The sequence below is a fragment of the Cupressus sempervirens genome, chromosome 11 (genome assembly GCF_028749045.1).
Source record: "Cupressus sempervirens isolate cs-2001-9-10 chromosome 11, ASM2874904v1, whole genome shotgun sequence".
NCBI lineage: Eukaryota > Viridiplantae > Streptophyta > Pinopsida > Cupressales > Cupressaceae > Cupressus > Cupressus sempervirens.
Window position 1 is genome coordinate 848,572,074 of NC_143128.1, and position 144,179 is coordinate 848,716,252.

General features: G+C 35.5%; 1 protein-coding gene across 4 annotated transcripts; it reads right to left on the bottom strand.

Moving 5' to 3' along the window:
* Positions 1-7,427: 7,427 nt before the first annotated feature.
* PBG1 (20S proteasome beta subunit G1) lies at positions 7,428-87,513 on the bottom strand. Of its 4 annotated transcripts, none has more exons than XM_089811578.1 (7): positions 87,285-87,513; positions 86,976-87,150; positions 62,537-62,613; positions 18,493-18,622; positions 17,966-18,125; positions 17,635-17,820; positions 7,428-7,885 (listed from the first exon to the last, which is right to left on the bottom strand). In XM_089811578.1, the coding sequence occupies exons 2-7, from the start codon at positions 87,095-87,097 to the stop codon at positions 7,772-7,774; spliced, it is 789 nt and encodes a 262-aa protein (XP_089667704.1). In that variant the 5' UTR covers positions 87,098-87,150; positions 87,285-87,513; the 3' UTR covers positions 7,428-7,771. The 4 variants fall into 4 exon arrangements, with proteins under 4 accessions (XP_089667704.1, XP_089667703.1, XP_089667702.1 ...); XM_089811577.1 differs by having other exon boundaries at positions 86,976-87,109; positions 87,285-87,420; XM_089811576.1 differs by having other exon boundaries at positions 86,976-87,183; positions 87,285-87,418.
* Between the last annotated feature and the right edge of the window lie 56,666 nt (positions 87,514-144,179).

Consider the following 144,179-nt stretch of genomic DNA (forward strand, 5'->3'; position numbering starts at 1 on the left):
GTTCAACATTTCCTTCTCTGTCGAATTCATCCTCACTTTCATCTCTTACTACAATATTCTTCCCCACGTGAATCTCTTATTGCAATGCTTACACTTGTCTCTAGAGGACTCTAAAACCCTTAGGTGTCACATTGTCAACTCTTCTGCCACATTTCCTTCCTGGAGGCATTTATGTGCTTACAAAGAAACCCACAACCATAATTCTGGTGCAAACTGCCTCATAGTCGATGATTTGTTTACACAATCAAGAACTCCCTCTCTAATACCACTTGATGAAGGGTGTTCCCCTCAATACCACAAACACATATAGAAATAGACAAACAACAATCTACAAGAACAGAAAATGGGTTTCTTATTGTCTTCAAAAGTATAAAATCATATATTTCAAAAATATAACATGCGAAGCCACATTGGTGTTTTCTTTACAATATTATGTAAGACAAAAGCCACCAATAACCACCCTAAACTATCCTAGACAACACTGCAGGCCTTCCTTATATAGGCAATTTTCCACCGCTTGAGAAGGTTCTAGACTTTAGCTCTAACCATTGAGGTCGACTAACTCAATTATTTTATTTTTCACATTTTGTTACATTAGAGTCAACTCAAAACAATTTCAAATTATAATTTTAGACCCCAACTTTCAAAGGCCATAGTTTTTTAACGGTGGCTCTGATTGGCTCTTATAACCACTTTTTGAAAATGTTAGCTTCTAATCTTCAAGGCCTTGATCAAATAAGCGTCATCAGTCAAGGTTTGACCTTGTTTCAGAGCCTCTAAGACCTTCAAAGTTAAGCTAAAAGATTTTGTACCAAAAATCCCCAAAAACTTCACCAATGCATATGGTATGGCAATGAGACTCAATTGGCAAATTGATAAATCTAAGATGAACCCCCGCCTATAAAATCAGAACATTATGAGCTTCTATGACCAACTTATTAAAAATAGTAAGCTTCCACAAATAGTAACTCTACCTTGAAACAACCATTGTTGAAAAAGATAGAAACATAAATATTTTTTAGGTGATGCAAGATTGTCCTTATACCCAAGATGCTCTTGCATCACATAGCATGGAGGATCCCACCACATATAAAGAGGAAATTAGCTCTCCACAGCTTGAATACAATATATCAAAATTTTAAATTAGCCTCCTATGAATAGACATGAATAGTCCAAACATAAAACACAAACTAAGTTAAATAAAATATAATTTATTGCAATAACGAACATAACATTCCAATACACCTTGTAATTATTAGAAATTATACATAAAAATAATTTTAAAAATATATAATAAACTCTTTATAAATTTCATTTACTATATATGTTAGAATCATAATATTATATTATAAAAATAAAATATCTTAAATATTTGTAGTATATAAATTTATTATCTTATAATAAAAAGTATAAAAAAATAAATCTATATTGTTTTATGATAAAAAGATCGAGAGAAAAAGAATAATAATCTTATTTATATTTTGATTATATATTATTTAAATATACAAATATTCTATACATTTAAATATATAGTTTTTTTATAATGTATTTAAAATATTTATATACAACACATTTACATTGTATTTTTTTTATTCAATTAAAATGGTTATTAAGAAAACATTTTATAATATAACCTTCGCTTATAGAAAATATTATTATACTTATTACTTTTATATTTCATTTTTTTATAATAAATATAAAATAAACAGTTAAAAAATGTAATAAGAAAATACAAATGTAAAGTATTTTAAATAGATAAGTTTAATACAATAAACATTGACAATTTAAAATATTTGTATCGGTAAACTATTTGGCAAATAGGAAAACAAACCAAAACCAAAATTAACATGTTAGAGCTTCCGAACATTAAATTTAAATTAACATAGACTTATTTTGGCAAGCAACGCTAATATCTATGTATCACTAGTTGTGCAATGATTTTGAGGTGTATAATCCTATTAAATTTTTTGAAAAATGTAAATTTTCGACCTTCTCCACCAATTAGGACAGAGGAAAATGACATTCAAAATTTATTTAAAATAAAAATTAAAGTCAAACTATAGAATATTTGTAAAAATTAATAATTCCTTACTCTAATTGGTTAAAGTGCAACAATAATTGATAATAAAAGAGAATAATAATAAAAACATGAAGAATTTAAATTAGAAATGGAAGACCGATCGAAAAAAACTAAATGGAAGGAAAATTGGAGAGTGATGGTGTTAAATGCAAGTATCAATATTGGGTGTGTTAGGGATTCTAACCCTTGGTTGTGCCTCCTCGTATATTGGTGCTAGTTATTAGTGGTTTTAGGGTCATTTCCAGTTATAAAGAGAGTTTGGGGGAATTTTTGGTGGTATATCGAAGTTGTGGCACGTTTTTGGTGTGAGTTGCTAGGGTTTATCAAGAGTCGAGTTCCATTTCTTATTATTAAGGGTCAATAAAGATATTTGAGTTTGGTTTAAAAGGGTCTTTGCTACTAGGATCAAGAGAGTATTTGCTTAAAAGTTTTGGATCCCTTCCACTTTTATTTGTGTTTTTTATGGGTGGACTTCAAAATCTCCTAGGTATGTCCTTATATGAGGATGTTGAGGATGTTGTGAGCAGAGTCATCATTGTCTTTAAATACAAAGGATATGGACCATTTGACTAAAGGCATGAATAATAATGTTTTTTCTAAGGGTCAAGAATTTTGAAATTAGATCTTTGGAATAAAGCAATGAGATGATTCACAATATGCTTCTGAATGTGATTGAGTGAGTATTTTTGCATCAATGCTGCACACTTTGTGATCCATCATTATACTGGTGATAATAACAGGGAGCATAAGGAGAAAATACTAGTTGTTTGGAGTAGAGCTAGGATTGATCATGCTTGGTGAAAAAACAAAATTATCTTTTGGACGATGTTTATTACTATATTAATCATGCACTAATTTGTAAGTTTATGAAGATTCTTGCTTCTCTCCAAAGATTAAAAAGCTTGGTCCATCGACTAGAACCCCGAGGGTGATATGGAAATAATCCTAGCAGCTAATACTTACTTTATGATAATGTTTACATAACGTTATCAAATTTCCACAATCCATTTGTTGAAGTACATTCTTTTTTGGATTATGAAACTCTCCTTTTGTGATGTCAAATATGTTAGGAGTATGATCATTTGCACAAGGAACACCCTTGAGTAAATAATGAGGTTGGCTAAACTAATTTGTCATCCCCTCCTCTAAGACCAATAAAGGGAAATCCCCTATGTTGGAAGTAATGGATAAGGAGGGTCTCATTCCATTAAGCCTCATAATAAGAATACATGACAAAAGAACTCTCTCAAGGATAGACATGGTGATGATTTTTTAATCACATTCTAGAGTTGGTTCCTTAGGACATCACTCAATTTTTGAAGAGCTTTCCAAACATTGTATAGTGCAAGTTAGATCGTAGAACACTCTATGTGACATGAATCGACCTCTTTCAATTTTTGGAGAGCTTTTCAAAGTTAACTAATTTAATGATAGTTCAACTCTTACCCGTCATAATCATCTTTTAGACGAGGAAGTTCTATACTTAGGAAAAGATAATCCAATACCACTTGGCATAGGGTTGCAACAAAATCCTCTTAAACATGGTGTTGTAGAGAAGCCCCTAAGGTTGGGCATAAGAAGAATTGGGAGAAAGTAAGGTTAACTAGCACGACATTGGTGGAATCATGGTCAATTAAAACCATGATTTTTATCTCCCTTAGCAAAAGATAATTGTTTTTTTTCATGGAATGTAAGGGGTATAAATAGTGTTTATAGACAAAAGGGCTATTTAGGACTTGATTCATACTTGTTTATTTTCTTTGTTTGAGGGACTAAACTAACTACTGAAGTTTGCAAAAAAAAATGCATCCAAATTTTGAGTAAGAGGTCAATGCCACTATAATGGAGTTAAAGGCAATGCAAGCGGTGTTGCTTGCTTATGGGACCCACACAAAATCATTTTACTCTAGAAGTCAACCTCTAGGTGATTATCTATCTCTATGGATGGTTTTATATTGATGCTACTAGTATAGAACCAAGTAAAGCTATTATTTTCATTGATGTATGCTTATCTTCTAGTGAAATCCCCATTTGGTGTGCTTGGCCCTTCCAATTTCCATCTTTGCATGCTAATCTTTGTGAAGCATTGAAAAATTCCTCTTTTAATTCTAACTTTTGGCGTGAAGAGAAGCCTCCTTATGGTACAACAATGTATTCCTTGTAAAGAGATCGCAATTAGTTCAATATAAGCTTAAGAAGTGGAATGGATAGTGCATTGACAACTTGTTTTCTTAATGATGTCATATTTCCACAATCCATAATTTGAAACAATGCTAAATTCTTGGATCAAATTCATGCAATAGAATCCAAGAATTTAGCGTTGTTTCAATTTATTTTCTACTAAAATGGTTGCCCAATCATATGGTGGTCATTGCTTGCCAAATCCGAGCTCAAGGATTGACAAAGGAAACTCCTTGAGCAAAATCTACAAGTATGAAGAACCTCGAATAATGGGACTTACAAAAAGAGGTTTTTTTGGAAGCAATACTTACATGTTGAATGGCATTAGGAAGGTAAGAAAAAACTACTCACAATTTTGTCAAGGACAAAAGGCAAGAAAAATTGACCGCTTACGTTTTTTCCTTTGAAGGGGAATCTAGCTTAAGTTCACTTTGAGGAATTTCAATGGAAATGCCCTGATTCGATTTCTCCCTAATTTTTGAGAATTCTTCATCTACAAGGTATGAGAAAACTCATTCTAGGATGTATTATTTTTCCAGTGTCAAGTGAAATGAACAAATCTCTTATTAGACTAGTATCTTTAGATGAATTGCGAGGCAATTTGTTAGCAAAAGAAGAAAGGAAGGCCACGAATCCCAATGGTTTTCTAATAGATTTTTATCAAGAGTCTAAAAAATTGTCAAATTGGATTCGTTGGAGGTTATGCAAGTCACAAAGGACCAAACAAATGTTAAGGGTCATTAATCCTACATCCCTTGCTTTTATTCTAAAAAATAGAGTAAGTTGTTGGATTTGCATGAACCCATAGCTCTTTGTAGCGTGGTACAAAACAACTGGTTAGTTAATTGCATAAAGACTTAAGCCATGACTGAACATGTTAGTTTTTGAAGAGCAAGGTAGCTTTTTTGTTGGTAGGCAAATTTTGGATGGGATTGTTGTTGCAACTGAAGTTGTCCATGACATACATTTTAAGTTGGACATGTCCAAGATTCATGCCCATATCAAATGGGCTTTCTTAGTATTAAGGGCATATAACTTTGGGTTTGATGGTTATTGGATTACTTGGGTCATGAGTTGTCTTACCTCAACTTCTTTCTATATTCTTATTCATGGTGAACCTCCAACCAATCTAAAGCATTGGGGTATCTTCGAGAAGGTGACATATACATATCGTTGAATGTTTACAAAAATTTATCATCTTATGTGAGGCAAGGTTTGCTCAAGGCATGGAGTTTGGAGAATAGTTTGTCCCTTCGTGCTCATTTACAATTTATAGATGACACAACTTTGATTGGTTTAGCCAAAGTCAAAAAGACATTTAACTTGGAAAAAACTTTGGATGTTATCAGATTTGGTAGATTTGACTATGGACGTAGTCACCCAAGATTTAGAGGCCTAATGGAAAGTACAATAACAAGAGAATCAACATAACAAGAATTAATAGAGTAGCTTTAATTAACTGAATTGATATTACAAACAAAACATCTTGGTAAGTGAGACATAAGAACGCATAAAATTATGACAAGTGAGTTAATCTTATGACATTATACAGAGTGATAACTTATAACCCACTAAAGGTGGAAAAGTGTGTGTGACACATCCACTAAAAGTAGATCACCTTCCAAAGGTAGAGAAGTGAAAGTGTCACATCTACTACTGTTGAAATAGTGGAAGTGACAAATGCATCATAAAAAAATTGGGCAAAACAAATTAGCATCAAGAATAAAATCACTCAGGTTAATCAGATGTCTGAGGGAACAATTTGGCTTTTTAAGCACCCTGACATTGGGTTGGTCCTTTGTCGGGTACTTATTGCCCCCTTGTTGGCTAACTTTGTTGTGTCTACTACTGTTGAAATAGTGGAAGTGACAAATGCATCATAAAAAAATTGGGCAAAACAAATTAGCATCAAGAATAAAATCACTCAGGTTAATCAGATGTCTGAGGGAACAATTTGGCTTTTTAAGCACCCTGACATTGGGTTGGTCCTTTGTCGGGTACTTATTGCTCCCTTGTTGGCTAACTTTGTTGTGTAGATGTTGTGTTGCTGGCTTCTTGCAGTCATCTTTTGTTGTTTTCATGAGCCTTATTACTTTATCTTCATCATGGTACAAGGGTCTGGGCCCTTCCAAAATCCCATTTCACCTTAATAAAAACCATTAATTCTGACCATGTGACCAAATCATGTATGCTGGACTTCATATAGTTCATCTTCACACAATTTTGACAGTTGCATATTTTGACATGTAAACAAGCCAATATAATACATCCTCTATCTAAGCTCGCACAAAGAGATTCACTTTTGATTATTTGATCCAAAAACAATAATTGACCAAAGTAAAAAAATGACAAGATTTCCCATTACCTTTGACTGAAATCTACCACCTAACCAAAACTGAAGGCAAGCTACAACAATTTTTGTTTTTCATTGATAGCTGCCTGGTCTCTACCTCCATGCCAAAATCTAGATTCTCGAGATGTTTTTTACAACAAATTTAAATTCACAAGTCTTCTGATATTGATTCTGAAATAACACGTTTGGAATATCACATACAGCTTCAAAATTTCTTGCAAATTCGAATAGATTTATATGCATATATTTTATAAGACATGCCATCGTAACAGCTAATAGCAAAAATAAAAATCTGTCCTTTCATATATGATAGTGCGGAAAAAATAATGTAAGCAGAATGCTTTTGGCAAAAAACCTTGTATAGATTAATCAAGTGGCATGATAAGTCACACTAATCATAAACATAAACATTCAAATATTATCAAAAACTGTGGAAATTAGAAAATATGAATATTTGAATGTGCAAATAATTTAACAGCAGAAAAATTGGCTTCAAAAGATTGTCTCGCGATAAAGAAATTACTGTAAAGTTATCGCTACCTAATCCAAATATCTTTCACAATGCCTCCCAATTTGTTTTTAAAATATCTTGCAAATTTGAATGGATGTATATGCATATATTTGATAAGACGTGACATCTTAACAGCTGATAACAAAGATTAAATCCTCCTTGCATATATGATAGTACTGTAAAGAAATCTAAGCAGTGTGCTTTTGGCAAAAACTGTGTATAAGAAGACATCCATGTCATTCATTTATACTTTATAATAACCCAAATAGAATAATCATCAAATGGTACGATAAGTCAAATGCTAATCATAAACATAAACATTCAAATATTATCAAAATTTGCAGATATTAGAAAATATGAATACTTGAATGTGCAAATAATTGAATAGCAGAAAAATAGGCTTCAAAAGATTCTGTCTCAAGATAAATAACTGTAAAGTTGACCCTACCTAATCCAAATATCTTTCATAATGCCTCCCAATTCTTTTTTTTATAGCTATTAATCAATATGCACTAATTCTTGAAAGACCTCATTAAGGTTCTGAAAAAGGACACAATTCAGGTTTCTAAATTGGCATATCATTCCAGACAAGCCACATGAACTTTTTGCCTTGCCAAGTGAAACAACTGCAAAGTCATGTCTCTAGTTACCACGAACCCTCAGCCCCTGCAGTTGGATTTTTAAATGCACTAAGCTCCCAGGATGTTTTCAATGCATAAGGTTCAGAAATGGTGGCTCCTTCTTCTGTAATCTTAGCTATCTGCAAAAGATAGGGTAAATGGACTGTAAGTTCCTGTCATCTTAAAACTTGGTTAGTTATTTTTATCCTTCTTAAAGCTTATTTAATTTCTTTAAGATTTAAATCTAAATCAGCACATATATAAAATCAAGCAACACAACAACAGAGTTTCCACGCAAGCCCTTGCAGGATAAAACCATGGCATAAATATTGCTTTTAATGGTTTACTTGTTACGAATTTTATAGGCACCAAGCCCTCATTCAGTTCATGGACACCAACTCATTAGAGGGACAAACATCTCATTCATTTTGTAAGCACCAACTCGCTAGAGGCACCAACCACTCATTTTCACAAGATATATTACTCTTCTTCAATCTGTTGAAATTCCCTTCTCAAATCTGCTGTAAACTGATCATAAATCTGTCAAAAATATGATCACAATCTCCTCTTATAAATCTGATATAAACTCATACTCTTCTCGTTGAATCTGCAAATTATCTTTTAATTAATGGTTCTTCACAAATCTGCTGTATACACTTGATTGTCTTTTCAATCACAACACACTTCATCATCTCCATATGATGCAGGTGCATCATAAAAGTTTGATAAATAAGGGAATATAAATTGTTAATGTAATATGGCTTAGTAAGCCATTTCACGTTTTATTGATGTAATGGAGTCCAAATAGTCTAAATGTCATAGAATAATAATAAAATATATTAACTATAGTAGTTAATATGTTTAAAGTTTATTAAAATCGGTCTCGATGGAGGGGGATAGCAAAATGTAATGAATAAGGAAATAATAGAATGAAGTATCGACTTTGATATTTTTTTCAAATAATATGACAGTGAATGAGACTCAGATTTTGGTTATCTTTTATAAATGATTCAATAGTATAAGGAATCGGGCTATGAAATGAACTTTTGTTTTGTACCGATCCTTAATTTTGGTTTGATTCTTGTGAAGGAATGTTATAGTGAATAGGAAGTCACACTGATACCTGTATTGGATTATATCAGTCTTAATTATGAATATTATTTGTTTGTACGGCATTCAAGAATTGGCTATGCGTAGAAATATGATTTAAAGGATTCCTGTTTTATTAAATGCAGTGACTTCATGCCAGTGATCGGGACGGTTAGATCAAACAGAGAACACTGTGGGTACAATAGGAATGGCTCAGAAGATAATGAAGTCCCTGACGTTCTAAAATTGATATTTGGGAAGGTGAAATGTCTAACCGTGGAAGCTGAGAGACCTATGACGACAGTTGCATTTGAGGGAGGTCGGATGGGATATACATATACAGGTACAACCATTTGGAGTGGTTAAGCTGAGTACCAATAATCTTCACTCTCAATACATGGAGATGGAAATAGGGAGAAGGTGCTGAATGTGGCAACTGCAAAGCAGTGAGGGTAACCACAGATCATAGAGTATCTACATGAAGAACATCATCGGCAATGATACGGTTGATGATTCAGTGATTAGTTATGAAGTATTGTTTATCGGTTATTAGAATAGTGAAGAGATTGTAAATCTCTAATAACAATAGTTGTGTAAGAAGCTGAATGGGATCATGAAATATATGCAGAATTGAACCGTAGAATGATTCCCTCTGCATCAGCACCAACCACTCATTTTCACAAGATATATTACTCTTCTTCAATCTGTTGAAATTCCCTTCTCAAATCTGCTGTAAACTGATCATAAATCTGTCAAAAATATGATCACAATCTCCTCTTATAAATCTGATATAAACTCATACTCTTCTCGTTGAATCTGCAAATTATCTTCTAATTAATGGTTCTTCACAAATCTGCTGTATACACTTGATTGTCTTTTCAATCACAACACACTTCATCATCTCCATTGTCAATCTCCATATATATCTTGCATTCTACTTTGAAAGACATACCTTTTCACAGGTGATATGCTTCTCCAACAAATATACACATCAAGTACGGGTCATATCTCTTCAAGTTGCTTTGTCTCATAAATTATAACACCTAGCAAACTAAGCACTTTGCAAATAGTAAAACTACAACGAATAATACCTTTTTGAAGAATAAATATACAACTCCAATGAAAATCACATCTCTTGGATTATGAATAGCAGCTCATTAGTAGTTACTTTTTTCAATCAAAACTGCTGCATTGCCTTAATGAATAGATAAGCATATTAAGTGATCACATCGCACTGTGATACAAATTGCTGTTACAAGATTCAAGAAGAGTTGGCAGATTAACGGATTTCCGGATGATTCATTAATTAACAGAGGAACAAATGTGTTCCTTATAAAGAATCACAAGGACGTTGTTTCTAAAAGAAACAACGTAGACTGAAGACGGAATTAGAAACAAAACTAGAGACAAGATAAGAAACATTCCTATCTAGACTGAAGAAAAAAGAGACGGGATAGGAAACATTCCTATCTAGATTGAAAGACGGACTACAGACAAGTAGTTGACTATTATAGAAAGTATAAGATATTATCTTAATACTCTCCCTTAATGGTCAACGTACGGATGTCGGAACATTCTGTGATAATTGAGACCCTCCCTGGATCTACAGAATGCTGAAACCAAGAAGCTTTGCCAGAAGAGTGCTATGACTCAAAATAAGTTGCATTTACAAAACTTCGTTTTTGTGGAAAAAACGGTAAAACCCAGAATCTCACGCAACCTTGCGTATTACAGACAACATGAAATGATTTTTGAGGAGAAAATCAACAAACCCAGAATCTCACGCAACCTTGCGTATTACAGACAACTTGAAATGATTTTTGAGGAGAAAATCAACAAACCCAGAATCTCACGCAACCTTGCGTATTACATACAACTTGAAATGATTTTTGAGGAGAAAATCAACAAACCCAGAATCTCACGCAACCTTGCGTATTACAGACAACTTGAAATGATTTTTGAGGAGAAAATCAACAAACCCAGAATCTCACGCAACCTTGCGTATTACAGACAACTTGAAATGATTTTTGAGGAGAAAATCAACAAACCCAGAATCTCACGCAACCTTGCGTATTACATACAACTTGAAATGATTTTTGAGGAGAAAATCAACAAACCCAGAATCTCACACAACCTTGCGTATTACAGACAACTTGAAATGATTTTTGAGGAGAAAATCATCAAACCCAGAATCTCACGCAACCTTGCGTATTACAGACAACTTGAAATGATTTTTGAGGAGAAAATCAACAAACCCAGAATCTCACGCAACCTTGCGTATTACAGACAACTTGAAATGATTTTTGAGGAGAAAATCAACAAACCCAGAATCTCACGCAACCTTGCGTATTACAGACAACTTGAAATGATTTTTGAGGAGAAAATCAACAAACCCAAAAAAAACAGAAACAAATTCAGAAGGCGAAAAATGCAGCTTCGCCTTGATCAGGACCCGGAGAAGTCGGACGCTGCCTAACACCCAGAACAAGTTGATCGGTGTTTCGATATTCGAAGATTGCGATGATGCGCTGCTTCCAAGGTCCATAATTGTGGTCATTGAATCGTAGACTGCCCTCCAACATCAGATTAGTCAAAGATGCCATTTGCATGAAGTTTGAGGCAATGTTGAGGCTGACCCAGAAAAAAAAATGACAAGTGCCCAGAAGAGTAGACAGAAAACCCAGAAGGAATCTGCAGTCGCAATGTAAATCCGCCGGCTCGAAAATCGAGGCACGAAAAATGAGGTAACCAGAAAATTCTGACGAAGACCCAGATGAGGTCTCGAAAAACCAACCAAGAATTTGCAAACAAAAAAATTTTACGACCCCAAAAATTAGGGTTTCGAAAAAAAAGGCCCTGGCTGAAAAATGCTTGAAAAATCTTCAGATTTCTTGATAAAAATGGTTGATTCTGCTTCCCAAGCACGATTATAGACTGAGTGTGCAAAAAAATGACTCCAAATATGAAGCAAACAGTGGCCAAAAAGACAGAGGACCTTCCAAAAACAGTCGCAAATTTAGGAAAGTCGCAGAGGCCGGATTGAGAGCCGTTTTGTTTTAAAAAATGTCAAAAAAAAAAAACAGGAGCTGAGAAGCATGGAAAAAACACCATTTCGCTGTTACAGGCGCATGAAAGCTAAAGCCCGGCTGCAAGAAAAACGGCAGTAAAAAACGGCCAAAAAACGCACGACTTCAGGCCTTGTAGACTGCGGCCGAAAGTTGGCACATTCGAACCACGAACCAGGCAGAACACAAGCCGACCAGAGAAAATGTAGAGCCGTGATTTGCAGAAAAAACACCCTTTACTGGTCTCACAAGCCCTAGCCAAAAACCAGGAGTTCTATGAATTTCTCACAGAAAACGGAAACCCTGCTTTTGATTTACAGTGAGATTTCTCCGAATGGAAAAACCCAATTTGAAGCAAAATATCACGGATACTTAATTTCGAAAATAGCTACTGATAATTTCTGAAAAGAAATTATTATTTTCAAAAAAAACTTCGCTCTGATACCATGTTACAAGATTCAAGAAGAGTTCGCAGATTAACGGATTTCCGGATGATTCATTAATTAACAGAGGAACAAATGCGTTCCTTATAAAGAATTACAAGGACGTTGTTTCTTTTTTCTAAAAGAAACAACGTAGACTGAAGACGGAATTAGAAACAAAACTAGAGACAAGATAGGAAACATTCCTATCTAGACTGAAGAAAAAAGAGACGGGATAGGAAACATTCCTATCTAGACTGAAAGACGGACTACAGACAAGTAGTTGACTATTATAGAAAGTATAAGATATTATCTTAATAATTGCATCACTTGAAAATGATAATTTACACAAACCATTTGTTTATCAATTACAGTTTATGAAGTTGCTTCAATCACTCATTTTCTGACTTGTCTTTGAATAGTCAAACTAACCAAAATCAAATCATACTCCCTGAACCAGCTGTCTCATACAATAGTCCATTACTAATCACATAAAGTCAACCATAAAATACACATAATTACTCATCACATAAAGTTGACCATAAACAGTTCATAACAAGGATGAATTCAGTTGTTCAAACCTCATTAATAGCTTCAGTAACAAATTTCCAACAATCTCCCCCTATGTAATTGATGGCAACCTCTCAAGGAAATGATCTTGAATATACAATGGCAATGCTCACCCTTTCTCTAATGCACCCCTTTACTCATCCTCTCCCCCTTTGACACTAATGAAAAAGGCATCTATAGAGTTGTATGATAGTGCAATGAAGAGCTCCCCCTTATGAGTAAAGGAAAGGCTATTTTGATTCTTCAAGCGAGTTGGACTATTTGCATTATTCTTGAACTAACTGCTTGTAGTTTCAGTTCTTCCCAGGTCTCTCGACTTTGTCTATTGCATTATACAGTTCTTCCTCAATACTATCTTAATCATTGTCTTCATACTTAGGCTCGCTCTTTTCCTCTTCATCTGAGAGATTCATTTCTTTATCATCATTTTCAATAATGCTTCTTTCTGCTTCAAATTCCATAAAAAACAATTAAATATAAAGTCTCCCTTTTTTCTGTTCTTAACTTCAGAACAAAAAGAGCTTCCTCGACCATTTTCTTCCTTGGAACTTTTACTTCCATACTTTCTCTGGCCTCGGATCTTTTTGTGGCTTTTAACGTTGATGTCCCTTTCGATGAATTGCCTCTTCCAGTCCATATTTCATAAGCTATATGGATTCCATATAACTCATCCATGGTTTAACTTATACAAGTCCCTCGTTGCCATGTACTGAAAGTCGCACTTCAACACACACAAGTAGACAAGGCCACCCATTGCCATTTCCCAACTCTTCAGGAGTTCAAACCACAATGAAATCCATGGTGGTAAATTAGAATCGGCATTCTCACAACACGATGATTGACAACGTGGATTTCCAGGTTGCTATCTTCTTTTAGCACCAGAAAGAAACATTACACCACAGCACAAAGAAGCATCCCTGCATTGACTATGTTGCTCGAACTTAACAGCATATGAAAATAGTGAATAGAGGACTGTGTAAGCATTTCTTGGCCAAATGTTGAATTGAAGTGTGAAAGGGACTTAATAAAATGTTGATTGATAGGTGCTAGTCAGGAATCTAACGTTGCTATATGGATGATTAACTTCATGATTGTCCTTAGCATGGGAAAGGTATATAATTGAGTGAGGATTCTGCAAAACATTCTTGCATGCTCTCTACACTCAAGTCCCTGCAAAAGATGAGACAAGTTCCAGCCAACCACTTCTGAACGACCCCTCACGGTCAACTACATTCCATTGGAGTACTTTGGGCATTTAGGCACTAGCACGGGAAGAGGTGCAACTGGCAAAGAAGAAAAGGAACCACAAGGAGGTGTTGAGAGAAAGTAAAGATAGCACAAAGGATAATTATGAGCTCATTGAGTTGTCCCCATCCACATCTGCCATCATACACAGGAACACCCCCATGGCCAACATTGTGTCAGCTGTCTATGCTCAATACTTGGTTCCATCGGATATTGATATAGTGGAGGCCATTTTTGTCTATGACACTACCACTTCCAACACTCTAGCCACATTTCTTATGGCAGCCACTTTGCCAACCGAGGCCACCTTGCCATAGTTGAAGGCACAAAGCTATTGCTCATGGAATAGATTGATTGCAAGTTGAAGATACTTGGGATTCCAGTTGAGGCTCCAGCAATCCCTTCACCTCAGGGTCATGGTCAAAGGGATTGAGCAGCAAGAGAGACCAATCGGTGATGGTGATTATAATTTTTTAGTAACTAACCTTGCCCTAGACAAGCAACTTCACATAGTGTTGAGCATATCCAAGGTGATGCCTCCCTGCACAGAAGCCACATTTGCTACACAGGAGTCGCACATGGCCATTCTAGAAAAAGAACCTATTAGGGAACAAAAGTTGAATTATTCAAAAGGTATTATCAACATTGAAATTGCTAAACCCAATGAAGAGGATTCACCTAGTACAACTCAGCAACGCATCCAAGATCTTGAAGTCTCTGGCAATCCTTATGCAGGAGAAAGAAGATGTCCCTTAACAGTTGGATAAAGCTCATTCCCCGTTGGTGGAGTGAGATGCCCAACACATTTGAGCATTCATGCAACAGGAGTGTGAGGTGGAATTGACCAGCCTTTTCACATCTAGAGGATGGCTTGGAGTGGAGACCCCTGAGATGGTGACAGCTTGGCACCCTGCCGGGCCTACTTTCGGAAGGAGAGATGGTAGGGTAATCATAGCTTTATTTGGCATGGCGACCACTTTTAGACAGTTGTTTAATAGGCTGACGCATCAAACAGTCCCTAGTAACCAGCTTCCAGATCAAAGAGATAAAGCTTTCCCTATGGAGCAAAAAGTGTGCGCTGATGGAAAAGAGTACTCAGAAGTTCAAGAGCCAACTTGCTGAGCATGCACAGCTACAAAATCTGTACAGACCAAGGCGACAGTTGAGGAGGCCAAGCTAGCAGAGAAGCGAAAAGACATAAAGCAACCCAGTTGTTAACTGAAACTACATATATGGTCAAAGTATCAAAGGAACAAGAATTTATAGCAGCTCTCCATATTAAGTTGTGCATAAAGGAGGTGGCACTGTTTGTGGCTACTCAGCTCCCCAACGTCCACTCCCTCATCTTTGGTACATCCAGCACCAGGTATGTCTTCTCACCCAGCTTCTCAATAGTTTTTTGCTATATGTTGTTCAGCTTCAAATGTTGGTAGTCTATCGTCAAACAAACAACTTCACTTTTGCAGAGAGCTGATATAGCTCATAAATAATAAAATAAATTGTTTTGTAATTAAAAAGTTAGTTACAAAAAAATAACAGTCGTAGTTATGAACGATCAGCATTCTGAATCACAGGCAGCTATGCTATAGATTTTGCATTATACACATCGTTGGAGACCAAATGTATGAACCATAGTACAAAATATTGTTATTGGCAACTTATTGCGAGGGCCAAAAAAAGATATCAGGAAATATATAAGATAAGTCAGGAACTTATCAAGAAAATATTGGGAACTTAAAATGGTGCTTAAATTTGATTTAAAAAGCATTTTTTTTGCAAAATTCAATAAGGAGATGCATCTAATGAATCAGTAAATGAGTAAACAAATCAAACAAGCTGATCTAGATATATATAAATGTAAATAGGTAACAAATTGCATCCTCGTGTGGAATGCTGATGGCCGGCAACCTGAACCCTGAAGCAAACTAATAATAGCTCCGTTATTGGATTCGTCCCCTGCTGCCCGGATTCAGGTCCTGGTCCGCCTGGGTCTGGGCAGGGTCATTATTTCAGAATGTGGGTTCACCCAGGTCCATGCTGGAGCTAACCCAGGCAAATCCACAACAAACATGGGAGAACGACTTTAAAGAGTTTTTTTTAATATTTCTTTAGTGTAACCCTAAAAGGAACCTAATAAAAATTATTTCACTCATCTAATCTCTCATGTTGAGGAAGAGGGGGATGATATAGCAGCATCTGAGGCTAGTGCAACCGGTTTGGGTTCCAATGATGAGGATCTACAAGTAGTTGCAGCCGGGGATGACGCCATTGATCACTCATCTTTTGATGACCCATTTGACCCTTGAAGGGCATTTGATACTATGATCAATGATAAACTACTAAACACTTGTCATTTATCATTATGTTTCAAACTTTATTATTTGATGAATTAACCATGTTTTGCAATTTCATTTCGCAAGTTAGTAATTCAATGTATGATTTTCTTTACAATCATGAAATTAGATTAATGAGCAAGTATTTAATGTTTATCGTTGACATTTCGCATTGATCAATGATCAAGCAACATATATTCATACTGTAAAATGACTCAGTTTTGCAATTATGCATGTTTCTCTTATTTTTAAATTTTTTTGGTATAGATAATGCATCCGAACCCATGAACCTGAACTCGAACCCGAATCCATTCCCAAACCCGAATTGGCATCTTAAAAAAATAGAATATTTCTTTGTAAATCTATAAGTAAATACAAGTACAATATCAAAATAGTCTATACCCTTTCTCTCCTCTCTAAACCTGTTTTTGCAATCAAAAAATTTATGTTTTGCCTTCTTTGGGCCGTCACTATGTATGTGTCTGCAGGCAATAAGTTTCTGACTTATCACGATAAAACATCAAGTTATTGCTGATATTTTGCCAGTTTCTCTGTGATATTGAAAACTCTCTTCGATATTTTCCTGCCAGAAAGTTATGTAACTTCTTGCACCACAGATCTCGTGATAAGTGAACTTATTGCAGAGATATATCCACGATAGTTTAATCTATGCTTTTATGAACTTCTTTGGCTATTGCATATCTGATGAATGAACAATTGCAACAACATATTGTTCTAGAACATTGGTCTGAATAATAGTTACATTATGGTATTCTGTTTACATCCTGTTATTCATTCAAGAAATGTTACTAAGTAACATCCTCTGAATTATATATGATCAATTTTCACATTGAAAATGAAGCCACTGAAACTCGTTTGTATAGTTCTGATGCTCTGTAACAAAATAACTTCATATATAACTTGGATTTGCCTTGACACTTTCTCAGATTATCATGTCCATATTATTATTTAATCACTTTCTACATAGACATTTTGATCGAAGGTTATCTCTCAAATTTTATGTTATTGAAGTAATGACATATACTGTATACACAAGTAATTTAACCTGGTTTAACCCCACAATGTCATCTAGAAAGAATATTTTTCCAAACTTCGTAATGGGTAGACTTACATTATAAAATCTAAAATAAATAACAATTCTTACCTGTAACTTGTTGACAGCTGAGCGATCACGATACAGAAGCACAAGCATGCATTTCTCTAGAAGCTTGACACCCTCTTCAAAGGTCATATTTTCTTTCCATTCATCACGAAAGATCGGTCTAGCAAGATGATTCCCAAATCCAGTGGCAATATGGTTCTCCTCATAGTGGACACCTATCATATTCACCTAGATAGGTTCACAGGGAAGAGTAACAATGGAATAAACAGAACAGAAATTTTTTGATAAATAAAACAGATGAATATTCATATTTTAGACAACACAAACAGCAGTGTAACAATAGTAGGAAAAATTGCAGTGGCTAAATATTTACCGTGCCCAAGTACTTCTGACCATTCTTGACTCCACCCAAAACAATTGTGTTCCATAGAGGGTTAAATTTATTTCTCCTATTATACATCAACCTATTCAGATAATTGTGTACTTCTTTGGGACCCAAAGAGTTTCCATCATCCCACATGTTATCATAGAGTCTGCATTCAATTGCGCACATGGAATCAACAGTGAATTATGAATAACAAAATACTAGTTTGTGTCCAATTTTAGTCTTGCTACTTTCAAAAATGGTTTAGATAGAAGATTACAGAAAGCGTCATTCTTTACGACAGACTAGAAATAAACAAATGCAGGCTTCTTTTCTATCAGGGATAAAATGTTTTAAAATTCAAAGGACTATTACAACTATAAGAAATAACAAACTATGATTTGCCTCCATAGAATCACATTTATAAAATGTCATCTTTGAAGGTAGTTTTTGCCTACGAACTACTCAAAGAAATATATCAAATAACAGCAAAGACTGCTTCCTTAATTACTAAAGAGTGAACCACTAACACATACATGAGTTCATCAAGAGAATGCACTATCTCCTGGAAATCACTGATTTCTCCTCCAGCACCTAAAAGAGAATGCTTTCCTATAGGCTTCAGCCTCTGAAGACTCTTGTAACGCAGTGTAGATCCATATGATCCTGCCAATAAACACAAGCAAAAGCTTACAGTAATCAATACTTCATTGACATTTAAATTCAACAGGTGATACGTTTGGAAATATAATGTGAATTTAGATAAATAAATCTGCGTAGAAGAAATAGTTGAAGTCCATTTATTTGGCATATATGTTATACTGTAATAACATGGGGGCATAGAGTGAAGAAATCTACTAGCTTGTGGATAGCACTGGAAAAGAATTAGATCCTTTTTTACTTAAGCAGGTTTTTTAATTTCCATTATATCCTACTAACTGAAACTGTTTTGATAGCATGATGGGAGATGTATAATTAAATTTAAATGTCCCATTCATTCTTATAAGATATGGGTTCATGCGAACTCATGAAATATGTGTCAATGAGTTTGAATCATAACTACAAAGTTGAATCCAGATAGCAACATCACAATTTTACTTGCTGGGGAAAATATCTCCTATTTATCGATTGATGAGCCCAAGGGACTTTCTAATGAATGGTTCATAAGGCACCACGGTTGCTGAAGGTTTTGCAAATGGGGATGCAAGCCAAGTGGGTTTAATGATGAAGGAAACTCTGTAGCTAAGCTCACTCGAGTTGGAGTAGTACTAGGATGGGTAAACTCCCAGGAAGTCCCAGTGCTTCACCTCTGTGAGCATCGGCTAGATGGGTTCATGTGACTCTTGTAATGAAGTGTAGATCCATATGATCCTGCCAATAAACACAAGCAAAAGCTTACGGTAATCAATACACAATTAACATTTAAATTCAACAGGTGATAGGTTTGGAAATATAATGTGAATTTAGATGAATAAATCTGCGTAGAAGAAATAGTTGAAGTCCATTTATTTGGCATTTATGTTATCATACTGTAATAACATGGGAGCATACAGTGAAGCAATCCACTAGCTAGTGGATAGCACTAGAAAAAATTTAGATCCTTTTTTACTTAAGCAGGTTTTTTAATTTCCATTATATCCTACTAATTGAAACTGTTTCGATAGCATGATGGGAGATGTATAATTAAATTTAAATGTCCCGTTCATTCTTATAAGATATGGGTTCATGCGAACCACTATTCATGAAATATGTGTCAATAAGTTTGAATCAAAATAAATACACAGTTGAATCCAGATAGCAATATCACAATTTTACTTGCTGGGGAAACTATCTCCTACTTATCGATTGATGAGCTCAAGGGGCTTTCTAATGAATGGTTCATAAGACACAACACTTGCTGAAGGTTTTGCAAATGGGGTTGCAAGCAAAGTGGATTTAATGATGGAGGAAACTCTGTAGCTAAGCTCACTCAAGTTGTAGTACTAGGATGGGTAACCTCCCGGGAAGTCCCAGTGCTTCACCTCTGTGAGCATCGGCTAGATGGGTTCATGTGACCCACTACTCATGAAATATGGGTCAATGAGTTTGACTCAAAAAAAAAGCTATACAGTTGAACCCTGATAGCAATATCACAATTTGACTTGTGGAAAATATCTTTTACTTATCCAGATTAGTACAAGTAAACCAAAATAACTTGTTTGCATTTCCAAGTCAATTGCATGCTGAGAACAGATCCAAAAAACATGCAACACATTAACTTAAGTACTTGATTGTGCTATATGTTGGTTAACAGATTAATCCTTCAAAGAAAGTGCAGAAAATAACTCAGAATGCCCAGGAAGGACTAATAAGCATCAACAGTTTGAGAGATCATCTTGGGATTGATGATCTTCCTCTAAATTTTAGAGGTACAGTTCTCTCATATGATCTAACTTGAATTTTCAAGGAATGTTTTAACCAGAAAGCAAAAAAGGAAAACTAACACCCGCTCATTACTATGATATGGATGCAGTTGTGATTTTATAATTAGATGGGAAAAGAACTAAATGACATAAGAATCATTCACTCCAAAACCCACAAACAACTCAAAGGTTCCAAAACCACATGATCAAAACCAATTATAATGGAGTGATCGTAGACAATTGCAAATTCTCACAGGAAACATACAACTGCAAAGAGAATGAACAAACACAAAAAATTAAATTTCCTCTTATTTTATTACCAAATGAGTTTCAGAGCCCCTCTATACAACAAACTATGCTCAGAAGGAAAAACTAACCCCGCTTATTTCCCCCTTTTACAGAACTGAAAACTGAATCCTCTCTCCAAACCAATTCTCACTCTTGCATCAAAGTGCAATGGGGGTTCAGAAAAAGTCCTTTACAATGTCTTCTGATTAGCTATTTAGATTTTCCCAAACTGACTTTTAAGTTTCCTAACAGCTAACAGCCTCTTGAAAATTTACAAAAATAAACCTTCCATTTTCACACAGAAGGTTTTTTGGTTGCTTGTAACTGCCTTATCTTTCTTCCAAATATCTGTATAGCCATCTAATTGCCATTCGATATCTTCATTGAATATTTCATCTCATTTGCTTACAAGATTTTTTCCGTCTCATTTCTGTTTTAGCAAATTGCTGCAAGGAAGACTGGGATAAAGGTCTTGTGAGAATGCCTTGTGCTCTTTCTATAATCCTCTAAAAAGCTTAAGAAGTCTTCATCTATTCATCAGCACCGATGTCTTCTTCATTCTATATAATAACAACACTCTTCAAAGCCTGTAATTGGTTTTCACACCCTGATGTCATACTTGACTAAAGAGTTTCAAGGCCTCCTCCACATTAGCCTTCTGAGTATATGCAGCAAAGAAACATTACTCCTATACACATTTAATGAAGAAGACATGCAGATGTTTGGCTTCGACATATTTTCACTATACTAAATTCATCGTCAGTGTTCTTTTATCACCTAGAGGTTTCCATTTGGGTGTACCAATAGCAACCAGCTTTTCTCACAGACCAAATAAGGAAAGAACATAAAACACCTCCATAGCCAGCATCTTTCTAGACCTCCCTGCAACAGTCATTAAACCTAGCTTATGACAAATACCCCATTTGAATATTTCTCAATAATGGCTTTCCGGAAAATCAATTCCACTTTCTCCTCCAAATCACCAACACCTTCATTAATGCTTAAAGCTGTTATGTATCATCTATGGCCATGGTTACAGACAATACAGTGGGTATTACAATTAGAATTTCTGGATCAATAACATTAACTTATAGGTTAGTTCCATCTCTGTGAGTTCTTGCAGAAAAGAGAAAATGTTACAAAACATGAGTCGGGCTTTAAAATCGGTTTTAGAACTAAGTTGAGTTTCCGATAATTCTTTGCATTTCTTTTCTTATATCGAGCCCCAACGCCTCGTCTAAATCATGCAGCTCATAAGAGTGAAGCAAGTGCATCAAAAATATGATCAAGTTCTGAACTTGCTTTTGTGGGCTGAAATAACTTCAAAACCTGTCCATGAATGATGCCATCCTTTACTTTGACTTTCAACTAAAAAAGTCACAGTTTAAGTTTTGGATGAAGCATCCGGCTACAAAGCATCTGCCAAGACACGTATGAAAACATCAAAGCTTGTCATGAGCGCAAAAGAAGGTGTTGAGAGAAAAGAGAGGTACGGGGACTTCTTATGGGTCCTGAACCAAGCATTGGAACTAACAACGAGCGCTCATCCATATGCAAGCTCCGGCATCACTTGGAATATCGAGTTTTAATCATGGTTGTAGGACCATTATCAGGCTCCGTCAATCATTTTGAAACTTGTCCGATGTATCGAGCTTTTTAATAATTTTGATAACTTTTTTGGATTATATTGAAGTTTTCAAAAATCATGTAAAGTCCTGACGTCTTCTTTCTTTCTCTATTAATCTCGGAAGGCTCGTTACAATTTTATGTTCAATCTCCCTTTGTTTTACATGCCCAAACACTATATAGGATCGGCTTCCTTCCTATCAATTTCTAATGTCTTTTCAACAAAACATTTTCTGTCATTGCCAAGATCGGTGCATGCAGCAAAACAATTTGAATGCATGTTTAGGATTTTTCATTACACTTTCAAGTTTGTCACCATGCCCAACTATCCTTATTTGGTGCTTCGCTATTGGCAAGTCGAAAAAAATCCCAAACTCCCAAATTCTGCTTATTACCAAGTTCAGCTATTTAGACCCCGGTCTTGGTTGTAGTATAGGTTCTTCCTAGGCGTTTGGGTTCTCTATGGATCCTCCTACAATGAACCCATAGTGAACCCAAGCACCCAAGAAGTGTTGTCAATTATAGCAGCAGGACTATCCTTAGTCGCTTTGCTATTGGCAAGTCGAGAAAAATCTCGAACTCCCAAATTTTACTTATTTCTGAGTTCGGCTATTTAGACCTACGTCTTGGTTCTAGTACGGGTTCTTCTTAGGTGTTTGGGTTCTCTATGGGTCTTCCTATGATGAACCTATAGTGAACCCGAGCACACAAGAAGTGTTGTCGTTTGTAGCAGCAGGAGTATCCTTAGCCAACTACAAATCAAATATGCATTTGCCTTGTGGCTAAGCAAATTTATATATACCGATTTATTTAAAGGGCCAACTTGGTGAAAATCTGCCACCCTTAGTGGAAGGCCACATTGCTCCAAAAGAAGATACAACTTCAAGGTTCATCTAGCTTCAAGGAGAGAAGCTATTTTGAAATAAATTTGCCATTTTATCAATTATATATTAGACATTTATTGTTGGGTTTTTCACCTTCAAGTCGGAAGGTTTTGTGTAAGCAGACTTACATCTGCATTGTCATAATATGATCATAAAAACTGCACAATGCCAGGTTTGATGGGTAATGGATGATAAAGAAAGAAAGATGTATCTTCAGGATGCTCTGAATAAAACTGATAGGGAGCCCACCCATCTCCAATTTGGTCCATGCAGAACTCTATGAATCAAAGATCTCCATAAGCAATCGGTATATGTGTCCATTGGTGTTACCGTTTGGCATAAAACTAATATCCAAACCTGATATTAACATATCATCCGTGCAATAACTAAAACTATGACCTTATCAAGCACAATGGGTGATTGAGAGACTTTGTGAAACAATCATGCTTTTCCACCTCATGGACTTTGTTATTGAATCCAAGCATTCTAGTTTTGCATAGAGGGTCACCAATCAGCAGAGGAAGTAGAGATGAATCGTATATGAAGGAACAATATCAGTAATTATCACTCATCACCATTAACATATATTGTAGGATGATGGGGCCAAGAGTGCAATTGTTAACACAACAAGCGCATCGTCGTTGCAAGTAACATAATTTACACTGAGTGTCAAGATCACAAAATCCAAGTATGGAGACGGTTGGAATCACAATAGCAACATAAAGTTGCCATAAGCTGGTTGCAAGCATGTCGGCCATAAAGAATTCTCTGTTGACTTTCTTGGTGCCGAGAAATCATGTGAATGTAAGGAGGAACAAGAAAATGTTTTGGTTCGAACATGTGGATATCATATTGGTGTTGGTCATGGATCACAAAGGCTTTCTCTATTGGATGTCATAGGACAGGAGCATCAAATTTTAGCTCTCCTCTAAGAGATTGGGTAGCATGGGAGAGATTAGTGGATATCACAATGACACAGGTCATATTGCATGTCTTGGGGTCACACGAGCCCCTTTATCACTTCAAATCTATGGACTCTAGTTGTATGCCATGTGGTTATCCTTGAACGCTTTCACACCATCATGTGCTTGGGTGCCACCTATTATCTCTGATTAACTCAGGTGCTATAACTTATACTAATAGATTGACTTAGTGTCTAATCGTGCTATCATGAGAGTTCAGAGGCTGATCCACTTCAAGTTCTAACAATGGGCAATTGTGAGAAGTGTCTTGCGTCCGCTAGCATGTTAAGATTATCAAGTGAAGGCTTCAATAATGCGGTCTACATGGCAGCCTAATGCAGTCTACATGGCAGCCTATTGTGCTATTGTAGGAAGCAAATATTAGGGCCCAACCATGGTTGTAATGTTGCGCAATGATCATGTGTCCACCCTTCTTTGAGGATTGCTTTTTGCATGGATCCCAAATTGATGATATCTAGATTTGACCAAATTGATGATATCTAGATTTGACTTCTTTGTGACATGTCCATTTTGGTCAATGTATTTTGGATCACTCAATGGGTCCAAATTGGAAAAAAAATTGGTACTGATAATTGTTCCATGGAAAGTGATTTATGGGGAGGAGCCCACCCATAGCGCTTGGATCACTCGGCACAAGCGATTTGCTTAGTACCTGCTACAAAATCTATTTGGACACAAAAATGCTTTGTGTTTGCTCTTTGTCCAGGTTGATTTAGATGGGAACACTACTCCCAACACTCGATTGGTTGCCTAATCCCTTTGTGAAAAGTGACATGGTAATTTTTACAGAAAATTGACTAAGTCAAGGTTTTGGCCTTGAGCCATTGTGAGAAATGTTCATTATCTATATCTTTGCTTTGCGAATATAGATCGATAAACAACTTTGGATGTTGAATATCCAACAATTGAAACTTGGAATGTGAATTGATAGGACTGTAACTTAATGAGCAAGATGTACAAAATGTAAGATTGAACGAATTGGATCTAATTATGTTCATAATTACCAAACAAGGATTTGAACGGTTGCAAAGTATATTGTAGTGCATACTCTGTGATTATATGATAAGATTATTGCGCAAAGTAATTGGTAAAACATCTGATGCATTAACAATTGATCGAAGAGATCATTATAAAGAATTTTACAAATATACAAAACAGAAAGTTTCTAAAAAGAAACTTAAGAAGATCATAAAGACAATCTTATCTAGAAATAATTACATATAATACATAATTGACCATTAAGGTGATAAAATAATAATATCCTAATACCCTACCTTAATGGTCAATCTGTCCAAAACACCAAGTTGTCCCCTAAATTGAACAAACTTATTCAGATCAAGAAGCTTGGTGAGAATGTTTGAAGTTTGATCTATTGTTAGAACATACTGCAGTTGAACATTATCGTCTTCTACCAACTGGCAAATGTAATGATAGTGAATGTCCACGTGTTTGGTTCGTTCATGAAGGACCGAGTTCTTAGCAAGTTTGAGCACTCCCTGATTATCAAAGGGTAAAGGAGTCGATCCTACTTATGATGAATGCATATCCACAAGCATCCAATGAAGCCAAGCTGCCTTAACAGCTCCTCGATACTCTGCTTCAATGGAGGAGAGTGAAACTGCGTGTTGTTGCTTACTGGTCCAAGTGACTACACCAAACACCAAACTAAACACATATCCAAAAGTTGATGTCTTATCATCAACCGAACCTACTCAATCTGAATCTATGAACTTACTGTATCTAGAATCATGACTCCTAGTAAATATTATTCAATCATGACTCCTAGTAAATATTATTCTTTTCATTTAAAAAACATTCATTTCACAAATAAAAATTTCAAGCATTCATACTTATTTTGATCAAGTTTAAAGATTTTTTTTTTTTTTTTTTTTTTTTTTTGATGGAGGGTTCAGACCTGGAAGGCAGCCCAGCGAGGCACAAAGCCTGCGAGCTACCAACCAGCGAAGGCCACCATTAACTTTTAGGTACCCAATACAGGCCCACACGTGCCTGAATACTGAACACCTCTTCGGCTAAGAGCCAAGGACTAAGGAGCATCCACGCTGCCAAATTCGCCCGGGGCACGATCCCGACCTCATCCCTTATGATGTCTATGGGCCTTGCACTCAGCAAGACTTGATCCCTGGTGGGCTCTTTGTGAGCCATTCAACTTCACCAATAGACCAAGGGCCCGTTGACAAGTTTAAAGATTTCGCCAACCTAAGAATTGAAAAAGTTTAAATTCGCTATAGAAAAAGCCTTGAATCAAAGTCATAAGAGTTGAAGGAAGGTTTGCTTGTACGGGTTTAGCAAAGCCTAAAGTGCAAGGCAATTGAAGTTATTCTTGTTTGTTGGACAAAACTAATTGAGTAATCCTATTGGGGAACTGGCAAAGCTTTTGGATTTCCAATTTGTGGTTTTGGGAACCAATAGCTTGTAAGTGGTTTCGTCATCAAGAGAATAAAAATTGGCTAATAGCTTCATTCCTTTCTGCATAGGTCTTGTAAGTGGTTTCGTCATCAAGAGAATAAAAATTGGCTAATAGCTTCATTCCTTTCTCCATAGGTGTGTAAGCAAGTTTACAATACTACAAACGAAACTTGTCAAGCAAATTCCTCGCATACTTAGATTGAGAAATAAAGATGCTACCATTAGTCTGCCAAACCTCAACAACTAAACAATAATGAAGAAGCCCCAAATTTGTCATATCAAAATCCTAGCACAGATCTTGTTTGATTTTTGGAATCGAATGTGTTAAACTGCCACTATTGATCAAGTCATCCACATAGACAACAAGAAAGAGATTATAATCACCAAAGCATTTGATATATAGATTATTGTCAGAAAGGCAACACTGAAAACCATGAGCAACCAAGTACTAATCAATTTTGATGTACTGTGGTCAAGGAGCCTATTTGAGTCCATAGAGTGCTTTCTTGAGTCTACAAATTTGGTGCTCTTTGCCGACAACCTTGAAATCAGCTGGTTGCATCATGTAGACCTCTTTCAGCACCTCACCATTTAGGAAGGCACTCTTAACATCCATTTGATGGACTTTGCATCCAATTAAGTTGCAATGGCGAGAAGAAGACGAATTGTACTCATCTTGGCAGTAGGAGCAAAAGTCTCCTCATAGACAATGCCCTCTCGCTATGTAAAACCTCGAGCAAGTAATTTGGCCTTATATTTATCTATGGTACCATTTGCATGATACTTTTATAGACCCATTTGCAGCTAATGGGTTTCTTCCCTAGAGGAAGATCAGAGAGAATCTAGGTGTAATTCTTCGAAAGACTCTTATTCCGCATCCATGGCTTGTTCCTGCTCCGGAATCCCTTCGAGCTCTTTAAATGTTTGAGGCTCATAACTACTATGAAGGTTGGCCATGAGGGAAAAGTTAATTGTATCTGGCTGCTTGCCCTTACGCCTAGAAGATCTTCCCTTAGTGAGCTCATCAGTACGAAGATCATTGAGAGGCTTAACCCAACATTTTGGTCGAAGAGTAGATGTGCCAACATTATGAGAAATAATAGGTGGAACAAGATTTGCAACAGGGGGAAGATTGGCATCATATGAAGGAAAGTCAAGTAGTACATCATCAATTTCAGATTTTGCATCATCCCTCCCATTTGGTGGACCTAACAAAAGACTAACACCTAAATCAAAGGCCTTTAAAGGCTAAACCTAGAATTCTGCTCAGACAAGGAAGAGAGAAATGGTCATCGTTCTTCGTCAAAGAAAAACATCCCGACTTTAGATAAGACTGTTAATGTTATAGCTTTTGTCAAATAAATCATATGAGACTATTGAAGATATATATCTTAAGTGAGATAAAATATATATCTAGATATTAATATAATATATATATAAGTATATTATATATATATATATATAGTTAACATGATCAATTATTATTATATTAATCTCTCAATAATATAGAGACATGTCCCATGAAGGGACATGCCATCTCCTTACTTCATCCATGTATATGTAAGATAGATTGATGCAATTGGAAAACACATAACACAATGGTATTGCCATTACATTTGCAGAGATCCTCAAACCTAAACATGGTATCAGAGCAGGCTGCAAATGTAAGAAAATGGTTAAAGGCATGATAGATATATACAAATTTCAGACATTAAAATAGAAAGTAGCAGTTTGCAATACACGTGTTTGATCGACAGGGTAGATGCAGACAATAACTACCGATGACCATCTACCGAATCAGTAATAGCGAAGCCTTTGGGAACTTCAATTAGATTGTGAATCAATTGTATCTCCGTGCATATCGATAGCATTGCACACTAATATCCATCAGATATGATAATACGAACTTAGCGTTTAGAGTGATAACATTAGCATTCTTATTTGCAGCAATCAACTTAGATCGGCGACATTGTACAGTGTCGAACATCTTTGTGTGAAGTGACATCAACATTGGTGCCAAACTAGCATCAACTTTTGCATTCATTGCAATCACACTCCCTACAATCCTTAATCGAAGATCACTTTGATTTAGATACGCTCACCATACCATACTCTGCAACCATTATTGAACATTTTAATTGTAGTAATTTCAGTCATCTTCACCATCCCGACAACTAGGAGCTAGCAGTCATCGACAACGATTTACTATGACATACAGAAAGTAAAATGTGCCTAGGATAATAATTGGACAGTAAAAGACTTCCTTGAAGTATGAGATCGTCGGCGTGGCCCAAACACCTTACATGGGAGATATAAATGTGGACCGCACTTATAATTTTAAAGGAAGTCCCAACAAGAATCTTTAAGCTTTTTCTTTTGACCAAACTATTTCTCAACTAGTTCGCCACCATATCGACATTTTGAGTTGGAGAACTATATCAATGATTTCCATTTAAGGCAAACAATAATTTTAGGAGATTTAAATTCATGATCTAGAAAACCCAAATTAATTCGCTTGTAGACTTTATAATATCAGAATGAAGGCACTAATATAAGAAGGTAAGACCTCGGGAACCAACACAGTAAGAAAGGTACAAAGTTATTTATTTCTATGTTCTATGTATAGTTCAAATGCACTATTAGTTAACTTAAAACTTGATGTGTTATATATATATATATATATATATATATATATATATATATATATATATATATATATATATATATATATATATATATATAGATAGATAGATAGATAGATAGATAGATAGATAGATAGATAGATAGATGTATTTATAAATGTATAATTGCATTTGAATTATTTACATTCATTCAAAAACATATTTAAGAATTTGATATAATATTTGTCAAACAAGAAAGAGATCTATCATTCTCTCAAGTAAAACTTTTCAAGTATTGTATTTATAATATAGTAAATCTCTCTTTTTTGTAATTCAATATGCACTATAAAGCTATTTGCCTTGATCTTTCCTCCGAGTATGTTATCGTAGGAAAATGGAGATTGATATTAGTTTAGATTCAGAGGGAGTCTAAAAATCCATACGAGTGACTGCATAATTTTGATGGGCCTACCCCTTGTGTACATCATGAGGGAGTGACGACTTCCAAATGATTATGACTTGTATTTGTAGTAGTTATTAAAAGGTGACGATCTCTAAATTACTTAATCTATTGTAACAGACATCTTACGATGGCTGAAACAGATCATAATAGATTACATCTTGCATGGTGGATTAAGTTCCTTAAACAGGCCAAGGCCATTTATTATGATGGTCATCTTATCATGTCTACGAAGATCATGATAGATGATATCTTGCATGGTGGATTAAGTTCCTTAAACAGACCATGGCCTTCTATTGTGATGGACATCTTGTGATGTCTAAGCACATCACAACATAAGATTACTTGCATGGTGGATTAAGTTCCTTAAACAAACCATGGCTATTCATATGGTAAGCATCATTGAGAATGCGTGTGTACATACCTTGTGAATATTTTAAGTATCTGGTAAATATCATTTGATATTTTGGAGGCCAATACTAATGATATTAAATGTGATATCAAAATGTTGGATATCTTCTAATGAAATATACTCTTATATTCTTATATTACATTGTGGTAATATATGGTCATGTGTTTATCCTACCTAACTAAGAGGGAGTGTTAATGTTTATAGCTTTTGTTGGATAAATCCTGTAAGACTATTGAATATATATAAATATATATATATATATATATATATATATATATATATATATATATATATATATATATATATATATATATATATATATATATATATATATATATATATATATATATATATATATATAATAATAGTATATTATAATATATATAATATATATAGTCAACATAATCAATTATTATTATACTAATTGCTCAATAATGAATAGACATGTCCCATTAAGGGGAATGTTTTTCTCCTTACCTCATTTTCCATATATATATATAAGATAGATTGATGTAATTGGAAAACACATCCCACAATGGCATTGTCATTACATTTGCAAAGATCCTCAAACCTGAACAAGACGACCAATGTCTACATTAATCAATTGGTAACCATATGGTTGTCACTATAACTTACAAACATGAACTTTTGACTCTTGGAATCCAACTTGGCGCACTGGGCATCTGGAATCAAAACATATGCTAAAGAGCCAAAAGAGCCAAAAACTTTCGGATGGTTGATCCTAGGTTTGCGACCAGTCAAGGCTTCCTCAAGGGTCTTCCCTTTAACAACATATTGGGAGACCTATTAAGGAGATAGACCGCAATAAACATTGCTTCTACCCAATATTTCTTGGGAGCATTTCTATGTTCCATCATAGACATGGTCATTTTTGTAATGGTACAATTAAGATGCTTTACAATGCCATTTTGTTGAAAGGTGTAAGGTGTGGTTACCTAACATTCTATGCCATGTGTATCACAAAAAGTGAAGAAAGCAGTAGAACAAACACCCCCCCTCCCCCCACCATTATCAGGCCTAAAAGATTTAATAGAATAAGTAGTCTCTTTCTCTATTAAGGCCTTACATTTCTGAAAAACAATAAACGCCTATGATTTCTATTTAAGAAAGTGCACCCACATTTTTCTAATGAAAGAAGTAAAAATTACCTCCACCCAGTAACAGAAGGAGTAATTATTGGACCACATACATCAACATAGACCAATTGTAGTACCTCAAAGGGTTGCCATGAGTCACCATCCTTGAACGACGTCTTGTGTTTCTTTCCAGCCTAACAAGCTCTACAAACTTGCTGATTTTGAGTTTGGATTTCATTTAGGCCAACTACTGAATCATTTCGAACAAGTTGAGCACAATAATGAATGTTCAGGTGACCATATCGTTGATGCCAAAGACTACTAATAGAAGTTGATTTTGTTGCAAGAGCATGCTCAAAAGTATCAACAGTATCCACAAGTCTGTATAGACCATGATCCTCAATACCAACAGCAACAGTAGTGCATGTCACACAATAAAAAATCGAGCACTTGTGTCAACTGAATATCACATCAAGCTAAAGAGAATGTTGCATGATCTAACTCACTAAGAGTAGATTAAGTTCCATGCGAGGAACGTAGTATACATTGAGGAAAATGAGATTCCTCCCACTAGACTGTATGTGTACACTGCCCTTGTCAACAACAGTATAGTCTAAACCTCCTCCAGATATAACTAAATCAGTAAAGGGAGAAAAAATTGTAAATCAATCACACATGTGAGTGAAATGTCGAGAAGCGGCAAAATCTATATACCAAGTAGAAGATTTCACATGGTCTGCAAGTCTTTTAGCCATGAAGGCATAAAAGGCAAACTCTTTCTGCTTTGTGCGCACAACAACATTGGCTTTAGGCGACGACCCTCCCTGCCTCCATTGTTCAAAAGCCAACTGATTGCCACAGTGCTTGAGAAAATGGCCATACTTGTAGCAATAATTATACTGCACCTTGTTCTTTAAAGCATCTTGTGACTGGTTTGAGCCCTTCTGTTGAGATTTGCCTTTATCCTTGTAAAAAGATTTGGCTGAAAAGGCATTCTTTGAGGAGGACAGGGTGGCACTGCTAGAAACTGTTGTTTCCACCGATCCTGTTATAGAAGTTTGGTGCATACCTTTGAAATTTTCAAATCAACTTTAGTAGAGATAATGTTGAGAGTCTCTATAAAGTGGTCATAAGATTTTGGTAGACTCTTCAAGGTGATGACTACCATATTATCTTCCTCCATTTTCTGACCAATAGCTTCATCAAACTTGTCTATATCTACCTATACAATGGTACAAGTTTTTATGGCCAAAAACAATCATCTCAAGTCAACAATATTTGAAGATTGTCAAAATATGTTGCTTCCAAGTGTTATAACTCTTGTCGTCAAAAAACTAATTACCCTCCAACATTAAGTAGGTCAGCGTCGCCATCTTTGCACATTTCCCAATGCAAAAAATGAGAAATAAAGAATAGGTGATAGTACAAATTCAAAAGCACAAATCCCAATGCAGATATAGAGGCAAATGCAAGTACAAACTTCAAAAAAATGATGAAGTTCAGCAAGCACATATTTGAAGAAAATAATTTGACAGACCCCAAAAAAAATCGAAGACAATCTAGAAATCCTTGGGAAACCCCCCAAATGAATTTTAAGTGGAAATTCAAATCCATTGGCACAAAAATTGAGGCACCCAAAAAAATAGAGACCGACCCAGTTAAGCTCTCAAAAAACCCATGGAAATTTCAATTATCAAATTTCAAAGTCGGCAAAACAACGAAGAGGTTCGAATAGAACCCTAGCTAAATGGAAAAAAGAAGCAAATTTCTAAGAAAAAATGACAGATTTGTTGACTGAGGTCAAATAGGAGATTAATGTCCTCATGCACAAAGAGCAAACCCCTAGTTGGTGTTGTGAGAAGAGAAGAAACAAAGAGACGCAGTTAAAAAGGCAGGATTTGCAAAGGAAAAACAAAAAGGGCTAGTCATTTTTGAAATGTAGCAGTTTGTAGACAAATCCAACCTAAGTCATGACCCAAATAGGCTGAGAGATTTCGCAAAATGCATGAAAAATTTGTTGTTGTGGGTTACAAAGAATAAAATACCCAAGAAAAAAATGCATTGCAAACAAAGATGGGAAAAAACCCCCAAAACGGCATTGCAGGAATGGTTTTTTTCCTGCAAAAGTGACCAAAAAAAACCTTTGAAAAGGAGCTGCGAACTGATCAGAACTGTGCACCGGATTTGCAAATTAAAATGGCCACAAAAAAACCCTAGTCAGGTTAGGAGAAGAGAACAAGATCCCAAGAAAAAATTCAAACAAAATTTAATGAGCAAAAAATTTCAGAATGAAACAATAAAAAGTTTCAAAAAAAGATTATGCTCCGATACCATATTACGCAGAGTAATTGGTAAAAATATTTGTTGTATTAACAAACAATCAAGGAGATCATTATAAAGAGTTTTACAAATATACGAAGTAGAAAGTTTCTAATAAGAAACTTAAGAAGATTGTAAAGATGATCTTATCAACAAATAATTCCATATAATACATAATTGACCATTAAAGTGATAAAATAATATTTTTCTAATATAGATGTGCCAAAGATGTTGGTGATGTTTGAATGTTCAGTCTGCAATTGTATTCTCAAGTGCCAATGTGAATCAGATCCCCAATGGAATGATAACAGAGTATCTCTGGTATATAGTAGCTCCGAAGGGATTGAAGAGCACACAATTATATTGGGGGGCGGGGGGTGAATCAGTATAATAACAAATTTTGTCAATTAATACTTTAATCACCACTATAGAATCAATTACTGCAATAAACAATTATGCACACAAACACAATATTTACATGTAAACCCAATGCTGGAGAAAACCAGGACATCATAATTGTTTATATATAAACTTATTCTTTTACAATGTTTCTTAGGCACCAACCCCTAAGTTTAGGAGTATTGACTCACTAGAAGCACCATCTCCCACACTTTGCAGGCACCAACCTATTGGAAGCACCAACTCTCAATGCTGTCTTTGTGAGCACCAACACACTGCACACAACTGTTGCTGACTTCAACTGATGACAGATGCTTCCCAATCTGATCACTTCTTTATTCTTTTCTTTATTCTTATGCTTTATGTCTGCATATACATTCCTACTTGGTACACATCTGCATATTCTTCTATAACTGTATACATCATAAATTCTCTTTTACATCTTTGCATACTCCTCTGCTCTATATATCTGTGTTAATCCTTTTATCATTTACTCTCACTGCTTTTCTACTCTTTCACATCTGCCTTGGATATAACTTTTAAATCAGAAACATTACTTCCCATATGAATGTAGAATGCTTGTACATATACACCTTTTCTAAAGTTAAATCTATCTTTTTATCACTCAATCGAATCTTCCTTTTTATATCTTCATACACTTAAGTTATCTTACTGCTGAACTCCTCTTATTCACCACTCTTCATACAAATTCCACACTTCCATCTTTTAACATAAATATCTCATATTTCAATCACAAAATGAAGAGTCATCTAATAAGTCATGCCTTTTAGCCAAAGCTTATTTTAGACTTAATTGGGAGAGAGCAATCACCATCATTGATTATTGAAAAGCCTCTAATATCATTATCATTCAAGGAATTTTTTTATTACCATTAATCTCCATCGTTGATTTCTTTATTAAACACTACCAAAATTAATATTCAATCACTTACTCATATTTTGTTTTTATCAGGCCTCCCCAATTTATGGAGCTTTGTCTTCATCAAGCTCCTTAATAAAGACATGGCTGACGTGGTCAGTATTATGATTTATTTGATCAAACTCTTGACAGCACTGTATACCCTCTTTGTTTCTGTATTTTCCGTTAGTCATCTGTAGACATAGAAACTATGGCATTGAGATGCTGGCTGGAGACTCGAATCTTCTTAAACTCGTATCTCCTTAGCATTGAATGCTTTCTCAAACTTTAGTTCACATGGTGACTATATGTTCCAATTATATAATAGCTGTTTTATAGGCATCATTATAATAATTTGAGGACTTCTATATAAACTACACCATACTCCCTTATATATATACTCCATCATTTATATTTTAATTCAAGTTAATGTACATATGTTTTGGTCAATCTTCTGTGATGCTTCTAATCTAAATGCTTGTTAGACTTCTTGTCATTACTGCTTGTGTGCATCTCCTTGTCATATCTGATGGTTTGTATAGTATTTCTCCAATATAGTTATTGATTACTTCAATGCAGATCACAGAACTTGGTAAGTAAACTTTTGACATCAATGATAACTTTTAGACTGTGCCTTTGACATCAATGGCAATACTTCCATCAGGGATATTGCAATGCATCTTCCCATGCTGGAGAGTGGTTTGAATTTGTGATTGAAGGAAGAAATGAATTGCTGATTGGAATAGACGCTAAATTTCAATTCTGTGACCTCTGAATGCCTATCAATACAACCTCTGTGTATACCAATCTGGAAGTGCAAAATGCAAAGGAGCAGGATAAATATGTGTTCTTCGATCTATTATGTGCATTACATGATGGGTCATGTATGATGATCTGATGATGATGTGTTTGCAAAGGATGTTCACCGTCAAGGAACAGATGTTGTGCTAGAAATGGTGAGAATGGATTCCCAGTTCCAATTGCTATCACAATACAATCACAATTCTCAATTGATTCTCCAGTTAATGCAAGATATCATCAGGGCTAAGTCGAGGGCACTGATGCAGAAAGCAGGTAATGCATATAATAAGTTTAGAGTTAAAAGAAACTGCTGGCCCAAGGTACATGGTGTGGCCATGAGCCCCGTCGAACATCCTTGTGGTGGAGGAAACCACCAACATATAGGTCATGATGCTCCACAATGGAAAAAGGTTGGCCTTATTGCTGCAAGGAGAACTAGTTGTTTGTGTGGACAGGTTGCAACAGCAGCTACAAAAAAAGATGAGGCTTAGCATGCAGGTCTGGGGTATTTAATTTATGCAGGCTGAAGATTAGCATTGTTGACTTGGTAAGCCACACATTCCCAGTGGTAATAACATTTTGTTTAACTTATTTGGGACTGAATTTTGACTGAATTCTCTTGCTTTCTTCACTAAATCAACACAGGTTTATTGTCAAATATTGTTTGGCATGTTCTGTTGATGAGACTGAGATTAGTCATCGTAATGGCTCCTTCATCTAGTGATCGGTCAGTATTGATCAGCAGAGATCACAGTATATTGTGCAGGGTGTTGGTAGTATCTAAGATTACAAAGCAAAGTTGAGACAAGAGGGCTCTCCCGGTGAGAGGGAGCGGCCTATGAGGGTATATTGTTCTAATCTCAGGATTGTCATAATCCTGTCTGGTCTAGTGCTCGAGCTTATGACAGTAGGTCCAAGGTGGTCTTGGATCTAGCACTTTCAGCTGTATGTGGATCATGCCAAATGATAAGTCTCTTAAACCAAGATATCTTCCATGATGGGGACACTGAGTAGGGTATGCTTCCATGACAAAGGGAGTACCTACAGGGTCTACTTCAATTGACTTTCGAGGATCTTGGTTATATTGGTTTAGAGGGAGTAGATCATGTCAAGATGGTTTCTCCAGTGATCACGAACCTGTAGCAGTCGGCTAATTATGATTAATGGGATCGAGTTCCATGTGTGACTATGCTGGAAGGCCATTCTACTAACACCTAGGTCATTATATTCCTAGATTGATGGAAACTTGGTGAGCTTGGGAATCACCAAGAGTAATGCAGACTCCAACCTTGCATTTCATGAGAAGTCAAAACATGTGGAGATCAAATATAACTATATTAGAGATATGGTGCAAAGGAATGCTATTCAGTTGAGGTAGCATTGATGGTCAAATGGCTGATATTCTCACCAAACCACATGCCAAAGTAAAGTTCATGCCTTTTATCAAGACAAGGTTGGAATTGTGGAGAATGAAGCTCTTGTTAGAAGGGAGTCTCAGCATCAATGTTTTCTACAGATGTACTATAATGCATTCTTCTCAATGAGGGAGAAGTTTGAGGGGCAAACCCTTGTTAATGCATTATTCTCTGTGAGGATGAATTTTAAGGTGCAAGCCCTTGTTAGTGCATTCTTCTTTGTGAGGGAGAAGTTTGGGGTGCAAGCCCTTGTTAATGCATTCTTCTCTATAAGGTAGAAGTTTGAAGTGCAAGCTCGTGTTAACGCATTCTTCTCTGTGAGAAAGAAGCTTGAGGTGAAAGCTCTTGTTCCACCAGGTGGTAGTAGCCATGGTGGATCCACCCTCTAGGAGTAGCCATGGTGTATGTCATGTAAGAAACTCCATGACATAGCACTTGTGTTTATTCACCCTTTAGGGGTAGCCACAATGACTGTCATGATGAGATGATGACATCACATTGTGTGATTTCGTGATGAGCACATGTGTTCATTTGCATTTCCATTCATGGGAGTAGCCATGGTTAATATCACTACATAAGTCAAATATCGAGAAGGATTCCTCCCTAGCAAATAGGGAGTGTTGTCAATTATAGTAGTGGGAGTATCCTTAGCCAACAACAAATCAAATATGCATTTAGCCTTACAACTATGCATACGTATATATGCCGATTTATTTAAAGGTTCAACTTGGTGAATGTCTGCCACCCTTGGATAAAGGTCACATTACTCCAAAATAAGAGATGCCTTATGGAGCCAACTCCTCAGGCATAGTCACATTTGCATGGGTATGAAGGAAGATCAATTGTCTTCCCTTTGGTTCATGATGATACATTGGGCAGATAGAGAAATCTCACAGAAGTTTGAACCATCTCTACAGATCATAGATCATCTACAGCAGTTCACGGATTGTCTAAGGGAGTTATTTTCTTATAGCAGATCAGTTGTATCATCTGTGGTGGATTGTTTCCAATCACCTAGCTTCAAGAAGTGAAGCAATTTTGTATACAACTTGCCATTTTATCAATTACATAAAACATTTATTGTTGGCTTTGTCACCTTCAAGTTGGAAGGCTTTCCAAGGTATATGTCGTGTTTGTGTATGTAGTCTTATATCTGCATTGTTATAATCTGATCATAAAAACATGAGCAGCCTGAACATCTTAACAACAACCATCTTCACTAGCTTAGCTCACAACATATGATAACAAGTCTCCCTCAAATCAGCTTTTAGGATTGTGCATGCCCAGAATTTTCTATAGGTACACATCCTGAAGAGAAATTTGATAAAGGGAAGTCTCAAAGGGCATTGGAAGCTCTTCAATTGGTTAACTGTGATCTAGCAAATGAATTTTCAATTTTGTCCTTCAATATGGCTCACTATGTACTCACTATGATTCATGACTACTCCAAATTCACTTCGGCCTACTTTCTTCTTTAGAGGAATGAAGTCCTTGACAAGTTTCAAGAAATCAAGGCTCGTGTTGAGAAGCAATTGGGAAAGTATGTCAAGGTTCACCACACAATACAATAGTACTGAATATGTGAACAAACATCTTATGCAATTTTGTACCCTTGAGGAGATTGATCATTGGCATTCAATTGCATACACAACGCAGCAAAATGGTGCTGTCGAAAGGAAAAATAGGACCTTGAAGGAAATGTCTAGTTAATTCATGCTTCTTCTCTTGATCCGACATTTTCAATTGAAAGGTATTGAAAGGTATGACTCCTTTTGAGGCTGAGAGTGGTAGGAAACCAGTTGTGAGGCATTTTCAAGTTTTTGGCTCTCCAATTTAGGCAAACATTCCTCCAGAGAAATGCAGGTTTTGGAACCTTAGTGTAGACCTTGTATATTTGTGGATATCCAAATGGTGTCAAGGAGTGGACTCTTGGATCCAAAGAAATGGGATCTTTTTATTGAGTGTTCGTTTGACAAAACCTATCCTAGCTTGGTATCAAATGTTAGTGTACTTTTTTATTTTTCCTATTTTGCTAGGTTTTTCCTACACTTTTTAATAATCTCGCTTAGGTTAATAAAGCATGTCTTGTTAGGTGAATGGTTGTGAGGTGTCACCTTCCTACATGTGAGCATCCATTAGCTATCTTGGGAAGATACTTTGCTATCTTTAGTCCGATAGATGGTTGCTCCTCATTGGTTGGTGTTGCCACCTCCTCCCTCTTCCTAGCCTATATAAGCATGCTACCTGTCTTGTATTTGCATCTCTTGTTTTTGCATCCTCTTAATGCTATTTTGCTTCCAGCATTTGCATTACTCTCTTGGAGACTAACTCTATGATGCTATTTTGATTTTGTATCATTTGCATTCATAGTTTAGATATTTACTCTTTGCACTAGTTTTCTGGGTTATTAATCTTTTCAGATTCTAACATGGTATCAGAGCTTTTCTATGTGCAAGAGTAGATTTTAGTTTCCTTATTTGAGAGATTCGGGGGGGGCAAATAAACTTTATTGTACTTTTTTTTGAAAAACGAAGTATGCTCTTCTCTTGCATCTTTGGATAATCTTGAGAATCAGAAAATTTTTGACAAAAACAGTTTTTCTCTGGGGTTTCAATCTCAAATCTGACAACCAACTTGCATATTTGGAGTTTTCAATCAGTTTTGCAGGTTCCAGCATGCCATTGATGGACTAAAGAAGTTGATCCAGCATTTGCATGTCATATTTTGGTTGCGGAGGTCGTTTTTTGATTTATGAAGCCGTTTTTTACTGTTAAAGGCGTCTGATTTACACTACAGCAACATCTTCTGTACATCAGCAAGAAAAACGCTTTCTGGGTTTTGTTCGCAACCCCGAAAAACCATCTGGGTATCTTTTAGATTTTGCATGCAAGCTGTATATTTTTCAGAATCGAGCATGCAAAGCTACAGCCATACCCCTCTCCGTTGGCAGTCGCAGATTTGAATGCAGTTTTCAAATGTCTCGTTCTTGCTCATATGGACTCCGATTTTGATGATTCTTGTTATGAATTTGGCTATCTTTTTGTGCTCTATCCACTAGTGGAGTTGTTTTTTGATTTTCATGCATGAATTCTTCAGAAATTGCAGATTCTCAGCCATGACTGTGCACAGTTCTCGTTTTGGAAACTTCGGAGGATCATAACTTTCTCATACGACCTCGTATCGAGGCGATTTTTTTTTGAAAGTGCATGATTTTTTGAGTAGATCGCAGTGGTGCTATTTGTTTCCTTGATTATTGTGCCCAAGTTTCACTTTTAGCATATGCTCTTCATGAGGGTTTGTAATACATTGAAATCAAGACCACTAAGTGTCTCTTTCTAGTGGTAGTTGTAAATGCACTAAAATAAAGTGTCAAATCATATTTCTTTGGGGGGGGGGGGGGGGTTCTTTGATTGAGTAAAAAGGGGGGGGGGCATTGTCGTGGCTAGGTTCTCTTCTTTTTAGCATTTCTTTGCATTCTTTCATCATGGATCAAACAAATATGCCCATCCTAACTCCATACAATTACTTTGAGTGGAAATCACGCATGATAATTCACTTAAGGAAACATGGATTAAATAGGATAACTATGGGACTTGAAACTGAACCTGCTAAAGATGAAGACAAGCCTAAGTGGTTTAACAAATGTGATGAGGCATATGGAACATTGCGTTTGTCTGTTTCTCCTGACTTGCTATTTCACTTTGAGTCTTTGGATACACCAAATGAAGTATGGACAAAGCTAGAAACATTATTTGGCACACAAGATTCAATGAGGGGTCATATATTGGAAAATGAATTAATTAGTTTGAGTCCAGGCAATTTCAACACAATCCAAGATTTCTTCACCAAATTGAAATCACTAAGGCTACAGTTAAAACAATGTGGAATTGAAAAGAAAGATGAATAACTGATTCTCAGTATTCTCTCTAAGTTAAGTTCAGAATATTCTGTGTTTGTCTCTACCTTCTATGCTACTAAGGGTGCACTTGGTACTCAATTCACCATGCCATCTCTAGATGATTTTGCTATCAATCTCACTCGAGAACAGAACAAGCTAATCCAGATGGGCACTCTTAAGTCCTCTAAGTCACATGCCTTAGCAACCAACCAAGGCACAAAAGAACAAAAAGGACAAAGTACTAACAACAATAGTAAGGATGAGAAACAAAATAATAGTGAGGAAAAGAAGGATCAGATACCAATTGCTTCAAAAGCAACTATTGATACCTCATCCTCTAAGGGCGATAAGCTTAAGAAAGAAAAGGTTAAATGTGCCTATTGTAAAAGACCTAGTCATGATGAACATAAATGTTTGAAGAAACAAATTGATCACTTGACATACATTCTTGAGAAGAATAATATTAGTGTTCCTGAGTCTATCAAACAAAGTTCTAATGAAGAGTCTAACAAGGCAAAAGAAAACAACAAAGGGAAAGGAAAGGGCAAAGCTCTTGTTGCAATTGCTTCCTCACCATCCACTTGGATTCTTGATTCGGGTGCTTCGCACCACATGGCTTCATCTAAGGAAGGACTTGCATCCTTGGAGCCATGTACTATGCCTTCTATTTTGATGGGTGATGACACTCCTATTGAGGTGTGTGGGAGAGGGTCTGTTGATGTGGGGGATGGCACATTCCATGATGTTCTTTGTGTACCCTCATTATCAACTAATCTCCTATCAATATACCAAATCACTCACACAGGTTTAGGCAAGCGGGTTGAGTTCACTCCTGATTCAGTGGAGATACGTGAGTTGCATAGTGATTCTGTAGTTGCAGTTGGGAGAGCAAATCATCAGTCACGACTCGATCTGTTTTCTCACTTTGTTCATGATCCTCCTTCATCTGTTTTGCTCGCTCACTCTAATGATGTGAGTAAATTATGGCATGAGCGGTTTGGCCATCTTAACTTCCGCTATTTGCATCAGCTCAACCAGCAGAGCATGGTCACAGGGTTGCCTTCGGTTCAATTCTCAGGAGGTGTTTGCCAAGGTTGCATTCTTGGTAGGCATCCTAAGGAAAAGTTTGACAAAAGTAAGGCATGGAGAGCTTCACAGATACTAGAGTTAGTTCACAGTGATTTGGCTGGTCCATTTCAACATCCTTCTTTCAGCAGGGCCCGATATGTCCTCACATTCATTGATGACCTTTCTCGATATACATGGGTGTACTTTCTCAAACAGAAGTCAGAGGTATTTGATCATTTTCAAGACTTCAAAAATTTTGTAGAAAAGCAATCTGGGAAAGCCATCAAGGTTTTGCGCACAGACAATGGTGGTGAGTATGTCAACCATCGGTTTGAAAGATTTTGCACTTCAGAGGGGATTGATTTATAGCATTCAGTTCCATACAATCCTCAGCAAAATGGTGTTGCAGAACGGAAGAATAGATCTTTGAAGGAAATGGCAAACTGTATAATTCACTTGAGATCTCTTGCACCACAGTATTGGGCAGAAGCCATTAACTGTGCTTGTTATATCCAGAACCGTGTTCCTCACCGAGCCTTGAAGGAAGTTACTCCTTTTGAAGCTTGAAGCGGTCAGAAACCATCAGTTAAGCAATTTCGAGTTTTTGGCTCCCCTGCATGGGCCCACATTCCTACAAAGAAACGTAAGACCTTGGATCCGCAAAGCAGACCTTGCATATTTGTAGGTTATCCTGATGGTGTGAAGGGTTATCGGTTGCTCCACCCTACTACACATGAGTTATTCATTAAGAGGAGTGTTCAGTTTGAGGAGGGATCTTCAAGCTCACTTTCTATCACTTCTCCAACTCCTTCTACCTTGACATTAGAGTCACTTGGAATACATGACACATCTTCTGATGAGTCAGATTCACCTGAAGAGTCTTCTACCTCTACTTCTGATGCAGAAAGTGATTCAGAGAACTCACCTCCTTCCTCTCCTAGTCATCATTCAGAGGTTAATGATTCCCCTCCAGATTCTCCATCTTCTTGCCCACTTTGGGCTAGACAGACCTTGCAGTTTGCAGGTGATTGGGTTGGGGATCCATCAGACACCAGGCGAACTCGTTCATAATTCCAGGATGCTCCACATGTCTTCATTGCTACTGCCTCAGATCCACAGTCCTTTCATGAGGCTTCTGGTATTTCTGAGTGGGATACAGCTATGCAGGAAGAGTATAGTTCCTTGATGAGGAACCACACTTGGGATCTTGTCCCTCTTCCTAAAGGAAGAAAACTTGTTCAATGTAAGTGGATCTATCGGACAAAATTTGCAGCAGATGGGTCAGTTGACAAACACAAGGCTCGCTTGGTCGCCAAAGGATTCTCCCAGGTTCCTGAGTTTGACTACTCTGAGACTTTTACACCAGTTGCCAGAATGAATTCCATTTGAATTGTTCTTGCCATTGCTGCAGCTAATCGTTGAGAAGTACATTAGATGGATGTGAAGAGTGTTTTTCTTCATGGTGACCTTCATGAGGAGATCTACATGGAGCAGCCACAGGGCTTCCTTCAGGATTCTTCACTTGTGTGTCGTCTTCGAAAGTCTCTCTATGGCCTCAAACAGGCTCCTCGGGCCTGGTATGCCAAGATGGACTCCTTCCTTCTATCAGTTGGGTTCACTCGGTGCCATTCTGATCATAATGTGTACATTTTGCAACAGGGTGATTCACTTCTATTTTTGGTTTTGTATGTTGATGACTTGTTGATCACAGGAAGTTCTTCAACCACCATTAAGGCTGTCAAAGTGGCCCTTCAGGACAGTTTTTTGATGACTGACTTGGGCTTGTTGCATTACTTTCTCGGGATTGAGATCCTTCAGTCTCCTTCTGGGATCACCATCACACAATCCAAGTATGCTCTAGATTTACTCTCGAGGTTTCATATGGCTGACTGTAAGCCTGCTCCGACTCCCTTCCTTTCTGGAGTCAAACTTGAGGCTCAATGTTCTTCTCCACTTGTTGATGGCACTTTGTATCGCCAACTTGTTGGGAGTCTCATTTATCTAACTCATACGAGACCTGACATCTCCTATGTTGTAGGCATGGTCTCTCGATTCATGCAGGAGCCCCATGAGTTACACTGGAAAGCAGTCAAGCGGATCCTTCACTACATTCAAGGTTCTCGTAGTTGTGGGATTCACTACGCAGCAGGTATTGAGCTTGATTTGGTGGGCTACACAGATTCAGATTGGGCAGGTGATTCTGAAGATCGCAAGTCTACTTCAGGGTATAGCTTCTCACTTGGGTCAGGTCCTGTTGGTTGGTCGAGCAAAAAGCAGTCTGCTATTGCTCTGTCTTCTACTGAGGTTGAGTATCGGGGGGCTGTAAATGCCGCCACTAAGGCCATTTGGATTCAACATCTTCTCACTAAGTTTGGTATCCAGATCAGACGGCCATCAGTCATATTTTGTGACAACCAGAGTGCCATTCAGATCTCATGGAATCCAGTTCATCATCAACAGGCCAAACACATAGAGGTCCACATGCACTACATCCGGGAGCTCATCCATGGTCATGTCATTGACCTTCGCTATTGTCCGACTTCCGAGCAAGTTGCTGATATCTTCACCAAACCCTTCACTGAGAGCAAGTTCCTTCATTTGTGAGCTTTGCTGGGGGTGCGGGATGCTTCATCTTTTGGGGGGGCCTCTTCCTCTCACTCGGAGTCCTGACTTTTTTGTGGGGGGGTCTCTTTTCTCTCTCTTTTGAGAAATCTTATGTACATGGGTACCTCATCAGGCTTGACTTGCCGAGACCCATTTCTAAATCCACCTAAGCTTCGCTTATGGGGGGGTGTTAGTGTAGTTTTTTATTTTTCCTATTTTGCTAGGTTTTTCCTACACTTTTTAATAATCTCGCTTAGGTTAATAAAGCATGTCTTATTAGGTGAATGGTTGTGAGGTGTCACCTTCCTACATGTGAGCATCCATTAGCTATCTTGGGAAGATACTTTGCTATCTTTAGTCCGATAGATGGTTGCTCCTCATTGGTTGGTGTTGCCACCTCCTCCCTCTTCCTAGCCTATATAAGCATGCTACATGGCTTGTATTTGCATCTCTTATTTTTGCATCCTCTTAATGCTATTTTGCTTCCAGCATTTGCATTACTCTCTTGGAGACTAACATTACTCTCTTAGAGACTAACATTACTCTCTTGGAGACTAACTCTATGATGCTATTTTGATTTTGTATCATTTGCATTCATAGTTTAGATATTTACTCTTTGCACTAGTTTTCTGGGTTATTAATCTTTTCAGATTCTAACATCAAATCCCTCTCATCCTTCTGCATGTTGGGCATGAATGATAGTGACTCAAATAATTCTACCTCATCTCTAACTCATAAGTTCACACCTCAGCAAGGTTCATGTCTTCAAGTTTAGGATACTCTTCCTTCATCCCCATCTTCTTCACAACCTCATTGGGCTCGACAATTGTTACATCCCAATTTTGGCTCCATTTGAAATGTTCATATAGCCATTTGAGGTTTCATGTGAAGTCAATTGACAAGTCAAATTAGTTACAATAATGTGAAATGGTAAGATGGTCAATCGTTATAATTTCATATGATGATATTTTGATGTATCTTCGAAAGTTGGTTATTTGTCATGAATTCATGGGAAGTGAAATGGCAGTTAGCCGTTATGATAGTTTATGATTAATACCTTGTTATGGTTATTGTTATTATATTGAGGAATATGATATAATTGTTGAAAAATTCCTTGCAGGAACACGTCAAGGGGTGGAAGCATTGACAGAAAAGAATTAGGCACAGGGGCACAACCATCACTGGGAAAATAGGTTCTAGTCTTGAACCACCATGGCTAAGGGTAAACAACTAGGCAAGCAAGAGTGTACGTTGGGCAATACCATGAGCTACTTGGTCTATTTTTTATATCAAGAGAAATATTAAACATTTAATATCATGATAAGAACTATTACCTCTCTCTTATTTTGAGACCAAGGAAGTGATCAACATTATGAATTTCACATATATATATATATATATGATGTCACCATGATACTCTGATGATATCTATGAATTATGCTTATTATATGTGTGTGTGTGTGTGTGTGTGTGTGTGTGTGTATAGAGAAGATATAATAAATTATATGTACTCTCTAAATCGCACAAGTATATAGATATATGTGTACATATAGGTACACCTATAGATATAGCACAATAGCATGATGCCTTCATATATATATATATATATATATATATATATATATATATATATATATATATATATTTATTTATTTATATATATATATATATATATATATTTTTTTTATTTTTTTTTTTTATTTTTTTTTCTTTTTGTTTTTAAACCATGGAAAGGTAATCTTTATATTTTCTCTAGTTGAGAGGCGGCCATCTCAAGTTGGCGCCCATCTTTCAAATTGATGACCTTTTAAAAACCGATGATCTTTTAAAAACTATTCATCTTGAAACTGACATCATGGTACCAAGTCGGGAGCTACAAGACTCCGCAATTGCAAATAAATAAAAATGGTATTCTATTGTGCGCATAACATTAGACCAGTTGACACTGCAAATTACCTTCTATTCTTTTGGATTTTCTCTCACATATTTCACCAACAATCGAGCCATGAGAACCTCACGATGGTGGTATCATACACAACTGATTTCAAATTGACCATTGACATATTTCACTTAGGTTATGAATTTCTCTCCATTCTAAGTTTTCCATTTTAGCATCATGGCTAATAGAATCTGTTTTTGGCTGCATTAGAAACACCTCCATCGAGCATGACATTAAGTATATCTCAGAGGCTCGAAATGCAAGGGATCTCATACATTTCTTCTTCTGTATCAAATTACTTTCTTTATGAGAGTTCTGTAACAAAATCTGATTTTAAAATCATGATATATTGATATACATAGTAGTACTCGTTGTATACCAGCTATGGAATTTATTCGAAAAAAACATGTGATAAATCTCAGTATGATGAGATAATCTCCGAGGACTCACCCAAAGCTAGTGAAGCCAATGATAATGGGTGGAGTGGAGAAGACTCCTGCAAAGGAAAAGAAAACAATATGATCATAACTTCCATACATGAACATTCATTTCTTTTTAAAAGAGGTTACTAAAAATCAAGTCAGCTCATGATTGTTCAAGTATACGCAATTGTCAAGTCGAGTGGTGGAATTAAGTACCAGGATGCTCAATGGCTGGACAAGGTGTTCCATGTCTATTTCTAGGTAGGGAGGGCCTTTCTCAAATGAGATTGTGTAGGGATAATTAAAGGTCCGCAGTTGGGAGGCTAAGCCCTTGACAATGTGTCGCTCTCCACCAATGCCAAGAGATGCACAAGACAGAGATAAGTTATGCAATCAACGTTTGTTGGTAACGGATATTTTACTTTTATGATATTTGAAATTACAAGTTAACGGTATGTTAGATTGATTTATATCATTGAATTAGTTATTTCCTCCAATGAAATCAGCTTTTCTCATCAATGTAAATGGTAACAGGTTTGATCAGTTGATCTTCCAATTTGACATGAATTATATTTGTATGCTTGAGATAGGCCTACTTGATGGATGTTATAACTGTCCTCCTTTTATGTGAAAAATGAAAATGAACGTATCTTTTAACTATATTTTATTGCTATATTTAGCAATAGGAAAGAAAAAGGATGATACAAGTGGTATTTGATGCCCTCGGTGGTATATGTCATTATGATACACTACTATTTGATGCCCTAAATGGTAATTGAAATTTCAATAGTGGTATAACTATTTGTGCCCTAGGTGGTATATATGGATTAACCTGGGTTTTGCAGATGTTGCCCTAGGTAGATTCCAATTTCGGAATGTAGGGTATGTAAAATTCAAATTCATTATTTAGATTTATGATGCTATCAATTGTTAGTTATGAAATTTTCCGTTTAACTGATTGTAACCATTAATCTCATTCATATGAACTTAACTATTATAACTATCTTCCCATGAATATGAAGTATTAACTATACTTCCTTGATATGCTAGTTGTTAGTTAAGACCCAAAAAAAGGGGATGTTACAACAATCCCTAGAATCAATAGACAATCTAGCTAGAATCCTTCAAGAGCTCGAAGTACTCTGTCACAACATCAACATCTTCAACATGTCTACATTGCTACTATAGATCCACATTATTTTAAGAAGGGATCAAGAGTTCCTAAATGGGATTCAACAATGGAGGATGAGTATAGTTCCTTGATAACATGCCACACATGGAACTTGATCCCTCTTTCTACCAGGAGAGATGATTCAATGCAAGTGGATCTATCTAACCAAACATGGAGCGGATGGAACTATTGATAAGTTCAAAGCACAGCTTGTGGCAAAAGATTTCTCACAAGTTCCTTGCATTGATAACACAAAAACCTTTGCCTTTGATGCTAAGATGAATTCCATTTCCTTGATTCTTGCAATTGTTGCAGCTCATGGATAGGTTATACATCAAATGTATGTGGAGTCAATTTTTACATGGAGATCTTCAAGAGAGATTCTTTTATGGTTCACAAGTTAAGGAAGTCTATCTATGGCCTCAAGCAAGTACCTGGGGTTTGGTATATCAGGATGGATTTGTTTCTTCTCTCGGTAGGATCCACTAGAAGCCACCCAAATCTGAATGTTAACAGTTTGCAGCACAATGACTCCCAATTCTTTTTGTTATTATGTTGATGACTTGATCATTATTGGGAGTCATCCCTAATGACAAGTTTGTTATGGCTAACTTGGGCTCTTTGTGCTATTTTCTCAGAATTGAGATCACACAATCTTCTTTTGGTATCACTCTTGCCCAACACTAATATGTTCTTTATCTTCTAGCTTTGTTCCACACAATTGATTGCAGGTCTAACTCCTCTTTTAGGAGTAAAGCTTGGTGTTAACTGCTCAATTCCACTTGTTGATGTCACCTTGTATCATCATCTTGTTGAATGCCTCATCTACTTTTGACTTAGAAAACCTAAAATTTCTTGTGGTTAGCATAATTTCACACTTTATGTAGGAACCAAATCAGCTTCGTTGGAAAGCTGCCAAATGCATCTTGCATTACATACAAGGTAATCATCACTATGGGATTCACTATGCAACAGCTAAGGAGTTGGCTTGCTATATTGATTTTGATTGGGTGGGCGATCTTGATGAACGTAAGTCCATTTACGGCTACACCTTCATCTTCATCTTGGTCTTTTACTTACAAAGCAAGCAGCAGCATGCAATTACTCTTTCTTCAAGCGAGGTTCAGTATTGAAGAGTTGTTAATGTCACTACTAGGGCTATTTGGCTTCAAGATATTTTAATTGAGTTTGGCTTCATCATTTCACAGCCCATTGTCCTTCATTGTGACAATCTAAGTGTCATCCAAATCTCGAAGAAGCTGGTTCATTGTCAATGGACCAAACTAATCCAGATCCATATGCACTAAATCAAGGAGCTTACATGAACAAGTCATTGATTTGCAATATTGTCCTATAGCACATGAGATTGCATATATCTTCACCAAACCCTTCACTAAAGTTATTATCATCATTTGCAAGCTCTCTTGGAGTGTGAGATATTTCTTCAAAGGGGATCATTTTTTACCTCAGATGGGGTTTTGTCCTTCTCATTCTTTCTTGCAAGTATTTGGTATTTTCATCTCTCTTTTGAGGAGTTTTTTTCTGCTAAAATTTCTACTTTTCACCATTTGTGAGGGATTTCTTTATATTTCTGCATGGGTACCTAACATGGTCTAGAAGCTCAAACCCGGCTCGCATTGTTTCCATTTATACATTCTCCCTAAGTTGCACTTATCACATGTTACTTACTTAGGGACCACATTCCCACTTTAAGTGGGATCCCCACCTTTAGTGGACTTACCACATTTTCATTTTCCACCTTATCTAGATAATATCACTTTATGCATCACATCATCAGATTTAGACACTTGGGATAATCAGATGCTATCATGTCTCACCTTGGCTTGCATAACTAAGGAGGTTGCCTTTGTAATCTCATTCCATTCTATTGCATTCTTGATAAGAATTTAATTTATTCTTGTCATAGTGAACTTGCTTTTTTGTGTTTTCCATTACGCCTCTAGATCTTGGATGCCTATCTCCATAACTAGATAAAGAGTTTTAACTTTTATATTAGTGGTAGCAAACAAGTTTCAACACTTGATAGTCCAATACACTAACATGCTCAAGTCAAGTAGTTTCTCACCTTCTTGGAGAGTGTTAGACCTTTTCCCCTTGCTTACTAAAAGAGTTATTCCATCCCTCACCATCTTTCCTTAATATATTGGAATATTAACAAAAGTTTATTTCGTCTTGCATATATTATGAAGTAATTGGAAAATATTTGTTTAATATTAACAAAGTCCGAGAGGTTAATATATACAAAAGAATAAAATGATGTTTCCTTAAGAAACGATCGTAAAGAACAAAAACATTCTATTCTAGCTAAAAGAAAGCTAACAGATAACTACAGACTAACTAATATCAGAAACATTCTAATATTTACAATAGATTACAAATAGATAACTATTAACTATTAATAGAGGCTTATCTATTATCGTAATACACTCCCTTAATGGTTAATATATCCATGACACCAAGCTGTTGAGTCTGAATCTCTAGCAAAATGAGGACAAGCTCTTCCACAGCAAGTTGCGAGAGATAATGTACATTTAAGTGCCCATACCGCTAATGGCAAAGTGTGTTAACAAAAGACCGTCAAACAGCCATAGCTAAGTCTCGAGAATCACCAAAATCAGAAGATGAAAAAGACCATGATCCTCAAAACCCACTGCAACAATAGACTAAGTCACCCTATTAATGATGGTACACTGACGTGAACTGAAGGTGACATCCAACTATGGAGAATGTCGCAATAATTGACTGACTAAGAGTAGATTTAGTTCCATCCCTGGAATGTAGTACACATCGAGGAAATGAGATTCCTCCTAGCAAACTAAATCTGAATGTTGCCTTTACCAACAACAGTGTAGTCTCCTCCACCACCAAAAATTAACAGAATCTGAATAAGGCTGGTAGTTAGTGAACAAGTCTCTATGATGGGTGAAATGATGAGAGGCACCTGAATCAATGTACCAAGCAGACGACTTCACATGCTCTGTAGGACTTTTAGCCATGAAGGTGTAAAAGGTAGGTTTCGTCTGCTCAATGTGCTCTGCATTGTTCACTTTGGGTTGTGGACTTGATTGCTTAGATTGGGCAGCTAAGTGTTTTCGACATTCAACCTTCATGTGACCAAACTTGTGGCAAAAGTTGCATTAAATGTTGTTCTTTCATAATCTTCTGAATATGGAGCAGGGGATCTCTGCTGAGACTTGCCTTTATCCTTCTGAAAGGATTTAGCAGCAAAGGCTTCCTCTGAGAAGGTGGAGCTGGAACTGCTACCGAACTGTTGTTTCCACTGATCTTGTTGAAGCAGGAGTGTGCATAGCTCTGTGAATTTTAGATCAATACCAGAAGAAGTGATATTGAGTCTCGATAAAATGCTCATAGGACTTGGGTAAACTCCTGAGAGTGATAACCACAATGTCCTCTTTCTCCATCTTGCGACCAATGGCAAGCAACTGATTACGGATTTCTTGAATCCTATTTGCTTAGATTGGGCAGCTAAGCATTTCCGACATTCAACCTTCATGTGGCAATAGTTGCATTTTATGTTCTTCTTCCGGAAGCCTTCTGAATATAGAGCGGAGGATTTTGGCTGAGAATTGTCTTTATCCTTCTAAAAGCATTTAGCAACAAAGGCTTGCTCTAAGGAGGTAGAGCTGGAATTGCTAACAAACTATTGTTTCCACTAATCTTGTTGATGCAGGAGTGTAGAGATTTGTGAATTGCAGATCAACACCAGAAGAAGTGATGTTGAGGGTCTCGATAAAATGCTCACAGGACTTCGGTAAACTCCTAAGAGTGATGACCACAATACCCTCTTCCTCCATCTTGCAACCAATGGCAAGCAACTAATCACAGATTTCATGAATATTATTCAGGTGAGCCTGGAGCAATGTTCTCTTATCCATGATAATAGAAAACAGAATATTTTGCAAAAAGAAAGCTCTACTTTCATCAAAAGTCTCATGAAGATTCTTCAGATGTGCCCATATCTCGGCAATTGTCTTGCCAGATGGAATCTGAGAGAGTTGATCGTCAACCATGGATAATTTGAAAAGTATCACCTCCTCCCAATTATCTAGATCTCATGCATCCTAATCAGTACCAAGGGCAGTCGGATGTTGTGCAACACCCAGGACAATCTGATCAATATTTCAATATTCAAGAATTGCAATTCTCTGTTGCTTCCAAGTGCCATAATTCTGACCATTAAATTTTGAATTGCTCTCAAGAAAAATATTAGCCAAAGAAGCCATAGCACGTTTTTCAATGAAAAATCATGAAAATCTATGGAGGCACATACTTTGAGGCAAAAAAATGGAAGACCCAAAAAAATTGAAGCGGTGCCCAAAAGAGCTCGAAAAACCCATAAAGAATATGTTGTGAGTTTATGGATGTGTTGGCTCAAAAATTGAGGCACTCGGAAAAAATAGATAACTTCTTTGAGATCTTGAACAACCAACCAAGAATCTGTAAAAAGAAAAATTTGATCTGGTGCAGAAAATTAGGGTTTTGAACAAAAACAACCCTGCTGCAAAAAAAACCACAAAAAATGGCGGAAATGTGCAGAAAAATCAGACAGCAGTTGCAGAAAAATGGCTGTAAAAAGCAAATATCACATAAAATAATTTCAAAAAATATTGCTCTAATAATTTTAAACAAGAAATCATAATATTTTTCAAAAAAATTCAAAGAATTGGCTCTAGTTCCATATTACGAACTAATTGGAAAATATTTGCTTAATATTAACAGAGATTGAGAGGTCAATATATACAAAAGAATAAAACAATGCTTCCTTAGGAAACAGTCATTAAGAATAGAAACATTCTATTCTAGCTAAAAGAAAACTACAAACTAACTAATATAAGAAACATTCTAATATTTACAATAGATTACGAATAGATAACCATTAACTAAAAATAGAAGCTTATCTATTATCGTAATAATATATGCTCACACTATAAAGATGTGTTACCGTTTAAGCGCATCAACCCTATTGGAAACACTAACCTAAGTCAACAATTCTTACAGTGAAAGTAGTATTTGCAGTATATCCAAAGGTACAAATTACTCAACAATGAAAGTTCTTTTTGCATCCAAGCCTCTAGTCAAACATTTGTTTTTCCTCATAGTTTCTTCAACCTACTCCAAACTCGAAATGAGATTTAGAATTCAAACTCACTTCCAAAAAAATATCCCTCGTGGTTTCTTTGAACCCATTCAAATTCCAACAAGAGATTAACAAGATTAATGTAATTTGGATCAAGTCTTGAGACTTGTTATTTATCAAGTTCCCTAAGTAAATATCTAACAATCTTGGTAATCAATAAGTGGCAAGATCACATCAAAAGTCCTAAAGTTGAATGAGATGTCACCACAAAGCCTTGGATTTTGCAAGGATTAAGGGAGTCCAACATTGTCTCTAACTTCCTTAAAACAAATTGATAGTAGTTTGCATCAAGATCCTCAAAGAGATGCTTTAGGCGAGAAAGTGGTAATTTTTTTCTAATGGCCTATTGGACCCAAAATATTATTAAAGCCTAATTTCAGTCCATTTATAACCAAGTAATGTTTGGCCTTGGAGTGTGATTGGTTTAGCCAACAAAAGATGAGCTAGTTCCCCATGTCCTACCATCCCATAGAACCTTAGTAATACATACATTAATAATTAGGAGCAAGTTTAACTCAAAAGTATCCTCTAGATTTAATATAAACCTCCACCAAAGCTCACAATTGGTTCAATGGATATTTTTAGTGGAAAGAAGAGTCAGAGCAAAGAACTTGGATTTCAATTTAAAAGTTACTTCAAGTCTGAAACCTTAGAGAATAGACTAGACGGTGATAATATCTGACCCTGAATAAGAGAATTTGGTAATGTTTTAGTTGAGTTATTTTTTATTAAAATAAAAACTTCACTTAAATTTTCAAAGAGTTGTTCAATGTTATTGAGGGCATTACGACTATAGAGTTGAATAATACTCTAGGAGATTGCTATCAAGAATGCAAGAACTTCACAAACAAAAGTCTGCCCACGAAGGCACGCAAAACAATTCTCTTCCGAAGAACTATCAATATTATTCTTATGATGAATCCTCTCTATGACTATACATTGCATGATTAATCAAAAATACAAGTATTCTAAAAATATTAATTTCTACCCAGTACCCTCCATGTTGTGTACGCAACAATGAAATGCAAGACTAAAAAAATAGCACTTGGAAGTTCACCCTAAATCCCCAGCAAATGGTTAAAAACATAACAAATATGTTGATGTTGTAGCTTCAGTTGGATTGAATTGATCTAGAGACGATCCCTTTCCGATTATTGGTTAAACATTATTGCATTTGACTGATCGTCAATTAGACATATCAACTTGTATGTGTGTGTATGTGTTTATATTGTTGTTGATATTGTCTAATGGAAATTGACTTACAATAACCAATATTGATTAACATAGAGACATGTGTATTCTACTCCTATAGATATACATTCAGACGTACACTTGGGAAACACATACCTTACACGCAATACTATTACATTTTTAGCAATCATAAATTAACATGGTATTAAAGTCACACTGCAAATGTTATAAACAGATAGGGTTGTATCAAAATTGTTGTTGGTAAGCATTAAAAAGGGCATTTCCTGAAAAGATTTTTCATTTCTAATTAATATTGTTTTTGGACCTAACGTTCTATAATTCCTTGTGGATCCCTTGCATGAGACAAGATTCTTTCTTCCATATGGCCGCTCAAGTATTTGGGTGTGGATAAATGAAATATGCCACCCACCACCATTTGGACTATTCATATTCTCCTTCGTTGAAGTCTACAATGCCATGGATACCTTTCAAAGTGAATCATGGCGTCATCTCTTGGACTAGTGTTGTAATACATCAAGTGAAATTGGAGCTTGTTGTAATGTGAGTATTGCCAATCATACAATGAAATTAGACTATGGATGATTTACTAATAAGCATTTATGCACAACATATAATGAAAGGAAAAAGGCAAACAAAAATAAATAAATAGAATTGGAAAGGACAAGCTACACGTCATGCCTCCACTCATTAACACATAATTTGGAAAGGTAATTTTTAATACCATCCCCAACAACGACAAAGCGAAAAAGAGATTAATCATATTAAACGATGAACGAGAAAGGAAAACAAAGCATTCAAAAGGGAACACATAGCTCTGCACGCAAATTACGTGGAATGGGAATGTGAGGAGTAAGAACCAAGAAACACATAACCACAGATGACAGGCAAAGATCAAACATGCATCTTGCATGGATTCCACAATGTGAACAACACATTCTTATATGGAGTATGACTGCAGGAGACATAAGGAGGGAAAACATAATTTAAAATAGATGTAAAAAGGGACAACGTATCCGATCTCACGCAGTGGTAAAAACTACCACTCAAACCCATACAGAGGGGGATATCGAAACATATGGGAATGGACCATACGAAATGATGAAAAGAACAATGCTTTTTCCACATCTACAAAGGCATCAGATTAATGTCGCATTGTCAGCAAATAGAAAGGAAACTTACATAAGAAGTCATAATTAAATAATAAGGAATAACTTGTTTGTAGTGACATGTTAGACTGAGTCATGGGTGACTAATGTCACATTCCATAACACATATATAGCCGATAACTCTAACACAACTGTTGAAGACAAGCATTAGAAAACAACAACACACAATCACATGTATTTGGGTTAGCCGAATGGACATGTTAAACAATGCAAAAGTGGGAGATAAGATGTTCTAGCTTGGGTCAACTTAGTGATAAGGAGCCACATATTATTGGTGACATGGCACAAAAAGAGTACTAACAAATAAATGTACCATTTCTCCATAAAGTCTTTATGAGAAGCCAAAGTATGAGTAATCCAAAGTGCTTCATGAAGAGTAGCCATTTCTAGAGAATATTAAGTGGAACTCAAGATAAGTAGAGAGATAAGTATTTTTCGATTATTAAATCTTGAGAGCTATCTTTATTTACTTTTTGTAGCTAGTCTTTTCTTTGTATCCATGAGTGTACTAAAAAAGCTATTTGCCTTGATCTTTCTCTCCGCAAATGCTCTTGTGAGAAAAAGAAGATTGATATCAAATTCAAAGGGGGGGGGGGGATGTCAAGACGAGTTTCAGGTGCGGGAAAAAAATAGCCTCAATTTGGAGACACCGGGGGTGAGGCAACAAGGGAGCGGAGGGGGGGTTCGAAGGGGGGGAGGAAAGGGAGTGGGGGGACGGGGTTGCATAGTATATATATAATATTATTAATATATATGATTGAAAAAGCTAATTATGAAATGATACTTCAATATATTATATAACAATGTAACATTAACATACCAAATATAGTTGACTACAATGAATAGAGAAAATTAAAATGTGATTCACAAACCATAAGTTCAAACTTGAAACTTGAAATTTCATAACCATTACTATTACTAATGACCATTTGACGAATTAACTTAGTTCAAGATGCAAGAGTCAAAATTCATTGTTCAAATATGATTTTATGAATATCATATATCATAAAGATGCTCATGATGACAATGAGCCGCATAGCATGAAACAGTAAAATAATAATAATGTATCATAGCCATATCAAAGTGAGTATAATCAACAAAATGACAAAATGCCAATAATGAGAATGGAATTATCTCAAGTGCTCTCTGATCATCCCCTATGCCGAAGTCTTCATCACTAGAACTACTAGACTCCTCATGGGTAAGATCCTGATCCTCTAAAGGAACACCAACTAGCCCTAAATTGGTTTCTACATCGGCATCCTCATCAATCTTAGCTAGATCCTCTGGCTCCACATCCCATCGTGCTGCAGAGCTCTCCTTCTACTTGCGTGTCTTGAGATCTTTGAGCCGCAAGTAACCATGTACAGCAACCAGCTTCTCCGCTCTCTTAGAGGTAAGTCTATTCCTCTTAATAGAGTGAATGAAGCTATAGGTGGACCAATTCCTCTCTGCAACTGAGGAGCTAGACACCTGAGATAACAAAGTTGAAAGTTACAACTTACAAGTTACAAACAAATGTTCATACAATTTGTAACAAATGATAAATGGTAAATCGATGATTAATAATTATTGAATCAATGAATCATAAATTAAAATCAGCAAGGTAAAACTCTTCAAGTTAAGCTTGTAAAGGGCTGGAATTAGTTATTAGTATTACACACCTGAGAAAGCAATCGAATGGCTAGTGAGGTGATCTTTAACTTTTGTGACCCATGACATTTTCACCACAAAATGGGATTCTTTTGTGTCATGGTTTTGAGATCCACCTTTGCAATATCCGAGTATCCTACAAGTTACAAGTTTTAAAGTTTACAACATAATATTAAAATTATAAATAACTTAAATAAAGTTATAACTTATAAGTAACAATTAATTATTAAAAGAACTTATAATTATAAAGAGTTTTGAGCACTGAATCAAGATTTAAGGATTACCTGAAAGACTAGCAAATTCGGACCACTCAGTGCGAATCTCACTAGCAATCTCAGTATCATACATTTTGGCAATGCATCGAAAGAACCCATTCTTCACCTCATCATCCCGAAGTCGTGTGACTCTACTAGGCCTAAGTATGTACCACTTTGAGTTCAATGCATAGGCAGCCATGTGCAAAGGAGTGTTCAACTTCTCCCACCTGCGGTGAATGATAGGCTCAATGTGCTCCGTATAGAATGCTAGAGTGGGGTCTCTCTCACGCACAACAGCCCTCATCTGCCCAAGCATGGAATCAATGCACTCATAAACCTCTCCAAGGCTAGGTGAATCTGCATCTCCATATCTAATCACCTGAAACACTAGAGTAATGATGGAGACTACGTATTTTGCATCACTCCAAAACTGATCACTCTTCACTGTCTCCTTTACCCTCTTCCCCTACTCAGTTCTGGACTCAAGCCATCGATTTCATTCTTGTGTCATAACCATGAGTTGCAATGGCTCTTGCAACTCAATCATTCTCTCCAAGAGAATATAATATGATGCATACCTGGTCTCAACTAGTTTCAAGAATTGCTTCTTTGCGAAGCTCCTAAAAAGTGCATGTGATGTATAGTGATTGTAGATAAACATCTACACCTCTCTACCATCATTAACCACCTTTCTAATCCACTCTATTTTCCCCATGTCTTTGAGTGCATTGTTCATGGGATGCACACAACATGGAGTCCACCAAATATGCCTATAAGCTGCCTCAACAAGCCTCCCTGCAGCTTTCCACACGTGTTGCATCTGTCACAACTTGGACCATATTTTGTGGTCCAACCTCCTCAATGGCTTCCCTAAGCACATGAAACTGAAAATCAGCATCTTTACGATGCCCTGAACAATCAACTGCCTTCAAAAAATATGGGCCCTCCATGCATGTAACCATAATGTTGATGAGTGGACGATGACTAATGTCCGTCCACCCATCCATGGTAATGCTGCAACCTGACTCCATCCAACATGCTTTCATTTGCTCCATCAAGATCCCAACCTTGTCATAGGCTCTATACAACATTGTAGTCCTCAGCTTGTGGTCACCTAGTGGCACATATGATGGCTCTCCCTCATTCACTGCCATGGTCATCATCCTCACAAAATAGGGAGATCAAGCCACATGTGTAGAGATGCCATTGGCAAAGAAGAAATCACCAACAGCATCATCTAACTGGTCGCATGTTAAATAAATGAGCAATGGGGTTACTATCACTATGACTTGTAGTTGCTTTCCATTTCCCCCTGCTGAACTGTGAGTAGGTGAGGAGAATGATGGTGTAGGTGACATAGTCCTTACTCGCTGATGCAAGATACGAGTAGATGTATCTCGCTGCCTCTATAACTGTTGTATATGCTGTACCTGTTGCCTAGCAAACAAAGATCTAGGCACTGAAACATCACTATCGTCAGGAATGCCCCATAGTTTATTCACTTCAATTCTATATTTGACATTCTCAGGATTTGACAAGAACATGCATGGGTTCACACCATAGCCACTCCAAAAAAGGTGTGAATTAACTCTTGTAATGCTGCCAAACCATTCTGCTCCACATATATTGCACTTTCATTTGCGTGTGCCACCCCCTGAAGGTGTAGGGCATGTAATTTTTGTAGCAAACTGTTTAAGAGGAGACTTTGGGTCATAAGGACCCCTAGCATACTTCCTCAAAATCTTTTAAGGGCAATTAGATTGAAGGCACCCCTGGTGCAACATAAGAAGGCTCTTCCTCAGGCTCAGATTGACCACCTACATCAGCCCCATGATCACTTCCTTCAGGCTCAAGTTCAGGCTCATAATCAGATGCACTTGGCTCATTAATTTCCATGTCTTCTACACTTTGGCTGGATCTAGAAGCCATTTATAAAATTGCATTTCACAAAATGAAAATAAAATTATAAAAATGATTATGATACATTTCAGCCCAAGTAAAAATAATTTAAAACTTAAAACTTTACTATTTAATTTTAGCATTTACTATTTAAAAATTTAAAGTATTAAAAAATGAAGCTAAATACTAAATAAAAATATGGCAATATGGCATATGCTGAAACGTTTTACTAAGTTACTTTCAAGTTTCAATGTTCATTCTTGAATCTTGTTGATAGTTGATAGTTCTTAATTCTATGATTTTTTATTTTATTATCTATATTAATTTTTAATTTTTTTCATTGTTCTTAAAATAAAAATATGTCAATATGGCGAATTCTATCAACTATCAACAAGATTCAAGAATGAACATTGAAACTTGAAAGTAACTTAGTAAAACTAAATAGTAAATACTAAATACTAAATTTAAAAATTATAAATTGATTTTTAAAACCAAAAAAACTAAGTAAAATTAAAAAAACGCTACCTTGAAGGCTTGAACTTGAGGAGACACTTACCAAATCAAACTTTCTTGCTCCTCTTGCTCCTCTTGATCTTGCAATCACTTGCAAAACCACCCACTAATCTCTCACAAGCTCCTCCAAACACTCTTTTTCAATTAGCTCCTTGCTGCTCCAAAATGGTGAAATGAAAATGCAATCTATTGGTCTTATTAAGCCTTCAAATAGACCACATGGGACCCACACCCAATTAGGGTTAGCATACTTAAAAAACAAAAACAAAAAAAATGCAAAAACTATTGTTTTTTTAACTTTTTTGGGCCTCTTCTCAGCGCACCCCGCGAGCACCCAAGAAGCACCCCGCAAGCACCCGAGAAGCACCCGCCCACTCGCGCACCCGAGCACCACGTCCCACCCGGATGCTTGACCGGTGCGACGAGGGTGCGACGGCGGAAAAGCTACTGGTGGGGGTACTTGGGTGCGTGATGCACCCGCACCAGGTGCGTCGGGGTTTTGACCCGGGTGCGCGCACCCGAGTTACACTGGTTACCTTACAAAAAGAGGGAGCAGATAGAGGATATGTTTCAATTGATTTTTGAAGATCTTGATCGTATATATTCAAAGGGAGTCTAACACTTCATTAGAGACAACACTACCTGAGGATCTCAGAAGATTGATATTCAAAGGATGTCTAAAAATCCATGTGTGTGACTACATGATTACAATGGGCCTACCCCCTGTGTACATCATGAGGAAGTGATGACTTCTAAAAGATTATTACTTGTGCTTGTAAAAGTCATTGGAAGGTGACAATCTTTCAATAACTTAATCTTCTATTATGATGGGCATCTTATGATATCTAAGCAGATCGTTATAGATTATAACTTACACGGTGGATTGAGTTGCTTAAACAGACCACGGCCTTCTATTGTGATGGACATCTTATGATGTCTAAGAAGATCGTGATAGATGATAACTTGCATGGTGGACCATGTTCCTTAAACTTAAACAAACCATAGCCTTCTATTGTGATGGACATCTTATGATGTCTAAGCAGATCATGATTGATGATAACTTGCATGGTGGGTTAAGTTCCTTAAACAGACCATGAATATTTCTATAATAAGTATTGTTGAGGATACATAATCTATGAACATTTTTTTTGAGTACTTGATGAATATCATGTGACTTGATATTTTGAGGCCATTATTCCTGATACCATGAAATGATATCTAAATTGAGTATCTTCTTATCAAAGATATTCTTAATCATGCCAACTTGATATTACATTGAGGTAATATATAACCATGTGTTTATCCTCCCTAGCTAAGACAGAGAGTTGATGTTGTAGCTTCAGTTGGATTGAATTGATCTAGAGACGATCCCTCTATGGTTATTGGTTAAACATTATTGCATTTGATTAATCATCAGTTATATATATATATATATGTATGTATGTATGTATGTATGTATGTGTATGTGTATGTGTATGTATATGTATAGTATATATGTATATGTATATGTATGTGTGTGAGTGTGTGTGTGTATATATATAGTTGATATTGTCTAATGGAAATTGACTTGCAATAACCAATATTGATTAACATAGAGACATGTCTCTTCTACTCCTATATATATACATTCAGATCTACACTTGGAAAACACATAGCTTACAAGCAGTAATATTACATTTGCAGCAATCATAAATTAACAAAATAAAATTCAGATTTCCCTGTCCAGGAGACTTAAATAATTACATTCCAATTCAAACTGGTTAGAGGTTGAAAATGCGAATTTTAAACAAGTTTGAACATGGATGATCAGATTAGGGTAATGGATTTACTTTCAGGGTTATTATCAACAAAAAGGAAGTGCTTTTGTAAAAACCAACAGCTAAAGTAGGAACTAGAACAGAGGGGGGAGGGGGAACAAATCCCTGTAGGTCCAGAGCATAGGGAAGCAGTAAACATGAAAAGGATATCTCTAAATAGTTCCCTGTGGCAGATGCCATCTTCCCTATACTTTCCTTGTCCCTGTGGGTTTAGATCACCTAGGAAACTGAGGAGAGGGGACCGAGGCTCAGATTTGAGTGACAGCATGGGAGTCATCAAGGTTTCACACATATTTTGCCACTCAATTAAATTCACCCACCAATTACATGATCCTGTTTTCAAGATGTCAATTTCATTGATATCACATACAAAAGCTATAATGAATTTTTATACAGCTGCCACAATTCCTGTGATGTTCAATGCATTACGTAGTGAGGGGCATAAGGTTTAAAAACCAATTCGGACTTCTGTTCTCATCCAGCTATAGATTTTGAATTGAAAATATACTTTATTATTATAAAATGGCTACCACTCAAAATGTCTGGCCATCCTCAGAATTTCTAATGATGGTAAGTTGCCCATGAAATCTTCACCTCTGCAGGTGAAGTGTCCTAATGTAACACAGTTGAAAAATTACTTGCAATCCTATTAATGACAGCATGCATACAAGACACCAAGCAAAAACCAACAGGGACATTTAGAACCTAGTTAGATAGGCCCGCATACCTCCCATGTCTGCTGCTAGCAAGACTCCATCTTTGTACTTAATACCCAAGACTGATGTGCCAGTTACATAAGGATACCTGTAAAACATAAATGATCAATGAAAATGTTTACTTAGATTTTTTAATAGAGATTATTTAAGAACCAATCAAACCAGTATACAAAGGAGTTCTGTGTGAATCAATTTTAATCCTTAGAGCTAGTTAGTTCCCCAACTTTAATTCATGTTAATATTCTTTCAGATAGGATATCTTTGAAAAAAATCTGTAGATGCAAACCACTTGTCTTTGCCTGACTACTGACCACACATTATTCATTTATACATTTACCCAAAAAACTCATATGAACTGCAAGGCTAAAGAAATAGTCAGGAAGATATTTGGTGCAAAAATCTTCTCAAGTCCTTCTAGAACTAATGTAAATCTCACATGGCATCCTATTTGACAAGTGATTATTGACATGTTCTTTCCATCTAATCTACTGATCCACATCAAAAATTATTATATATTAATGGAGAACTAATATTCTGCACAAATATTACTGATGTCAGATTCACATAAGAAAGACAACGGGGTGATTGACAATAAAATGTATGCTAGAAAACATTCTGTGAGAACACGAAAATACACAATATATTCAAGCTCTGCCATTTCAAGATCTAATTTCAAAAGTATTAAGAAGCAGAGCATGATACTGAGCAAGACATTTCTCAGTTATAAATTTAAATTAGTCTGTCTTATAATTTGATAAATTTGAGGTATAACTATAAACTTATGTATTATCTTAAACTAGAAACAATGACAAGCATCAGTAGTATACAGAGTAAAACACAGGTGCATGCATGATACACCATAGACCCACATTTAGAGGACTGCCAACGGCCACTGGTTAACTTTTAGATATTGATTTAAATCATAAGACACCATAAAAAAACATGCTAGAACATATGCAACCAGTGATCCATATGTATATCATCACTAGGACATATGTAACAAGTACTCTATAATGAACGTGTGCAGTTTTAGGTGCTGAAATAAGTGTAATTGAACTAGACAACTTGGCTCCAAAATCTGAAGCTTACAATTTATTGCATGGACCTGAAAGTTGCAGTTAGCCCAAAAGGAAAATTTGGGACAGGCATTGAATACATTGCTGGATATGTTCATGAATCATGGGAATAAAATAGTGGTTGTTAGGGAGGAGATTCTCTCAAATATAGGCATACTAAAATTCATGGCATACAATACCAAAATGGGATGCAGAACTGAAAAGGAGCACTGCAAATATTTTTTAAGCAAAAGGGGATGTCTAAATGTCTGACAGTTTGTAGTCTACCATATTTAGTGAGCTGCTTAATAGGCGATTAATCATATTGTTTATTTGTTTGTTTTTATGACTCAATGGAAGTTGAATATAATGGAAAGAAGAAGCAATCACACTGCCCATCAAATATAAATTTAAATAATAATTTACTTTTTTTTGGCCCTTATCATAAGCCATTGTCTATTTTTCTCACATGCAATAAAATTCAAGTTTATTTAAAATTCATTTTAGATAGAGTGATCCTCACTAGCAAGATATACCTTATAAATGTGCCATTTTCATACCATCATCTCACCTACAGTTATATTCTGGATTCAAGGTTCTGGGGGCTATCTTGGGTTCCATTAGCTCAGATAACATTAACCAGGGTGCATGATCCATTTCAAGCAACTGGTTCCAAACAGCCCTGTCCAGGCTGAGTTTGTTGGCTAGCCATTGTATCTTAAGCCTATATTATAGCTTTCTACATCCATAGACTCGAATGCACGAGACTTTCAATTTCTGGTCTACATCCATACTTTGTTCTTTGTTCCTTTATGTATGCAATAAATTTCAAGTTCATTTAAACTTCATTTTAGATAGTGTGATCCTCACTAGCAAGCTATAAATGTGCCATTTTCATACCATCATCTCGCCTACAGTTATATTCTGGATTCAAGGTTCTGGGGGCTAGCTTGGGTTCCATTAACTAGATAACATCAACCAGGGTGCATGATCCATTTCAAGCAACTGGTTCCAAACAGCCTTGTCCAGGCTGAGTTTGTTAGCCAGCCATTGTATCTTAGGCCTATATTATAGCTTTCTACATCCATAGACTAGAATGCACAGAAGTTTCAATTTCTGGTCTACATCCATACTTTGTTCTTTGTTCCTTTATGCATATTGCTTCATTGATCTCAATTAGGCAACATCCTTGTTTATACTCTCAGAGTAGCTTGCTTCTTCCTTCTATTGGCATCTTTGTTGATAGGTTCCCTCCTTTCACTTATTCCTTGACTACTCCTACAGAGCTCCTTCCATTGAAGCAGACCATCACCAAAGTTGCTAGGATGGACATCTAGAAACAATTCATCCAAATAACCTTGACCTCCCCTCCTATGCCACTTCACCCAAAGCTTCCTTTTATGTAAAACATTCCTGACAAGTGGATTGTAGCATTTTCTATCGTCACATGGCTTTACGCTTTCCCTTTGGGTAGGTGGATTCTCACCAATACTAGACCTATCATCTTTGTTCTATTGAAGAGTTGGAGATTGAGAAGCATTTCATTTTCAAATGCCACATTTATTATAGGACTTAGGAGAGATATCACAAACTCTACCAAAACTTAAGCAACAATCTCTCCATTTAATTTGGATACGAATACTAGCTATTTGGCCTTTTATCTATGAGAGCTCATCACCCTTGAACGTATATCCTTCCAAAGGGTCTCTAGGGATCCTAAAGCCTTAAGGTTGATCATATCCTTCATCCAACACATTCAATATATTGATAGCTCTAAAAGACCTTTAAATATTCATCTTCAAATGCCCCACATTTATTATAGGGATGTGAGGGAGCTTTCACTATTCTACCAAGGTTTAGGAAACAATTTGTCTATTTAATTTGGATATGCAGACTAGCAATATTTGGTCCTTTATCTATGGAAGGTTGTCACCCTTAGACATATATCCTTGCAACGGGTGTGTAGGGATCTAAAGCATTTTGATCATAGTCCTTTATCTATGGGAGGTTGTCACCCTTAGACATATATCCTTGCAACGGGTGTGTAGGGATCTAAAGCGTTTTGATCATATCCTTCTTCCAATGCATCCAAGCTATTTGTAGCTCTAGATGGCTTGTAAATACCACTAGCTCACACACTGATAAAAATAGACTTGTCAAACAATGTCTCTCGCACCTTGTACCTCAAAACGTTCACCCTCATCACAACAATACTATATCCTTCCAATGGCATGATCCAACTCCTAAACAATATAGACCTTCCTCCCTTTGGCCAACCCCAACTATAAAATACCATATTACAAGCTTCTTTAACAATGCAAAAGCTAGTTCAACCTTGGATGTTACATGTCATTCTAGGGAGGATGCCTTGCCCGAGTTTGACCCTCACAACATTAAGCATTCGCTAATGCCCATTACCAAATCATGTGTTGACCCCCTCACAATTATTGACAATGACACCCATGACTCCATTCCTACCACGGATTCAATGAGACAATCTTTCCTCTTTGCAATGCTCAACTTATTCTCTTTGGGGTTCTTGTTACCCTACTTGGTCATTTGTATTGGTTTTTACCCCACCTATGTTGGTGGTTCATTTGTTTTGTGTTTTTCTTTTGATTCTTTCCCCCCTTTTGAGGCTTCTCCAAAATTCTCCTCTTGGAATTCTCTCTATAAATGGGTGTCCCATTGACCTACTTTGGGTCATCCATGGACATCGGTATAATTTCTTGCCTACTTTTATCTACGCAAAGTCACATTTTTTTCTGAATTCCTTTGTAACTAATCAAGCCACAAAAAAACATTGTTCAAATTTTTGCCTTCGCTTCAAGTCCAAAAGACAATGTCATCTTGAAAGCCTTGGAATTAAGTCTAGATCTTGTCAAAGTTTAAGTCTCAAAAGCTCAAAATAATGTGTTATTTAAAGCAAAATTGTAGAATTTTCACACAATTATAGAATAGTTGCAAGTTGCATCTCAACCTCTGCCTTTTGCCACAATATAATATAAAGTTCCTTGTTGTTTTCTAATTTTTGCAAACTACCCAAGGAAACTTTGGTTTTCATTACTTCTGAACTTTGGAAGTTTGTAACTTTTGCAAATGAACAATATTGCAAAATTGCATAAGGATCCCATTTCTAAGCCCAGTATATTAAAAGAACTTTGGGGTTCTAGGGCAAATAAACAATGTTTGCTTGTTGAATTTTAACTCCCAACTTCTGCCAACTTAATCAACAAAGAGTTATTGATAACTTTCAATTTGCAAAATTACAAATACAATTCATATCCCCAGCCTCTTAAACAAAGCAAAGTTTTGAAACAAAAGAGTACACATATAACCCAGCACTATATCATTTCAATAACTTGCTTTTGCCATCCAACATCCTTGCTTCCCCCTACAACTTGCAGCTACAACATAAAGCTCCTGCAACCATTCAACTATTGTGTTCTTGCATTCTATCAGACAGCAAAATTTAGTACAGTTTAGAGTTGATTTCCTGAACATAACTACAATTTTCATGAACCCTTATCAATTGCACCTGCAATTTACTATCACAATCTTCAATCCAAGCATTTTTCGTCTAATTGTTGCAAAATCAATTGCTTGTTTATGATTGTGAATAAACATAACTCACATTTTCTTATTACTTAATCTTAGTGCACTTTGATTTTGTATCATTCGTAATTCCACAACCATAGCTTCCTTTGCAAACCTCCTAAATTTTCCCACACCACAATGTCATCACAAGTATGCATGTAGCCCATTGCAAAAAATGCATACCTTTCTACATTTCCATAAAAAACCAGTGGGGATGACACATTTAGAGCAGCAGCTGAAACACTTTGCTGGTGAGGCTGCCACCAAGGTTCAAACCCCATTGGGTCATGTGCTCATAGGCTTCGTGCCTACATTGGGTCAGCTCACGGATTTGAATTTCCAGTATGTTTGGAAGCTTAAAAGTCTGTTGTTTACTGATAAAAAGAAACATAATTTGTATCTCAAACTTAACCTCTTGCTCAACTTGTTTTATCAAAGATCTCAATGCTCAGTGCAATCTCATGTCATTGCAAATTGTACTTCGATCTTCAATATTTTTTATAACATGTCCTTTAAAAATTTCAAAACATTCTTGCAACAAAACAAGTTTTTTAATTGCTAGTCAAGCCTTGATTCTTGTTAGCATATAACTTCAAAACATCAAAGTTACCAGAAAATTTTTGCATATTCCACTAAGAGTTCTGAATTCTACTTCTCTCCAAACTAAGAATTTTAAAAGCCCAAAGCAATTTGACAGATTGCAATTACATGGCAATTTCTCATACACACCTCATATCACCCTTCGCCATACTTTATGTTGGTTTTTCTTGAGGATCACTGCAAATGTAATCACACTGCCATAATGTTTGGTATGTGTTTTTCAAATGGCAGCAACCTCTTATTTATAATGAGCAAAAGCGAAAAAGATACATATCCCTTCATGGGACATGTCTATTTGTTAATTTGACAATTAATATAATACTAAATATAATCATAGTTATATATATATATATATATATATATATATAAATTTCTCTCATATGATAAACTTATATCTCATATATAATAATATATATAGCCATTTATTCGACTAAAGCTACCAAACATCAACACTCCCTCTTAGTTTTGGAGGATAACCACAAGACAGTTATTACACCATTGGTAATATTAGGAATGGCAAATTTTAAAGATATCTTTGATCAGAAGATATCAACCATTTTGATATGACATTTGTTACGATGTATTGGTCTTCCAAAATATCAACACATATCAACCATTTTGATATCACATTTGTTACGATGTATTGGTCTTCCAAAATATCAACACATGATATTCACCAAATACTCAAATAAGGTTTGATATCACATCAGATATCATGAGTATTGGTCTCCTAGAATATCAACATTTGATATTCACCAAGTACTCAAACAGTTTTGATATCACATCTGATAACATGAGTATTAGTCTCCCAAAATATCGACATTTGATATTCACCAAGTACTCAAAAAGTTTTGATATCACATCTAATATCATGAGTATTGGCCTCCCAGAATATCAAACAATGATATTTGCCAAATACTCTTTGAGTAATGACCTTCTAGAATGTTGAGATGCAAAATATTCACCAAGTAGCATAAGTAATGGCCTTCTAGAACATCAAGTTGCATGATATTCACCAAGTACTCTGCATAATGGCCCTCAACAATATCAATTAGCATAACATTCACCATGTGCTCAAGAAAATGTTTATAAGGTATGTGCACACACATTCTCATAATGCTTACCATATAAACATCTACAATGCAAAGTATAATCTATCATTATCTGCATAGACATTGTAAGATATCCATCATAATAGAAAATTAAGTTATTGTAAGATCGTCAGCTTGCGATAACTTATGCAAATACAAGTGATGATCATTTCGAAGTCGTCACTTCCTCATGATGTACACAAGGAATAGGCCCATTAAAATCTCATAGTCACAAGGTATATTTATGAATCACAATCCTCTTGATTGCTGCAATTTATTGATAACTAGTGAATCCATCTCAACATGGTTTACTCCTCTATTTTTTTAGATTGAGATCTTCAAAGATCAACTGAAACATATCCTTTATCCGCGTCTTCATACAGATGTGTCTGACTCCTTTTGAACATCAATCTTCAATGCTCCTCATCCAAAGTTGCTTTTAAAGAAGTGACAGAATCCCTCTGAATCTGATATCAATCTCTCTTTTCCTGCAATAACATTCTCGGAGGAAAAGATCAAGGCAAATTCTCGTATTGAAATACAAGGGGGAGACTACAACGATTAGATAAATAAAAATACACAAGGATAATAAATACTCATTTGTACATCAATATCCTTTTATTTGATCTTTCATTCCATGAAACATTAATTTGAGAATGATCCCCATCATTTCAATATAATAAATATCTGATTTTAAGTATTACATTGAACATATGTGCATATATTCCATTTTCTATAGATACTTTAATCGATATTTTCAACATATTATTTCATTATATGTATAGAATCACATTCATAATATCTTGATTATAATAAACTAAGAATTATCTATAACTACAAATAATTGCTTATCACCTCAATTATTTATTTCCTAAACAAATGCTTCTATATTTAGGAATCAAATGTAATATGAACATACATGTGTTATCCTTAATCATATTCGGTGATTATATGTTTCAAAGAGCCTAACCATTATTGGCATCGGATGTTTCACAATACCCAAACTTAGTCAGTGATATGGCACAATGATAACAGTAACTAACCAAATCATATTCACAGCATGATCGCTGCTTTATAACAAAGATTTGAATCAGATCAAATCAGTTTGTACAGTCAATTAAGATACATATATGTGTATGTATAATTATGTGTGTGTGTGTATATATATATATATAAAAGCAATAATCAGATACAGGATATCCGAACAATGCTACAAAGTTACAAACTCAACAGTCTTATTATATAGTTATTCAAGACGAACAACTTCCAGGGTCATGTGAAATGAATAATACATTTCAAGTATACAATCAAGTCAATATTTTCCATAAATATAACAGCTTCAACAAGCTTCATTATCTACAATCATTCTGAACCCTCACCAAGATGAGAAAAAAAGTAGATAATGACAATTGGAAAGAGTATGGTCAACCTGGCCGTACCTCTGGGGAGTTCCTGTTCCCTGATAGATAAGCAGGACAGCACAGAGGCCTTCACTTTATAATATGCACCAGAAAGAAGACCATCGCCAAAAGAAGCACAGAACTCAAACAGTTAGGTAAGCTATCTCTAGAAAGTTGTTCTTCCTACCAAGGAAAACTTGTCATAGAAAGCACCAGGTTTTTCTTTCCACTAAAACTGTAGGTATTGTAATTAATGGGCAGGTTGACTTCAATGATGTTATTTGTATTAAGGTCAACCTCAATCTTTCCATTCAGTTTTCTAAGATTGGAAGTGCCGCTGTTCGCATCCACAAAATAAGATCCCCTGATTTGCTATCCAATGTTGTACCCCCTTCTGATTGTACCACCTTATCTTGTCAATGCATTTGCCGCCTGCTCTGATACCACGTTGGTTTTTCTCGAGGATCCCTGCAAATGAAATTGCACTGCCATAATTTTTGGTATGTGCTTTCCAAATGGCAAAGGTGAAGAAGAGACGGGACATGTCTACATGTCTATTCGTAAATTTGATAATTAATATAATCATAGTTATATATATATATATAACTATGTATGTGTGTGTGTGTGTGTGTGTGTATGTATGTGTGTATGTGTGTGTGTATGTATGTGTGTATGTGTGTGTGTGTATGTATGTATGTATGTATATATCTTTCATTATTATATAAATTTCTCTCATACAATAAATTTATATCTCATATATAATTATATTATATATATAGCCATAGGTTTATCCGACTGAAGCTACCAAACATCAACACTTCGAACCTTTCAAACAATTTGAAAATTGCTTCCAAGCACTAAATTGCTCCTTCTTGTTGCTTTTTGCTTGGCATGTCATTGTTTGATTCTTCTCTCAATTAGTTTGCAACCTTAATGACATCGCCCAAGAACCAACAATCCAAAGACATCGTCATTGTTTGGCTCTTCTCTCAATTAGTTTACAACCTTAATGACATCGCCCAAGAACCAACAGTCCAAAGACAAAGTACAGTTTCAGAGCCTATCATCCTCCTTCAAGGCTTCTTTCAATAGTTTCAAACTTTCAAAGATCAATAGGTCATGTGAAATCAACACTTTCTTTCAAATGGTTAATAAAGAAGATGACATGTCATGTTGAGCTACCTATATCTCACATAGTGGCATTGTCCAAGCTGTGTCATTTCCAATATCTTGAACATGTACTAGCATGTGCTCAATGCTATGACTACTAAAGCTGTTGAGGAGACTCTTAGACACTCGCAATATATCAAATAGGTCCGGTACATGTCAAATCTGCATATAATTATTATAACAAAAATACAACCAACTACAATGATGGACGCCAAAAACTAATTAAATAAGGCAACAAATGCCATTACAAGAATGTCCACGATCCTTCCCAACACTGAATTCAACGAAGACATTATCGATCTAATCACTTTGCTCTACAAAACAGTAGAAAACCCTATAGCCAGAAAAATTCTACACATGGGTGTGTTGTTTCATGCTTAGCATCATGGACAATAAAAACTAAATTGAATAGGTGACCATAATTAGTGATCATCGATATGATCAACCTTCTGATGTACATGAGAGTAGGAAGTTATATGACTTATTATCTTATATACTTCCTAGCAAGAAAAGCTAATGTCCAAAGTAGAGTAAAATTGGAAGTATGTGATCTTGTGGAAAAGTAATTTTATAAGCATTACCTTCAGATAAAGTTGAGAGAAAGCAACAAGACTTATTACAAGGTTAATAGCGCTTTCATATTATACTTGATCAAGATCTTACAGAATAATTTTAATTAATGAATTCATTAGAAACTACTGCTACAGTTGTCAAATAGGGGAATTGATTTATCCAGTTTTCAGCATTTATTATATTAGAATAAGGGATTCATCACTATCCCATACAAGTTGCCAAAGTATTCAAAAAACAAGACCTAATGGCTCTCCATCCTACTTTTAATAGTTTCAAGAGGTTGCAAATCTGTATACTGAATACTACTAAGAGGATGGGCCAACAAACTAAAAATTATCAAATTTCTCTTGCAATTTAGGCTTTGCAAGATCTAAGGGAGTAGCCATATTAATGAACAATGGATTCTATAAGGGAGGCAATAGATTTGTCAGTGTAAAGCAGATAAAATGTTCGTGCATGCAGGGAAAGGATTCTTAAAATATCAAACATTTATATACACCCCTTGTACCCTTGATTCTCAAACATAAACATGGTAAAACAAAACAAACAAAAAAGCAAATTGCAGATAAAATGAATTTCATCCTTATCAACAAGTCGGTTAGGAAGTTTCCTATAGATTGACCAATACCTATTCAGAGGAATACAAAGTCAATGAGTATTTCCACTACTCTACATTGACACCATTTTTGAAGATTCAAAATATGTTTCACTACCGTACAATGATTTTTATTGGCTTATAATAACCCAAATATAAAAATGTCATTTTAACACAAACTTTTACGTAATAAGTATGTACTATTCAAATACTGCAAACCCTACTTGTTTTCTAGAAAGATTCCCCACTCTCATTGAAAGCTTACTCACCAAAACAAGCCCTACAGCGAAAAAAATAGGTAAAGATTTTTCATCCTCCTTTAAGATTACTTCTCTTTAAGAACTAACAATATAGAAAAACTTTAAAAGAGAAACAGATCAGTGTGGTATAGAATATAGAGTAATTGTTTCCCTCTCTCCAAACTTCTACAATTGAGAAATCCATCACTTTAAATGCAAAATTATAAAGGTAGACCCCCATGGATGGGGACACATGCACTAGATCAATTATTAGAAGACGACCAACCTCCTGCACCAATTGCCAAGAAAAATCCTCTGAAATGGAGGTCATGAATACCATGCTCAAACTTCAATTTCAACTATTGTATTAATGACAATATGGGTCATTTTCCACCTACACTATTGCGTGTGAATTTGTACAATTATGATGAACAATACTCTTAGATAGGAGAAAATTTGATCAAGCAAATCCAAGTCTCCATGGATCATAAATGGTTAGGGGCCATTGAACAACCCTGGAATTTCCGATTGAATGTAGCATGGATCTATATTACCAAGAACACAACAGAACACCCCTCTTTTGCATTTAGAGGACCAAAATGGGTTTTCTGGTGCAGACGGCCATTTCTAAGTAGTAGTTTCCATTTCTAGTTGCTGCCAGTAATCGCATTCTTTGTGCACAGTGGTAATTGCCAGTCCAAACAAAAGTCAGATTTTTTCAAATTTTTCTCCAACTTGGACTGCACAAATACGAAGGCCACTAAAATCCCAACTAGAGTTGGCATTAACTTCAGAATTTTCTAAATATTTTACAGATAATTAACTGTAACATTAACTTATTGTTTTATATATATTGTTGATCTTATTGGATGAGTTAGATCACTGCCTATCACACATGGCAATATCAAAAATAGCAAATGTAATGTCATCTTTTTGAAAAGGATTTTATTATAAGAAGTAATACAATTGAAATATATTTTAAAAATAATATAACTTAAATTTAATTAAGTTTAGGCAAAGGTCAAAAAGCATGAAATGAATCATTTTCACTCTTGAATATTAGACATAAATGGGAGCAAAGTTCATTTGAAAGGGAATATAACAGGAGAAATTATGAAAAGTTGTAACTCTTTTAGAGGGTAGAAATTATGAAAAGCTGTAGTTTTCCAAAGGGTGGTAATTGTCAGAGGTTGTGACTCTTGCAAAAGGAAGACTTATTCAAGAGGCATGACTCTCCCTAACATTGGAAGATATCAAGGGAGAAGGTTTCATTTGAGGACATCCAAAGGAGATCCATTTGTGAAGTAATGTTATAATTTTCAAAAGGCAGCAGTAGAGGCTGGTGACTCAATTCTTATGAAAGGTAGTGAATCATAGAGTATCCCAAACATTCAAGGAACACTTATTAATCACCCATGAATCCATAAGAGCAATCATCAATTACCAAATCAAGCAAATAATCAATGAGCAAATCATTCTATCAAAACAGCATTCATCATGCACCAGTATATCAAACCAGCATTCACTATATCAGCACTCATCAATCATCTAATCAACATCACTTAATCATCACTCACTAGTACCTCATACAGTCAAAGAAATTCCTTCAATCAATCAGTCATTGATACACATACCAATCATTCAACAACAATCCATGAAGAATTAAGACCAAATAATCAAACGGATAAGTAATCAAAGTGCTCCTTTATTATAAACAAATAGTGGAAGATTCATATAATAGTTTAATCAAACGGATAAGTAATCAAAGTGCTCCTTTATTATAAACAAAGAAGATTCATATGATAGTTCACTCTGAATTTTGAGGCACAGGTTGCAAAATTGAAAGACCAATTGATGTTTCATGTTTACGAGAGGTCAAGAGCGACCTATCTTTCAACCATGCCACCCCAAGATGGAGCACTCGTGAGCCAGGAGTTGTACATATGCTCTAAGGTTTGGTGGAGGGGGTAGTCTCATAATCTTACCAAGCATGCCAGCCCAAAATGGAACACTTGCAAGCTAAGAGGTTGATTAGTGCTCCTGGGCTCGATCAAGGAGGATGAAGCGACTCTAAGGTGGATTATAATTCTACAATATGCCCGGGCCAAGCGACAAATGAGTGTCGTTGGGCTTGGGGAGCTCACCAAGTATGCCAACCCACAGCAATGGATATTTTGCTCTTAGGGCTTCTATTATTAGATTGTTCGTCTTGCGCACTTTCACTTCCATTATTGTAACTGGTAATAGCTATTACAATGTGAGTTAACATATCCAATAACTAGGCCATCTTATTTTGGGTATCCCTTTGCTCCACCAAGAATTGGTCCATCTTTCTATTAAGGTCTCCTCCCTCGCCCATTACCTGTTTGACTCTTAAGTTTTGCCCTGACCTCTTGCAAAAGTGATTTTTGAGTTCTTTCTCACTCGTCAACTTCACAAGTTGTCAAGATTATAAGGTTTGATACCACTTGTTAGAGCTGCTGCTCAATTGGACCAGCTAGGAATCTAACTTAAGACCTTCCATTTGCTGCTGTAGTGCTCTACCAACTAAGCTACTCGCCCCTCTTAGCCAGTCCATCTTCGGTCCAGATATGGCTTATTCCAACACCCCTCCTTAAACAACACTACTGGTGCTTGGGGTAGCCAGGCTCTAATACCAATTGTGATGTCCCCTTTTTGGCTAACTTCGAAAGTTGGGGCTATTACATAACTTCTCATTCTTATTCCATCAAATGATTGCAATTAAACTAAGTAAAGGATGTTACACAAGTTTAAAACTGCTATTTCTGATATATATTTATATATGGAAGACTGATATACAATTATTAGATATGCTATGAATGGATGCTATGTATTATGTACAATATGCTTATAGGATCAATATATATTGTTTTCATCAGGTTTACTATGTCTTATACATCATTTTGATTATGCAACTGTATAGATATTGATAATGGCAATATCTTGCAGTTTCAGATCGATTATTGAATGCTTGCAACTCGATAATGGATGTCGTTTCTGATATACAACTTCAATGTCTGCAATGCCTTGGTGTTGTCTCTGATCTGCACTAGTATTACTTGTCACAAAGCACTTGCTCTTACAAAGCAGATCCAAATCTGGATTATGAAAAAGAGGTAAATATCCGATTATGTTTGAATAAAATGACCAACTCCCTTCTTATACTTTGCTTATTTGAAGTGATGTCTTTTCAAGGATACATGCTTTCTTCTTCATCACACCCTTTCTCTTCAACCACACCTTTGCATAATACTAAAAAATCAATCTCTTTTCATTATGAGAGTAATCGCTTTCTCTAAGGGCAACTTAATGACAAATTCGATTTAAAATATTAATTACTAGTACATAGTAATGTCAATCATTCTTTTTGCCTTATTATCAAAAACAATCTCCTTACTTTGTCATTAAACTTAATTGCTGACTTCATATGATTAATCATAGCTTGACTAATACCAATCTTGATCAGTGAAAGTAACAAGTCACCAGATAATGCTGTTGACAAAACCAACTTTGATGATTATTATCAATCGGATGCTGACTCCACATATTATCAACATCTGATTATTGCAATCACCGATTACTGAACTTAATTATGATCAATTAGAATGCTTGACAACAACAATTGCTGTTAATTATGTCGATGGCTTTGTCACTGATAGACAGAATCACTGTTTAGTCATTATCATGCCTCTTCCTTAGATATCAATTAGTTTATAATTGGTAATCATTAACAACTTAGTCTTGCACATTATTTTTCAGTCTATTCATAAAGAAATGGTTGATCAATGCAGAGAGTATTATCATTTGATAAGCAAACCGATTACAATGTAGATCAATATTGCTGTTAAATATTAGGTCATGACTATCTTCCCCTTCTTCAGATCAGTAATGCCTAGCAACATACAGATCACTACCAGTGGTGATCAATCCTTTGTGATTATCATGCCTCTTCCTTAGATATCAATTAGTTTATAATTGGTAATCATTAACAACTTAGTCTTGCACATTATTTTTCAGTCTATTCATGAAGAAATGGTTGATCAATGCAGAGAGTATTATCATTTGATAAGCAAACCGATTACAATGTAGATCAATATTGCTGTTAAATATTAGGTCATGACTATCTTCCCCTTCTTCAGATCAGTAATGCCTAGCAACATACAGATCACTACCAGTGGTGATCAATCCTTTGTGTTTCTGGACTAGCATTAGTTGCTGTCTCTAATTTATAATGATCTTATCATCAATTGAGATTGCAACTGTAACATTATCAATGCTATCTTCCTTTCAATGCTCAGTGACTATGTTTATCTTTTGATTCGTCTTTCTGTGCATTGATTATCAATATAATTGAAGTTACTCCTTCCTTTATTCACCATTCATTGATCTTCTTAATCTATTGTACCTCATATGATGATGAACATATTCAAGTTGATCGTCGTATTCTTTCTTGGCTTGGTTGTAATAAAGTATATTAATAATCATTTAGGCATATCTAGTTTATTAGGTAATTTCTACAGAACATAAAAACTTTCTTGTTAGCCTCTAACAAAATTTCTATTTCTTTCTCAGTTATTCATTATATAAGGAGGCAACTCTCCATTTGTAATTACTCTTTTATCAATGATAGAATATCTTAACATGGGGGATTCACCTCATAGTGCAGTGGTAGCTGAAATCCGTGTTAAAATGGCGATCAAGTGTTTGACTCCCATGCCAGTTTAGCAAAAAACTGAACAAATACCAAGGTTGGTCGCTGGTCAGAGATTTGCACTTGTATACTTGTCACTGACAGGGTCAAGTTGATGGGTCTTCATCAGCAACAAATGTCTAACCGGTGCCTACGAGGCAACAAACAACACAGTCCACTAGCAGAAAGGGAGGCGTACGCACCAACTGCAGTGCATGGGTAATCAAAGAGCATTATAAGGAGACACATGTGCTGTCCAAAGGAGACAAAAGTATGCGATAGCGAGGATTAGTGCCAAATTAGAGTTGTCAACGACTGACGGCCATGATGGAAGGATTTACGGAGGTCATTGCTAACAGCCTGGGAGTCATAAGGCATTTCAGTGGCAATCTTAAAATGGGTGCCATAAGGAGAAAGCACCTGTGAGGACCTGGCCAGTGTGTTCAATGTTTGTGGTGGAAGAGACAGGAAGTACATTTGGAGAGACAAGGGTCAGCCATGTGTAGGGATAAGGAGGTAATAATACAAGAGACATAACGGGAGAGACATTGTCAAGTGTCTGGGAGATATAAAGTGTGAAGGGATAAGGACTGTAACCAGATTAAAAATTACAGCATGTAACAAACTCAGTAAAGGTGTTAAGGCCTCAATACTAGCAATATGATCACCACGGGGATGGGGTCCCCAAATGTGACCCCACCTCCATATCACTGATCAAAAGAAAAAAAAAGTCTAACATGGTATCAGAGCAGGTTGATGGGCTTCTATGAGATTTGGCAAATATTTTATAAGAACAAATTCATAGCCTTTTTGTCCTTGAATTTATTCTAAAAAAATTCTAATCATTTTTAATTGAAAAACAACTTTGCAAATTTGTTAGCGTATTCAAATGTTTTTGGCTGGAAATTGCAAGCCTAGTCGAGGGTTCTGGTTGCATGATTTCCCGGTTTGAGCAAAAAATCAGCCAATTCTGTGGGGTTTTCATCAACATTTTAAACATTTTCTGCATTGAAGGTTTTCTCATTCAACGCATTTTTCCTGTGAGCTTTCCTATTTTCTGCGAGGTTTCTTCTTACCCTGTCAAAGGTTTGTGTTCAAACTCACAGGTCCATTTTTCACGAGCAATTTTGCAAGTTTGTCATTCCTTTTTCTGCAAACCGTGTCATGCATCTGCAATTCACGACTTCTTTGGTCCACATATATTTCTTCCCAACAACCTTGCAATGGGTTTTGTTTTGTTTTGGTTTCTAAGCCTGCGCGACTAGAACTCTAAGCCTCGGATCTATTTTTTGACTGCAAAATGTTTACAGTTTTTTGTATCAAAAATATGGTCTTTTTTTCCTCTGAATCTACTTACAGTCATGACGAAAGCTCACAAAAACTGTTCCTGTTAGGCAGCAACCTCTCTTTGTTCGTGGAAACGTGGCTCACACAATCAGTAATCTAGATTTGACATCCTTGCGGGTAGGATTTGTTGGTTTTGGATTTTTTTTGTAGCTTTTGGGTCGTATAAAAGCAATACTATTCGGCTAAGATTTGCTCCTGTATGCCCTGGTTAGGGTTTCAGCAATATGGGAGGGCTCTCTAGTTTGTGGATTTATAATTCTCTCTAAAATAATTATTGGCAGGTTTTATAATTTTTTCAGGTGTTCTTGTTTTAGGTTATTACCATTTTTTTCGAAAAAAATATGCTTTCTAAACTTCAGTTTCAGGGTTAAGCAATTTTTCCCACCAAAAATTGTGGTTTCTTGCAAATTGTTTTGGATCACACCTAGAGTTGGAGTTGTTGGGGCAAACATCTAAAACATTTTTGTGGTTTTTGACGAAAATGAATATGGAAGGTTCATTAATTTTTACCAAAAAATTGTGTTTTCAGGTTTCAACACTCATCTCAAAGGGATAGCTTTGTTACCTAACATCAGGTTGGACAAAGTATTGGTCATTACCATTTTATAAAACCAGAGAGGATCTCAGCAGCAGTCAAATGTTTTAATGAGTGTCAAAAGTAGTGGTTGTTGTTGCACCAAAAGATGAACCTTTCAATGCCTAATACAACCACTAGCCTTATAGAAGACACAGGAGGCTGTTAAACCATGTCGCAAATCTCCACAAGGAACGCTAGTGCACTGCCAACAACCCCCCCCCCCCTTCCAACGTTACTCGCCACAACCTGCGTGGATTCGAACCAATGACACTTTGATACCACTTATTAAAAGTAGTGGTTGTCATTGCACCAAAAGACCAACCTTTCAATGCCCGATACAACCAGTAGACTTGTAGAAGACACATGAGACCATTAAACCATGTCATAAAACTCCGCAAGGAACGACGGTGCATTGCTAACAATCAAAAGGAGGCAGACTTCTTTGCATTTGTGACCAAAAGAAATTGTGTCTTATACATGGTAGTTAGTAAAATGACCATTAAGGGAGGATAATAAGGCATTTAATGTTATATTAATGGTCATTAGGCATATTTAGTTTATTAGGTAATTTCTTGATAGCATAGGAAATTTCCTATTAGCCTTCAAAAGAGTTTCTATTTCTTTCTCGTTATTCTCTATATAAGTAGACAACATCTCCATTCATAATTACTCATTTATCAATAATAAAATATTGTAACAGATTGATCCTTATCATGGTAGCAATGGCAATGCTGAATGTCCTCCCATAGGCTTCTTCTTTACCGATGTGTATTGGTATGATTGTCTTTGCAAATGTTGCCTGACTGATCTACACAATGGTGAGCTATAGAATTCATGATGATGCCTCAAAGGCAATCTCTACATATGGCATTCATTGTCTTGAGTATCTTCATAGTATTGATTGTCTTGTTGATGAAGATGCTCTCCATGTGATAATTATTGCTTGGATCAAACCTTTATTCTTCTTAGAATAACTATGAAACCATCTTATTTATAAGACTTCATGGTTTCCTCACCTCTTATTTCCCTACTAAGTATAGTTGCTTCTAACTTATTCTACTCACTCTTAACTGTTGTGGGTGTCCAAAGACTACTTGTCCACAAAAGTATCTAAATGTTTAACTAGAACAAATTCAAGAATGCAAACATTACATTTGCAAAGTGAAAGCCCTCAATATTGACAAATTGGCAAATCTTCAAACTTTTGTTGAAGCAATTCCTTGTAACTTTTCAACATGCCACAAATAGTGAATAGGAACTCACAAGTTTAATTAAGCATAATACTATGGAGGCATTCATCAAAAAGCTTGTCAAGATGTAGACCCTATTTGCTACCCCAAAGTGTAGCTACTATATCACAAACTTTCCAAGAAAAATTCAAATGCCATTACCTTCATGGATATTTGATTCAAATATTCACATGGACCAAATTTCGATTTGTTAAAGGAATCTTTGGAATATTCACAATAATATCAAATGGTGATCAAAATAAAAGCAACAACAAAAAAATGATCAAAAGTGACATCTATGAGAATGTCAATTTTAAGCTGAAATTTAATGATTCAATGTTCATTAAAAACTATAATATTTGTAAATTCAAAATTTACAATGATTACAATGTGTGAGCAAATTGGGAACTTTGTATTATTATCATAAAAAAATTCAAAATCCGGGCAAAATCCAAGAAGTCATAAACAGTTAAAGAGGAGTTAAAGATGGAGAGTCTATAAATTGTAATTAACTTCACGAAGATGGAGAAGGAGGTGGATCATTGGCTAATTTGGCAACATTGTATTAGTATAAAGTTTCTACTTATTTAATTTTGGGAATGATAACAAAGTGCAAATCTGATCTTTTTGTCATTTGTACTTGTAATTGCATTCTTTATAGCATAGTTTAAAAATACTACAATATATCACTAATATCACGAGATATTGCGAGCAAAATTGCTAGGAGATATAATCACCAAATAAATCACTGACAATATTTTGAAAAATTCGCACCGCATTTAGGATGAAAAAATCACGGTTTTTACGATTTTTGAGTCAAAAAACCCTGATTAAGTCAACTTGAAAAACAATAAACTTTTCTAAAAAACGTTTAGAGTTTTATCATTTTCCCGCAGGCTACGACAGCTAACAAAAGGGCTGCGATGGCTACTAAGGAAAGGTGGGATTACTGAGGACTATTAAGGCACACAAATTCAAACTACTAAGAAAATGTCGAAGCACAGATTCAGACACAAGAATTATTTCGCTGATATGCATCAAAGATGCCATCACATGGAGTGTTGATTGTAGGATACACACATAATGGTTTTGCTCTTCAACAGGTAATAAAAAACACTTTTTAAAATTTAATGTAAATTTATCAAAGTATGTCAAATTTCATCCCCAATGAATGACTTGGAAAGTCAACGCACATAGTAGTCAAATCTCCTCATATACACATCACTATTATGCTCTAACCAGGAGGGGGTGCGGATGCAGATGCGCACTAGTGCATAGATGCTTTCGAAGGCATGGTGGATGTTGTCAGGAAGCAGCGTTGTCTCCTATGGATGTGCACGGGGTGCTCCGGAGAGCATCTTGTGAGCATCCAATTGTTTCCAACATCCAATCACTTAAGTGACTTAAAAAACATATGCTCAAAATATTTTTTAGTGTTTTTTCCTTCTATTTGCCTCACAACCCTAAAACGGCCCTAGAAGAGGCAATTCATTGCCCATTCTTCCCATTTTGTTTTTAGTTGGGCTCTCTTCTCATTTGGTCTCCATTGTGGAATTCTAAAAGCAAGGTCATTAATTTTGAAGAGGATCATTCGTAGGGTGTCTAATGAGCTTCCACAAAAGACCAATAAGCATCTAAGGTAAGTATTCAATCCATTTCATGAGTTTTTTAAGTGATTTTTTTAGTTCTTCATAAATTTTTCAAGTTTTAGAAGAAATTTTTCAAGATTTTTTTTTTTTGTAAAGAAATGAAGGAGCAAGTTTTTTTAAACATGTCTAAGGTTTTTTTTTCTGTTTTCTTATTAGATTCATAGTTTCTATTGTGCAAAAATGGCCACTACTGATAGTCAAAGTTCAGCAACAAGGCAAGGACGAAGTGATAACTTCAATATTGATGTGGCATCTCCATTATGGAGACACACCAGAAGATCATCACAACTTTCCAGAGGTCGGTCATACATTTGGAGATGCAATATATATCATAGTAAACCATTCAACAGCTCATATTCTCAGGTCAAAGCTTATTTTATGGCCCTACTGGTAAAGGAATAGCATTGAGCAAGGGAAGTAAAGATAGAAAAAGGTTGAGCAATGCACAGTTATCCAGATTCATAAAAGAACAAGAGGTTGCTGATCGTTTAGCGAGCAAATCAAAAAAAAGTTTGTACAAACCTTCATCTACAAAGAACAAAGTGAATGTGCCCACTGATCATGTTGCATCCTCCAAACATCCATTCTTGGAAGTGGGAGAGGAGGATGATGAAGTAGAATTTATTAACCGCAAAAGAGGTCCGTTGGATCAAGCATTCAAAATGCAGGCAAGAGAGATTGTTGATGAAGCAATTGCACATTCCCTTTATGCCAATGGTCTTCCTTTCAATTTGATAAGATCGCCATATTGGAGGGAAATGGTTGCAGCCATATTTAGAGCACCAGTTCCACTTAGGACATCTTGGAGAACTTCTGGCATAACTATTGTATCTAATGGATGGAGAGACACAAGAAACCGACCATTGATAAATGTGATTGTAATGTCCCCAAAAGAGGCAATGTTTTTGAGGGCTATTGATTATGAAGGACAAGTTAAGGATTCACAATTCATTTATAGAATTCTCATTGAGGCAATAGAGATGGTGGGTAGTGAGAATGTGGTCCAGCTGGTCACAGATAATGCTACGAATTGTAGGGGTGCAGGTTGCTTTGGTTGAGTCTTGATATGACCATATTTTTTGGACACCATGCACCGTACACTCTATCAACTTGGTCATGCAACAAATTGGCACCCAAATAGATTGGGTGAAGCAAATATACCAAGAGGGAGGGGAGATACAAATGTTTGTGACAAACCACCACATGTCACAATCTTTATTCAGATCATTCTCCAAGTTGGAGTTGTTGAAGGTAGATTTAAAATTGTAACTATTTAGTTTCATTTATTTATTTATTTTGAATAAGTTTTATATTCATGTTCAATATCAAATTTCTTGTTTATAACTTTGTTTTATATTTGATGTCATATTGTCAACTTGCTTATAGGTAGCTGAGACTAGATTTGCATCTCACACTGTTGTTCTGAAACGACTCCTCAAGGTGAAATCAGCAAAGGGCTAAATGGTTATTTGTAACCAATGGGCTATATGGAAGGCTTAAAATTCAGAGAAAGCCTTGAAGGTCAGGGGTATGATCTTGGATGAGCATTGGTGGAAAGGTGTGCAATTTGTATTGGAATTCACCGAGCCTATCATGACTATGCTACGCTTTGTTGATAAAAAACGCACCTTGCTTGGGGGATGTGTACGATGGGATGGACATCATGGTAGAAAAGGTAAAGCTTTCCATACAAGCACATGAGACTAATCCCACAGAATGTGAAGCCTTGTGCAAAAAAGTGGAGGATATCATTCATCATTGTTGGGAGAGGATGACTACCCCATTCCACCTCCTTGCATATGCCTTATCTCCAAGGTACTATAGCCAAGAAATACTTGCTATGCCGGATAGAATTGCACCATATGCGAATGAAGAAGGTGCTACTGGGTGCTACGCTGCATTTGCAAGACTCTTCCTAGATGATGAAATACACAAAAAGGTGAGGCAAGAATTTGGCTTATTTGCTTCAGGACCAAAACTTACTCCATATGCAATAAAGGACCAAAATGACATGGGAGCTATCACATGGTGGTACATGTATAGTCAACCATTCAAGCATCTACAACCTCTTGCAATCAAGATCCTCTCACAAGTTTCCATTTATTTATTTATTTAGCAATTGTATTGTACACTTTAGTGTTTAACATTCTATAATTTGCTTTTCATTTGTATGTTTAATTTTAAATTTTTAAATTTTTATGAACACCATTCAAGTTGCAAGTTCTTCTTTTGCTGAACGGAATTGGAGTACATACTCCTCTATCCATTCAGTGAAGCGCAATCGGTTGGGCTCAAAGAAAGCTGAGGACTTGGCCTATATACATACCAACTTGCATCTTTTGTCATGTAAGGAGGATGGATACAAGGAAGGATCAACCAAGCTTTGGGATGTAGCCCCTGAATCTACAAACTCCAATGCAACACTTCAGGATCTTATTGTGATGACGGATGATGATGTTGATAACGTCATAGCACGTGCATCTAGCACAATTGGAACCATGCATGGTTCAAATGAATTTGCAAGTGTTGCAGCAGGAGGAGATGATGAGAATGTGGATTTTTTTGAGAATCCTTATGATTCTGAATGACTGAATGTGATTTGTGAATCTTGAGCCTTGACTCTTGATTGATCAACATTGAACCATGAACTATGTTTTGATTTTGTAATTCAAATTGCATTAGAATCTTGATGTTTTGATTATTGTTATTTCAATTTGATTATGATAATGATTCAATGAATGGTTTATTTTGTATATTTACTATTTCTTGTATTTCTTTGCATACATTGTCATAAATTATAGTTGACAACTTTACATAAATATATATGTATTAATAAATATATATAAATATATTTACTTATGTATGGACACACCCAAACACATCCAAAATCCCCCAAAAAAAAAAAAAAAAATCCACGCATCAGCACTCCGCACCTGCATCATAATCAGAATTAGAATCGATAACTTAGATACACATCAACATCACTATATATATTTTTATAGAGCTATAAGTTGTAAATTTATAGAACTATAAGTTATGAATTGATGATCGTGAGTTTATAGATAAGTTTATAATATACAAATTTTAATTTATTTGAGTTGGTTTTGTAAATTTATAATACTATATATAGATTTATAATACAATATATTAATACTAAAGTAGTAAAATATTGTATATTAATAAATTCATTATAGAGAGTTATAAACTAGTATTAATTAATAACTGTATATCTAATAAATTATAATTTTGTATATTTATTCTTAGTGCTAATATGCATATGCATTGTTTATTAACAACATTTATAAGTTTATAGTGTTTATAAATTATAAATTCATTAGAGAGAACAAATATATTTATTTATACTCTACATAATTTTATATATATATATATATATATATATATATATATATATATATATATATATATATATATATATATATATATATATATTTTTTTTTTTTTTTTTTTTTTTTAAAATCCAAATGTTCGATAAAAGTACCAATTTATTGCCTGATTTCTTTGCCGAGTTTTTTAAGATTTTGAGATTTTAAAAAAAAATTGAGCTCGCCAAGATATTGCTGAAACCGAGTTTTTCAACTATGCTTTGTAGCATGGAATGCTCTCTACTCAATTTTGTTTTAGCAATCTACAATCCAAGTCAATAGTTTCTTCATAAAATCTCCTAAGTTTCTCAATTGGATCTAATTAAGTGCTGTCATGCCTTATTAAATTTGTGCCTTCTTTGAAGCCAATATTATCATTCTGTCAAGATATTCTCCAAAAAATCATTACACTCCAAATACAGAACTGTATACTGAAAGGCCTTTGGCTGAAGTTCAGCCAGTTTTCATTTGGTTTTACCCAAAAAACCGTGGGCATGTCCTTTAACCTACCAAAGGAATTCAAAAGGATCTAAAGATGACAATGACAAAGTAAAACATTATGACCAAAAATGACAGGACTAACAAGGCCCATATGTTGGTGTACTGATATAATATTTAGCACCATCACATGACAATGCAGGACACTACTGACGGTTGTGCCCAGCACCAAACATGATAATAATACTTCAGTTCCGTTAACGGTTCAAGGCGTGAATAGAGTACATCTTATACTTCTGCTTGCTAATACAGTTCAGATTGAAAACCGGGACAACCATGGATAGAACATACGATGGAAATCGTTTGATATGAAAACAAATTCCAAAGAAAACATTCGAGACATTGAGTTTGCCAAATCAGTTGATAGATGCAATATGTATGCTCGTTCAACTGGAGAACGAATCAAAGCAATTCACTGCAATCAGTCATTGCCCCTATTGTATGTATAAAACCCCGAAAACGGTTCTGAATAATATAAGGAGCTTATTTGACAAACGTTAAATTGTTAAAACGAAAAAGACAGTAACCCAAAACACCGAAGCCATTGAGAAGGCAGCGATTTCGCACGTCTTGACATTGTTAGGGCAGAAACATATTACCCTGAGATTAAATTACACTTTCAAGAAAGAGAAAATATCCCATTCGAATCGAACCCCTAACAAACCCAGTAAACAAGCACACAAGAAGACTTAAATGTATGTTTCTGTAATCGAAATGAAGTGATACAAATACTTACTGGGTGTGAGAAATTGGTGTTTTGAGAAGAGTGAAAGCGTCCGCCCTGCCTGTAAGCGGATGACCCACGTGAGTTGCTAGGGCATTCTCCTTCGTATGCTCTTTTTCGCCCATTCTCAACATCCTTGCAAATTTCTATGCTTCCCAAAAAAATTATCAGTCCTCTCACAACTCGACTGCAATTGGTTTGATAAACAGAGAGTAAAAATCTGAATTTTAGCCTCGAAAGAAAACCGGATCGTTAGAATAATAACACAGAAGAAGGATTCAGGCAAGATAGTATTTATAGATTTAAAAAGTGGATACTCACTCCCTTTTCCGTTTAGTTGGGGTAGGCTGCAAGAAACCGAGGGTGTCAGAAAAATGAATTTATTTTCACCGCTTTCGTTATATTGAGGGGAATTCTGCGTTGGGGATACTGAATATTTTTCAACTCTACGGAGTTTTAACTTGTCAAGAACGAAGAAATGAAAATTATTACTATAAAATATTAAAATATTAGGTAAAGGTTAAACGGACCTTAGTCTATTGGTGAAATTGAAAGGTTCACAAAGAAGCCACCAGAGATCAAGTCTTGTTGAGTGTAAGGACCCCCATGAAAAGGGATGAGGTTGAAATTGTGTCCGAGACAAATTTGGCGGAATGGATACCCCTCAGTCCTTGGTTCTTAACTAAAGAGGCTAGACGAAAAATTAAGTTAATAATTATAAGTTGTATAATTAATTTGTAATTATTTGTCATGCTTAAACTTAAATTATTTATTATAATTAAATGTCAGCTTTTCATTTTAATTGATATATCAGATCAAATATAAAATTTAAAATCTAGATTAGAACTTATAGAGAGGGGAACTAAATTTTGATTAGTCATGTTGGGCCAACAATCCAAGGATGACACGTGTCCCTTGGAAATTTTGGTTAAAGTCGATAGTTATTTGATTAAAGATATGATAACTCATCTTTAAGACCTCTTAGAGCATCAATTGTACACTTAAGAAGGAAAAGAGATTGAGGTAGAGATTTTTAAGACCTCTTAGTGCACTCATTACACACATAAGAATGAAAATAGATCAAGGTAGAGATATCAGGTGGGGGGAGGGAGGCAAGGTGTTGGTGTAAATAGTGACTAAATAAACTAGTTAGCTTACACCATACATAAGATCATCATATTCGTGTTTCTTAAGTCTCCAGTTAGGGAATTTTGATATTTTGTATCACTGCATGTGGTTGTGATATGTGTACTCATTGTATGAGACATTTCTTCAAGCACGCACTACAATACATGTTGAGTGAGTTAACAAGTGCCTCATCATCGAAGGATTGGTTAGTTGTGTTTCCCAATTTGACTACCTCTACTAACTTTTTTATACGTGCAAGCCTACTTTATACACTCATATCAACTTTTGATAATATTTGTTTAGCTTCTCGTGTATTCATAAGCTTGTGGAAGTTTAAGTGTTTATTTGTTGATCTTGGAACTACCAAAATTTTATTTGAGTCATGCTAGTAAACCCTTCCTATTTTGAGCATGGCCTAATCAAGAGTCCCTTAAAGAGGCATTCAGGATTTGTTATTTGTTTAGTGTTTTTCTATGAGTTGTTTATGTTGATTTTGTCATTTCTAGTAATATTTTACAGGATTGGTAACTACTTAGTTTGTCTAATTTTTTTGACTTTGCCAAGGTTTAATTTATAGTCCATGAGAAAATAGTTGGCATATCTAGGTGTTGTATTGAAGCATAGACCTATTCTAGTTCAGCATCCCTCTCTAGATTGCATAATAAGAGGACACGACTTTGTATAATAGAATGACAAACTTGTTCGCAGGCATAGTTCTACAATTTATAAGTGCTTTCAAAACTATCCACAAAATTGTAAATAGAGTTAATAAAGCTATAGATTGGTGCTAAAGATCATATGGTTTGTCAAGGTATTCAAAATGTGATATAATTTATAAAAAACAGTCACCAAAACCTACTAGGTGGACCCACAATTTTCATGCAATGAAAAAAAAAATTAGTGTCAACTCCTTGAGGTTTCAAATGGTAACCATGGTTTTTTTAGCCCACTCTATCACAAAATCTACTATGTTTTGTAGGTGTTAGTTTGGTTTTGTAGGGTATTTGGTATAAAGATGCACAAGATAAATGCTTGGCTTTTGACATTTATAAAAAATGGTGATAATATTACAATTAATAATATGTATCTTTTGTCAGATCGACGACTATTACAATCCCAAACTTGCATGTGAACTTGACATATGCATGGCTAAAAAGAAATTAAATTATTTGAAATTCTTCAAATTTTTAGCCATCTTGGGACATATTGCCTACCATGTGACTAGCATCTCTTCCATCAGGAGAAGATGTAGTTGTGTTATATCTGGCTTGTGCTAAAAATGGTTCTCTCCACCATAAGTGGAACCTATTTGTGTAGGAAAGAAAATACATCTATGGTAGTTTTTATAGTCCAAACACTCATGCTAGAGTATGTTTTGAGGCATGAGTAGTGTCAAATGTGATCATAACACGCACACTATGACATGCATAGTATTCCTGATTGGTGTAGTTATGAGAACAACAAGTGAAGAACTTTCCATATGTTGGGATGTGGAGTTGGATTTTCTATGAGCTATTCCTATTTTCCTCTCAATAGTAGCACCAGAAATTCATAGTTGTGTTCTTTGTATCTGAATGGCAAGGTGTTGGTGTAAACAATGACTAAATAAACTAGTTAGCTTACACCATACATAAGATCATCATATTCGTGTTTCTTAAGTCTCCAGTTAGGGAATTTTGATATTTTGTCTCATTGCATGTGGTTGTGATATGTGTACTCATTGTATGAGACATTTCTTCAAGCACACACTACAACACATGTTGAGTGAGTTAACAAGTGCCTCGTCATCGAAGGATTGGTTAGTTGTGTTTCCCAAATTGACTACCTCTACTAACTTGTTTATACGTGCAAGCCTACTTTATACACTTGTATCAACTTTTGATAATATTTTTTTAGCTTCTCGTGTATTCATAAGCTTGTGGAAGCTTAATTGTTTGTTTGTTGATCTTGGAACTACCAAAATGTTATTTGAGTCATGCTAGTAAACCCTTCCTATTTTGAGCATGGCCTAATCAAGAATCCCTTAAAGAGGCATTCAGGATTTGTTATTTGTTTAGTGTTTTTCTATGAGTTGTTTATGTTGATTGTGTCATTTCTAGTAATATTTTATAGGATTGGTAACTACTTAGTTTGTCTAATTTTTTTCAACTTTGCCAGGGTTTAATTTATAGTCCATGAGAAAATAGTTGGCATATCTAGGTATTGTATTGAAGCATAGACCTATTCTAGTTCAGCATCCCTCTCTAGATTGCATAAAAAGAGGACACGACTTGCATAATACAATGGAAAACTTGTTCGTAGGCATAGTTCTACAATTTATAAGTGCTTTCAAAACTATCCACAAAATTGTAAATAAAGTTAATAAAGCTATAGATTGGTGTTAAAGATCATATGGTTTGTCAAGGTATTCAAATGTGATATAATTTATAAAAAAGAGTAATCAAAACCTATTAGGTGGACCCACAATTTTCATGCAATGAAAAAAAAACTTAGTGTCAACTCCTTCTTGAGGTTTCAAATGGTAACCATGGTTTTTTTAGCCCATTCTATCACAAAATCTACTATGTTTTGTAGGTGTTAGTTTGGTTTTGTAGGGTATTTGGTATAAAGATGCACAAGATAAATGCTTGGCTTTTGACATTTATAAAAAATGGAGATAATATTACAATTAATAATATGTATCTTTTGTCATATCGACCACTATTACAGTCCCAAACTTGCATGTGAACTTGACATATCCATGGCTAAAAAGAAATTAAATTATTTGAAATTCTTCAAATTTTTAGCCATCTTGGGACATATTGCCTACCATGTGACTAGCATCTCTTCCATCAAGAGAAGATGTAGTCATATTATATTTGGCTTGTGCTACAAATGGTTCTCTCCACCATAAGTGGAACCTATTTGTCTAGGAAAGAAAATAAATTTATGGTAGGTTTTATAGTCCAAACACTCACGTTGGAGTATGCTTTGAGGCATGAGTAGTGTCAAATGTGATCATAACATGCACACTATTACATGCATAATATTCCTGATTGGTGTAGTGATGAGAACAACAAGCGAAGAAATTTCCATATGTTGGGATGTGGAGTTGGATTTTCTACGAGCTATTCCTATTTTCCTCTCAATAGTAGCACCAAAAATGCATAGTTGTGTTCTTTGTATCAGGAAAAAATAGCAACAAAATTCTTTAGAATTTTATCGCCTTGGATACTCTAATGAGAAGTTTAAGGTCTCCCCACTCATCTCCACAAACTCAAAATCCTTGCACATTCCCTCCACTTCTTCAACAAATGGACTCATTTCAATATACAAAGTGTATTCTTTGTCATTTAACTGATTAATATGTATATGTCCAAGTTAAATGTGATGGCCTCCTATTTTCAACATTAAGTTTGTTAATTGTAACAAAACTAAAACTCTTTATAAGGTTAGCTATGGCTCACAGTAACATTTTTGTTGGAAATATAAGAGGAGTAACTGAGAGGGGAGTGATGAATCTGTTACTACAAAAATAAATCCCATATCCCTTAGATGTCATTATAAAATAAACTGGAAAAACTGAATTTTGTTGATGCTCGGCAAACAAATAGAAAAATGTTGTAACTCAGTAAACACTAAAAATGCTCGGCAAATACTTAACATAAAAATCTTAAGATGTTATCTGTGATTATTATTACTATTAACTTAGTTGCAAACACATAAGAAAAATAGCATGAACACATTTGACACCAAGATTTGACGTGGAAACCCAAATTGGGAAAAACCACCAATTGCAACTAGTTACCGATTTTCACTCTTCTAAAGTGAGCCCTATTAGGAGCCAACCCTATTAAAGGTTACAAAACACACTATTAGGTGTGACCTTGTTAGAGGATTTAATCACCCTATTAGGAGTGGCCTTTTTAGAGGTCTTTGGACAATTCAATAGAAATGTCACCTTGTTAGAGGATTTACAAATAGTTGTTAAGCCAACTCTGTTAAGAGATTTAGATCACTGCTACAATGGTTAGAGAGTAACAATGACATGACCTAATTTCAAATGCAATTGAATTGTTGATTACAGATCTCAATTCTAGCTTGTATACTTGATCCTTCTTGATCAAATGTATCTTTTTAGCTCCACAAGGATATTCTACTTATCCTTCTGATTCACTTCTTCTTAGCATCATCAAATCTTCAATTCTCTTCCATGCATTCACACTTTCTAAATCTCAACTTGACCTTATGTTTATATCTTTCGTATTATCAAGTCAGCTAGAATATAACTTAGAATAATTAATATTCATCTCTTCAGTCGACTACAACCAATAGATGAATCAATTGAACTTGATATGCCAAAACAAGAAAATCCTTCCTTACTCGACCCAACTCGGTAGACACTAACCCATAAACGATTTTCCTATGTTAACCAAGTGAATTCAATCAAAACTGCATATATGCAAAGTTCCTTTGGTAACCGAGTGAGCTCGGTTAACACTCAACTTCCGCAAACTTTTCTTTGGTGCCCGAGTGAACTCGGTAGACATTGCCTTATGAAGTAGGCAAACTCTGGAATGCTAGGTAGACACAAAAAATTGTCTTCAATTCCTGAGTGAGCTCGACATACATTGACTAGTAATGATATGACATTTTGTGTAACATCAAAGACAATACACAACTAATCAATTGTTTCAACACATTTTATGCTTAAATATTTTATCGTAGTTGTCAAATTTAACTAACATCTAAGGGTTTGAATAAACCATCAAATATTGTAAGAGGGAATTTTCTCTTTTTATCATAGATTTCACTCATAGAGTCAACTTTTGGCAAATTCATAGTCATCGTAAATAAATTTGCATGCCTATTCTAAGAAGTACTTGGAAGGAAAGGTTTGATTCCCTCTTGGGATTTTAAAAAAAAAAAAAAAACTTGTGCAAATATATTAAAAATAAGCCATCTTACAAGAAATTGTTTATTAGATGACTTTTCATTAGTAGCTCGCAATTGCATACCACCTTGCAAAAGTTCACATTTTCCCTTGTTTTTTTACATTTGTAAAAAATAACTAAATGCCAAAAAATTGGAAGACATTGTTGAGGAAAATAATCTTCTCGAGTTATCCCTGTGAGTAGTTACATGGGTTATGTCATGAAAACTTCCACATTTCTCATAATAGTATTACTCTTGAAAGGTTTCCTTGAGGTATGCCTTTGAGAACTTCCACACCTTCTAGAGCACTATGTGTAGAAGAATAATGTATTCTTGTGACATGTATTATGATCTCATCACTTGTTGCTACGTATGAATCCTTAAATGCTTTGCAAAATGTATTAATGGTTCCTTGCAAAAAGATATTCGTGCATGGTTTTTAATATTATAAATTTGGAAGACATTGTTGAGGAAAATAATCTTCTTTATAGTTCTTGCATTGAGTTAAGAGGTGATTCATAAAGAGGACTAAAATATTAAAAAATATATCACATCTTTTATTCATATTCTACAATACTTGTTGCATGAGAATTCACGAGTTATTTATAGAGGTTTTTTCCATCAAGGGGTCACACAGAGCATTTAAACATCTTATGTGGGGCTATATAGTTTATTATTTCTCTTTTAAGGGAAGAACATTCACTATACATTTACACATAAAACTAGTTTGTAGTGGTCATGATCACGATTCCTTCCTTCTATGGCACTTGTAGTGGTCATCACAAATCCACATAAGTAGTTACATGGGTTATGTCATGAAAACTTCCACATTTCTCATAATAGTATTACTCTTGAAAGGTTTCCTTGAGGTATGCCTTTGAGAACTTCCACACCTTCTAGAGCACTATGTGTAGAAGAACAATGTATTCCTATGACATGTATTATGATCTCATCACTTGTTGCTACATATGAATCCTTAAATGCTTTGCAAAATGTATTAATGGTTCCTTGCAAAAATATATTCATGCATGGTTTTTAATATTATAAATTTGGAAGACATTGTTGAGGAAAATAATCTTCTTGAGTTATCCCTGTGAGTAGTTACATGGGTTATGTCATGAAAACTTCCACATTTCTCATAATAGTATTACTCTTGAAAGGTTTCCTTGAGGTATACCTTTGAGAACTTCCACACCTTCTAGAGCACTATGTGTAGAAGAACAATGTATTCCTATGATATGCATTATGATCTCATCACTTGTTGCTACATATGAATCCTTAAATGTTTTTCAAAATGTATTAATGGTTCCTTGCAAAAAGATATTCCTGCATGGTTTTTAATATTATAAATTTGGAAGACATTGTCGAGGAAAATAATCTTCTTTATAGTTATTGCATTGAGTTAAGAGATGATTCATAAAGAGGACTAAAAGATTAAAAAATATATTACATCTTTTATTCATATTCTACAATACTTGTTGCATGAGAATTCACGAGTTATTTATAGAGGTTTTTTCCATCAAGGGGTCACACAGAGCATTTAAACATCTTATGTGGGGCTATATAGTTTATTATTTCTCTTTTAAAGGAAGAACATTCACTATACATTTACACATAAAACTAGTTTGTAGTGGTCATCACGAGTCCTTCCTTCTATGGCACTTGTAGTGATCATCACGAGTCCACATAAGTGGTTACATGGGTTATGTCATGAAAACTTCCACATTTCTCATAATAGTATTACTCTTGAAAGGTTTCCTTGAGGTATGCCTTTGAGAACTTCCACACCTTCTAGAGCACTATGTGTAGAAGAACAATGTATTCCTATGACATGTATTATGATCTCATCACTTGTTGCTACATATGAATCCTTAAATGCTTTGCAAAATATATTAATGGTTCCTTGCAAAAATATATTCATGCATGGTTTTTAATATTATAAATTTGGAAGACATTGTTGAGGAAAATAATCTTCTCGAGTTATCCCTGTGAGTAGTTACATGGGTTATGTCATGAAAACTTCCACATTTCTCATAATAGTATTACTCTTGAAAGGTTTCCTTGAGGTATGCCTTTGAGAACTTCCACACCTTCTAGAGCACTATGTGTAGAAGAATAATGTATTCCTATGACATGCATTATGATCTCATCACTTGTTGCTACATATGAATCCTTAAATGTTTTTCAAAATGTATTAATGGTTCCTTGCAAAAAGATATTTGTGCATGGTTTTTAATATTATAAATTTGGAAGACATTGTCAAGGAAAATAATCTTCTTTATAGTTCTTGCATTGAGTTAAGAGATGATTCATAAAGAGGAGTAAAAGATTAAAAAATATATCACATCTTTTATTCATATTCTACAATACTTGTTGCATGAGAATTCACGAGTTATTTATAGAGGTTTTTTCCATCAAGGGGTCACACCGAGCATTTAAACATCTTATGTGGGGCTATATAGTTTATTATTTCTCTTTTAAGGGAAGAACATTCACTGTACATTTACACATAAAACTAGTTTGTAGTGGTCATCACGAGTCCTACCTTCTATGGCATATCTTCTTCACTTTTACATTTCATTCCTACTATATTTTTTTTTTATAGTAGTTTTGTTTTCGTTGGGCTTTCTCCTTAGCTTAATGATAAATGTGTATAAAATAATTTGGCATGCCCTAGTAGTCGGACATCATCATCATGTATACTTTATGCCCTAAGTTCCACTTAAGAGGATGTTCGAGTAAAATAGTGACTTTGCCAATCTAGTTAGCTTCTAGCATACATAGAGATAATCCTATTCATGTTGCTTAACTCTCTACTTAGGAATTTGTAATATTTGATCTATCCCATGGGGTTTGATCATGTGTACTCACTACATGAGATTTATCTTCATACACACTTCCCACTCACTGGAGTACATGTTGAGGGATTGAATAATGCCTCATTATTGGATGCCTGGTTAGTTGTTGTCTCCAACTTTCCTATCATTACCAGCTTACATATATGTAATCCTACATTGTACAGTAAAATACTTCTTGATAATACTTATTAGTTTTTTATGTAATCCCAAGTTTGTAGAAATTTTTTTTCTTGTTGGTCTTGGAAACGAAACAAGTTGGGATAGAAAAAGATAATGGGGGGAGAGAGATACTATTGGTCTCAAATTGGTTTTGACAATTGAGTGTCAACACACTTAACCAATTTCAAGTTGATGTCGAGTATGATACAGATGCCGAGTATGATATAGATGTCGAGTCATAGTATGTACCGAGCCAAAGATTCAATAGGTGCCGAGTAAACTTCAGGTGCCAAGCAAAGTTCAAGTGACGAGCCACTATAGGTGTTGAACCACTATAGGTGCTGAGTCACTATAGGTGCTGAGTCACTATAGGTGCCGAGCAAAGTATTGATGCCGAGCGAGATAGAATTACTAAAGGAGCCAAGCAAGACAAAATTCCTATATGCGTCGAGCATCAGCAATCAACAAGTGTCGAGTAACACAGAATCAACATATGAGTTTGCGCCTCACAAACTTAGATGTAAACCATTTTTGAGTCGACTCAGGATGAATCTTGAAGGATCTTAAAGATAAGATTGAATCTTTTACATTCCTTATGTAATCAGCATGCAGCCAATCAGAAAAATGGAGAAAATATGCAACCAATAAGAAAAGTGAAAGAATTGAGTGGAAAAAGAAAGATGAATACTGATAGTAGATTCATACCTAACCTCAAGTCTTTGAAGCCTTTAAAAGGAGGATAAAACCCCATATTCTTGTATATGTGTGAGAGTTATATGGGAGAATGCTAGCGAAGTTCAAAGGGTATAAAAAGACTTAGAGAAGAAAGAGCAGCATTACAAAATTCAGTTGGTTAGAACAAAGCATCAACACTTCGATCAAAGACATATTAGATCAGGAAGGATCATATTGGATTGAGTAGAACAAGGATATGGAATCAACAATTAAAGATTGCAAGTCATCAAGTCAACACATTCTAATACTCTCTAGCCACTGTATTAGGAATGGAAATCCTATGATGATAGGTTGGTTTAACAGCCATGTTGTAAGCCTTTCAACAAGGTGCTAAATCCTTTAACAGGGTAACATTCCAAGTGAGTGTTTGTAAATCCTTTAACCAGGTTACTTTTAACAATGTGTAAAAGCCTTTCACAGGGCAAACCATTGGAAGTGGTCAAACTTTGTAACCTTAAATAGTTACATATTGTTGCAGTGATAATTTGTGGGTCTCATCCCCACCCCAGTTTTACCTTCTCATTTTGAAGGGTTTATGGGTGATCAAAATCTTGTGTTATCTATTCTCATGCATGTCTTCATTTTTATTTTAAATAGATATGGTAGATGCATGTGAATGATCTCAGTTAAAAAATTTTAAAGGTTAAAGTTAGTTACTTATGATTCACCCCCCCCCCCCCCCCCCCCCCCCAAAAAAAAAAAACCCTTCTCAGAAGTAAATCTTCCCACTTGTAAATTCCAACAAATACTTTGTCCCCTTTTCTCTTCCTATCTTTCTATCTTCATCCAACTCAACTTTATATTACTTTCTTTCTCTCTCCCCTCTTTATGTATGTATATATGCACATATTCCTCTCTACCTATTTCCACTACTTGACTAATCATATAACCACCTTGTTAATTAAAAACCAATTACTTATTTCTCTTATTACTTTACTCACTTAACTTAAAGTAATGGGTTCTTGTTTATATTAGATTAAACTAATAATAACTCTTGTTGTCTCATAGAATAGGAGGAGGACACTTACCACGATAAGTTAATCCTCATACAAGGTTTCATCTAGTATTTTATGTCTTTTCATTTATAATAAAATATTCATAATAATTGCAATCACCTAAGTTTATTCATAAATCAATATTAGTGTATGAGTCATCATTATGAGCATATCAATCATGTTTTCTTAGATCAAGGTTGTATAATATTCAATCATGACTTATGTATCTTTAGATGTAGTGGGCTTTTGTTTTCAAGTATTTTTTTGGGAGTTGTGGGATTCACTATCAAATCCAATACAATTATTAGAAAACTAGATCTATGGTTGCTTATCTATAATCTAAGAGATTTGATCTTGAAGGAAAATTTGTCGTATTTAGGAGCGAAAATGGCATCACTATTGGATCAAGAATGGTAAATAGTAAAAGGATTACATGTTCAAATGCTTGAATTAAAAAGAAAATGCAAAACAATAGGAGAAAAATAATGCTTTGATTAAGCACGAGAAGAAGGTTTTCCTATTTTATAAATAAATAAATAAATACACACACACACACACACACATATAACATATATACATATAACATATATATATACATATATATATATGTTATATATATATATGTGTGTGTGTATATATATATGTATGTATATATGTATGTATCTATGTATATATATACATTATACATATATATATGTATATATATCTATACATATATATGTATATATATAGATATATATACATGTATATATATGTATGTATATATATCTATATATATACATAGATATATACATGTATATATATGTATATATATGTATATGCATGTATATATATGTATATATATATACATGTATATATATGTATATATATATATATATATATATACATATATATACATGTATATACATATGTATATATATATGTACATATATATACATATATCTATATATACATGTATATATACATGTATATATATATACATATGTATATACATGTATGTATACATATATGTATATATATATGTACATATGTATATACATGTATATATATATATATACATGTATATACATATGTACATATATATATACATATATGTATACATACATGTATACATACATGTATATATATATATGTATATATATATGTATACATGTATATATATACATGTATACATATGTATATATATACATATGTATATACATGTATATATATATATATATACATGTATGTATACATGTATGTATACATATATATATATACATGTATATATACATATATATACATGTATACATACATGTATATATATACATATATATATACATATACATATATATATACATATACATATATATATACATATATATGTATATATATATGTATATGTATATATATATATGTATATGTATATATATATATACATATATACATATATATATATATATGTATATGTATATATATATATGTATATGTATATATATACATAGATATATATACATATATGTATATATTTTTAAAGATCATTGTTTTAATACATTTTTCCAAGTAAATTTTTTTAACTTCAAGATCATAAAAATATGTAAAAAAATTCAACAAGTGTGTAGTCCCCTGCATACCCACATGTCAAACCAATGTTGTAAAATCAAGTGTTTTCCCTATATACCCCTTCCTAGATAATGACAACGAACTTCACTGTCCAACTAGCTATCACTCCTAATGGAAGTCAACTTCTAATGAGAAAATTTTTTCTCAATAATAGAATTTCACACAATTTTTTTTAATAATTTTCAACAATTGGTGGACTAACATAAGGATTGTTGTTAAAGTGTGCACTTATGCTGCTTCATACATAGTTAATTTGTTGCATGAAGCACATTTAATATCATTACATAATGTTGGTGGAAAGATTTGTCTCCTTTAAAACAACTATAAAACTTGACTTTATTACCCTTCTTTAGAGACAAACAATCCACAACAATTGTGTAAGTGTTAGTATTCACTTCCCTCTAAATTGAACAAGGTACAACTCCCTTATAAGATTTTCAACAAATATTATTTAATCCATACACACATGGATACTGTTAACCTAAAAGTACATAAGGTTGCATTTACCTTATTCCTAAATAAGGGGGCTTGGTTCAATAGGAACATTAAATTGATCACAAGAACTGAAAAAGCAATTCTTTCATTCCTTATGAACCAATTTGAATTCATAATTATCAAGTAAACATTAAAAGATGAGATGACAACATACTCTAAACCAATGAAAATTGCATAAGGCATAAACTTACCATTCCTCAAGAAACACCAATTTCATGTATTTGAACACAATAGATCCAAATGACTTCCAAACGATAATTTACATTATCAAAGTCCAAAGATAGAGATACTTTTATTTCAGAGCATATAAGTTCATTCAATTTTATCAAAAAGAAAAAGAAGTCACTACTGTCTATTCATAATCCTAAAATCCTCAAAACATTTATAACCCCTGCATAAGTTTATGCTCCAACATATATAGTTTTTGAGACTGCCAGGAAGTCTCCCTAAAAACCCAACCTCTCCATGATTAACACAAATAATTAATGAAACTAAATAATGTATGGACCCATGTCCTCAGAGTTCAATTAACAACTAAAACTTAAGAAAACTAACTAAAGAGCCAAATTTGGTTTTGCTCTTCAGTTGGGTCCTCCTCCAACATGGCACTAAGTGAGCTTCCAACTTTTGTATGCATTCATGAATTCTTGCACTACAAATGCATTGGAATTCTTTAGATTTGCTAGTCAAGCTTTCTACATTCCCTTTTCTCACTCGAGCTTCTTAATCTTGACAACATACTTTGACAATTGATCAGTGCATAAGCACAACATGGCTTCCACCCATAGTACTTTAGTAAAATCTTTAGTTGTAGGATCTTTCTCTTCTTTAATGGTTAACATGGTCATCTCAAAGATTTTTGTCAATGTCTATGTATCTTGATTCATTTCTTCATACTAAAAGATGCCCATGGGATTAATAACCTTCACATCCATGACCACACTCTCGTGCATTTCCTTGAGTTCCTTTTGAATGGTTCAAACCCATACAATAGAAACTTCGATTAGGGAAACTCTTCATCCTTGATTCTTCTTCAAAATGTAAATCATGCATTCATCAACTACTTTTATGGAGTTCTCAACTAGGAATTTAGATGCTCCATAATTCTTAGCCTTAGAGATTTGTATAACCACCATGACCCACTTCCCATCCTCAACTTTCCAACTTGGGATTTGTGTTTGGATTTCACCCAACATTGCCTTGACATCATTAAAAACAACACTAGATTCCTAGATGAACTTGTTCCCATCCCTAGTGATTTCATTGATCCAATCATCCATTGATGCTGCTAGCACTTCTAACCACCCAAAAATGGTCATCTAGACTATTAGTCCCCTTTCTCATATTTATGCTTAATTTATTTATCGCTTATACTTGATCAAATCCTCAAAAATTCATTTATTAAATTATTAAATATGGTTTGACCACTTTATCCTAAGTCCTTATTTAATTAAAAGGATTTTTCTTCCCTTTTATTAAATTAAAGTCCCCACTTCTCACTTATCCTAAAGTTTGCATACATAAAGAATTTTCCCCATTTAAAAAATACAAAAGGCTTTTTGTCTCATATGAAGGACACAAAAGTTAACTCTTGATTGTGAATGGTTGAAACACTTGTGCACATGGATCATTCAACATTCATCCTCCACCCTTGATTAGATCTCTCTTGTCCTTTGATCTCTATCACTCATCTATCTTTAAAAGGGTGAGCTCTCTCCTCATCTCATAGTCTCATGTTTTTGTACTAACGTTATGCTGTAAGATTTTTAGGTACTTGTTAGTTCGATATTTTTTCAGAATTGCCATTTCTTTTATTTCTTTTTATGATTCACTCTTGATTTCATTATTTATTTTGAACCATTGGTTTTGCCTTTTGTCAGTTTACTAATTTGAGATGCAATAAACAATTTCCAGTGGCTCATTAGTGAACCTTTTCCTAACGGTACCTCTCTCTCTCTGTTGGTGTAAATAATTATTCGTTATTTACATTTACTTAAGTTTACTTAGGTTAATGTATATTTTTATTTTTTATTTATTAGCCACCTAGGAGTATGCGTACTCTTGTGAGTTGTCATGTTGACAACACAAGAGTCCACACCTCTTTTATGCACATGGTGTCTATAACACAGGAGTTAGCACAGTAATTAAGCACGTGGTGTCTACAACCTTCTCATTGTTATCCACTCATCTAGAATGTTGGATAAGGTGTGTGCTTAGTTGGCAATGCTTATCTTATCTCCTAGTTGTTTCTAAAGACATTCTAGGTGCTTCCTGAGAGGCCTTTATATACAGGCACTCCTAGTGTGTTTGTACATCATATTCTAAACAAAGCAATGTATTAGGACATACTCTAATTAATTGATCGTATCCATTTCTGGTCTACAGTTGTGCTTGTGTTTGAGTTCTTAGTTCTTGGGTGAATTTTGCCCTTAGGAAAATTCTTGCATGGTATTAGAGCTATACCATATTCTTACATGGTATCAGAGCTCTTGGAAATTTTCTCATCACATAGATGTTCAAGGCCATGCTTGCTTCATCACCGCAGCTTGACTCTGGAGTATCACAGAAATTGGGAGTGTCTAGCATCAGTTCTAACCTCACCATTACGTCCGGAATGCTAATTCGGTGAAAATTAGCTATAAAGTTGCCTACCCTAGGCCAAAGTTGATTGTGAGGAAAAAAAATTTGCAAACCGACACCCAAAGGACCGATTTGTAGCACTAGTAATATCATTTCAGAACTATACATTTAATTTTCAAATCTACATTTTTCTCATCTGCATCTCTGCTATTTTTTTTAGATCTGCATCATTTTTTTAAAATCTTTTGGCCATAGGGCCATAGGAGAGATTTTTTGCAGGTGAAAATTGAAGCTTGTTGGTGCAAATCAGATATTTACATCACATTCAGAAGGTCCAAAAACCCCCAGATCAGATTTTTTTCATCCAAATCAGACATCTGAGGAAAAATCTAGAGCCATTTGATTTTTGGAGGTGCGACGAGAATTCAAAAAAAAAATAGCAATAGTGATTTGCAAACAACGATATCTCCCTCATATGGACTCTTTTTTGTGAGCAATTTTTTTTGTTTTGGGGTAGAATTTCGTGGTCTACACATTGGTGCAGGTGGTTTGAGATCTATGTTCCTAAATTTTTCTGCAACTTGCAAATCCCAAATTTTGCCACTTAAAATGCTTAGTACGAGCTCATTTGGACTCCAAATCAGGTTTTTTTTTTAAGTGCATATTTTTTTATCTACTTTCCAAATCTATAATCATATTATAGGTTCTGTGGACAGAAATACTGCTTTCAGAAATAGGCCTTAAATTGGCAAGTGGCTATCAAGTGCCTAAATCATTCATTGGTGGGGTTCTTTGATTTCTTGGAGGTTCATTGATTGATCTCATGGAGTCTTGTTAGATTTGTCAGTCTGGTATTAGACCATAGTTGACAACCAGGAACTATCACAAATGGAGTACTTTGATAGTTGATCATCTAAGAGAACATTCAGAATCGCTTCCTTATCTCTATATATTGCCACCACATTTTAATTGGACATATGTTGTCAACCTTCGTCACTTTCTGTCTAAAAGTATGAGTAAGGAATCTTTTGCTCCTTTTAGATTGTCACATTTTCCTTATGATATTTGGATGTCTATTTGGGAAGCATATGGAGATCCATGTGTTCCTCCATCTCTAGAGGACATTCTCCATCCAGTCACTCCAGTTATGGTTTCTTCAACTCTAGATGAGATCACACCTCCAGCTCCTGTTGCTCCTACTAATCCTATTCTAGCCACAGATACTTCAAATTCAGTGTAGTAGGATACTTTATGTCTTCCTACACTACCTTCATGTCAAGACTTCCTTCCCACCCTTGCAGGCTTGTTCATGGAGTCTCACATTGAAGATGTGGGAGACATTCTTGATGATATTCATCTTCTTTTTGAGGTGGATACCTCATCCTTTGCCACAGTGATAGATTCATGTACTTTAACACTGTAGGGTACACATGGTCTTGTAGGTGATGATTTCTTGCCAGACATTTTAGCTCTATTCGTGGAGTCACACATAGCGGATATGGGAGACTTTTATGATGATCTATCACTTCTCTTTGCTGAGGATTCTTCTATAGTTGTTGCGAGGGCCCACTCTAACCCTCAAGTCCATTCTCTACATGATCAATCTTTCCAGGTTGGCGTGATTATGGATTCTTCTTTATAGGATCTATAGAAGGTCTCTTTCACATTTGAGAAGGCAGTTACCACACTCCTTGTTCAATCTGCACTTCTCTTCAACAATTTTGGAGGAAGCCATCATCAGCATTGACACAAGGACACTTGAACAGGTTTTAGAGACACCATTCATCTTAGAGACTCCTCCATATAGGGGACACATCTCCTTTGTACCCTTGCATTTGTTTCTTCCAAAGGGGAGGAACATCATTCAAAGGTCATGGATCAACTTCTACATTGGAGCATTCCTCACTAATCGACACACTACTTTTGTTGGGGGGGGGGGGGGGGGGGGGGGCGCGCTACCTCATCTCCTTCTTCTCCTGTTTGAGGGGGGCTTTTTTTCTCTTAGGGGGTTTTGTCCTCCATTTTCTTTCTTGTATATACTGGATGTATGTCGTAATGGGAGGGTTTTGATTACTCCATCCATCCATGCATCCCTTTTCATCTCTCTTTTTGGGGGAGGGTTTTTCCCATGAGGTTTTCCCTCTTTCTCTGCTTTATGAGAGATTTGCATATTCATTTTGTACATGGGTACCTAAAATGGCCTAGTAGCTGGGACCCATCATGCATTTCATCCTAGTTTTCGTAAGCTTAAGGGCATTCCACTAAGTTGCACTTAAGGGGGGGTGTTGGTGTAAATAATTATTCACTATTTACACTTACTTAAGTTTACTTAGGTTAATGCATATTTTTTATTATTTATTTATTAGCCACCTAGGAGTATGTGTACTCTTGTGAGTTGTCATGTTGACAACACAGGAGTTCACACCTCTTTTATGCACATGGTGTATACAACACAAGAGTTAGCACAGTAATTAACCACATGATGTCTACAACCTTCTCATTCTTATCCACTCATCTAGAATGTTGGATAAGGTGTGTGCTTAGTTGGCAATGCTTATCTTATCTCCTAGTTATTTCTAAAGACATTATAGGTGCTTCTTGAGAGGCCTTTATATACAGGCACTCCTAGTGTGTTTGTACATCATATTCTAAACAGAGCAATGTATTAGGACATACTTTGATTAATTGATCGTATCCATTTTTGGTCTACAGTTGTGCTTGTGTTTGAGTTTTTAGTTCCTAGGTGAATTTTGCCCTTAGGCAAATTCTTACACTCTCTTTGCTTATTATTGGCCAAGTTTGACCTGTAGAACCTCCATGACAAATGTATTGTTTTTATCATGTCAAAAGGTTCAAAGTTTCTTTAAGTAATCTTGAACCACTTTGTACCAGTTTTAAATGGTACGAAGTAGTTCTAAACCTCTTTGTACCCCTTAAATCAGGTTCAATAGTTCAATGGTTCCTTCGGTTCAACTCATCTTTGGTTCTCATACAACACTTTCTAGTGGGCCCTCACTAGATGCGCTACAAAGTTCAACTAAAAATTGTGCTACAGTTGGATGCCATTCTAGAACTGACACAGTCATGTATAACTTGATTATTTGTGGAAAGGTGATAGATAAATAATATTTTGAGATGGGGCCATCATTAATAATCACACGAAGATTTTGATTAAAGGAATAAAAGTAATGATTTGGTGCATGTGAGGGCAAAATATCACTTGAGCTTCTTGCCTTGTATTAATGCTAGACATCACAGTAGTCTCATCCTCCATTTTCTCATTACATGTAAGGATTCATTATGCTCATCTCATTATTGATGCCTTATTCCTATTTTGAACTCTATATGAGGTAAATCATCCTTTATAAAAAGAAGCATAAGTTTCCTCAAGTGATTTAAATGCTAGCTGTAGAAGTCTAGAGAGAGAATCAATTTCTATAGTTTCTCTAGTTGTTGTTCCTTAGGTAACTTTCGTATTTCCCAATTACTTTTTTTCATCTTTTAATAAAAAGGGTAGTGATGACTTCTTTTATTCCAAAAGAGAGATTCTGAGTCATCGGGTCTACCCTGCATATGTTTGGAAATACTTGTAGCTTGTATAGTAAGTCACCTGTCATATTAGATACGAACCTCCTAGGGGTTGATTTAGGGAAATAACAGAGAGGTTATGCGAGAGACTTTCAGAACCCTTTTCCACTAAAGTCTCAGATTGTAATTTTCTTATGGCTTCCACCTTCCCACTAGCATATCTTTGTCCAAAATTGATTCAAGAATGTATTCAAATGTATCACGTACCTAGCAAGAGTATCTTGAAAGAGGATGGGAGTGTATTGCTAAGCATCACTAGAGAATCTACGTCTAAATTGTTTTGTCTTGAAGAGCAAGAGTTTGCCAACTTGACTCCTACATCATCTTTGGTGAAGTTTTCATAAAATTCAAATATATATATAAGAATGTCATTGCAAAGAGTTGGATTGTAACATTTTACAAAGGTGGTTCTAGGTTGCCAAAACTCCTTAAGAAGGATCTTATGTCTCCACAGGTTCATGATATAATAGTTTTTCTACACATAATATGTGGTTCTCCAGATGTGATGTTATTTGAAGATTGGATGTATTTTTACATCTAGATAGTGTTAGAAGGGTCACAGGTTTTAGACTAGACTGAGTTAATTGCTAACTCTTTAAGAATCCAACTTAAGTGGGCTTTGAACCTAAAGGAAAAAAATTAAATGTCCTCATATTGGATGTATATGTTAGCCACTATCCAAGATTTACAATCTTTACCTCATGAACCCTAGACTAAAAACATCACTATGTATAATTATTGTCCTGTGTTGCGCAAGGATAAAGCTTTAGAAAATTTCAAAAAGGTCCATAATATTTTCTCTAGGAAGCTATATTTTGAAATGATAGGTTCCCCTCATCTAGATTCTCTTCCAAGACATAGAAACTTGTTCAATCTTATGGGAGCATATACATTCAGTATCCTAAATTTACTTATTTGAGGATAGGAGGTTTTGATGATGAACCTATGTGACTTCCCATATATGCCCTTGATTGTTTTATCCTAGTAGAAGTGTCTTGGCAACTAGTTGCTATCACAAAGAATTTTTTTGTTGAAGAAGCATTGGATATTATCTTCCCACTTAAATTAGGCAAATTAACTTATAGAAGCATGGAAGATGCCATATGTATAGGTTCATATTTAGTCAACTTCTATTTTGGCTTCTATGATGCTAGCTGAGATTTTGATAGCAAGGGGATATTTCATAACTTGTTTAGACCCAATGTAAAGTTTTTGCCTGTTCATAATGTTGAAGACTTTTGGGAGGATTGCATAGATGAGCTAGAAGTGTGAAAAGGAGAATCTTCTAGGTTTACCATTTCTCAAATTAATATCTATCGACTGACTATGGATGTGGACACCACAGATATTAAAGAAGATAAGTCAAATCTTATTGATGCTCAACTAGCTGAGTTTCTGACTTCCAAACAAGCTGTTATAAATTGGGATTCTGAAGAGAAAGATAACTTTAAAAAGAATCAATTCTTGGCTAAAGATGAAAAAGAGAAAACATGTTAAAAAATCAACTGATCCCAAATGTTCGTGTGTTGCATAAAAATGTAACTAAAGGAAATAACACTAAGAAACTAATGCATATTCCTACATGATTATGCAAAGCTCAAAACAATGCAAGATAAACATGTAAAAAGCATAACATGAAATCAAAATAGCACTATGCAAACCTCACAAATCACCAAGTGGTTGATGATTTTCTTGCTCATGGGATGTGGTTGCTCACAAATCCAGCAACATAACAATGAGGTAGATAGTGCTTGTGAAAATGAGGAGAGGGCTCTCCTTTTATAGGAAAAAGGATGCAATAGACGGTTGAGATTGAATGCAAGATGGAGGGCTAGGATCCCTTAGGATCAATGAGGTGGAGGCCAAGTAGACTCCACATGGATTAGGGTTTTGACCATTAAAAGGGGGCAATATGCTCACACATGCGTGAGCAACCTTTGATGGTGACATGATCAATGAGGTGTGAGAAGCATGGCTTCTCACACATGTGTGAGACAACTTGACTCTCATGCAAGAGGGCAAGTGTGCAAGAGGTGTGAGAAGGCATGGCTTCTCACACATGTGAGAGACACCTTGATTCTCATGCAAGAGGACAAGTGTGCAAGAGGTGTGAGAAGGCATGGCTTCTCACACATGTGTGAGACACCTTGGCTCTCATGCAAGAGGACAAGTGTGCAAGAGACATGCACGACATGAGGGATGAGGAAAGTGTGAACATCTCTCACACATGTGTGAGGATTCCTCACACATGTGTGAGCACACACTTAGGATTAAAAGGTGATTAGCTAGGTGATTATGCAAAGCAAGCATGATTAAGCAAGTGGGTAGGTTTAGCAAGATGGGTTATGTAGGCTAGTGAGGTTAGGTGAGGGTTAAATGTAGGAGCCATGTGCTCAAATAGGATTAAATGTAATATTTAATTCAAGGGGGTTTAGGCAAGGAATTAATTAAGTAAACAAAGTACTTAATTAAAAGGAATGGGTTAGGATTTAAATAAACCTTAGTTTATTTAAATCAAGGAAAGGCAAACATAATTAAATAAATGTAAAATTTATTTAATTAAGGTAGGGGAATTAAATAAATAATGAATATTTATTTAATTGGCTAGGAACGGGTTTTGGACAAATTTAGGTGTCTACATTTTACCCCTTTTTGATATAGCATTAGTAATGTTATATCAAAGAAGAATAAAATACAGTGGCTAGGAGGATAAGACTAGTAGCATGATGCCCCAGTCATGGAAGGATGAGGAAGGATGACGAGGGTGGAAGGGTATGCCCCCTCGAGAGGACATGCGGGTTAGGAGAACATGAATGTTCTCTTGAAATGGATGGGAGGATGCAAGGGAGGGGGAAAAGTTATGCTGCAATGGTGTGAACAACCTAAGTTTGATATTGTACTCAACACTATGCACCAAGGTATGAGGAACCAAGATGACAATGTGTCAAGTACGTAAAAATAGGGGTCTAATACAACCATATGCCTTATGAAACCATGATATGGAAGACCATGATTCTTGGGACAATAGGATGCAAAGACCATGATAAATGCAAAAAATGCTAATGCATACAAGCAATCAAGCAAACATGCACAAAAGACCAAAAGTAAACCACCATTTTGCCCCTAGTCAAGCTGAAAACCCATTAATGGATCGATTGATGATGATTGATTAAGGATGGCAAAGCTAATGCTAAGCGTAATGCACATCCAAGGATTAGGAAGGATTCATCCCATGATAATGATGTTTGAATATGGTTAATAGTTTATCAAATGATTGGGTCAAATTGATGAACTGATTAAGGATTGATGGTACAAGATTGCAAGATTAGATTGATTGAATTAGTATTGATTGCACAAGTGATTTTTTTTATTTTTTTATTTTATGGTGGAGTTGGAGGAATGAACGTGGATCAGATTGGAAGAATAGATATTGATGAGATGAAGAGTGATGAGAGTAGAATAGATATTGATGTGAAAGAATTAGAAGAATTGAAAATTGATTGAATTAGAGGATGAATGAATTTGATTGAAGTGGTTGGAAGAATTAGATTGAGTGAAGGTGGGATAGAATTGAATGGAACCAATAACAAGGGAGAGTCAAGGTAGGGTAAATGGAGGAGAAGCAACGCGAGGTGGTGGATGACAGGAATGGTGAAAGGATATGAGGGGCCAAATGATATGGTATCAAAAAATGCAAAACCAAGGACCATATTTCAAAGGAGTCCAAATGCCCCATTCCAAGGATAGGAAAATGGAAGGAAATGTGGTGGAAAGGGTGCATGAAAATGGAAAGATGGTATGAAGCCTAGTGTATGGAGGAAGAGAAGGCATGTATTCTTCCAAAGCATGTATTAGCATTTTGTTATTGTGCCTCTAATAGTGATCATGAGCATGGGCATGAAAGTGGAATGAATAAGGAAAATGTGAGGGAGGGTATGAAATAGGGATAATGATATGAAGGGTATGGATGAAATGTGCGATATGAAGTGGATGAAATGGAGGGGATAACCAAGATCAAGGACATATGAAAGAAGGATGGAAATACGTGTGAGTATGGATGGAAAAACGGATGAAATGAACATGACAAGAACTATGGAAGGGAAGATATGGATAGCATGTCAAGATCAAATATGTGAAAGTGGATGGAAATATGTAGGATAATGTATGGATAAGGAGAAAGGGACATGGAAAGCGCATAGATGGATGGAAGGAAAGTGAAAGTCAAGATCAAAGATGGAAAAGGATAAGGAATGGTAAATGGAAGTATGGAAGGTATGTATGTAAGTGTAGTATGGATGGAGCTTGCCCCCAGTGTAGAGTGCAAGTGGAAGAGGAAAAGTGAATGAATGGATAAGAGGAATAGGGAGGCAATGAATACATGATAGGGAAATGAAGGGAGGAATCAAGCATCTATATACGTGGATGGTATCCCTTGATATATTTTCCCTTTCTTTTTTATTATTTTCAAGGAATTTTTACTATTTTCTCATAGATGTTGGTAGGGTAGTGAACGGAGGAAAATGGCTTATGAAAAAGGTTGGATTAAGGGGGTGGAGTGGGTGGGAGGAAGACATGGTTGATGGATGCTAGGTTGGAAGACTTGTGAAGGAAGTGAAAAGATCATCATTGGCACACACCTTGAAGGGTGATGGAAAGGAGGAAATTATGGGGGATAGGTAGGAGAAAATTTGAATTTTGGGATATAGGGACCCAAAATAGATGAAGGAGACGATGGGTTTGGGATGGTGGATTTGGGTATATAAGGACCCAAAATGGATGTTGAAGCCTTTGGATTAGCAGAATTAGATGCCATTTTGAATCTTGCTTTGAGATTCATTGCTACATTAAGTAGCTTTGGTATCCACAAAATTTTTGCATTTTTGATTTTCAGCCTTTGTGGCCTTTTGAGTTTGCTTTGGATCAGATTTTTATTTTCTTGGACATGTCTTTTAGAGGTGACATGTTGATCCTTGGATTTTTGTGGATTTTTGGTTTCATTCACTTTTTCTTTAGCATCCAATTTGCTTCCATTGTCTATGGTATGGGTGCATGAAGGTAAGTGGGATGGAGAGCGTATGGATGGTAAACACTGGAAGGAAGTCAAAGATGTGTGCCTTTGTTGATCTTTAGGAGGAGCGTGAGGGGATGATGTGGAAAACATGGATAGGGTGGATGGATGTATTAAGGACCTAAAATGGAAGGAAGGGATGAAGAGTTTGGCGGGGGAACATAAGGACCTAGAATGGACGGAAGTGAGGAAGGAATGGGAATATGGATATAAGGTCCTAAAATGGACTTGGAAGATGAATGATGGAAGTGTTTAGGTTTGGAAGGAGGAATTGTGGAAGGTGTACCAACATCTTGAGATATTATTGCTTCAAGGGCATGCTTATCATTTTTAACACAAGATTTGAGTCCATGTATATGTGGTTCATGAGTGGATTAGATAGGTGTGAGAGGATCATGTGGAAGATTAGGATCATGAAGGGGATTATGAGGGATAGTAGGATTTTGAGATGGAGTGGGATCATGAAAGGGAAATGAAGGGGTGCTTTGATCTTGACTTAAAATGGGATCATGTAGTGGAACAAGTGGATCATGAGATGGAATAGGATCATTGAATGGAGTGGAGGGATTGGAACCATGGCATGGGGTGATTTGATCTTGACATGGAGGAATATTAATGGATGGATTGGAATCAGTAAGGTGTGTAGTACATGGAATGTCTTGATCTTGGTTAGGAAGGGAATCATGAGATGGACTAGGAGGGATAAATGGATCTTGAGAGATAGGGGAACAATGAGATGGAAAAATGCTCGGATCTAGAGGAGAAGAGGCATCTATAATGTCATGCTTTAGAGGAAGGTCATTAGATGGAATTGGGGGTACGACTTTGGGTGAGTGGCTCTCTTCATTTTGTGTTTTGCACTTAGCCAAGAACGATGAAAAATACCCCTTACGAGGTGGGGATGATGTTTGTAGAGGATTAGGATTGTGTGAAGGGGGAACGATGGGTAGGGGATTGCATGGAGGGTTGGGGTTGGATGGGACATGAGGACTAGGATCTTCAAAACATGGAGGAAGAGGACACATGGCATGGAAGATGGCCTCTTTCTGTTGACTTGCTAAAAGATAATTCTTTAGTTGTTCCATTTCTTTAGCAAGGTCATTTGTGTTTGCAAAATTGTGTGGGCTATGAATGGAATTGTATGGAGTTGAAAGATAATGAGGTGGATTTCCCTTGTCAAAGGTAGAAGAATAATGAACATGAGATGGATGAGAGTTGGATATGAAATGTTGAGGATGGATTTGATATGCAGGTTGAACGAGAGGTATAACTCCATATTGTCTTTGAAGATTGTCAACCATTTGATTAAGCAAATTCAAATCCATAGATGTTAGAAGAAGAGTGACGAAAGATGTGATATGAACTTAGGACTAGGAGCCTTGGACTTTGACTTGATTTGAATTAGATTTGACTTGATATTGATTTGATTGAATTTGATATTGATTGGATTAGGGTTTGATTTGATTTGATAAAAATCCTATGATATTGCAAACAAGTGAATGCGGGATTTGAATTAAAGTCCAATGTTGATGACAATTTTCCTATGTCCAAAGTGAAAAATTGAATTAGAAGAAGATTTGGATAGATGAAGAAAGATTGATTGATTTTGGATTGAAGATGTAAATGGATTGAATTAAAAATTGATTGGAAAAGACTGAATTTGACAAGGAATTGGATTAGAATCATGAGGATGAATCATTGAATGAGGGAATTGGATCTTGATGTGGATTATGAACCATGATTAGGATGAAGATTAGGGATTTGATTGAATGATTAAGAAAATGAGGAAATGGTTTGGATGAATAGAGATGATTAAGATGTGGAGGAATGGTTTGAATGATGAAGACAAGAGATGGATGAGGGTGATGACTTGGATGGACAGAAGATGTGATGTGGAAGTGATGTGGAAAACTTGACTAAGAGGTCTTAAACCAAGACTTGTTTTTGTTGTTTTTGAAATTGTTTTGATTTTCTATTTTTTTGGATTTTTGAACTTTTACGATTTTTTGGATTTTTATGTTTTATGATGTTTTTCGATTTTGAGGTTTAAGATGCAAAATCAAACAAGGAAATATGTACAAGGCAAGTGTGTTTCAAACACTCAAGAACGTCAAACACACCAACAAACCTATAAGGTTGCAACTAGGCTGTACAAGGATCAATTAGAGGGTGTCCTCGATATACGCAAGGTACGTGAGGCCCAAATCTGTAGATGAAAGAAAATACTGCCACACAACCAGGGGGAGACAGTAACCCAAATCTCCTCCTTCACTTACCAAAGGTATGTAGTTATTTGCGGCTTAGCCAAGAGTGACAATATTATGCTTCCAAGAGAGGTGTCTTTCGATTCACCTTCCAATTGTTATACTCCGCTAGAACACTGGAGTTGAGGTCGTCCCAAGGGGTGATGAAATCCCCAAGTAGGCCTCCTAAAAAAGAAAAACAAGACCACTTATTTCTTGTGCACCCAAGATCACCTGAAGGTGCGAGGGGAGAGAATACGTAAGTGACCCTGAGGTTCAAAAGACACACGTTCTTTTCCAATGAAGCTTTAAGTTTTGTAATCTACTTGAAGACACACGTGATTAAAACATACAATGTTCTTTCCAACTTGAAATCGTCGTCAACGTAAATGAAAAGTGCAGATTTGTGAACAAGAAAGTAAATCGAGCATGTGCATAAGCAAGATTGTTGAAAATGAAATCAATTTTCCTTAAGGCATTCAAGAGTGTGTGATTGTTCGTTTTAAGCACCAAATCCAAATGTGATCTAGCCTAGGCATACATGTCCATTTCTTTAAGGCATTCAAGAGTGTATGAATTCATTTTAAACACCAAGCACAAATGTTTGCTACCCTAAACATGCATGTCAATTCCCTTAGGGCATTCAAGATTGAATTTGATTGTTTTAGCATTTAACCATGCATTCAAAGATGAGTGTTTAAGCATACAAGTTCATTCCCAAAACAAAATTAAAGCAAAAATTTGCAAGCAATATGGTTAGTGAGAAAATATCCCTGCAAAACCACAAGTTAATGTAGCAAAAATGTAGGACAAACGTGAAACAACCCTTGAATGAAAAGGTTAGCACAAAGTTTGGACTTTGACAAAAAAAATAGAGATCTAAATAGCATCAAAATCTCATGAAACTAGAACTATGACGACAGGCTTGGAATCAGCTTTTGGGCGATATTTCATTTTGCAAAAACGGAGTCCGTATGCTCAAGTTATGAGCAAAAAACCAAAGGCTGCTCCTTATGGTCTAAAAGGGCATGTGGACTGCTGATGTAGTGCTGACATCAGCAACCTGCGAGCAAAAAAATTGACCATTAGAGACATGTCAAGCAATTTTTTTTATTTTTTATTTTGGATGTTTTTTGCTAAAAAGATGAAATCTAGATGTTTAATGAAAAAGATAAAGTTTATTTTGCAAAAAATAACATTGAACAACAAATCAATACTTTTAATTTAATCTAAAGATTAAAAAAAAATGTTTTGTGTTTTGAAGGAGGGCTGGTGGATGAGTAATGACGGAGGAGGGGTTTTCAAGCGAAGGAGGAGCGGACGCAGGGCTGCGGGAAAGGGAGGAGCGGTGGTGGGGGGTGCAGGTGCTACGCAGGAGGTGGTTTGAGCTATGGTCATGGGTGGCGGAGAACAGGTTGAGTGGGGTTTTGACAGTGGATGGGGCAGAGGGGCCGCAGGGTTGTAGAGCTGAGTGGTGGAGGAGGAAGGGGTGTGGGCAAGCAAAGGGGAGAAGGTAGCGGCGGCTGGCGAGAGGAGGTGGCGGTGGTGAGGGTTTTGGCAGTGGATCATGCGGGAGTTAGCGGTGACGGTGGTGAATGGCGAGGCTGCAGCAAGGGGAGCGGCGAGGCCAAGAAGAGGTGCCGCAGATATGGAGTTGCTGGGTGGCAGGGATGAAGGGTGGAGGATATAGGCCACGACGGATGGGAGTTTCAGGGAGGCGACGGAGTATGGGGTTAGCTGCAGGCGGAGGCGGGAGAAAGGGTGGAAGGGAGGTAGGGCCAAAGGGAGGCGGTTGGCGGCTATGGCGGTGGAGGGTTTTGAACGTCGCATAGCGAGTTACAGAAAGTGGCCGCTCATGGGAGGTCGCACGACATCGGCGCCCATGGGAGGCAAGTGTAGGGAGGTGGATGAGCGACAGGAGGAGATGTGGGTGGGGCACGAGGGAGATGAGTTGTAGGGGGTGTGGGGATGGAAGCCGTAGCTGCGATGGCGTGCGAGCGCCGCCGCTTGCACAAAACACTTTTTTTTTTTTAATTTATTTATTTTATATATATATTTTAAATTTTAAATTTTTTTAAAACAATTTGCATATACAAAATGAAACAAAGGAATTTTTATTTTTATTTTTTAAAAACATAAATGACATAAAGCGGAAAATAAAGAAAATGCCCCCCAACCCACTTTTAAAAAAAAAAATTTCCTATGAGCAAAGAAATATATTTAATGCATATACATCTTAAAAATTTTAAAATAAAGCAATAAGAAATGCAATATAGAGTGTTATATGTCAAAAGGCTTCCCTTATATGTTCCAAACTTGATGGTGGGCTTTATGGCTTGATTAGACACTCCTCATCAAATTTGATCTCTAAATGCAAGCCTTCAACCTACAAGCTTGAACACTCACAAAACACACAAAAACACATTAGAATGTTAGTTTGAACTCATGAAGTGGGTCCCACCGGGCGTGCCAAAATGTGTTGCATAAAAATGTAACTAAAAGAAATATCACTAAGCAACTAATGCATATTCCTACATGATTATGCAAACCTCTAAATAATGCAAGATAAACATGTAAAAAGCATAACATGAAATCAAAATAGCACTATGCAAACCTCACAAATCACCTAGTGGTTGATGATTTTCTTGCTCATGGGATGTGGTTGCTCACAAATCCAATAGCATAACAATGAGGTAGATAGTGCTTGTGAAAATGAGGAGACGACTCTCCTTTTATAGGAAAAAGGATGCAACGAATGGTTGAGATTGAATGCAAGATGGAAAGCTAGGATCCCTCAGGATCAATGAGGTGGATACCAAGTAGACTCCACATGGATTAGGGTTTTGACCATTCAAAGGGGGCAATATGCTCACACATGCGTGAGCAACCTTTGATGGTGACATGATCAATGAGGTGTGAGACAACTTGACTCTCATGCAAGAGGACAAGTGTGCAAGAGGTGTGAGAAGGCATGGCTTCTCACACATGTGAGAGACACCTTGATTCTCATGCAAGAGGACAAGTGTGCAAGAGGTGTGAGAAGGCATGGCTTCTCACACATGTGCGAGACAGCTTGACTCTCATGCAAGAGGACAAGTGTGCAAGAGACATGCAAGACATGAGGGATGAGGAAAGTGTGAACATCTCTCACACGTGTGCGAGGATTCCTCACACATGTGTGAGCACACACTTAGGATTAAAACGTGATTAGCTAGGTGATTATGCAAAGCAAGCATGATTAAGGAAGTGGGTAGGTTTAGCAAGATGGGTTAGGTAGGCTAGTGAGGTTAGGTGAGGGTTAAATGTAGGAGCCATGTGCTCAAATAGGATTAAATGTAATATTTAATTCAAGGGGGTTTAGGCAAGGAATTAATTAAGTAAACGAAGTACTTAATTAAAAGGAATGGGTTAGGATTTAAATAAACCTTAGTTTATTTAAATCAAGGAAAGGCAAACATAATTAAATAAATGTAAAATTTATTTAATTAAGGTAGGGGAATTAAATAAATAATGAATATTTATTTAATTGGCTAGGAACAGGTTTTGGACAAATTTAGGTGTCTACAGTTCTAATGCTACCCTTAAACTTGCAGGTGATAGGAGATCTTCAAGAATTAGCAGTGTGTAAGGTACCGATACTTCCTCAGTTCAGAAAATTCATTTCAAGAGTAAAGCCAAGATGTCAACACTAGTGGGATCTAATGAATTCATTTAGGTTGATAGTGAACTTGACAAATAACTCATTGGAAAACTTATTGACAATCATCAATGGGTCCAGATGACAGTGGGCACATCTCCTTAGAGAATATAAATCATGAATACTCGAACCAAGAGAAATGAACCTCAAAAAGTTGATTTTCCACTCCAAATTGGTTAGTTGCTTTAGTAAATAAGAAATGAAGCTTGATACCTATTTTCTTTCCTATAGATGATATTGTGAGCAAGTACACTACTACGACTCCAAAAATTAAGAGAACTAAGAGCACCACCAAGATAGTGTTTGACAATGTAACAGGTAAAAGCATTATAAAAGTGGCTACATATAATCACAAGGAGGGTACAAATGAACCCGATCTAAGGAACTTTGAAGTTACTCACATGGACCTAGGAGTAATCAACCATGAAACAAAAGAGCATTGCGTAGAATCATCAACCAAGAGAATTATTTTGCAATCTCAAAAAGATGGAATTGAGAAGAAAAAGTTGAAGGGATAAATAAATGCAATGGTTGAATATATAAGCTCACTAAAAGGATAGAGTTCAATGTCCAATGATCAAACACAACTCACATTTGATCCAAGTGCATCTAAGAATCAATAATTGATGGCTGATTTGAAAAAGGGGAAGGTTGTGATCGTTGTTGTCAATAATTGGATAGATCAAGTGGTAAGCTTGGTTGCCAAGTTCATATGAGATTTGTAAAAAATCTTCACTCTTGCTAAGTTCATTCTCAATAAAACGCATCTTCAAGTGACAATCTGGAAAACAAAAGCCGAAAGGTTGCCAGCCATGGTCACCCAATTGGTAGAGGTAGAAAAATATGGTTCAAGCAAATTCCTAGAGGATAATCTATAACAACATGTTGATGTAGGGTTGATTCATGTTTTGCAGAAAAAACATAGCTTGGATGGTGTCTAATTATGGTTCAGTCATCTCTCATATGCAATCTTTTGAGAAAGAGTTCAAAACTGCACTACAGAGTGTGAACAGGGACTTTCAGACAATTAGTTCAACCAATTATGCACCTTTTAAAAAAGGAGGTTCTGATGTTAAGACATTAATCAAGCAGTATGAAGAAGCCCTAAACCTAATTAAAAATAATGATGATCTCACCACATCTGATCTTACTAAAATAGCCAAGGTTGAGGTAATGATAGACATGTGCAATCAAAAACTTTTTGAGTACCTAGAGAGTGTGACCAAGATGAAACAAGATAAAGATGCATGGAAGAACTGACTTTAAAGTATAAAGAGTCTAAATATGATTGTGATGACCTAGTTCATGGGTGCATACAAAGGATGGGAATTAGCATGAGGATCAATCAACCTAGAAGATGACAAAGAAGAAGAGGAGCCACTTAAGTAGCAAGTAAATGACTCACTTTAAAAAATTTATTGCTTTATCTTCATTTGAGATAAACTCTTAGTAGTTAGTTTTTGGGTTTGTGTGCCTATAGATTGGTTATTTCAACTACTTTCTTAAATTTTCTGAGAATTGAGCTTTAATGGAGATTCTTGGACAATGCTCTATATATACATGAAACTCAGTAGTAGTAGGGGTTGTCAGTTTTTGATTGATATCAAACTAAAAACTTTAGTTTAGTACTTACTTTTGGTTTTTCTGCAAGTATTTATAATCATTAGTAACATACAAAAATGGAATATTTTTAAATGAATGAAAGGTCCCATAAACTATTCGAAGATTTTATGTTTTGGGTTATTCATTGTTGGTTTAGTCTTGAAATAATATTGAATTATGGAGTTACTTTCTACTATTGAATCCATAGATAATGCCAATTCTACATATTTAATTAATCTATTATTGTTTCTCTTGAATGCATTTGTTGATGGAAAAATCGTGTATTTCCATTATTATATGTGTCGATCATTTTACTTCATTTTTATTTATCTGATTTTTCCCTCTATCCAAGAATAGATGGGATGCCTTATTGCTTTTTGGTTAAAAGTAATTCAAATTTAATTTACTTATGTTAAACATCCGACAAGGGAGCTGAACCTTAGTAAAATTTAGAGAAGAATTAGAGAATAACAATTCTTCCACTGTTGGAAAGTTATTTTTATCTTGATAATTGGGCACAAAGAGTTTTAATCATTTATTTTATAGAAAAGACAAATCCATTTACCAACAATACTCTTTGGAATTTTGGAGAGCTTGTGGCATCATTGCATTCACACTTGCATTTCATAGTAGCATTAGGGCATATTTGCATTAACTTAGTTTCTTTTCATGCTTTAAAATAGTTCATCTAGCTTAAATAGGAGGACTCGTAACATTCTCATGCTTCTTAGTTTAGAGTGTATTTGATATGCATTTAGCTTAGTTTCCATTTTGCATTGCATTACATGTTGGTTCTTGGCCACTAGCATTATTGATTTTATCTTTTAGTCTCTCATTCTATGGTGCACCTTGCAAGGGTTGCATAACCATGCTCATTTGAGAGCCACAACACTTCCATTCACACCTCTTGCACGTCATAGATAAGGAGTTTTAAGTCATCATTCAAGGTTCCTAATCCATGGATCCCTTGGAAAGAATTTCTTGGAGAAGTGTACCCTTTGTTAGTATACATTTTTGGCACCCATCATAGGGATGGATAACCTTGTCTAGCTCTTATTCTTGCATTTTTGTCATTTTGTTGCTTGTTGTTTCAACTATTTATTTTTTTCAGACATAATTATCATGCGATACTTTTCTAGTATTGTACAATACTTTATCCTATATTGATGTGATAGTTTTCTAATATCGTAGGATACTTTATCCTATAGCAGTGCGATACTTTGCTAGTTATTATATTGCATGGCTTCGTAGTTTCTGTCACATGTTTGTTCTATGAAGTATAGAAGTGACACAAAGTATCACATAAGGCGATTCTATCGCCTGGTTATACTAGGAAGTGTTGAATGATACTTATGCAGTTAGAAGTATCACTCAACCCATTTTAGCAAGCTATTTCAGTTCATATTTGGCATTTTTGTTTCTTAAAGTTTTCCATTTTTGGGTTTCTAGTTTTCTAACAATCTAACTAGTGGTTTTGTAGGGTATATTTTAGATTTTCTAACTACTTGATGCCCTAACCTTGTTGTTTTGTAGGAGTTGCTCACTTGCTCGCTAAAAATGATTATCAAAGATAAAATTTGCAAAAGGGCTACTAACATTTGTTGTAGGGCTGCCCAAGCAAAGCAAACAAACAAACCAATTTTTTTTTAAAAAGTATCTTCTTTAATTTTCAAGTGTGGTGTGATACTAGTTGTTTATTATCATTAGGTACATAACACCTGTGAGGAGGGGCTCATTGTTGATATGAGAGTATGTTCTTCACCTTTTAGGTGAATCAATTATCTTGATCCTTCATTGAGTCACATAAGTGAGTGGGGTACTCCACTTTTTAGTGGTTTTAATTAACTCTTTTTGGGGTGTTTGGGGGAAGAATCAAGGAATAGGAGAGTATGCTCTTTGCCTTCTAAGGTGAATAAAAAATATTGACCTCTTTGGTGTAGATCCATTTCAGTCTAATCTCCTGGTGAGATTCGTACCTTTAGAGGGCCTACTATTGGTGGAAAAATATAAATAAGAACGACCCAAAGTGGAAATGAGCAAAACCCAGCTAACCCGACCCACTATAATCACAAACCCCTTGAAAAAGGCCAAAGCCTTAAGGGGGCATAACACTTGTCTTCATCTAGGGAGAGTACTTGTAGGATTGGGACCATGAGGAAATTATTAGGTGGGAATGCTTAAGGTACTCTTGTGGTTGCGGGGTCCATTACTTATCGTAAGATAAGGTGTCTTGGTATTAGGTGCAAGAGCAGTGTTGTGAATGAGACCCTTACTAGACACTCTAGGATTTAGAGGCCACCTTTATTAGTTGCTCAATATCTTGGTGCAAAGATCGATCCTAGTGGACTATCCAAATCACTCCAAGATCTTACACTCATTATATGTGTCCTTTTGGTTGTGTTAATAACACTTCCACGACAAAGCCAATATCTATTATGGGAAACCATGTTGTGTGAGACGGGGAGGCACCAAGCATGGGCCAAGGTATTGAGTAATGAACTATGACCTTTAGGTAGATATCGTTTGGCATATTCTCATTTTGTGCTAGATCCATGGAAATCTATTGAACACACATGCATGACAGTAGCATTTATAGGATTTTTATTTTGAAAACCTCCCAAGTGTTTGCATTGGCAAGGTCATTTTGTCCCTTGTTCAATTGCTCAAAGACATGTGTTTGTGCCACTATTTTCTTTCAAAACATCAAACTTGCTGCTATGAACTAGAAAAATAGTCTATTGTAAATATCATTTTGCTTGAACACACAAAAATTTGGGTCAAAACATAAGAATTTTAGGCACGAAGTCAATAATTTCTGTCTATGTTGAACTCATATAGAACTATTGCTGTCAAAAATATCATATGATACTTTTGGACTACCAAAGGTATTACATTGTGTTACAAACTCCATCACTTGGGTATTCTACATTCTCTTGCACAACCTCCTAGAATTTATCGTATCACTAGAACTATTGCCTAGCTATTATGGAAACTATCACATAATACTATTTGTTGAACTTATATCACCTAACCTTTTGTAAACTATCGCTTGAACCTGTTGCTTGTGAAACCTAGTCTTTAATTACATTCTAGCTAATTAGGGGTGTTCCTACTTGGTTTTATTGTGTCCCTAGTCCATACGCTGCATGTTTGGTTGTGTCCTAGGCTAAAGAGATAAGATTGGCTTCTTGGGTACAAACTAAATGTCATGAATTGTTCACTTGTCAAAACCCATTCATTTTCCTTTCTTGGTTATTTGTTATTGGGCTACTTGCCCCACTCGCAACTTGACTCACTATTGTCATAAGTTGCTTGGCCATTTTTGACAAGCTTTCATCTTTTCCACAATTTTTACAAGTAAACATCTTCACTTCCAAGTTTTGAATTCCAAAAAAAATATGACACCTTACTAAGCTAAGGCTCATTATTACATGCCGATGACAGCTAGGTTGCAATTGGATCAAGGAAACCACCCTTCATTTTTCTTTGAACAATTGGCTTCTCCTAGACATCCACATAAGAAACACCTTGACAACGATACTCTCTTGTACCAAGAGGAAGAATATAAAACCACCTCTTAATATGATCTTGTTAGCCACTTTCATAGTTCCTTTGATACTCCCTTTGACAATCCTAGAGCTAAAGGTAGTATGTCTCTCAGCAGGAATCAAGAGGAGAAACTTTTCCACTTAGATGTGTTCTTTCATATTAGGAGAAAAGACATTGAAAGATATTAACAGGTCATTGAAGATGAATAAGCTAGATTAGAGGAAAAAAGACTTGAACAAGCTAGGCGTGTAGTTGATAGGGTGACTTCTCAGCTATATGCAGAAAAATATACCAAAAATAGGAAATGCTTACACATATGGCCATGAAAATAAAAATGCCAACACTTCTTTTAACAGTCCTTTTGTGAATCAAATACACTTTGGCAACAACGAAAACAAAACCCTTCCAAGAACTCCAACATCACATATTAAGAGATTTACATCACCATCTAGATGCTCACAACCTTCACATTATGAAAGTGAGGTAGACAATGAAGTTATTGGTGAAAATCTCATGAAATTCTAACAAGACAAGTATCTTCAAAAGCTCATGCTCAAGACAATAGAATAAAATGGTGATCCATACTTTACATACATCGCGAGTAGAGGTTGGAAGATACCCCATGACTTTGATGTTCAACGAATCATTCAAAAGAGAGAACCAACTAGAGAAAAGATCTTAGAGAAGCAAGTCCAAGATATAATGAATCTAGTTATGCAAATGCAAATGGAAAAAGAAAGGCCTAAGACTTCCTTTGTTGAAACTATATGCGCTCTTCCCTTTGACAAACTTCTCTACATGATAACATTTCCTAGGGATATATAGGTTCCCAAATATGATAAATGGTGACCCAAATGATCATGTTAGACAATTTTATACACTTTGTATAGATTTTGTGCAAGAAGACACATACCTTATGAGGCCATTTCCAAGGAGCTTCAATAGACAAGCTATGGAATGCTTCACCAAGATCTCCCCACCTCTCAAGTCTTTCAATGATCTTACACAACATTTTATTCAACATTATTCTTATAACATACAACACCTCATCACCATGCTATATCTTTGCAATATTAAGCAAAATCAAGGGGAAATCTTTTATTTCCTGCCTACAGGGATGGAGAAGACTACATGCTAGATACCCACAACAAATTCTCGAGAATGAAAAGATTGACATCCTTGTTAAAAATCATGTCCCTGAACTCTATTATGATATTAGAAAATAAGTATTCACTCCTTCAATAATATGGTTGAAATTTCTCATTGCTTTGGGGACGTTGTTATTAAGAAGGGTGACATAGTGTTGAATAAGGATAAAAATGGCAATAGGGGTGGAAAGGATGACAATAAATCTTGGAACAAGAATAAGTATGTTGTCAAAGATGGTGTTGTGGATGTTCTTAATATGAAAGAGCTCACTTTTTACTTAACTAATGCTATATATGCTACTAAACAAAAAGAAGCAACAAGGTCTAATGAATCCAACAAATCACAACCTCGTGACAAATCTAAAAAGTCTTCTAGAACTAGGTACACCAATACTTTGATGATTGAATCATATGACATGGTAATAAAAGACTTTACTTGCCAAAAATCTTGTTAAATTTCCTCAAAATTCATGACTTTATGACCCACCTGTTAAACCTACTTGGTGGAGGGATGATCATTTCTACAATTATCATAGAAATAAGGGTCACAACACTGATAATTATTTTAAGCTCAAGGTTGTAATACAAGACCTAATTGATGAAGGGAAGGTTTTCATTGATGGATTGGTTAAGAATTCACATCACAAGGCTTTTAAACAACCTTTGCCTAAGTATGAACAAGGAAAGACATCCAATGCTAACAAGAAAGGCAATGATGCAAAGATTAATTACACTTATTCTAACATCGACAATGTCATCAACATGCTTGAGCCTATTGAGGGGAATGTCTACATGATGGGTCCCAAATTTGATGAGGGGAATAATTATGACATGGATGATGAAAGGCCTAAAGTAGTCTTGAGAACATGTAACCCCTTTCCATACTTTGATAATACTAGACCTAGGGTTTCACTTAGGGTGACAAATTTTTCTTCTTGTCATGGTGAGACACTAAACATTGTTACTAGGGGGTAGTGTAAGGTTGTCCTTAAGGTGGCTAATGACCCTAAAAAAGATTCCTCTTATAAGAAACCTACTACTTTCGTTATGTCTATTTATGATCTTGTGAGTAAGTTGCAATGAACCCTTGCTCAGATATCTATCTTTGAGTTGCTTGAGTTATCTGCTTTGCATAAGGAGATCCTAGAAATTCCTTGTGCGAGGGTAGTGTTCTCATGAATATTGATGCAAATAAGTTCCAAGCTATGGTGAACCATATTTCCTCACTACATAACCTAATGTTCTTTGAAGAAGATGATAAAGCATCAAGTTATCCTCATAATCTTGTCCTACAGATTGAGGTCCAAATTTATCGTGCTTGATTCATATGAGTATTGATAGATAATGATGCGAGGTTAAACATTGTTTCTTTTAGTGTGATTCAATAGTTAGGGTTATCAGTAAGTGTTATCAACCCTAGGCACACAATTACGAAGGTTTATGATGAGGTTGAACGCTCTTCTAAAGGTCTTATTATGCTACTCATTTGAGTTGCTTCTGTGGGGAAAGATGCAGTGTTTCAAGTCCTCGATATTCCACTTGCATATAAAATTTTGTTAGGAAGACCATGGATTTATGACATGCAATATGTACCATCAACTTATCATCAATGCATAAAATTCCCCTTTAATGCTGTCAAGATCATGATTATGGGGGATAACTCTATGTTTATTAACACACTCATTGTTGTTAAGTCATTAGTGCCACATAATAAACTTGCTAGTGATATTATATTCTCGCTTATTGAATGCAAGAATAAGTTTAAGATGATAAGTATTGGTGTTAGGGAGTACACCTTGGACTGTATTGTTAATCTGTCCCTGCTCTTATGGGAAACCTTCCACTGACATGAAACCCACCCCTTCAAAGATTACTATCTATGGAACATTTTTTTAGTCTTCAATTCCCTTAGAAGATGAAAAAGAAGACCAATGTGTGAGAGATTGGATATATAGGGAAGAAGATTCAGTTGATGAAGTCATACTCTACACGTATTTCCCCTAAGAGATGGAAAAGGTTATCATTTTTTTATGAAACTGGGTCACCTTGGACATAGACCTTTGAGTGATAATAAGAATTCCCTTATTGAACCTATGAGTCATACCAAAGGTTGCAAAAGCAAGGAACAATGAGTCTAGGCTATGGTGTTGAAAGCAACCTTCCTATCTATGATGAATAACTTCTCACAACTAGTGATTTAGATAATGAGATTCAACCCATGACTACTACTATCCAAAGGGAGGATTTTTTTTCCATCAAATTCCATTCTTTGGAGATAAGAATTGTTGTCTACTGATAACAATGTTGAAGCTTCCACTTCTAGACAAACTAAATTTTATGAGTTAGATATCGAATATCCTAATAGGGAAAGAGTTAGAAGACGCTCATCTTGTGGCTCATAATCAAAGTACTGATTTGAATGAATATGAATGAGATTCTCTTTATAAAGAATCTTGTGAAGTGGGAGTTCATGTGATAAATTCTTACACTAACCAAACCAACATAGTTAATGAGTAGTTTGTAGGGTCTAATGATTTAGGCTCCCAACTTGCTTTAGTGGATCATGTTGTTACCCCTAGGCCTAATCCTGATTTGGATTCCTTTGGATATTTCCTTATAAACTCAGACTCTCTTGTCACTAGAGATAATTCCTTCCATGTCAATAACCTTGAAACTTTCTCATTTCTATCTCTCGTACATCCCAATCTCATTGACTAGTCCATACACAACTAGAGACTCGAGCTTCCATCATTGCAAAATGACTACAAGATCACTTGCTATCTAAGAACCAATGGTCTCTTCCACCAAAAAACTAGTAGTTAATATGACTAAGTTTGAAATCAACAACCTTAGTCATAAATTAATGAGAAAATTGAAAAAAGGAAGCTTAGATAGCAAAAACCACTTTGTGGCAGTGTGTGAGCTAAAAAATAATAAAAAGAAAGATGTATCTAAGGGTAAAAACCTCTTTGAGGTTCCCAAATATGAGGTACTTGGTAGTTTGCTAAGTTATTTCCAGGATACATCATCATTTTTGATTGAACCTATGCAACCCATCAATTTTGGAACCAAAGGATCTCCTAAAATCATACATTTGGCTCAGTCATTATCAGTTGAAGAGAAGACATGGTTCACTTAGTTCTTCAAAGAAAAGAAAATCAATTTTACTTGGACATATGTTGATATACCTGGCCTTGATATAGATCTTATTATGCATCATCTCTTGTTATCTCTTGTTGTTAAACCCACAAAACATAAACTAACGAAGATGCATCCACATGTGGCCCTACTCATAAAAGAAAAGTTAGAAAAACTCTCGAATGCAAAATTCATTAGAGCTATTGACTATATCGAATGGATATCCAATATTGTCCCTATTTATAAACATGATAAATTCATTTGAGTTTATACTAATTTTCAAGATCTTAACAAATCTTTCCCAAAGGATGACTTTCCACTCCCAAATATTGACATGATAGTGGATATGACCACGAGTTATGAAATGTAGTCTCATGGATGGTTTCTCGGGTTATAACCAGATAAAAATAACTCCAAAGGATCAAGAGAAAACAACTTTTACATGTGCTTGAGGTACCTTTTATTGGAATGTCATGCCTTTTGCTCTTAAGAATGTGAGTGCTACTTATCAGAGGGCTGTGAATGCAATTTTCAATGACACAATGCATAAGAATATGAAATACTATGTTGATGACACCCTTGCTAAATCCAAACAAGGAGCACTAACCTAGTTGACTTGAGTTTGATATTGGACCACATGGAACAATTTCAACTTAGGCTTAATCCCAAGAAGTGTGCTTTTAGATTCACTTCAAGCAAACTCTTAGGAATAGCAGCCAATTAGGAAGTCTACAAGGACATTTTCACTCTATTAGGAGTTTCATCTCTCAGCTGGCTAATAGGTCCCAGTCATTTAACAAGAATCTGCATAAGGGATCCCAAATAGGTACAAGCAATAATAAACATGCCACCTCCTAGGAATATCAGTCAATTAAGAAATCTACAAGGATGTTTGTAGTCTATTAGGAGTTTCATCTCTCAACTGGCTAATAGGTCCTAACCATTTAACAAGAATCTACATAAGGGATCTACATGTGTCTGGAATAAGGAATGTGAGAAGAGCCTTACTCAAATCAAAGATTACTTGGAAAAACTACCTATCCTCATGCCTCCTATTCATTGGAAGCCCTTGATACTATACATCTTAGCTACAAATGTTTCTCTAGGGGCTTTGCTAGCACAACATGATGATAATGGAAAAGAGTGAGCTATCTACTATATTAGACAAACATTAGTTGCTTATGAGATCAACTAAAATATCATTAAGAAGGCTTGTCTTGATGTAGTATTTTCATCCCAAAAGCTTTGTCACTACATGCTTGCACATACTACACAACTAGTTGCTAAGATTGATCCTCTAAAGTAAATTTTAAGTAAAGTTGCACTTACTGGAAGATTGGCTTTATGGATGATGATTCTATTTGAATTTGACATTCAGTATGTCGAATGTAAAGCTATCAACTAGTTGATTTTCCACTCCAAGATAATACTCCCATGCAGATAGAATTCCCAAATTCATCCATCATGTGCATCACAAAGAGAACCTGGAAAATGTTCTTCGATGATTCTCACACTCAAAATGGGGCTGGTGATGGTATCTTGTTCATTACACCTCATGGATATACAATTCTTAAGTCGCACAAGTTGTTGTTTCCTTGCACCAACAATATAGCTGAATATGAGGCTCTTACTAATGGTATGAAGCTAGCTATTGAATGGAGGATTACTAAGTTGCACATTTATGGAGATTTTCAACTTGTTATAAATCAAATTAATAATGATTATCAAACCAAAGATGACAAGTTGGTACCATACAAGAAGTTGATTGATGCCCTAAGAAACTATTTCACTTTTGTCACATTCCAAAAAAATTACTAGGGTTGAGAATAAGGTTGTAGATGTTATGGCTACCTTAACATCTATTCTATAGTTACAAGAACATGAGTCTCGCTTTGGAATTCTTGGAATAAGAGTTATGCTATCCTGCTTATGATTCCCCCAACAACTGAGTCATCTACACTGTTGTTGGTCATGATTCATATCGTTATGCCACCATTTATTCTTACCTTTGTGATCAAATTGTTCTTGAAAATCTTACTTGTAATGAAAAATGCAAACTCATCCACAATGCCTCCCACTAAACCCTCATCTTTGGTGACTTGTATAGGCAAGGCCTAGACAAAATGCTTCTTAGGTGTCTAGAAACAAATGAGTCCAAAAGAGCATTAGTCAAAGTTCATAATGATATTTGTGGGTCTCACTTTAATGGCCTTGCACTTGCTTAAAATCTACTTAGGGCTAGTTATTATTAGCTTACTATGCAGGCATATCTTGTACGCTATGCCAAATCTTGTAAGAAATGTTAGCTACATGGAAACTCAATTCATGCTTTCGGATGAGAGTTGATTTCATCCATCATTTATTGGTCTTTTCAGTATTGGGACTTTGATCTAGCTGGCAATATCCACCCCAATCCATGGACACAAGTTTATCATTACAACTATATAATATTTTACAAAGTGGGTTGAAGTTGTGCCTCTTTCTGCTGCTACTGGGAAGCATGTTGCTTTGTTTGTTCTGAATCACCTTATTTTTGATATGGTATTCCCTCCTCCATAGTTACTGACAATGGGGGAAAATTCAAAAACAAGGTCCTTAGACAACTCTGTAAGAAGTTCAAGATCAAACAACATTGGTCCTCTATTTACTATCCCCAAGGTAATGAGCAAGTTGAAGCATCAAATAAGACATTGTTGAAAATATTGCATAGGACTATACCTAAGTCAGGCATAGATTGACATTTGCAAATTAGTCCCACATTGTGGGCTTATCGAACTAGCATAACACTCCCATTGGAGCTACCTTCTTTGCTCTAGTCTATGGTTCTGAAGCTCTTTTACCACTTGAGATTGAGATTCCTTCTTTACGAGTCTCTTTGATAGGGCTCATTACTAATGAAGATTATAAGGCCATGAGAATACACGAACTTGAGGTCTTGGATGAACTTTGTAAGGCTTCTTTCAATCACATGAGAGCCCAATTATACTAAGATAGTTCATCGTAGAGAGTTTCAAGTTAGAGATCTTGTCCTTAGAGAGAATCCAAAAAATCAGCAAAATATAGAGCAAAAGGGAAAGTTCAAACCTAACTAGCTAGGTCCCTACATTATCATTGTTGCATTTAGATCAAGTGCATATTAATTCTCTACAACTGAGGGGGAACAACTCCCTGAACCCATCAACATATTGCACCTAAAAAAAACTATGCATAGTGCTTGTTGCTAAGCTTTGCACATATTTTATGATCTTGAAAAAACCCTAAAAAGTGGAATATGACCTGAAAAAATGACCATATTAGTGAAAATTCAATGATAGGTGTTTCGATGTATCACAAAAAAATCAAATATCTTAAAAATACAAAATAATTATAAAAATTCCTTTTAAAAAAAGTTGCCAAGTGATGAAAACTTGGAAATAGGTGCTACTTGAGACCCTTGCACCTATGTTTACCAATCTTGCTTTGCGCTCATGAACCTATTCATCTCATTTCCTTTTTGGAACTGACTCCCATCTAGGTCTAAGGGGCACAAACCACATAGCTTATCAGGGTCTCCCTGTGTGTTGGTGTTTCTTTGGCAACTCACAAAACAATTTTTTTTCAACACTTCCCCTTGACAAGAAGTGTTTCTCAACACTTATCAGATACTTTAGCTATAGTCTAGGATGTTGCGATATTTCTCGTTGGCAGACTTAAGTCCTAAAGAGATAATCATGTGACTTCCACACACACACTTAAACACTAAACTAACTAAGACTTGTTGGCTTTGTGTGTAGTCCATGATGATTTCTCTACTGAGTGTTCCCTCCCTAATACTTTCTCAAGGATGTCATGGACTAGAGGACCGGGGGCATGGGGCATGTTTTCTCTTTCTTTCTTCCTTTTGGTATACCTTGTTAACCTTAAGTGTCGTGACCATTCATGATTTTCCTACTTGACATTCAAGATCTACAATGTATCATCCTTGTCTTTTTTCACAAGAGTGCACTTGGGGGTTATTATAACACTTGTGCCTTGGTACAGGTGTAATCTTGCTATATTAAACTTAGGGAATCTAACTGCACTAGTCATCTTGACCTATATGTCTTTGATGCATAGGTTGGGTTCCCACATTCCAATCCAATATATATCAAATTCATATCCTCATATTTATACTAGTGATGATTGTATGATCTTCTGATGTCCCTAATAAAGCTCAATGATTAAAACTAGGGCCTACTTATGCAACTCTTGCAATTACATTTTTTCATACTAGATTGAATTTTAGCATTCATTCCAGTTTAACTTTTGCATTTTGCATGATGAGAGAGATCTCTCTTTATCTTTCATGGACGCATCAAATACCTACCTTCACCTCCTTTGCTTAGTTTCAATCAGGTCTTCTGCTCTTTGTCAGTCTTATCAACTTAACGCTTCTTTAATTCCTATCATCAGAAGGGGTTAATCTCATTATCATAACTAATCTATCTAAGTGTTAAATTTTCAAATCCCAGGTCTATATCATAACATGGGAGCTAAAAATATGAGAGAGATATATCCATACATCCATGAGCATATAAACATAAACATAAGAATATGTATCAACACCACATGGAAACATAAATACAAGTACTAAAACATGTACAAACATCCATCCAATGAGCAAGAAAGAGACAAGTACACAATTCTATAATTGAATCCAGTATCTCATATATATCATGATAAATTAGTACGAGTACAACGTGAGATCAAAATTTGGACATATGTCTCTTAAAATAGTACAACAAAACTATCACAAGGACATTTAGCCTATGCCACACCTAGAACCTAGGACTAATTCCCTCCCTCCTATGTGGGATGTGGCTATGGAGGTGGTTCCTAAGTCTGATCCAGTGGTTGTACTCCTCCTTCTAACCTCACTTCTCTCTCAAAGTAGTCTAGAAATCCCTATCTTGGAGGCACAACAACTCTACAAGCCTCACAGTAATAGGCTTCTCTAGCCCCATGATACTCTACCTCTTCTCTAGGTGTGTCCCTCTCTTTCCTTAGCTGCTCTCCAAAAGCACACTCATCTATAAGCTATTGGTCCCACATGACAATGATTGTGTGTGCCTATTGCAACTGCACCTTTAGTGCTCTAATCCCTAGGATCCTCTCCCCCAACTAACATAGGTGGCTCCTACCTTTTCTCCTATCTCTTCTCTACCTGAGGCCGTTTGAAGAGCCTCTCCTCCTCTACTGGTTTTTCCTTCTCCTTATCGTCTACTCATTATGCCGAAAACTGGATAGGCCCTAGAGCCACTAGCTCTCTCTCTCTCTCCCTCTACCACCCCTTCCATCTCCCCCATCTCCTTTATCTCCCTTGTCAGCCTATTTTTAGTAGCCAAGTTTGAAACTTTTAAACTCATCCCCATGGAAATAATCCCTAAATTTTTTTGGTATTTTGGATGGTTTTTATTGCTAATGATGATTTTGTATATTATGATGAACTTGAACTTTGGACCTCAAAGTTGAGAGGATCAAGTTCAAAGTTCAAAATTGAACTCACAAATTCAAAGAGTAAAGGTTCAAGTACCACGATTTGAAGTTAAAAATCAAGTTCATGTTCAAATTGCATGGTTTGGGTTTGTACATCTATAGTTCAAGTTCAACTTCAAGGATCAGTTTCAAGCTATCAATTAAGATGGGCAAGTCTAAAGATACAGGTCCATCACCGCTACCACGGGAGGAATACCTCTTTATCAAATTACGATTGGAGCCTTGGGAATTAAAGATAACATCAAAATAACACCAAATTGAAAGCTTTGATTATAAAAGTTTAGTGAAAGATTATTATTACTTATGTACAATCACAATTCATGGTTTGTACTTACTGAAGACAAATAATAATTAGATACCCATGAACATGTGCCAAAGTTGCAGATGTAAAGCAAAGTATCTTGATTACTCTAGGTTGGTCATTATGAACTCATGTGATGTCAACATGGTCAAAGGGATTGAAAGCTCACATTAAGAAAACATGGCCTTTTCAGGTTGTGTGTAAGAGGCTCCCTGTTGTCCAACCAAGGTTGTCCTTGCAAAGAATTTAATGTGCTAAAGACTTTGACAATCACTGCTTGAAGCTAGATAAAAAAAAAATCATCATGACACCTTGAAGACATTTGTAAGGAGACATTGGACGAATGATTTTCCATATTAGTTTACATACAATACCTCCATTGATTGAGGTCTTTGCTTCAACCAATGAAATACTATTACTAATTGCTTTCAATTTTAATATTTGAAAAAATTATAAAGTCCCAAGAATATAGCCATTGAGAAGAGGTGAAAAGTTAAAAAGGAAAGCAAATAAGGATCTTGCCAAGAATTGGTTACCAACATAACTGAAATGTTATGGGATTAGTCAGGTGCTAAATAGGAAGAATGGAGGAGTAGATAGGGTTTTCTTTTTCTATGAAGGTCCTATGGCTAAAGGAAAAAAAGGGAGAATATAGTTGTATGGTTTTGTAGCAGGGAAGAGGAGAATATTCAATATGCCACATTTTCTAATTAGTTTGATAGCTTGATAGAGTTGCAGGGACAAATAACCTTATCATTATTTCTGTTATGTATCTGAATTAAAGAGAAGGTTATGCATTCCAAATCATGTGGTCTGATTGCTTATCTTTCAGATTGAAAACAATATTATGGTTATTTCTTTCTTATTCAAACACAATCTTTTAATTATGTCAAGTCAAGGAACTTATTAGTTTGTGTATTCATGTTTTGTGAATCAAGATATTTAATCCTTCAAATTCTCTACAATAGGGATGATAAAGTGAGTGATCTTTTGGTAATTTCTTAGTTCTTCCTTTGATTATTTAAGTCTAAAAATAAATTCATTTCATAGTGATGAGTGAATGTTAAAAGCCTTCATGTCTTCAGGTTAAAGACATTATCCATATTTATTTCATGAAATATCTTTTAGAAGCAAGCTGAGCATTCGAATCAAAACTCAAAGAGCGTTTGCATATAACATTATGAACATCTCAATTGTTAGTTTTTTTCTCTTCTCACTTGGGCATTTAAGGGTCTTTTGTAAAGGCATTTTTGAGAGGATAAATCTGTTTACTAATATATTTTTGGCAATTCTACTAGGGAATAAATTGAAAGTGCTTTATTTCCTCGGATATCTGAAGGTACCTACTTGACGATAGAGGTTTGTGACTCTTATTTGATTTGGTTAGAGAAGTCCAGTGTGTTATGGCTTTGGTTGTAGCCTAGCCATGGGGGGCTCAGATTGGACTATTTTCTCTACTCCAGTATTTAGCTCTACCTAAAGGATTGAGAGACTATTTCCCAAAGTTTGTCGATAATACAACTCAAGAATTGGATGAGAACATTAGAGCAGTTATAATCAACTATGGGATTCTTGGGTTGCAAGAAGAAAACATCTTTTTTAGACTATTCTTTAGGAGCCTCATTGGAAGTGTGACATATTGGTTCCAAAATTTGCTAGATAGTTGCATCACTTGTTGGAACAACCTTGAGGTAAAATTTCTTCAAGGTTTAAGCCTGCAATTGATATCGCCAAAGTTATTATCAAGTTTCTTTCAAATTTATATTAAAGAAAGTGAATAAATGAGGGATTTCATAGATATATTCAATATATGTGTTTGTAAGATCCCTCAAATTAGTCAACCAACTAAAAACAATCAACTATGTGTTTTTATTGCTACCTTACAAAATGAAGTTAGATTCTTGCTTCAACATCTAAAAGTGCAAATATTGCAAGATGCACAAAGGGAGGCTATTGGGTTGGATGATGATATGATTATTAGTGAAGTAAAATGTGCTAACTCTTTGCAAGAAGAAATTTGTCTCTATGAAAAATAGTGTTGTCGGAAGGTAAAGCCTAAACAAAAAAGGTTTGTCCTCAAAACAATAAGACCAACACCCCTTATGTATGTTCATCAAAATATGACAATTTTTAATGAAGAATATTTTGTAATGCCTCCTGTGATTGAAAGTAGTCCTTATAATGCTAATGGAGCCTATTATTTATATGTTATGATGATGGTGAACATGCCTCACAATCAATTGATTCAACAGTTGACCTTGATATACCTCCTTTTGTAAAAGGACTTGATGGTGGAAAATCAAATAAAGATTTGTCAGGAAACGCTTTAATTTCTGAATTTGACTCATTTATATCTGGGACCACTAATGTAATATCACCAAATGATGTTGTTCAGGAAAATTTTGTGGATCAACATGCAAGAGAAAATATCGATAAGGAAGAAACAAAAGGGATTTTTCAATTTGATGAACAATCAGAATGCAAAACTTTCTTATTTGATTGCACTCAATATCATGAAGAGTGGATGCAATCTAGAAGATTGGAAAAGCACAAATATTCTTCTAAAGACAAGGCTAATTCCACAACACAATCTAAATTAAGATGCTTGGAAAACTCTTCCTATGGGCATGACTTAGATAATGAAAAGCCAAATAAAAGTCTGATATCGAAGATTTCTTTATCTGAATCAAAATCTTTTAGATTTGACATCTCTTGTACATTTTTAGCTCTTGGCTTTAGTCAAGGAGGTATAATGGATCAGCAAGACTGAGAAATAAGTAGTGATGACAATGATACAAATAAAAAAATAAATCTTGCATGCTGATTATGGGTGTTTTCAGTTTGATCACATGGAAACTGATGAAGAACTACTACATCCAAAAACACCAAAGGGTCTTGAGGAAGATGGTATGCAAATTATGGGGAATCCTTTCTCTCCTATGACAACTCCATATACAGAGCCTGCATTAGAGTCTTTTTAGGATGGTCATAAAGGCAAGCTACTCCATAATTTCCCCATGATTGAGACATTTTAATTTTGAAGATGAATTTGATAATGCACTGATTGTGAACACATTACTCGTAAGTCTATCTCCCCATTTTGGCAAAGATATTATTGTGATACATCCTTCCAACCTTTCTCTTATCAAAGGTTTAACTTGTCTTTCCAAGGTTGAAGAGGTCAATGTTTGTGATACAAGCCGATTTACTAAAGTTGATGGCAGAATATTGCAACAAAAAAGTTTATGATACTGAGTAGTTTTTTAGATTTAACAAGTTATCCCTGAGGCTTTTTCAGCATGTTATTGTTGAACCTTTTCATACAGTTGCCACAAGATGTTTGGTTGGAGTAGTGCATACCACATTTCAACCACTTTTTCACACTAGCATAAATTTTTCTCAACCGGTTAATGGCTTTCCATGAGTAGCCAAGTGCATTCTTCAAGGCATGGGCCACTTTCCCTATCCTTTCTACATAAAGTTTTTGTTGTGCCTAGGGGTCGAAGGTTTTGTCAGTCTCAGTTTTAGTTTGCTTACTTTTGTCATGTTGGTAATTTAGTTGTTTTGGTGTCAGTGTGTGTGTTTCCCTCTCCTCCTCTCTACAAGCATTTCCAATTTCCTTTTTTGTTATGAATCCCCTCCCAATTGCAAGAGGCTATTCCTAACCATAAATTGGTGGATTCTTCTTGTCACTCACAACCCGTATCCCAAATTAGAGTCAACTGTAAGTCTATTTTTAGTAACCAAGTTTGAAACTTTTAAAATCAACTCCATGGAAAGAATCCCTAAATCATCCTAGTGTTTTGGATGGTTTTTATTGCTAATGATGATTTTGTAGATTATGACTTGTAAAGAAGATGATGTTCTAAGGTTATGTTGAACTTTAACTTTGAACCTCAAAGTTAAGAGGTTCAACTCCAAAGTTTGAAATTGAACTCCCAAATTCAAACAGTCAATGTTCAAGTACTACAATTTGAAGTTAAAATCAAGTTCATTTTCAAATTGCATGGTTCAAGTTTTTAAGTCTTATTGAGTAGTTGTTTTACACAATGCTAACGACAGAAATTCTCTCGAATGTCTCTCTTGAAAAATTGACCAATGACCAACTCCAAGGTTCTAGATGATTTTTTTTCAACTTGTTGGGTAACTCAATCAAAGACAAATATGAATGTTCACAAGGAGGCCTTTGTTGGTATCTACCAATTCTACACAACTTTGCTAAAACATGAACACAAAACCAATATATTCTTATAAAATGGGAATTCAATAGCCCTAGGTGGAATCCAAGTAGGAAAATTATACTTTAATATTCTTTTGGTCTCATGTGAAAATGTGCAGACAGTAAGGAGAGACTTGATGCCCTAGGCATGCAAGATCCATGTGCATGTTAGAAGTTTGTAACAACATCTCCAACAACTCACTATAGAAAAGGATCAAAGGCTTGATATCTCATTTATAATTTTTTTATGTGAGCCCTCTCATGTTTCAATTTTTGGATTGGGTTTTTGTTCAGAGGTTAGGGTACTTCCTTTGTAAATGGGGGCCTAATTGGTTAATCCTTCTAGGCGAGATTGTAAGTTTTACTTGTTGCATTCTCATCTTGGGATCCTAGTGCTTCAGTATGTTATGAAAACCCTAAAAGGCTATTTGAATTAGTGATTCATTCCTTGGGTTTTGTGGATTTTTTAAAATCTAAATCAAGTTTTCAGAATTCAAGGGCTACAAGCCTTTTCTTGGGTTTCTGAAGCAACATAGGGATAGATGTTGCATAGTTTTATCCTAATGTTTGTTTCATGTTATTTAGGACCTAAATAGACTAATAATATGTCTTAAAGTAACCCCTTGTCCTTATGTGAGTTTGGGGAGTGAATGTGTCAAAAGTGCTTTTAATGCCCTATGAGAGCAACTAGTGATTAGTTGTCTTTGTAATAGGTTTTCCTTGTGATTGGAATTTCCTAGTAGTCGTTTTAGGTTGGTATAACCTTAACCATCTTGTTGAACTCTTGTGATAGGTTATTTGGGGTGGATTAGATTTGTAAGGACGCTTATTGTATTCATACCTTTAGTGAAGAGGATTCTAGGAACCTTGTTTTAACCCACTACTGGTTCCATTGCATCATAAATGAATGAAGAGATTGAGAAAATAGAGATGAACAAGACATGGACATTGGTACCAAGACCAAAGGATAAAAATGTGATTGGAATAAAGTGGGCTTTCAAAAACAAGCTAAATGAAAAAGGTGAAGTCACAAGGAACAAGGAAAGACTAGTTAATTTGTAAGGGATATGTGCAAGAGGAAGGGGTTGACTAAGGTGAAACTTTTGCCCCAGTTGCAAGGTTGGAAGGAGTGAGGACTTTTCTTGCATATGTTTCTTACAAATGGTTCAAAGTGTACCAAATGGATATAAAATCTTCATTTCTGAATGGAATTCTAGAGGAAGAAGTCTACATTGAACAACCTAAAGGTTTTGTTGATCCAAACAAAAGGAAATATGGTATGTAAGTTACACAAAGCTTTATATGGTTTGAAGCAATCCCCTAAAGCATGGTATGAAAGGTTACACAATTATTTGGTGAAAATTGGTTTTGCAAGAACTAATGAAAATAACAATCTATATCTAAAAAGTGAAGCTAAAAACAAGATATTGCTAGCTGAAATTTTTGTTGATGACATCATATTTTGAGGAAAGGATTCATTGAGCAAGTCATTGATCAAATAAAAAATGAGTTTGAAATGCTAATGTTTGGAGAGATTAAATTCTTTGTTGGATTGCAAGTGTATCAGATGAACAAAGGTATTTTCATCACTCAAATATAGTATATCAAAGAAAATTTGAAGACTTTTGGGATGGAAGACTCAAGACTAGTTGGAAAATTTATGGTGACTGGACACAAATTGTTAAAGAATGATGATTATGCCTAAGGTGAATCAAATGTTATATAGGTCTATTGGAAAACTATAATATGTTGTACATAGAAGACCTGACATTGCATTAGTTGTTGGAATTGTTGTTATATTCTCTGTTAATCCCAAAGAAAATCATACAATGACATTAATATGGATATTCAGATACTTGAAAGGAACATAATACAATGAACTATGGTACAAGAGATGTGAAAATTTTGATTTGAAGGTTTACATAGATGCTAATTGGGAAGGAAATGTTGATGAAAAAAAGAGCACAAGTAGAGGAGCTTTCTTTTTAGGAAGAAGATTGATTTCCTGGACAAGCAAGAAGCAGAATCGTATCTCATGATCTACAATAGAGGCTAAGTATATTGTTGCATTAGTGAATTATTCAAACATTGTATGGATCAAGCAAGAGAATGAAGGAAGAGGTCATTGAACCTATTGTGATATATTGTGATAACACAAGTGCTATAAACATATCAAATAATTATGTGATGCATACAAAGACTAAGCATATTGAGATCAAGTATCATTACTTAAGAGAGCTAGTACAAGACAAAGAAGGGACATTGGAATATGTGAACACCAAAGAATGATTAGCTAACATATTCACAAAGGCACTACCTAAGGATGCTTATGAGTATCTAAGAGGTAAGTTAGGGGTCATCCCCCTACTTGAAGAAAACTAAGAATAGATGTTGCATTGCATCAAATGTTTCAATCAAAATATCACAAACACTGATGCAGGAGGTCACACTTTAGGAGCTACCTTAAGGAGTGAAAAGGAAGACAGTGAACTTTGAGTAGATAAATCTACGAGGAGTCACTATTAAGATGACATGTCTATATCAACCATACAAACCCAAGTTTATGTCTTTGGCATTTATGTCAAAGTGGGAGAGATTAGAATGATTGAGTTACCCTACACGTACCCATAAAGTGGGAGAGATTAGCATGATCAGTTAATGAGGGAGACACAAGTTTCCATGTTGAAACATGTTGAGATGTTTCTACAGAGGAAGAATATGTACTGAATTGATAAAGGGAGCATCCTGAGACTACATGGATGAGAATCATAATGAAATTAAGAAAGAGAGAATACAAACACGGAGGGAGCTGATAGTAGGGTATTGAAGATTTTGGATTGCATGTTAACTAGTATAGTGTGTGAAGTATGTGAGATATTGCCATCAATGCCAAAGAGGGAGATTGTTGGAAACTACAATTTGAGAAATTATTGCATTGTCATTGATGGTAAACCTAAAGGTAAGATAGTGTCAGACCTACTAGAGAGACATTTAATAATAGTGAAGAGTGCCATATCATTTTATTTATGAAGAGGATTTGAAAAGAAGAGATCATGAGATGACCTAGTGAAAGGTTAAATTGAGTTGTGTTCAGTATCATGGAATACAATGGCCATTTGATAAGTTAGTCCTTGACAAGATAATATGTCGTTCAATCAATACATGAAGAGAAGAAGATAGTTGGATGAATCTTTGAGTTGAAACAAGGATAAGCTTGACCGAGTGTCAACATTTCTTGGTCAATGAAGGAGCTAAAGTAGAAGATTATGGAACTTAAGAAAAATCCAAACAAAAGAGTTCATGCTAAGTGTTAGTTATTGCTAAGAAAATGTATGAAGAAGTATTAATAGAGACTGAGTGTTATAATGGTCAAGCAAGCATATTGATACGGAGTGAGAAAGTAAAGTGTGTGTCAAGCTACAAAGTGATGACCAAGTAGAATCTGAGGCCAACATAATTAGAATTCAGAATTATTCAAAGTTCATAGAAGATAAGGATTGATGAGCTGGTGTATTTAATTCTTGAGGAGAGTTTGTTATGTGATCAAAGGAGAGAATTTGATCAAAAGTTTCTAGAAGGAGAAGGAGAACAAAAATATGGAAGGATTTGATGAATTTAACCTAACCCTAAGATCAATGGTGATGTTTAAGTAGAAAAAGATCAAAATTATTTATTTAAGGAGACATAAGGAAAGGATTTTAAGGTTGGTTCATTTTTTATTGGTGATCTTAAGGAGAAGTTGTGAAGAGTAGAACAACAAAGGTGAAGTATGAAGAGTTTGGTGGAGAATGATTTCTTGATGAGATGCCAAGAAGATAAATGATGGAGATATTATTGAAGTTCAATCAATGAACCAATATATGAGTAATGGAGATCTAAATTTGCAAAGTGAGTTGTACTTTATAGATCAAACCTACTATTACATTATAACCATTGTATTAGTCAAAATCCTTTAATCAAGGTTTACTTAACAATCATTTTGTAAATCATTTAGTCAAGGTGACATTCTAATGGAATGATCCAAAGTCCTCTAACAAGACCACTCCTAATAGGGTGATTAGATCCTTTAACAAGGTTACATTTAATAGTGTGTTGCATAATGTTTAACAAGGTTCACTCTTAACAAAGCTCACTTCAGAATAGTGAAAAATTGGTAGCATGTTACTTGGTTTTCCCAAATTGGGTTTCCATGTTAAATTCTTGTGTCAAAGTGTTATTTTCATGTGTGGATATTATTGGTTTGCATACTATATTTTATAGTAGTTTATTTACTAGTAGTCAACACATATAAAGATAGAGAGTTAAGATATTGTATGAATTGTTAAATTGATGATGATATGATCTATAGACAAAGTGGGTATTTGAGATTGTTTGATTTGTTTGAAGTTGTTAAAAGTTGAATTGGTATATCAAAACCTAAGGAAAACTAATTCACCCCCTCTTAGTTATTATAAATCATTATAACATAGATAACCTAGACCCACAATCTGGTAGAAACCCCAAGAAGAATATACTCTTGTGCTCACAAGCCACCAAGAAACCTTTTTGTTTCCCAAGCCTACACTTAGCTACTAGCTCTTCTAAACTTCATTCCTCTCAGCTACTCTATGTTGAACTTCCTTAACTCTAGGCATCACAAAATCCTCTACTTATACTAAACCAAGCCACATGTCAGCCTAGAAGTTACATTAAATAAACACTCACATTAAATACATGCTTGACCTGATAGACTAAATTAAATAATACTTAGGATAGGCCCCAAGTTTACAATGCATAACTAACTCATATGACAACATTAGTGTATGTGCCCTTAGGAATAGTTCCATATGTCATCCAACTATCCAAATTCAAGAGCATGTGAGATAACTCCCAGTGATCAAAGCTCGCAGAAACAATCTCCAAGGTTTGTCCAAGAAATAGGAACACATAACCAACAACCACCAAAAAGGTTCTAACTCCAACATGATAACTCTAATCATTATGCACACTTAGGACAAGGTTCCCCAATATGCCTCAAACATAACCCTAACTACATTCCACAAATTTGAGCACGATGCTCCTACATACAACATTTTTGATTACCCAAGGATGCTACTACATCACCTTGCAAGTCAACCCTACCGCCTTAGGTTGACCCTATTGCTTTAGGTTGACTCTGCCATAAATATTAAAGATTTTTTATATTCTATAGATGTCAACATTTATAGTTACATAGAAACTAGAAAATCAGATCCAATATTCCACATCACTCCTCAAGGTAATTCCTTTTTTTTTTCCCCTTCTTTTTAGCACTTCTACTTTGATTTCTATAATGATAATTGCCTTGCATATCTCTTTCTCCATTAGGGATTTTAGGATCTTGCATTATTTCTCTAATTCTAAAATCATTAATTGAAATAATTGAAAGGAATAATTTCCTTAACACTTATCATTTCCTTATCATGTTATTTTCCTTATCCTTTCTTTACAAAACTAGAAAGGATAACGAAAATACCTTGGAGTTGGAATTGAAAGGATTAATTTTCTTAACTCTTTTTTGAGGTATAAGGTTGTTAACCCCCCACCTCCTAAAATATGAAGTAATTTTAACCTATTTTGATTGATTCACATTCCACCTTGTAAACAATTGTTAGAATGTTTGTCTTTTAAATATCCTACACTAAAGTTGAGCAGTTGGAAATTAAAGCACAATCTAGAGACCAAAAGTAGAAACTAGAAAATACTTATCATTGTATTTTCCTTATCCTTTCTTTACAAGTGGTTATTGAGCTAATTTTTTCTCCTTCTACACATGTAAAGAGTTTATAACCATTGTAGATTCATCAAGTTAAAAAGCAGTAACATTTATGTTCTTGATAGTCCAATATTTCATCAATTCCCAAACCACCTTAGCCTTCGCAATGGATGTTTGATGATGTTTACAACACCACATTAATATACAATTGATTGTGACCAAATTATTCTATTCTTATATATAGAAAAACTAGGGAGGAGTAACAACATCAATATTTTTTGATATTCTTCATCTTATCAGCGATAATAGCCATGCAATTTCCTTTCCTTTTCAACTCACAACCAATGATTTTAAAATACTTGATTACTTGTTCTATCATATCATTGGATTCTTTTGAAATACTTTTCAAGTTACTCATGCTCTTCTAAATACGCTCATATTTTAATCCCATGTTGAACATCCATTATAATAGATGTTTATTAGGTGATTGTACGAGGTTGAAGTTTACAAATTTTAAGGCTTTCATATCCATCATTTCCTTCATTTCTTTCATATAATTCTTATGTGTCACCTTTTCCATCTTAGCCACTTTGATTTGTACAACTACAACATTTCCCACTAACACTAGAGCATCATATGATTCACTCAATTTGTGATGGACAGTAAGCCTTTACTTTTCAAGTCCGCAATCCATTCTTTGATCACCTTCCTAAATTGACTACCTACTTGAAGCTAGAAAGTCATTTCTTTGATTTTATCAACAATGGGATCTTGGATGGTATTAGAGAAGCTTTCCAATTAGGAAGATAAGGCTCTTCCTATCTTTGCTTATTATTTTCTCCATCTTGACATTGGAGAATCAATAAATTCCTATAACTTGATTGAATTTAAGATCACAAATGTTGATTCTAGTCACATTCAAATAAAAAAGGTACCTATTTTGGGATTCTTTTGCAATTTTGATAGAGAAAAATATAAAAAGACATGCTCAGTTTGCTCATCCTCCACAATGAAATTAGGACCAATGCTTCCTCAACTCCACTAATGCAATCATCGATGGGAACTTTAATGAAAACCAAAAGATGTTTCATGATTTATCAAATCATGAGGCCACAAAAAGTGTGTTCACACGAGACAAGACACTATGTAAGAACAATAGTGATTCTTTTTCCAATTTGTCGCAACAACAAATTTTGTTAACATAAGACAAATGCCAAAATTAAAAGATCACACAATTATCACAACACAATAAAACCATTAGCTCCATTATCATTTATGAACATGCATTCATGAAAAATAACACACTTTGACAAGATTTACTACACTCAGAATGAGAACACTAATAGAATTTATTATTGCAACAAAATATCAGCCTTGAATACATATTACATCCATGTATTTAAAAAGAAATCTCTCCCCTTTTTGTGTTAGGAGTGAGAGGTCTTCTAAGGAAAATTAATGCTAAGAACTTAATAAAATAAAACTAATTATAAATAAATGAATCTCTAAATGGTGCTAAGTAGGTCTCCACCCTTGTTTATATCAATTAATGGGTGCATGAACCTTCACATGAATTAAAAACAATAAAAGAATAAGAAGATAAGAGGAGAGAAGTCATGAGATAATCTAAGAGTTACTGGGGCTTCTAAAAATGGAAGCTTGGCTTTCTTTAGGTTTTTTGGGATTTGAACTGTTGTCAAAATGTGTTTCTGATGCACGTAATGCTCAAAAATAGCAATTGACTGTTAATTGTCAATGCACTGTTTCATCTTCAAAATTATTGGTGCACCTCTTGATTTGGTGCACCTTGTGAAAAGTGCACCTTCTGAAAATCATACCTCTGAAAAACCACACCTTCTGAAAGGATCAAAACATACCAAAATTTTGCTAAGTGTCAAAACTCAATTTTCAACATTTGGGTTTTCTTACTTGTAGACCAAAATGATGTT

Coding starts and splice junctions, on each gene's coding strand:
- PBG1 (XM_089811578.1), bottom strand. CDS start 87,097: ATGTTGAGAATGGGCGAAAAAGAGCATACGAAGGAGAATGCCCTAGCA. Junction 18,126..18,492: donor CATTCTCTTGATGAACTCAT/GTATGTGTTAGT, acceptor AATTGAATGCAG/ACTCTATGATAACATGTGGG. Junction 7,886..17,634: donor CAGCTGTCAACAAGTTACAG/GTAAGAATTGTT, acceptor TATCTTTTGCAG/ATAGCTAAGATTACAGAAGA.